The sequence below is a fragment of the Musca domestica genome, unplaced genomic scaffold (genome assembly GCF_030504385.1).
Source record: "Musca domestica strain aabys unplaced genomic scaffold, Musca_domestica.polishedcontigs.V.1.1 26, whole genome shotgun sequence".
NCBI classification, from domain to species: domain Eukaryota; kingdom Metazoa; phylum Arthropoda; class Insecta; order Diptera; family Muscidae; genus Musca; species Musca domestica.
Genome location: NW_026712283.1, coordinates 5003274 through 5126495, shown reverse-complemented (window position 1 = coordinate 5126495; position 123222 = coordinate 5003274). Strand labels below are relative to the sequence as shown.

The 123222-nt window shown below is 34.0% G+C and overlaps 3 protein-coding genes and 1 long non-coding RNA gene across 5 annotated transcripts; 3 read left to right on the top strand and 1 right to left on the bottom strand.

Annotated features, from left to right (window-relative positions):
• The first annotated feature begins 1587 nt into the window (after nt 1-1587).
• On the top strand, nt 1588-3965 carry LOC131803050 (uncharacterized). Its single transcript, XR_009342460.1, has 2 exons — nt 1588-2602; nt 2654-3965. It is a non-coding gene; the product is annotated as an uncharacterized LOC131803050 (long non-coding RNA).
• Nucleotides 3966-12707: 8742 nt separating this feature from the next.
• LOC101898555 (transcription factor grauzone) lies at nt 12708-17402 on the top strand. 2 transcript variants are annotated; one of them, XM_059123880.1, is made up of 7 exons: nt 12708-12921; nt 15060-15097; nt 15165-15457; nt 15509-15631; nt 15693-16618; nt 16683-17052; nt 17117-17402. In XM_059123880.1, the coding sequence occupies exons 2-7, from the start codon at nt 15094-15096 to the stop codon at nt 17273-17275; spliced, it is 1875 nt and encodes a 624-aa protein (XP_058979863.1). In that variant the 5' UTR covers nt 12708-12921; nt 15060-15093; the 3' UTR covers nt 17276-17402. The 2 variants fall into 2 exon arrangements, with proteins under 2 accessions (XP_058979863.1, XP_011293767.1); XM_011295465.2 differs by having other exon boundaries at nt 12708-13070; nt 15044-15097.
• Nucleotides 17403-18379: 977 nt separating this feature from the next.
• LOC101897864 (uncharacterized protein C6orf136) lies at nt 18380-19681 on the bottom strand. The gene has a single exon (XM_005186534.4). The coding sequence runs from the start codon at nt 19346-19348 to the stop codon at nt 18488-18490; it is 861 nt and encodes a 286-aa protein (XP_005186591.1). The 5' UTR covers nt 19349-19681; the 3' UTR covers nt 18380-18487.
• A 1622-nt stretch (nt 19682-21303) lies between these two features.
• On the top strand, nt 21304-79739 carry LOC101897693 (out at first protein). Its single transcript, XM_011295464.3, has 4 exons — nt 21304-22056; nt 74544-74657; nt 75948-76266; nt 78798-79739. Exons 1-4 carry the CDS (start codon nt 21448-21450, stop codon nt 79073-79075), a joined length of 1320 nt encoding a protein of 439 aa, XP_011293766.1. The 5' UTR covers nt 21304-21447; the 3' UTR covers nt 79076-79739.
• The last annotated feature ends 43483 nt before the right edge of the window (nt 79740-123222 follow it).

The following is a 123222-nucleotide window of genomic DNA, read 5'->3' as shown; positions in this document are numbered from 1 at the left end:
TTCTTTATTTTAACTTAACAAGTTTTTCACAAAAGCTAGATTAAATTTTTTGCCATTCTTCCAAAAAAGTTTTCTTCAATTCTTCTTTGCAAGATAGCTCCATAAATTCTCTATGGGGTTTATGTCTAGACTCTGGGCTGGTGTATCCATGACATGGGGACAATACATAGCAGCCATGATCGCACTTTATAAGCCTTTCGGATCATTGTCTTGATAAAAATATTAATCTTCGCAAGGCCGATTTTTTCCTTACAGAGTGATAAGCTTTTTTTCAAAATGTTATAGTACATAATAGTCTGATCCATAATACCCTCAATAAAATGCAATACACCAGGTGCAGAGGCTAAAAATGAACGTGCTTCACTGTAGGCTTCATATTTTTGGCAAGGAGCGCTTCATTTGTCTTTTGCCATATATAAGGTCTGCCCATCGAAACCTTAAAAGTTGAAATTGCTCCCCTCCTTGAACAGCACATTCTTCCAAAATGAAAAATCTTTTGATATGTGCTCCTTGGCAAATCGCAATCTTACTTCTTGATTTCGCTTGCTGATTAGAGGTTTATGTCTAGCTCTTCCTCCATTGCAATTCGACTTGTGCAGTATATTTCTCGTGGTTTGAGGGCAACTCACTTTTCCTAAATCCTTTTCAGCAATTTTTGCGAGCTGCGGTACACTCAAAAATTGATTCTTTTTGATTTGCCGTAAAATATACTTCTCATCACTCAAGGTAAATATTTTATTATTTGCCGTTTTTGACTTATGATGATGTATTGAACTGTAGATCGGCTTCTATTAACAATCTCAGATATCTCACTTAGCGATTTATGTAATGTTTTGTAATGTTTAATTACTAAATTTCTCACTTCAACAGTGGTATGTCCTCGTTGTCTTGCCATTTATTATTATTATTTTTTTAATATTAACGTCAGTAAATTACAAATCAAGTGGAATTTTGTGATAAATTAGCTTGATACGAATAGTTGAAGGATTTTTCCCTACTTTCTGGCAACATAGTTCACTTAGATGGAAATTTTTTTATTTTTTCACCACAATACTATATACAATGTAATCAGTGAAAATTAAAAAAGAACATGGCAATTTTGACATTTTCACTGGATAAAATAATAGTAACCCAAATGTACAACACATTTCGTCTGATAGGTCCTTTGGAATCCTTAACATTTTTCTTAACTGACTTAACTTAAGAAAAAAAAATCATTTACTTTTATTAAATATTAACAACTTTATTTTGGTATTTGAAAATAAAATTATTTACTTCTTTAAAAATTACACTAAAATTTAAGATTTGGTTTATTTGCATCTGCAAATGCCTCGGCTACAATAACCACCATTTCGTCCCCTCAAACGGCAATGTGCGGAACAAGCAAAGCCTCCAATGCTGCAAGTTAAACGCTTTTGACGATACAATTCTCCGGTTGCGGTCATGGCATTATTATATCCCGATACTAATTCCAAGTCCAAGGTATTTTGTTGATCACCAAATTCGGCATCAGGATGTGAACAAACGTAATTCAGTTGTATACAAACAACTAAAGCAACGAAAACCCACAAAAATTTCATTTTCTCCTTTAGCGTATGTTTTCTACTTTGAAATTGATTTCGTTTATTGTTTGAATACATCTTTTATATATAAATGGCAACATGTCTGGATGGTTGGCGGCAAACTTTGGGGGATTTCATTTTTTACTACTGTATTTTTAAGCACGTATTCCAAATATGTGTGCGTGTGTGTATTTGTTCCTCGAACACAAAAAATTCCCTTCGTAATATAATTATGTATTTTCCCGTGGGGAAACACCATCTTCCTAATAATGTCAATGTTTTTTATACCTGTCAACAAAAATATATTTTTTTTCAACAAGTACAAATATAGATAATGTGTACCAGCACATTTTAATCAATTTAACGTTTGATTACGTTGTATGGGATGAATCAATCCAGAACGATTTTATGCGTTCTTATCAAAATCGCTTAATATTCTAAGTTTCTGAGTCTGTGATATGGATTAAGGTTTAAAGAGAATTTGGCATCTAAGTTTCGCGATACGACAATTCGCTCTTTTGCTAGTTGTACCCATGATACAACAACAAAATGTTTAGGTTAACTGAGTTAAATTTTGGACCACTAAGGTCCGGAGAATGATAAAAGAATGCATGTAGTCGCACTGACATAGCTGATGGGACAATGAATTGTTAAACCAATTTTGAAATTGAAAATTTTGAATGAAAAATTTTTTTTTTTTGAAAAATCATTTTTAAAATTTTGACATTTCAATGTTCTCAAGCGTTGATGCATCTTCCTGCATTCTTCTCACATGGTCCAAAGATTTTAGTTATACAGATATTCTCAGAAAAAGATAACCTCTATAAAACCAGAAGAAATTGGAGTCGGTAGAAGATAAACTCTAAAACGAAAGAAATTTGAACATGGGGATGGGAAAAGAGGATGGACACACTAAAAACTTGAATGTGCTGTCGAAATTCCTCCTGTACATTCGGGATTTAGAGGAAACAACGTAGGACAACAAAATTTTTGCAAGCCTATTGCAAACATCTTGTGAAACTAATTGCGAGGGGATTCAGGTATGTTATATATGAAAATTTTATGGCGACACAAAACAAGCTTTAGTCAAGTTCCAGGACACGCAGCTAAAAAGTCACAAAATGCACTAAAACCAATCGGGAAATACTAACATGTCGAGTCCGAAACAGGATTTATCCCAAACGATGATTCAGTTGTGTACAGAAATGTCACGTATACCGATTCTGTTAAGGGAAAGACAAAAGGTTCTCAAAGATTTAATGGATATTTTGGAAGATCTACCGCAAATAAGAAACCGACGATTTTGAGTAAGTGTGTTTGCACCTTATTTTTTTTTTTTTTTTTGAAAAGCTGCATAGCATTGACCGGGAAGAGATCCACACAATGGTACGAATAAGTCCCGCCATGTACTACAATTTTTATATAATTTATATACAAATTCACCTGGAGCTATTATATCTGTATAGTGTAGATTGTTTTTAACGTAAGTATATTAATACACTTGAAATTATTTGCAATTTGGCAGGACATTCTACCAAACTGATATTTCACTGTGATACGTTTCGGTATATGATAACCTTCACACATATATATATTTTCAGATAACTGGCACATGGTGAAAGTGTTAAATATTTGTGTATGACGTTTAAAATGGGAGCGTCAACAGTCCGAAGAATTATAAAATAAACAACTGGGAAATTGTGGAAAAAAAACGTGGCTAAGTAATGCACAAGATTTTGAAAAGCAGTGGAAATTTGGTCATTGCATCGGCGCTATCGACGGAAAATAAATCCATATTTCAATTACAAAGGCGTGTACAATATTCCTTTATAATTTCCATACATTAGACACAAACTTCTTTTAAAGGTATATTCTCAATCGTATTGATGGCCGTTTATGATACCAACTACAGATTCAGTATGGATGATATTGGAGTGACGGGGGAATATTAAGGAATTCCAATATTAGATGACGATGCCTTTCCACTTCGGGAAACCTCATGCGTCCTTATCCAGGAACATTTCATCCTGCAGATAGGGAAAAATTCAATATGAGGCTATCCAGAGCCAGAAGGACCATAGAAACTACATTTGGTATTTTGTAGGCTAGATGGAGGGTACTGCTATCTCCATTAAATATGCATCCCCAACCGCTGAAGATACTGTGAAATCAACAGTTATCATTCATAACTTTAAAAGAAGAAACATTAAGCGACCACCAATAATTTATGATGACAATAAGGCATAACATATGTGCCTTGAAAGATGTAAGAATCGATTATTGGATCTAAAAGTAGCTATGAAAAAAAAAACATCTGCAAGACGTGAACACTACAGTAAGCAACCCTAGTAATGTGCTCACTCAAATTCAAAAAGAAGACTACTAGTGGAACGAACATATCGCCACAAAACCAAAAGACTGGCAACAAGGAAAAGGATGACAATGAAGCGAGGAAAACATATAGACAAGAAAGACGTAACATAGGGCAACTATGAAAGAGTCAAAGAAAAAAGCCTGGATGTCTCTATGAGAAGAAGTTCACAATGCCACTTATTTGAAGACAAAACACACCACGGTTTACTGTGGTGGAATTACGCAAAGCTTGAAATAAAAAAAAAACTCCAGGATCAGACGATGTATTTAATAAATATCTCGATCCGTATTTTTTCCAGGAACATGAAAAAGGCAACAATTTATGCTACTCCGCAAAACTCTTCATGATCCGCTCTTGTTGTAAACTCTTAAAAAAATTACTGAATGGCCTAGAAGCATTCTTGTTCTGCATTTTGGCTTTATTAAGAGAACTTAATGTACGACGATTCGCTAAATATGAAATTACCAAAGATGAGAAACTTTTAGGCAACGAAGACTATGTTGCACTGACGCTCAACCCATAGAAAGCTTTTTAAATTGGCTTAAAGGTGAAAGAACGGCAATCTTCATCGTAGAGGAACAAAGGAGTTTTAAGTTGACTTAGTTCTATTTTGGCCTTACGCTGCTTTAATTTCTTCCCAAGAAGCCAGCCGATGACTTAAGCGTATCAAAAAAGTATGTTATGTATTCTCACCTTAAGCCGTCAGCTTGCTTCTCAAGCTCCTAACAATAAAACAAGTGTTTTAACAAAACACTTCTCGCACTTCTCAATTTTTATTTGTATTTTTTTTTTTTTTTTTTTTTTTGATTATTTTATCTATTAATCATAACATTTGCAAAAATTCTCCTTCTCCAATGCAATGCCATGTGTATATAGACATTTTGATGCAATAGCTTAGGTCCACTGATGGATTGTTTTGTGGTTTAATTCATATACATAGAACTGATTAGAAATACTTATGGAAAAACCTTAGAAATATTTATGGTAAAACCTTTGTGCAGTCATTGGCGTTATTTTGATTGTAAACTCAACTTTATATATTATATTTTTTCTAAATTTAAAGCACGGTAAAGTTGAGAAGGTAACATAATTTCAAATAGGCATTCCTATCTTTGCATTTTCTTTAATTTACCTTGTCAAATGTTACTGCACAGAAAGCAGGTTTCCATCTCTGTGTATGTACAATGGATTTATAAATAAATATTTTGACAATGAGATGTTGTCAAATGAATAAATTTAAAAAATTGTAAACATATGATTGCATGACTTATACTTCTTAATTCAACCATGATTTAAAGCTTTCAAGAAAATTTTCAACTATGGTCTTATAACAGACGCTAAAGTGTTTAATACGAAATTTTAGGAGTGTCTGGTTACCATAAAATTTGTAACAATTGTTACAAATTGTTACTGGAAGTCGTCTGTTAACCCAAAAGTCCGGTCGAAGAGAGAAATTTTGACAGTTCTTTCAGTGAGAGTTTGCAAATACTTGCTGGCTAAAATTCTTCTTGCAATCACTTGCAACTCTTCTTCTGCTCATTCATTGGCATTCAATCAGATGTTTTCTATTGTTTGTTTATTTGTTTTTGTGCTTTCAATTTGAAAAATTTTTTTTTGGAATGAGCATGGTAGAAGAATATAGGTAGACGCATCGACACAGCTACTCGGACAATGAACTGTCAAAACAATTATGGAATTGAAAATGTTGGTAAATATTTTATTATTTGCCGTTTTTGACTTATGATGATGTATTGAACTGTAGATCGGCTTCTATTAACAATCTCAGATATCTCACTTAGCGATTTATGTAATGTTTTGTAATGTTTAATTACTAAATTTCTCACTTCAACAGTGGTATGTCCTCGTTGTCTTGCCATTTATTATTATTATTTTTTTAATATTAACGTCAGTAAATTACAAATCAAGTGGAATTTTGTGATAAATTAGCTTGATACGAATAGTTGAAGGATTTTTCCCTACTTTCTGGCAACATAGTTCACTTAGATGGAAATTTTTTTATTTTTTCACCACAATACTATATACAATGTAATCAGTGAAAATTAAAAAAGAACATGGCAATTTTGACATTTTCACTGGATAAAATAATAGTAACCCAAATGTACAACACATTTCGTCTGATAGGTCCTTTGGAATCCTTAACATTTTTCTTAACTGACTTAACTTAAGAAAAAAAAATCATTTACTTTTATTAAATATTAACAACTTTATTTTGGTATTTGAAAATAAAATTATTTACTTCTTTAAAAATTACACTAAAATTTAAGATTTGGTTTATTTGCATCTGCAAATGCCTCGGCTACAATAACCACCATTTCGTCCCCTCAAACGGCAATGTGCGGAACAAGCAAAGCCTCCAATGCTGCAAGTTAAACGCTTTTGACGATACAATTCTCCGGTTGCGGTCATGGCATTATTATATCCCGATACTAATTCCAAGTCCAAGGTATTTTGTTGATCACCAAATTCGGCATCAGGATGTGAACAAACGTAATTCAGTTGTATACAAACAACTAAAGCAACGAAAACCCACAAAAATTTCATTTTCTCCTTTAGCGTATGTTTTCTACTTTGAAATTGATTTCGTTTATTGTTTGAATACATCTTTTATATATAAATGGCAACATGTCTGGATGGTTGGCGGCAAACTTTGGGGGATTTCATTTTTTACTACTGTATTTTTAAGCACGTATTCCAAATATGTGTGCGTGTGTGTATTTGTTCCTCGAACACAAAAAATTCCCTTCGTAATATAATTATGTATTTTCCCGTGGGGAAACACCATCTTCCTAATAATGTCAATGTTTTTTATACCTGTCAACAAAAATATATTTTTTTTCAACAAGTACAAATATAGATAATGTGTACCAGCACATTTTAATCAATTTAACGTTTGATTACGTTGTATGGGATGAATCAATCCAGAACGATTTTATGCGTTCTTATCAAAATCGCTTAATATTCTAAGTTTCTGAGTCTGTGATATGGATTAAGGTTTAAAGAGAATTTGGCATCTAAGTTTCGCGATACGACAATTCGCTCTTCTCTAGTTGTACCCATGGTACAATGAATTCAAGGTAGGGCAGAACAACCATATGATTTCAATTTTTTTTATTTTTCGGGCTTAATATGTCAACTTCATTTGTTTATGTGTGTGTATTTTTTCAATAGTAAAAAATTGTTCAGGAAATATTCAAATTTGGGTGTTTTCAAAATGCTTATTGCAAAGTATACCTCGACAAAATCTACAGTTTTTGTCGCGAAATAAACCATAAGAGATATATAGAACATGATTTTGAAAAGAAATTTTGACCTTTCATTCATTTTTCGCGGTTTGAAATTATTTATTCAAAATAAATGCAACAAGTTGTTTGATTTTTTATTGTTTTGATAGTAATTCTGACATTACAAGCCAAACAGGTAGACCTCTATACTTGCAATTTTTTCAAAGTTGACCTACCTTCTCTTCATTGTACCATGGTTGTACCCATGGTACAGCAACAAAATGTTTAGGTTGACTCAGTTAAATTTTGGACCACTAAGGTCCGGAGAATGGTAGAAAAATGCAGGTAGTCGCACTGACACAGCTGATGGGACAATGAACTGTTAAACCAATTTTGAAATTGAAATTTTTTAATGAAAAAATTTTCAAATTTGTAAAAAATTGTTGAAAAATGCATATTATAACAACCTCCGATTGTTGTCGTATAAGAAAACTTGCATATTTTTAAAAATCTTTTTTGTTTTTAATTTTGACATATCAATGTTCTCAAGCGTTGATGCATCTTCCTGTATTCTTTTCACATGGTCCGAAGATTTTAGTTATGCAGATATTCTCAGAAAAAGAGAAACTCTATAAAACCGTAAGAAATTGGAGTCGGTAGAAGAAAAACCCTAAAACGAAAGAAACTTGAACATCGGGATGGGAAAAGAGGATGGACCCACTAAAACCCTTGAAAGTGCTGTTAATAAACTTGATTGCTCTGTTCAAATTGCTCCTGGACTTTCAGGATTTACAGGAAACAACGGATGACAATAAGATTATTGCATGCATATCGGAAATAACATATGAAACTAATTGTGAATGAATTAAAATACGTAATATATGAAATTTTTATGGCGGAACAAAACAAGCTTTAGTTGAAGTTTCAGAACACACAGCTAAAAAAGTCTCAAATGCACTAAAATAATCTGGGAATACTAACATGTCGAGTCCGAAACAGGTTTTAGCCCAAAAAACTACGGATTCTGTTAAGGAAACGACAGAAGCTCAATATTCAGGAGGTGTAGTACTAACGGATATTAGTCGAAAGCATGAGACATATTGAGATAGTTCTTATCAGCGAACAATACAGAAAATGTGAATCAAAGAATTAGAGCCAAGATAAACAGGGCAAAGCATCAGTGCATGTGTACAACACTGCTGCTATCAGTCGATAAAGATGAGGGGACATAAACATCCTGAGTGGCAGACTTCGTAAAGTCCTTAAATTTTTTGTAACGCACATAAAACTCTAAGTAGGCCGGCATATTACTGTTTTTATTTGAAAAATGGATTACGAACAAATGTTATTTTATGTGAAGGTTCTCAAAGATTTAATAGATATTTTGGAAGATCTACCGCAAATAAGAAACAGACGATTTTGAGTAAGTGTATTTGCTCTTTATTTATTTTTTTGAAAGCTGCATAGCATTGACCGGGAAGAGTTCCACACAATGGTACGAATAAGTCCCGCCATGTTTGACAATTTTTATATAACGATGGAAGCGGATTTATATACAAATTCACCTGGACCTATTATATCTGTATAGTGTAGATTGTTTTTAACGTAAGTATATTATTACACTTGAAATTATTTGCAATTTGGCAGGTCGTTCTACCAAACTGATATTTCACTGTGATGCGTTTCGGTATATGATAACCTTCACACATATATATATTTTCAGATAACTGGCATATGGTGAAAGTGTTAAATATTTGTGTATAACGTTTTAAATGGGAGCGTCAACAGTCCGAAGAATTATAAAAGAAACATCTGGGAAATTGTGGAAAAAAAACTTGGCTAAGTAATGCACAAGACTGTGAAAAGCAGTGGAAATTTGGTCATTGCATCGGCGCTATCGACGGAAAATAAATCCATATTTCAATTACAAAGGCATGTACAATATTTCTTTACAATTTCCATACATTACCCACAAACTTCATTTAAAGGTATATTCTCAATCAACTACAGATTCAGTATGGTTGATATTGGAGTGACGGGGGAATATTAAGGAATTCCAATATTAGATGACGATGCCTTTCCACTTCGGGAAACCTCGTGCGTCCTTATCCAGGGACATTTCATCCTGCAGATAGGGAAAAATTCAATATGAGGCTATCCAGAGCCTGAAGGACCATAGAAACTACATTTGGTATTTTGTAGGCTAGATGGAGGGTACTGCTATCTCCATTAAATATGCATCACCAACCGCTGAAGATACTGTGAAATCAACAGTTATCATTCATAACTTTAAAAGAAGAAACATTAAGCGACCACCAATAATTTATGATGACAATAAGGCATAACATATGTGCCTTGAAAGATGTAAGAATCGATTATTGGATCTAAAAGTAGCTATGAAAAAAAAAAACATCTGCAAGACGTGAACACTACAGTAAGCAACCCTAGTAATGTGCTCACTCAAATTCAAAAAGAAGACTACTAGTGGAACGAACATATCGCCACAAAACCAAAAGACTGGCAACAAGAAAAATGATGACAATGAAGCGAGGAAAACATATAGACAAGAAAGACGTAACATAGGGCAACTATGAAAGAGTCAAAGAAAAAAGCCTGGATGTCTCTATGAGAAGAAGTTCACAATGCCACTTATTTGAAGACAAAACACACCACGGTTTACTGTGGTGGAATTACGCAAAGCTTGAAATAAAAAAAAAAACTCCAGGATCAGACGATGTATTTAATAAATATCTCGATCCGTATTTCTTCCAGGAACATGAAAAAGGCAACAATTTATGCTACTCCGCAAAACTCTTCATGATCCGCTCTTGTTGTAAACTCTTAAAAAAATTACTGAATGGCCTAGAAGCATTCTTGTTCTGCATTTTGGCTTTATTAAGAGAACTTAATGTACGACGATTCGCTAAATATGAAATTACCAAAGATGAGAAACTTTTAGGCAACGAAGACTATGTTGCACTGACGCTCAACCCATAGAAAGCTTTTTAAATTGGCTTAAAGGTGAAAGAACGGCAATCTTCATCGTAGAGGAACAAAGGAGTTTTAAGTTGACTTAGTTCTATTTTGGCCTTACGTTGCTTTAATTTCTTCCCAAGAAGCCAGCCGATGACTTAAGCGTATCAAAAAAGTATGTTATGTATTCTCACCTTAAGCCGTCAGCTTGCTTCTCAAGCTCCTAACAATAAAACAATTGTCTTAACAAAACACTTCTCGCACTTCTCAATTTTTATTTGTATTTTTTTTTTTTTTTTTTTTTTTTTTTTGATTATTTTATCTATTAATCATAACATTTGCAAAAATTCTCCTTCTCCAATGCAATGCCATGTGTATATAGACATTTTGATGCAATAGCTTAGGTCCACTGATGGATTGTTTTGTGGTTTAATTCATATACATAGAACTGATTAGAAATACTTATGGAAAAACCTTAGAAATATTTATGGTAAAACCTTTGTGCAGTCATTGGCGTTATTTTGATTGTAAACTCAACTTTATATATTATATTTTTTCTAAATTTAAAGCACGGTAAAGTTGAGAAGGTAACATAATTTCAAATAGGCATTCCTATCTTTGCATTTTCTTTAATTTACCTTGTCAAATGTTACTGCACAGAAAGCAGGTTTCCATCTCTGTGTATGTACAATGGATTTATAAATAAATATTTTGACAATGAGATGTTGTCAAATGAATAAATTTAAAAAATTGTAAACATATGATTGCATGACTTATACTTCTTAATTCAACCATGATTTAAAGCTTTCAAGAAAATTTTCAACTATGGTCTTATAACAGACGCTAAAGTGTTTAATACGAAATTTTAGGAGTGTCTGGTTACCATAAAATTTGTAACAATTGTTACAAATTGTTACTGGAAGTCGTCTGTTAACCCAAAAGTCCGGTCGAAGAGAGAAATTTTGACAGTTCTTTCAGTGAGAGTTTGCAAATACTTGCTGGCTAAAATTCTTCTTGCAATCACTTGCAACTCTTCTTCTGCTCATTCATTGGCATTCAATCAGATGTTTTCTATTGTTTGTTTATTTGTTTTTGTGCTTTCAATTTGAAAATTTTTTTTTTTGGAATGAGCATGGTAGAAGAATATAGGTAGACGCATCGACACAGCTACTGGGACAATGAACTGTCAAAACAATTATGGAATTGAAAATGTTGAATAAAAAATTTTTTAAATTTGTAAAAATTGTTGAAAAACGCTAATTATAATGACCTCCGAATAACGTCGTATAAAAAACATTTAAGAATCTACTTATATTTGAAAACACATTTAAAGTTTTTTGACATATCAATGTTCCCAAACGTTGATGCATCTACCTGTATTTTTCTACCATGGGAATGAGCAAGACTAATAGCTTTTTGAGCACTACTTTGCAAAATGTGAAAAACATAAATATTAATATATAACAAGAGAATAAAAGACTATTTCCAACGTTTTTAAACAATCGCCATTAGCAACACGTTTCAAGGATTCCGGGGAACACCTAAAATCTATCTTTGTTTCATTGCTCATATTTTCTTTTATTGCTAATTACCGTTTCATTTATAAAACTTGTGAAATTGGAGGTGCTTCCTTTCTTTTTATTCTTTTAATGGGGGACAAATTGGTTTGATTTGACAAATCAGCTGATTAGCTGCAAGCTTCTGCAGGAATACCGCCTGTTTACTGCAACAGAGAATAAAACTACCTTACTCTCTCAGAAAGATGTTACTAGACAATTCCTGGAGGAAAAGTAACCAGACACACCTTTTGTGAGCTTCTTGAGAGAAAATTCTCCTTGCTTATCCATTATCTCGAAAATTTATTTTGGCCTATTTCTCAGTGTGTCCCAAAGGCTTCAATATATGAGAGCATGACACAACCAGTAGTTGGATGTTTTAGCTCATTTGTTGAGTTACCGACAAATATCAGTAAAATTACGACGCAAAATAATGCTATCGGCAGGGCTTAGCGTCTACTTTATTTTTGTCGCTAATTAGCCGAAAATTTTCGTTAACTACACAAATTATAAGCATTTTAATGTTATTCCTATTATTTGTAGGTAACTCAAAAAATGAATACGAGAATCGCACTTCAAAAAGGTAGTTTGACTTCGAAGTAAATAGGGAAAATGCAATTCTATAGCAGTTTATTTCACAAAATCCTTAAATGTGTATAAAAACAAAGTATGAATAGTATTTTTGCTGTAATTGAAATGTCATATTCGATGTTTTGCAGTTTTCCGCTCTTACTCGCCGAAAGAGAACGTAAAAATAGTTTAATATGAAGTGACAATTTTGCAACTTTTTGAAGTACGGGAACGAATTTTTGAGCAAGAGTGTCCTTAGTAATAGAAACGTTTAGTTTTGGGACACAACTAATATATAATCGGACCCTAAGGTGGGCACTTTTTGAGGGGTAAATTCATCAAGTAAAAAATGCCCATTTTTTATTTCAAGTAAACAGTCTTTTTCGCCAAAGCAAAAGTTGTATCTAAAGATCCCTAAAACGGGGAAGTCAATCGATAGTGAATGAATTACTGGAAGAAAAAGCAGCATGGCAATAAAAACATAAACATTGAATAATGTAATTAGCCGGTATTATTTTTATTAGTTTTTTTATTTTGAATGTTTAACAAAGCTTTCGAAAGGAAAGTCATACTTATATGCTTCAGTGCAACAAGGAATATCTGGCTTACGCAAAAGATACTTTTGTTTTTGACTTGATGTAAAGGTAGACAAATATGATTTATCAACAGACATATGTAAAGTGATCCGTTTCTTACATCTTTATGCTGCTTACCTTTAAAGAACATCAAAGTCGTTTGGGCTTAACTCTAGTTTAGTAAAAACTCTTCAATTTTTTCGAAAATTTTTTCAGTGGTAGGTATTTTAACCATGATCCAGGGAAACTATTTTTTTCTTGGGGGACGGACCCGGGACCCCAGATTTTTGACCCGAAAGTCCGGGATCAAGACCCCGACTAGATCCGGATCCACTTACCCGATATAGACAATATGGGTATCTTTGGAAAGCTTATGAAAATACCTATCCAACAAGTGGTCACATGATGGGGTAAGATGTTACGGTTCGGAAGTTATAGTCAAATTATCGATTTTTTGGACCCGGATTTTTTATAAAACCCCCAAAAAGTCAAAAAAAGGTCCATTATGGGGGACAACAAAATTGATGCCAAATTATAGCTGACACTTCTACCTTTCCAAAAAGGTTCAATTTGTGCTAATACCTTTACTGAGTCCAGAGATATGGGTCTTTCCATCCGCATAACAATAAAAAAAGGTATATTTTGCGTAAGAATGAAATTCAAAAATCTTTGGTTCGCGTTAGCCGGTGTAGGACATACCCAAAGGAGAAAATCTCAAGCCCCGGCCGAAGGCCGGCTACTTACAAAAGGTATCCAATTTAGAAAACTTTGGTTCGCGTTAGCCGGTGTGGGACATACCCAGAGGAGAAAATCTCAAGCCCCGGCCGAAGGCCGGCTATTTACAAAAAGTGTCAAATTTAGAAAACTTTGGTTCGCGTTAGCCCGTGTGGGACATACCCAGAGGAGAAAATCTCAAGCCCCGGCCGAAGGCCGGCTATATACAAAAAGTGTCAAACTTAGAAAACTTTGGTTCGCGTTAGCCGGTTTAGGACATACCCAGAGGAGAAAATCTCAAGCCCCGGCCGAAGGCCGGCTACTTACAAAAGGTATCCAATTTAGAAAACTTTGGTTCGCGTTAGCCGGTGTGGGACATACCCAGAGGAGAAAATCTCAAGCCCCGGCCGAAGGCCGGCTATTTACAAAAAGTGTCAAATTTAGAAAACTTTGGTTCGCGTTAGCCCGTGTGGGACATACCCAGAGGAGAAAATCTCAAGCCCCGGCCGAAGGCCGGCTATATACAAAAAGTGTCAAACTTAGAAAACTTTGGTTCGCGTTAGCCGGTTTAGGACATACCCAGAGGAGAAAATCTCAAGCCCCGGCCGAAGGCCGGCTACTTACAAAAGGTATCCAATTTAGAAAACTTTGGTTCGCGTTAGCCGGTGTGGGACATACCCAGAGGAGAAAATCACAAGCCCCGGCCGAAGGCCGGCTACTTACAAAAGGTATCCAATTTAGAAAACTTTGGTTCGCGTTAGCCGGTGTGGGACATACCCAGAGGAGAAAATCTCAAGCCCCGGCCGAAGGCCGGCTACTTACAAAAGGTATCCAAATTAGGAAACTTTGGTTCGCGTTATCCGGTGTAGGACATACCAAGAGGAGAAAATCTCAAGCCCCGGCCGAAGGCCGGCTATTTACAAAAAGTGCCAAATTTAGAAAACTTTTGTTATTCCGACGACTGCTACGCGAAATAAACACTTTTTTTATTAAAAACATCATTTTAATGAACTGGTTAGAATCGGTTTATGCGGATGGAAAGACCCATATCTCTGGAACCGAAAAAGGTATTAGCACAAATTGTAGCATTTTGGAAAGGTAAGAATGTCAGCTATAATTTGGAAGCAATTTTGTTGACCCCCATAATAGGCCCTTTTTTGACTTTTTGGGGGTTTCATAAAAAATTCGGGTCCAAAAAATCGATAATTTGACTATAACTTCCGAACCATGACAATTTACCCCTTCATGTGACCACTTGTTGGATAGGTATTTCCATAAGCTTTCAATCGATACCCATATTGTCTATATCGGGTAAGTGGATCCGGGTCCAGGCGGGGTCTTGATCCCGGACTTTCGGGTCAAAAATCTGGGGTCCCGGGTCCGTCCCCCAAGAAAAAAATAGTTTCCCGGGATCAGCGTAAAAATACCTACCTCTGGAAAAAAATTCGAAAAAATCTAAGAGTTTTTACTAAACTAGAGTTGTTCCTGTCAAGATCCCATACAGATATTCGGGAAGAATCACAAGATATGTGTATGTAAAGTGTTTGTTGTTAAATAAAAGTTAAAATTCTTATGGTCATCAATATTTTATTCCATAGTAATAGAATTTATAGAAGAGGACTTTAGCGATGATGAAATATCTGATAAGGATTCAGCTGGTGCTGTTGTTACAACAAAATATTCCATTGAGCTGTCATCACCGGGTCCTGCACACAGTAAGCAATTGAATAACTTCAGTTTGAAAAGAATTCTCTCGGAAGAGCCCAAAGAAAGAAATCACAACAAATTTGTGGAGAAGAAATATTCTGCCAAAGCCAATGAAAATGTAAATCTTTCGAAAACGCATTTGAATAGAAAATTAAATCTTAAAAAGAAAAGTATTTCTAAGCAGGTAACTTGTTCATCAAAGCATTATCCTTCAGAATGTAATTTGTTTTTTAAGGTTCCCAAGTGCATATTGTGTTGTGAATCGATAGAAGACGACACCATGTGCATAAAAGCTCAGTCTCCTGAATGGAAGGATAAAAACGTAAGAGAGATAATAGATAAACACTTGTGCTATATGGTAAGTTGTGTACATATTTTTGAAGAATAAAAAAATATTTTAAATGTCTTCTCTACGCTAGCAACACATTCCAGATAATTCCTCCGTCTGTCTATATTGCTGGGATGTATTACATGCCTTTCACGAGCTCTATACAAAAATACAGGAAGTCCAGAAACATCTTCAATCACATCATTTAATTTTGGAAAATGATCCCTTAGAGGGGAATGTTAAGGAAGAGTATATGCTTGAAGATGATGTAGAGGAGCCAACAAAGGATGTAGATGAGTACAGTAACCGGGGCGATGGTGATTGTATATCGGAGAATGAAAATATAGATTATAATTCTGAAGAAGAAACAATCAGCATGGAAAATTCGAGTCGCGGTAACAAACGTAGAGATGCGAATTACAAAGAGGACGAGGAGAATGTCGATAGGCAGGATAATAAAAGCTTTGAATACGAAGAAGAACAATTGGATGAAAATCAAATTATAGAAAATGAAGATATTGAAGACCATTTCGAGGACGAAGAAACTTGTGATGATAACGACGAATCTTCCCAGTACGCTAATGAAACTATTGGTGAACGTGAAGAATTGCCTAAAGAAGAATATGATGATTTCTTAAAGAAACATTTTAAAATTGCCTGTCAAAAATGTGACCAGCCATTCGAAACCTTTAAACTTTATATAAAACATTGTCGCCAGGTTCATAAGGAACGTGGCCATGTTATATGCTGTGATACAAAATTCCAATTTCGTAAATACCTAGTAGATCACATACAATATCATTTAAATCCGGACTATTTCAAATGCAACCATTGTGGAAAACAATTTACGGCCAGAAGCTATCTTCGCATACACAAGGAACTTCATGAAGATGGAAAGTTTGCTTGTAATTTGTGTGATAAGAAATTTCCAAGGAATTACATGTTACAAAGGCATCAACGAAAAATGCATTCGCCTCAGCCGGCTAAGAGCCTACCCTGTGAAGATTGTGGTAAATTGTATGTGGAAAAAAGTAATTATTTTGTAAAATGCTAATCATGGTCTGTTAATTTTGAATTCCAGATATACATGCCAAAGAACCCTTCAATACCATCGCAAGCATGTCCATTTAAAACATTTCTCGCGGGTATGTGAAATCTGTGGCCAAACACTGCCAACACTTTTCGCATATCAACAGCACAAATTACGACACAATCCAAATCCGGTGCGCTGTGAAGACTGTGGCTTGCTGGTGACAAGCCAGGTAACTCTGAAATACCATAGAGATCTGAAACATCCGCCGGGGGGAAATCGTGAATATAAATGTGATATGTGTCCAAGAGTTTGTCCTAACCTAAGAGCATTAAAATCACATTCTTTGGTCCATTCCACGGTATATAAGTTCCAGTGTATGGTGTGCGATAAGAAATTTAAGACAAAAGATATTTACACGGTAGGGGAAAGATAGATAAAAGCTAAAATTTTATTAAAAAAAAAAACTTACTTATATTTTCTAGTACCACATGGCCCGACATACCGGAACCGCCCTCTTCACTTGTCAATGGTGCCCTGCAACATTCTATCGCAGTGGAAGTATATCACTGCATCGAAGAAAATATCATCCCATCGAGTGGGAAAAAGAAAAGCGTAGAAAGATGTATGGTGAGACTTCGTAGTGAAAGAGACTAGTATTGGTGTTTAAGTGGTCATTTTAATATTCAAAAAACTATGTACAAATCTAAAAAGTATTGAAATATTTTTCGGAATAGTTATTTGACTAATAAACACAAATTTGAAAATCGATTATTTCAATCTCGTAAATGATGATGGCGATTTCATTGGGTTATGGCCGCACCGAATTTAAGATATTGGAGAAAGAGTGAAGATGCACTTATAGATTAATACAAATCCATGGATGTCACATTACAGGGTGAGATAAAAAACTGTAACAAAGTCAAAAGCCATAATTTTTAAATTTTTGTTTAATTTCCTTGAATGAAAGCAAAAAAAAATGTCAGAAATAGCATCACATTTTAGAATAATTTTAGATTTGTTCGAATTGGTCAGCTTTGGCACGAATTATGGCCTTCAAACGGCCAATGGAGCCGTCACACGCTGCGAAGCAACCCTTTAGCTCTTTTGAGTCTATTTTCTTTTTGATGCGGTGTAAGTTCTTGCACCTTTTGGAATTTCAATGGCTTTACCCCGAGCTCATTTTTCAATATTTGTCCAATGAAATATTGCGATATTTTCAGCTCACGAGACATTTTTCGGCCATTGCGACGCGGGCTTCGATCAAGTAGCTTCTTTATTTTTCGAACCATTTCCGCTGATGTTGCTGTTTTTTTCTGTCTACCAGTACGAGAAACAAAAGATTTATTCACATTTAAATGCTGGAGTGCTCTAACGATAGCCACTTGTGGTTTTCCAGCCAAATATAAAGAAATCACACTATCACGAATTGAATTCCATCACGAATAACTTTTTTTTAGAAAATTGTCACCAAAATGCTTCTGTACTCTTGTAAACAATATATTGGGCTGTCACTGGAATAATTTTAATAGCTTTCGGATGAGTGACTTAGAAATGACAGCAGTCTGAATTTGGTTGCAGTTTTCTCATCTCAAGGTGTTTTCTGAAGAAATATAATGTTTGCTTATATACTCCAATTATCATATAACTTACCATCTAGTGGTCGACAAATACTCATACATTTTTTGTTTTCTTTTAATAATTTAATTTGAAAAAAAGCTAAAAATTAAAAAGAGAATGCAAGCATCTTATATGTATATACTTCAAAAGCATAATTCTTATATTATTATACACTAGAATAGCAGTGAGAGAAAACAACATAACAAAATTTACACACAACTGCTACTTCCACATCATTACTTCTTTTTCGCTTTTGCTGAGGCGACTGCAGCAGCAGCTGCGGCTACTTTGGCATTTGCCGAAAAGCCAATTTTCGATGATACAGCCATACCACTTGGCTCCACGACATTGGGTCTTTCATCCAACTCAGTATTCTGATCGGGCATTACTTTGTCCACAATGTGTTTATAGATTAGACCGTTATCACCCAAATACAGTATGGAGAATCCATCATACCAGGCTTCCTGATTTTCAAAGATGCCCTTGATGTCCCAAAGTTTGTATTTCCAAAAGTTCAACATAACCTTTAGGCCGGAAATACCACGTACACGCCAGCGTATCTTAATGGAAAAGTCCTCCGGATGTTTGGTAATCTTTAGTACTTCAAACTTAACATAGGCATACTTCAAGTGACCCACCGTACGCAACAGGGCTATCTGTTTCACATAGTGATAAAGTCCCACAGTATGTTTGCCGGTGATGTTATTTTGAAATTCCAAATTTGGATCATAAATGGAATAATCCAAAGGCTGGATAAAAAGTTTCGGTAATGACTCTCTCAGCACACCATAGGCATGATCCAAGTCCGTCGATGTTGGAGGCCTTTTTTCTTTGTCTTGTGCTTTTGCATCTTTGTTGCTGCTAAAGGAACGTACCACCATCAATTGTTGTGACCTTTGAAGCGCATTGTTCTTCTGCCCCAAAACCGGTCTCTCCTCTGGGTTATTTTGACTAGAATCGCCAGACGAAGAACCATGTCGCTGTGCAGCTATAGCTGTCGTTGCAAAATTCTTCAAACATTTTGTTCTATCCACTTGACAGCACAATTTGTTTAATTTGGCCGAATTATGCCTTAATGCGAGACTTGTTGAAATCATATAGACTTTATTTATTCGATATTTTAATACAAAATGTTCGTTTCGAAAGAAATCTGTTGGATAATTCCTCCTTTAGAAGTTTTTCTCTGCCGGGCCCCAATGTGATTGAAACAGCTGTTGACAATTGGCGAGAGTAATAGGGATTTGTAAGTCGACTTACGATTAGTCGACTGAAAAGTCTAGAAAGCGAAGTCGCCTTCCGTCAGTGGTAAAAGCATCATTACCCAGCTGATTTTAACTTCCACACGATGTCTTCATTCAAAATTTTCAGTCTCAAAATTGGTTTGCCATTTCATTGTCCCAGCAGATGTGTAGATACGACTACCTCTGTTCTTCCGCCATGGTTTTCATTCTCTTTTTTTTACTCAAATTATAAACTTCTCTAAATTTTGTGTATGTATTTATTGTTTTGAAATATATAAACAAAATAATTTCAAAATCAATGATTGGAAGATATATACGCGTATTATTGTATTATCATGGAATTGAAAGATTGAACTGTTTGGATCCTATATTAGAGAGAAAATTCCGGCATTTCTCTCATCTTTCACGCAAATAATAAAAAATAAGGAAAAATATTAAATAAATGAAAACAACTTGTTGCATATAATTTTCTATAATTCTGACAGAATGCGGTCATAGGGCTGTATATTTTTTGCTTTTAGTTGTTTTACAAAAAACGTAACAACAACCACACACAAATTTGTTTTTGCGTGTAATGCAAGTGTCAGAAATATATGTCCAAAAATGTAAACAAAAAAATTAATTTTCAATAAATTATTCTAATTTCAAAAATGTCCATTCTTGGTATATGGATTATTAAATTTAAAATTCAGAAGAATTGTTCTTGAAATATTTAATTTTAATGCTTTCATATCATTCCCCTGAATGTATACTTCTTAGCTGTGAGTCCAAATATTTCAACGCTTCAAACAATCTCTAGCAAACCGTGGAAAAGGCAACATTCCTTTCAAATATAAACCAAACTGCACACATACAAAAAGTATTCTAAATTTTGAAATTTTAAGAAGCATTAATATACGACTATATTGCCTAGTGTGATTTCGCCGTTCCTATCTGCACCATTTTGCTTTTTCCGAATTTTTCTATTATTAGGCAAAAATATGTTCTCATTTTCCAGCATTGAAATATTATATCAAAAAAGGTATACCTATTGTATATCAAGAAATGGAATTAAATCACAAAACGCCATATCGCAATTGACACTAGTATTACTACAGAGTCAAATCATGTGGAATTTGCTTCTACTTCTAATTATTACATCATGTACCATGACATAATCTCTCTATTATCTGAACATCCCTCAATTGACTTTTTAGCAACATACGATGCCATGTGAACCCGCCTCCACATAACAAAGAACGTAAACTGCGTCGTATGGCGTATGCAAAACAATTTGTACGTCAATAAAACACCAACTGACAGCTGACAGAAATAAGAAGAAATTCAAAGCGAATGGATGAATTTACGGATATTGTACGGAACAAATAAAATATTTTATAAATAACTATAGTGTTTCACGGCTCGTGTATGTGAAAAGTCGAGCTATTTACGCGATATTCACACTGGCGGAAGACAAGTGCGGTTGTTTGTTATACGATTACTCGAATCTAATTGGAAGTTTCTGTGACGCCTCGTCCGTAGAAGTGTTTTTTACATGTGAGCTTTGAAGAATTCGCTTAAGATTCCAAACTGCGATAGCAAAAAAAAGAAAAAGAAAACATAATAAAAAGCAAGTGATAAAAATCGACAAAAACAAAAAAAGCAAAATATCATTTATTATCTTTTTGCCATTTCTGTTTAGTTCTCTGACGACGACGAGTTCATTTGTTTGTCTTGTGTGGTTTGTTCGATGTCTGTGGTGTGCAAATTCCGTTTTTTTTTTGTCAAAAAAATTTCTAATTGGAATTCAAGCCAATGAGGAATTCGTCTAAATAAGATAAGAAAGAACGTATTCGGGGCTGTGTTATTGTGTGTGAACATATTCAATTCAATATTCAATTGCCAGTTTATTGAATAAATTTTAAAGAAAGAGCATTCCTCCAGAGAACAAGAATTGCTGTTCTGTTGCTCATTTTATGTGCAATGATAAAATGCCTTTAATAACACCGCAATGCTCATATGACGCAGCAGACAGTTTGCAAAGGCAGACGTCGTCGACTGTGGCAGCGGCGACGATAACGACGACGACCAAAACAACAGCGTCGCAAATTATCAGCACCAACAATAGACAGCAACAACAATATCCCTTTTCACTGAGACCATGTTGTCGTACTTATCATCTTCATTGTCAGCAGCCACCAACAAAACAACATCATAGCATCAACAGCAACAACAACACCAATAGCTACGATAATGTCCACACCATCACCTCTACAACTACGGCCAACAAGAACAACAATAGTGTCGCGTCCAAATGCTGTTGGCGACATGGATTTTCGTCTCCTTTGTTGTCGTTGTTTGCAGCACCCCCAACATTGTCGCCGCCGTTATTGTTTGCCGGCAATAAAGTCAGACAACGTTCTTCTGCAAATGATTTTGGCGTTGTCGGTGGTGGCAGTGGTGGAAGCACAACATTTGGTCTTCGTCTGGCGTCTGTGCACAAACTACATTTTGTTCTATTCCTGCTATTCAATTTGCTGCTAAGAACGTGCTGTGGCCAACTCCTGATAAATGTACAAAATCAAGTAAGTTGATAGTGAAAAGAATTGTTTTTGTCTTAAGTTTCCAAGGAGCTCTAACAAATTCCCCCAACTTCTTGTGGCTTTGGCCAGACAAACTTGGTGTAAAATGTGTATCCTAGTAAGAATAACCTCCCACACACACACACACACACACATGTTCTACACCTTGATTTATATCGACCAGACAATGTAACGACAACCTAACAGAAAGCCAGACAGTCTGGCAGACTACCATTATGTTTTATTGAAAACCTACCTATAAATAGAAGATAAGTGTTAAAACCAAGGAGCCATTGTGTCAGGATATTTAGTGCAATTTTAAAGTGTGCAGTGTGTGTTTGGGAATTATGTTCAGGGGAAATTCAAATGTCCACGTGATTCCTATTGGAGAATATTTTTTTCTTGGCTACCATAAAAGGAAGGTAAAACTATGTCTACGAATGACAACAGACATTTCCAATGGCATCATTTCAAGTGTGCAAAAAATAGAGGTTATGTTCATCAATTCGATTGTACAAAGGCATAATTAAGCTATGGAATTTGATTGACAATGTCATGCCCTTAAGCAGATAGTGAGTGAGTGATACGGTGATATAGCGGTATTTATTTGTACAGTCAATGCTAATGCACATGTCGGGGGTATGGAATGACGACAATTTTATTTTTGCAATTAAAGTAGAACTAGGAATAGTAAAAGGTGAGATTTTAGGGAAATTTTTGGACCTCCTCTGATGCATTTGAGATTTTTTTACCTGATTATAGGAAAAATATTTTTTTGTGGACGAAAGACCCGGTTAAACGGATATTTGCCCAGAAATTTCGGATATAAAAAGCGAATAATTTTCGGTTCTAACGAAACAATATACACAGTATGGGTATCATGTGAAATCTTTTACAAATACCTATACAATAATGGTCATGTAATGACAAGAAAATCTAAATTTTTCTACCGAACCTTTTTTATAACCTTTACCTTTCATTCCGCTTGTAACATCCCTAAATATTTGTCGTAGACTCCATGAAGTATATATATAAACGATGTCCGTCTGTCGAAATTACAATGCAGCCCAAATTATTCGACGTAGAGATTCAAAATTTTTAGGGAAATTTTATCACCTACTCTGATCCATGAGCTTCTAAAGAACCGATATAAACAATATAGGTGTCATTTGAAATCTTTTACAAATACCTATACAACAATGGTCATGTAATGACAAGAAAATCTCAAATTTTCTACCGGACCTTTTTATACCCTCTACTTTAAAAATGAGGGCATATTAAACTTGTCATTTCGTTTGTAACATCCCTTAATATTCGTCGTAAACCTCATAAAGTATATATATTGATAATAAGCATAAAATTCCTTGCCGATTTAACGAAATCCGTCTGCCTGTCGTCTCTTGAAATTACGATGCACCCCACATTATTCGACGTAGTGATACAAAATTTGGCAGAACAATTTGTATTGAGTCTATTATTGTTGATATTAAAGATGTGATATATTGGTCCACTTTTTGGTATAGCCGGCACATAACGGTACCTCCCGTTATTCGGTATGTTGATGAATTTCGCCACATTTTTTCATGGATTTGTCTAAAAACTGGTATTTTTAGGTCATAGTGGGTTCTTGCTCCGGTATGTATAGGTCCACATTTTTGTATAACCCCATAAAGCGGTACCCCCCTATGATTTTTGGCAGATTTTATAGCTCTTTTGTAATAGGTAGTAGCCTTTGTGGCGGAACATAGTTTATATTGGTACAAGTTTTGGTATAGCCCCTCCCGATAGTCGGTGGTATGATGATTTTTACCACATTTTCTACGGATTTGTCCAAAATTTGGTACTGGTAGTTCATAATGGGTTCTACCTCCTGTGGCGGTACATAGTATGTATAGGTCCACATTTTTGTATAGCAAACCCCCGCCCCCAACCCCCCACATAATGGTACCTCCGGATATTCAGTATTTTGACGATTTATGTCACATTTTACCACGAGTTTGTCTAAAAATTGATATTTATAGGTCATAATGGATTCCAGCTGTAGAACATTGAGAACTCAGCTCCACGTTTTCCTATAGCGCACATACAACGATATCCACCGATACTCGGTATTTTGATAATCCTAGTCACATTTACCCACGAAATTGTTCCAAATTTGATATTTAAGGAAGGATTTGGTAGATGACAATCCTTGAAGTATAAAATTGTTATGGGGTTTCCGTTTTGGTATGGCCTCCATACAACTGCCTCACCCACTTTGTTTTTTTTGGAAGAGTTTAGCGATATTATCCACACGGTCTTACTGGTATTTTTAGTTTAAATTGGAACACGTTTGGATTCAGATACTTCTATATAAAAATGTTTTCCTTACCCAAAGGTGGAGGGTCTTAAAAGTTCGATCCGGCCGAACTTATTGTTTTGTTACTTGTTTTAAATTTCTCGAATTTTTAAAAATGGACCGATTACCTTACATAACCCACTCTTCCTTTTCTATGATACCTGTCAATAGGTCTTTAATTGCGACGATTGGAATTATTTATATAAGTCATAATATTGAGATTTTCTCCTTTGTAGCCCTATTCTTTAACTAGTTTTTCATTAAGGCCTACCGATAGAAACAGTGTTGTCAACTTTTTTTTACTCAAACTTTTTTTATCTCTGGATCCAGAAGAGAAATTGATATATTTGGAATGAACTGAGAAGTATTTTGCATGTAAGCAGGCTAAAATGGGCCATGTCAGTCCACGTTTTCATATAGCCCCCATATAACGGTACCTCCCAATATTCGGCATATTCGTGATTTTATTATTTTGTACCGGAATTGTTTCAAATTTCGTATTTAAAGTTTGTAATCGGTACTGCAGCCTATGTCAAAAAATCGTGTACGCAGGTTCACGTCTTCGTATAACCCCCATATAATGATACCTCCTCGGTATTTTCATGATTTTAGCGACATTCTTCACCGGACTTGTTTCAAATTCTGTAGTTAAAGCTTCGTCTTCGTATAGCTCCCATATAACGATACCTCCCTATATGCGGATTTTTATTAATTTAGCGGCATTATTCACCGGAATTGTTTCAAATTGAAGGTCGTATTGGATACAACAGCCTATAACAAAAAATTGTATATGCAGGTCCACGTCTTCGTATAGCCCGCATATAATGATACCTCCCAATATTCGGAATTTTGACGACTTAAGCCGCATTATTTAACCGGAAAATTTTGTATTTTTAGTTCGCAATGGGTACTACAGTTTTTGACTGAAAATTGCCTATGCAGGCCCACGTTTCGTATTTTCGCATATAACGATACCTCCCAATATTCGGTATTTTGATGATTTTAGCGACATTATTTACCGGAATTGTTTCAAATTTCGCATTTGAAGTTCGTAATGCATACTACAGTCTCTGACTGAAAATTGCCTAGGCATGTCCTTGTATTCGTATAACCCAATCAACCATTTAATACTCCCAACGCAGGAGTTCTTTTCCAGTTTTAACTACGTTTTTAGGAAAATTTAAAAATTTTCCATTATTAGCTGCAAATTGGTATATATTCAAGCTATTATAACTGTGGTTTAAATGCAAAATAAAATTTCATCTGCAGAAGTTTATTCCATCAGTTAAACGCCGGTGTATAAATATGAATAACATGCGCCAATCTACACCGTAGCATGACCACATCACCGTAGCTTGTTAGCAGGCCGCACATCACCATAATCCTTTTGTAATGAGTTATTCCTCAGTTTTTATTTTTTTCCCCTTTTGTCAAGATAAACAACAACGCTTGGTTGTTGATGACATTCATAAAGGTTATGCTTCGCTTCACTCCAAAAAGTATCGATCATCCATTTTAAATGTCGTTCATAGGTGCTACGCCGCGTCCCATGTATGCATTGCCCATTCGCGCGAAAAAAAATAAGAAAGACAAATACACTCAACTGAGGAACACAAAGGGTTATGTGCTGTGCACCATGATTGGAATGGAATGTTTGTGATTTTGGAAATGTTTTCCTTTTTCCTTTTTTTCCTTTTTTGTTTTTGCTTTCATTTCACACAACAACAACTGATGACCGACCACAAGTCCGGCTTAGCAACTGTTGCATTCCTTTTGAGAGATGATGATGATGATGTTGATCAGCTTCATATCATCCTCATCGTCTCATTATGGATTGTTTAGCTTTTCGCGCCAAAAGTAAGCATCACTTATGTGTGTGTGTTTTTTTATTTATTTTTATTTTTTTACCTGCTAAGGTGGAATTGAGTTAAATGGAAAGACATAGCTGTCAGTGTAACCCTTTTCTTAAAGCTTGTCTGCAACTTTTATTAGATGTGACAATTAAATTGAATAATAAAGATGCTGTTGTATCAAGTAATGGTCGAAAACTCGTTCGAGCCGAAATTCGCATGTCTCACTGTGTCTCACTATAGCAAATGCGTTTGAAAACGATGACTGATAACTTTAATATACCCAAAACCTGCGGTGAGCATTATATCGGTAATGCACCCATATTGCTAATTACACCGCGCAACATAAAAAAAAATTACAGGAAGACAGCAGACAATAAAAGTAGTGCTAAAGAAATAAAAAAGTTGTAAGTTCGGCCATGCCGAACCTAAATGCAAAGATTCCTAGGAATCTTAATCCGAAAATTGTATAAAATGTAGAAGGCTCCAAACGACAAATGACAGCCAAAATGGTCGGATCTTTAAAATAGACCAAGTGGGTAAAATTGAGAACGTCAAACTATCCTTTTTTTACACCCTCCACCAGAGTACGGAGGGTATATTAAGTTTGTCATTCCGTCCTTAACACATTGAAATATACATTTTAGGGCCCACAAATATATTCTTGATCAGCATTAAATTCTATGTCGATTTAGAGATGTCTGTCCGTCTGTGGAAATCACTCTAGCTTCTGAACGAATTGAAGTAGGTTGATAAAATTGTACTCAAATATGTGTTTGCTCTGTTGGACTTTTGGTATATATATAGGTTCACGTTTAGGTATGGCCCCCGTATAAATGTATCTCCCTATATCCGGTATTTTGATGATTTTAGCGACATTATTCACCGAAATTGTTTTAAATTTCGTATTTGAAGTTTCTAATAGGTAGTACATCCTGTGACAAAAAATCGCCTAAGCAGGTCCAGGTGTTCGTATAGCCGCCATAAAAGAGTACCTCTCCATATTCGGTATTCTGATGATTTTAGCGACATTATTCAACGGAATTGCGTCAAATTTCGTAGTTGAAGTTCCTAAAAGGTAACACAGCCTGTGACAGAAAATTGCCTAAGCAGGTCCACGTCTTCGCATAGCCCTTCTATATCGGCACCTCCCTATATTCGGTGTTTTGGTGATTTTAGCGACATTATTCAACGGAATTGTTTTAAATTTCGTATTTGAAGTCTCTAATAGGAAGTACCGCCTGTGCAGGTCCAGGTCTTCGTATAGTCGCCATATACCGGTACCTTTATTTAATATTTTGATGTTTTTGCGACATTTTCACCGGAATTGTTTTAAAACAAAAATTGCCTATCCACGTTTTTATATGGACCCCAACATAACGGTAACTCCCTATATTCTGCATGTTTAAAATTTTAACAGAATTGTTTACGGATTTTTTAAATTTTCATATTTGTTCCATTTGGTGGAGGGTATTCAAGGTTCGGCACGGCCTAATATGTATGTGTGAACTATCCAAAAACAAACCCTGTGAGCTGACCTTTGAAAGTTGCCAGGGACGTACGCAGAGGTGGCCCTTGGGCCCGAATCCGATTATGGTAACTATTCAGACATTTTGTGTATGGTCGATGATCATGTCTGCTGAAATATCACTCGTACCTTATTCGTGTGGTCTTTCACCGTGAAAATGTGGTTCGAATGGACGAAATTTGAAAACAATCGGTAATCAATTATCTCCTATAAATGATGCGGAAAGCTCAGCTTATATTAGTGCTTATTATTTACTTTAATCATTTTGAAAATGTATTAAAAGAAGCTATCATTGTCATAATCATATTTATTCATTTCATTATCTTTTGCCGGCGACCTTAAAGGTCATATATTTTGCAAGTACCAACGGCGCACAGTGGTTCGAAATTCCATTTTTCTTGCCAAAATAACTTTTTTATTCTTAATGAAGAATATGAGATATTATATGAAAATGTTTTCCTATCACATTGCATTCATTCAGTATTTTCGTGTGTGTGTTGGGAAGATTAAAACACTACGGCAGTCTTCAATTTCCACGTACTTCATGGATAATCTCCTCAATAAAATCATCATTCATCTTTTGTAGGCTGTGGCAAATAAGCTGCCATTGAACTGCATTGCAACACATCTGTCACCCAGACCTGTGTTTCTTCAACCCTTAACATATGAGCCGTGCTGTTTATTTTGTCTGTTTCTATTCACAGCTCACAACATCTGTCACATAACACGAGCTGCGCTTTGGTACCTTTTAATTGATCGTGTTTCTAGCTTATGTCCAGAAACATTAGGAGCAAAAAATACAGGTATAAACCATTTACAACAACAACAAATGAAAAAAGAAGGCTTTTAATGGAGGAACAATATTTATTGAAGATAAACTTCCAAAATTATTTTATAATCTTCCTGCAGAAGATCGAACAACTTACAAGGGGAACGAGCTATGCCGCGACATAGATATTAAGTTTTATACCCATAGTTTTACAACTTCATAATCAAACCTATGAGAAAATCTATCCAAGAGTTTAAAATCTGGGGATAATGTTACATGGATAATGATAACAAGCAATAAAAAACATTAAGTTCGGCCGGGCCGAACTTTTAATACCCTCCACCTTAAGATAAAGGAAACATTTTTATATAAAATTATCTGAATTCAAGCGTGTTTCACTTTAAACTTCATATGACAGTAAGACCGTTTGGATAATACAGTTAAACTTTCCCAAAAATCATAGAGAAAATGAGGCCGATATATGGAGCCACACCAAAACTATGGACAATTTTATACTTCAAGGATTGTCATCTACCAAATTTGGCTATACCAAAACGTGGACCTATACATAGAATGTTTGTTCACACGAGCTAGAAACCATTATGACCTACAAATACCAATATTTATACAAATCCGTGGAAACATGTGGCAAAAATCATCAAAATACCGAATATCGAGAGGTACCATCCAAGACACAATAAAATTTTTTTCTGCTCAATTTTGACGCTCTACTTCAAATAATGTGGGCTATTTCGTGATTTCAACCGACGGACGGACAGACGGACATCGTTAAATCGACTTAAAATTTTATGCTGATTATGCATATATATAATTTATGGGGTCTATGACAAATATTTACAAACGGAATGACAAAGTAAATATTCCCTCCTTTCCAAGATGGAGAGTATAAAAATAGAGCTGTGTCGTAAATATTTACTTTACATACGAATATCCCCACAAGTACCGAAAATTAGAATGTAGCGATTGATTGGAACTATAGCAAGTTGTTGAGAAGTTTGAGAACCTAAGTTGTAAAGTTACACAGTTAGTTCGGTTTATAAAAATATCTGTAACATTTTAAATACAGGGTGAGATAAAAAAATGCAACAGAATCAAACGACATCATTTTTATATTTTGTTTTAAATTTTATTGAATGAAAGCAAAAAATGTCGGAAATAGCTTCAAATTTTAGAAAAAGTTTAGATTTGTTCGAATTGGTCACCTTTGGCACGTATTATGACCTTCAAACGGCCAATGAAACCGTCACACGCTGCCCGAATGTTGCTCTGCGGCATTTTGGCCCATTCCCGGCGTAGCGCTTGCTTGAGGTGATCGACACTTTGGTATTTTTTAGTGCGAACCTTGCTTTCCAAAATACTCCAGACACAATAGTCCAACGGATTGGTATCCGGAGATTTTGGTGGCCATTGTGTGCTGGAAATGAAGCGAGGAACCTCATTTTGTAATCATTCTTGGGTGGCTGAGTACTATGTTGCTGAGTCCCGTTGGAATGCCCAAAGTCTGCGGCCAAAATGTTTGCGTGACGAAGGCTTTAAAACACACTCCAGAATATTTTCGCGATAATATTTGGCATTTATTCTGATGCCACAGTAAATTAATACGAGCGGAGAGGGACCATCGGCTGTTACGGCGGCATACACCATCACCATGGCCGGCGCTTGAGTTCTGGTGGCCAACCGAAAGTGCACATTTTCAGCTGACCTCTTTGGCAAGTAAACACGATCATTTTGTTTGTTTACAAACTGTTATCTCATCGGAGAAAACCAAATTCGACAGTTCACCACTCGTCAGTCGGCCAAGCGAAGCAACTCTTTAGCTCTTTTGAGTCTATTTTCTATTTTTGGATAGAATGGCTTTCAATGGCTTTACCCCGAGCTCATTTTTTAATATTTGCCGAATGAAATATTGCGATATGTTCAGCTCACGAGCCATTTTTTGGCCATTGTGACGCAGGTTTCGATCAAGTCGCTTCTTTACTTCGAACCATTTCTGCTGATGTTGCTGTTTTCTTGTGTCCACTTCCTTGACGTCGGGCTACGCTACCAGTATCACTGCAATGAGCGATGGTACGAGACACAAAAGATTTATTCACATTTAAATGCTGGAGTGCTCTAACGATAGCCACTTGTGGTTTTCCAGCCAAATATAAAGAAATCACGCTATCACGCTTGAATTCCTTCACGAATAATTTTTTTTCTGTTTTAAGTTGGTTGCAGTTTTTTCATCTCACCCTATACTCCGAGCACCGAAATGCGAAATGAAAAAATAAACTTTTTGTGAAACTCGTACTTTTTGAGCTCTATCCGACCAGTGGGAGTTATACCAAAAGAATATTTTACATGTTTTCAAAGGCTGGCGATCTGCCACAGTTCATCCATATACAAATATTACTGGTATCCTACGGGGAGAATGCATTTTTTTGAGTCTTTTACAGGAAAAAAACTCTTCTTTAGGGAAATGACTTTTAACGGGTCTTCTTTGGAAAATATACTACTGAGAGTAGATCTGTTGGTAGGAGTGGTTAAAAGGTCTTCTTAGAAGACCTTATCGCCTTCATCTACTACAATCGGAATGAATTTTTATAGAATAGGATTTTTTTATATTTAAAAGGCTAAAATTGTATTCTTGGGGAAGTGTAGAAGCTTTCTGTAGAGCAGACTACAAGGTACTCTTAGAGGACCAAGATTCGTCCAGAAGGACCTTCTTTTGCAGAAACTTCTTGTACCAAATCATTGATTCAAGAATTTCTTGTTGTAGCCTGAAAATATTTCCCCCATGTTTGCTAGTTCCATTTAATCAGAAATCGTTAACACTTCTTCCAAGAAAACGCGACATGGGGAGGGAAGAAAAAAACTTTGCTTCAAGTTTGAACCAAAAATATACTCAGTAATGTTGAAAATTGAATGCGAGGCACGTAGCAAACACACATACCTATATACATATAATGCAATGTAATAAAAAAAAAAACATTTCATGTCCTTGAACTTGCCATTTCGTCCTTTGCTTCCACACACACACATGCACGCACGCCAGATATTTTCTCTTTCTAGTTAAACAAGCGAACCAAAAAAAAAAACAAGAAACATGAAAAATCGTAACTAACAATGTAACAAAAATAACAAAAGCCCACATGAAATTTTGTAGCCGAGCTTTTGCTAGTCGCCTAGCTCGCTGGCGCATAGGTTGGGAGTGCAAAAATAAATAAAAATAGAAAATTTAATTCCCCATTCATATGCCATGGCAGGCACATATTCCGATGGCAGCATCAAGGTAGATAGGTAGTCGCCAACATTAGTTGAGGTTTTGTTGTAATAAATGACACTCATGATGGTGATGATGATAATGGATATGATCTGGGGACATAATATGGCTGACCGACCAACCGGACACACTCTCTCGCTGCACATGCAAATAATGCATAACCTTTTCTCTATGGGCCGACCTGCATATCTTTTGTTCCATTTTTTGCTAAAGTTGTGTTGCAAACTTTTAATCAACATTTCAATTAGCTACTCTCTATTTAGTTCTTCGCATATTACATTGGCTTGTGGTGGTGGTGGTGATGTGTCCTGGCAATTACAGTTTTGCGTGCGTGACCTGGCCTCCTCATGCGTGCATTACCAGGCCATGCTAAGAAACTATGTCACCGAAATGCGGAACCTTGTTTTTAAATGGAACATCATTTTGCATACACTGCGCTGCAGGTACAGCACTTAAGTGGTTTTCAATATTTAATGTTTGTGGCAAGGATAGAAAATATGACTTAAACGTAGAAAAATACTTGATAGCGTTTTTTAACCAAAAATGGGGGGGGGGGTGTTGTTGGATTGGCTATACCAAAAACATGATTCTTGAGTTAATCCAAAGCCTATAATTAATGTTATTCTCAAAATATTGGGGTACCTTTGTATATGGTCTAGGCTATAAACAAGCTTGGCCTTTGAACCTGAAATTCTTTTGGGGGGTTTGATCTATATACATATCGAATACTACCAAATCTAAATGTACAGTGAAATTATAATAACATTTGCAGCGAATTTGGAAAATGATCTAAATTGATCGAAAATGAACTAGATTGTCGATTACTCAATCAGCAATAAGTCGTTAGCATTGGCGCCCAACGTGGCACTAATTATTTATTTTCATTTGTCATATTTTTTTCGTGATACGATTTTTGTACTTTTTTGGTTCGAGATAAAGATTTACCATTACCACTTCCCTACAAATTCGACAAAAAGAATGAATGAATAAAAATGGCGCCCAACGAGACTCCAATTGGTTCTTCTCTTTTATCGTGTAATTAGTAATGCTTGCGAATACGTTTGTGAAAGGAGATGAAAATATGTATTCACAAGTTTGCCAAACATGTTTATATATCCTTAATGATTGGCGCCCAACGTGACACACATTATTAAATTAATTTGGCATATATTTCTTCGGGATACAATGACAATGTATTCACTATTACAGTTTGCTTATAAATCTGTTGAGAATGGGAGAGTATTAAATTTTTGATTGGCACCCACAGGGGTTATACGAAGCTTTCCTCTTTAACTTTTTTTATTTTTAATGAAGGTGTGAATTTGTCAATGAGAAGAGACCGTAGGTCCCTTTGGACCAAATCCGTTTCAGGACATTTGGAGTCAATCTAGAGGTGTCCGTTCTGTCTGGCTTGTGCGCACTATAACTCTCGAAGGGAGTATCCGATATGGTCAAAACTTGGTACATCGCAATGGGCAATATCGGTCCATTCATTCTGGTACCTCCCCCCACCAAATAACAATACTTTCAAAGAAAATAATTTAGTGCACAGAAAGAGAAAGGATAATCCGAATTTGCTCCAACTTTGCGTAACCTAATATTTACATCAATACTAGGTCAGGTGCGCAAAATGAACAATATCGATCCACTCTATCAAGTACCTTCCCCACAAAGGGTCAACATTTTGAATAATTATAACTCTTATAGAATAAGGTGTAATAGACCGATTGTCTTCACATTTCACACATCCCAATATTTTTTATCAAACCAATGTCTGGTGTTAAGATGGAATATATCGGACCACTGCTTCTGGTACCTTCCCCACAAAAGGTCGAAATTTCCAAAAACAAAAAAAAAAAAAAATTGCACAGAAAGAGAAAGGATAATCCGATTTTGCACCAACTTTGCGAATCCTAATATTTGCATCAGTGCTATGTCAGGTGCGAAATTAACAATATCGATCCACTCTATCAAGCACCTCCCCCACAAAGGGGCAGAATTTTGAATAATTACAATTCTTATAAAATGTGATGTAAGAGTCCGATTGTCTTCAAATTTCGCACATCCAAATAATTTTATTTACCCAAGGTCTGGTGTGGAGATGATGTGAAGAATATATCGGTCCACTCCTGGTACCTCCCTCACAAAGGGTCACATTTTTGAGTGGCCAGGAAGCTCATAAAACGCGAAATTAACATCCGATTCCATTAAGACTTGGCACATCTCAATATTTCCATAAACACAGGATCTGTTGTAAAGACGGTAGAGATCGGACCATTTCTTCTGGTACCTCCCCCACAGGATCGAAGTTTTGAAAAATCAAAACATCTGGTTCTCTTCAAACACACATCATAATAGTTTTATTAACCCAAGGTCTGGTGTAAAAATGGGATATATCGGTCCACTCCTTCTGGTACCTCCCCCACAAAGGGTCATATTTTTGAGTATCCATGAAGCTCATAAAACGCGAAATTAACATCCGATTCCATTCAGACTTGGTACATGTCAATATTTCCATCAACACAAGATCTGTTATACAGATGGTACAGATCGAAATATTGCTTCTGGTACCTCCCTCACATAGGGTTCAAGATTTTTGAAAAACAAAACGCTTAAATAAGGCGTAATAAGCCTTCGACTCTTTTCAAATTTCACCATCGAAATATGTTTGCTAACGCAAGATTTGTTGTGAAGATGATATATATCCGCCAAACTCTTCTGGAATACTTCGGTCCGTTTAAATTGTTTAAAATTACGTATTTATAGTTCGTAATGGGAACTACAGTCTGTGACAGAAAATTGTCTATGCAGGTCCAAGTCTCATATATCAGTACCCCCATATTCGGTATTTTGACGATAAGGTAGGACATTGGACTGAAACTTAGATACTATTTTGGAAGTTCTTTCTATCTACCAATTAAAGTATGGTTTTCTGCGTTTGGCGCCCGACGTGGGGAAAACTAGTTTTGTACCAAATTCAATGTTATGCGAAATTAAAAAACTTTTATAATAATTTGGGTATAAAGTCATTTACAATATATTACGGAGGAGGAGTCTTGTTACGGTTTGTACACAGAAAATCATGAGAAAAATCGCTTGTTATTTGTAGCAGAGTTCTAACCCTTAATAATGCTGAAAAAATAGAAGTATTTTTTTATACATTTCTTTCAATGTTCAAATCTGTGAGAGAAATTCCCCAATACAAATACAAATTCTTGCCTATGAATTCGGTTCTAATTATTCGATACTTAAATATCGGAATAAATTCTTAGGTGTTTCATGGGAGGATTGGGGAAAGCTTTATACAGAAAATGTACTATAAACTGGGAAATACCAAAAAATTGCGCCTAAATGATTGTGATGTAAGAGCAGCTTGAAAAAATATCCGCTAAACCTCTTCTCTTTCCTCCCTCCACTCGACTCTGCTTGCTCATACCTGTCTCTATTTATTCTTTGGTAAACATCTTTTCCATAGAGAAAAAGAATATGGAAACTTTATTTATTTTTTACAATATTCATAAAGACTATTTGCTAGAAAATGCGAGAGAGGGAGAGTGAGTGAGTGGAGGGGAGCAAACACACCCACCCCCTAATGTTGCGTGCTGAATACGTTATGAATTTTAAATGTAGTAACTTACAAGTTCGGTTCGGTTCGGTTTTATTTCTGAACTTAAAGTATGCCATGAATAAACAAAGTACTCTAATGAAGTAGCATACTTTTAGGTGCTGCTGCATACATACATACATACATACTCATACGCCATAAATCAGCTGGCTGGGTGGTGATGAGGGCAAACATCGCCTCTGAATAAAAAATAGTCACAGAGAACCGAGGGTAATTGTTAGTTTAAATATTTACATATTTAATCATGAGAATGCGAGTCTTATTCAGAAATTCATGTGAATTTTGCAATTCTAAGGAAGTAGGTTTCCAGCGGCGAAGGTTGGGTGGGAGGTTGGTTGGTTGGTCGGAGAAAGTGTTTGTTTGGCGGGTCAAAAATGTAAAACAACAACAACTAAATTCAAAGAAAAATGAAAGTACGTCAAAGTCTACTTATATTTTCTATTTTTAAAAATAATTTAAGAAAATTATTAGTTTAAAAATTTATAGAAAATGTTATTAGTTTTAAAGAACAATTTTTTATTCCTGGCATTTACCATGTTTTTATACCCTACAACACTATGTGTTGGGGGTATTATAAGTTTGATTGGGCCAAAAATTGTGTAACACCTCGAAATATTGGTTTCCACATAGGAAAGTATATATGGATCTTCCTATCTGCCCTGATTTGGCAGTTGCTCTACAGGTCGCAATTATAGACCAATCGAAGCGAAAGTTAGCATGGGGCTAGAGCTTAGGCCTGGGCAGAAGTCTTCCAATGTTGATGGTCATCGGGTAATATTTAGTGGGTGAAATAGTCCATAACATTTGTGTTAAATAAAATTAATATTTTCCATTAAACCGCGAATATTTTTAATCCCGGTGAAATCACTAATGGATGAACAGGTCAATTCTGACCGTTACAGATGCCAATAGTAAATATATCGGATATATATAGAAAATATATACAATGTGTATATACAAAGGAAGCTAGAATGCTTATATCTCAAGAATGACTGGAGAGAACAAAATTTTCCTGATCACACAATTGAAGCCAATCGACACGCCTGATAAGAGAGTTAACGTCAGAGAAGAATTTTAGCATTTTGGATGACCATTGGATTATATTTAGCAGTTTAATGGACCACAACAACTAACACCACGACGGAGTGCGTAAATATTGGGCAACTGTCCCTGGTCAATATGCCATGGGTAATATCTGGGCATTGCTCCGTGACATAATTTCAAAAACGAAATATTCCAAAATGGATTTGGACATAAGTAGGCTTCTAACATATTGTAGTGTTGTAGGGTATCACATGGTCGGCCCCGCACGGCTATAGCCTTTGCTTACTTGTTCTTATTGCCGTGGCGATTTTTTTTTTTGAAATTGTTGGGCGCCAATTTTTTGTAATAAATTTATGGGGTGGGGCATCATACAAGAAGAAATTCTTTTTTTTTTTTCAAAGAGGGTTAACAAATTTCAAATTAGCATAACTCTTATCTTCAACCTTGAACCTTTATCAAAGTTCCAAAGAAGAAGAAATATATATAAATCACATTTTCCATCCAATTCATTCAATCAATCAGACATTTCAAAAAGAAGATAATACAGATAATCAACATTTCGTCCTTAGTGAACGAAAAAATAAAAAACTCAATAAAACTTTTCACAAAAAGGGTGAAAGTTACAGAAATCATGCAAATTAGAGTTGAGAGAAAGTATAATAGACAATAGCTAGAGAAGTCTATAAAGTAATTCAACTTTGGAAAGATGAAAAGGTTTCAAAGGTTATTTGGTTGTCAAAATATAAATTTTAAAATTACCTGGGGTTTCAAATATTTTCAGAAATGTTAAAAATTAAGAAGGAATTTTTTTTCTCAGAAAAAATATTTATTCCTCAAAAAAAAAAAAAAAAAAACAAAAAAAAGGGTAGAGAGTTGTTCCGATTAAAATTTAATTTTATAATTGTTGTCACAATTTTAGGCGCTCCACAATATTAAAAAATTAATTAATTAATTAAAAATTAAAAAAAGAGAGGCCCTGAAAGTGTGCAATGGAAATGCTGAATATAAAATGTATGCATGTGCCACTTTAAGCATTACTAGTAATGGCTACTTCATATCCTCTGCATTACCAGTATCTTAAAAATAATAACAACTTCATACCATTAATAGTGAGCTAGAAAATAATGAGTTATTCTCATAAAATTTACAAGGCAGAAAGCTGCGGCACAGAAAAAACCTTAGGTAGCTGGTTCCAATCTCCGCTCCAGCAAACGTACACTTTTTGCTTTAGTCCTTATGTGTGGCTCAACACCGACTTCAGGTATTTTTGTGCACTCCACCATTCTTTTGAGGGTATATTAACTATGTCATTCCGTATGTAACTTCTCGAAATACTCATGTCAGACCCAACATTCCTGACCAGCGTAAAATTCTAAGTCGATTTGGCGATGTCCGTCTATATGTCTGTTATAATCTTTCGAAGGAATTGAGATAAAAGGCTAAATTTTTGCACACATGTATGTTTTGCCAGTAGACAGATTAAGTTCGCAAATGGGCCATATAGGTCCACGTTTTCATATTGCCCCCATATAACGATACCTCCCTATATTCCGTATTTTTATGATTTTAGCGATATTTTTTACCGGAATTATTTCAAATTTCCTAATTGAAGTTCGTAATTGGTTCTACAGCCTATGCCAAAAAATCGCGTATGCAGGTCCACGTCTTCGTTTAGAGCCCCCATATAACGATACCTCCCAATATTCGGTATTTTGATTATTTTTGCGACAATATTAACCGGAATTTTTTTAGATTTCATAGTTGAAGTTTGTAATGGGTACTACAGCCTGTGATAAAAAATCGGCTATGCAATATTCGGTATGTTGATTATTTTAGCGAGAATATTAACCGGAATTGTTTCAAATTTCGTAATTGAAGTTCGTAACGGGTTCTACATCCTGTGACAAAAAATCGCCTATGCAGGTCCAAGTCTTCGTATAGCCCTAACTAAACGATACCTGAGTTAGGGCTATACCTGATATTCGGTATTTTTTTTACCGGAATTTTCGTAATTGAAGATTGTAATGGATACTACAGCCTATGACAAAAAATTGCATATGCAGGTCCACGTCTTCATTTAGCCCCAACTTAACGATACCTCCCAATATTCCGTATTTTGATGATTTTAGCTACGTTTTTTACCGGAATTATTTCAAAATTCGTAATTGAAGTTCGTAACGAGTTCTACAACATATGACAAAAAATTAACTATGAAGAAGAACGTCGTCGTATAGTCATCGGCTCGGCCTAACTTAGCTGTTTTTAATTGTTTACGATTAATTCATATTTTCTATTTAATTCCGCCAATTTTGAAATTTTTATTTCGTAATATGTAGAAACTTCGGACCTTGTTTCGGTACATCCGATATATGAATATTCCCCCATAGTTATTGCGAGTGGTTTTCGATTTCTGCCGATGGGACCTATATTGGAATATTATGAAAGATAATGTTGGAGATTATTTTTGCTTGCTAGAAATCCGTTTGGAGGGAATTTATAAACACTTTTTTTTCTAAAAAATTTCAAAAATAGCCTTTTAGTGGCTCTCTCAAAAGACAGGGTGAGATACAAAAAACTGCAACAAAGTCCAAACCCCCTTAATTTTGACATTTTTTTAAATTTTATTGAGTGAAACCAAAAAATGTCGGAAATAGCATCAAAATTTAGAATAGATTTAGATTTGTTCGAAATGGTCACCTTTGACACCTATTATGGCCTTCAAACGGCCAGTGAAACCGTCACACGTTGCCCGAATGTTACTCTGCGATATTTTGGCCCATTTCCGGCGAAGCGCTTGCTGGAAGTGATCGACACTTTGATATTTTTTTAGTGTCAATCTTGCTTTCCAAAATATTCCAGACACAATAGTCCAACGGATTGGTATCCGGAGATTTTGGTGGCCATTGTGCGGTGTGAGGAACCTCATTTTGTAACCACTCTTGGATGGCGCGTACTGAGTGCGATGGTGCTGAGTCCAGTTGGAATGTCCAAGGTGTGCGGCTAAAATGTTTGCGTGCCCAAGGCTTTAACACACCCTCCAGAATATTTTCGTGATAATATTCGGCATTTATTCTAATGCCACGGCCGATTACACGAACGCAGCGTGACCATCAGCTGTTATGGCGGACCACACCATCACCATGGCCGGCGCTTGAGTTCTGTTTGCCAACCGAAGGTGCACATTTTCAGCTGACCTCTTTGGCAAGTAAACACGATCATTTTGTTTGTTTACAAACTGCTGAACAACGAATGTTTTCTGATCGGAGAAAACCAAATTCGGCAGTTCACCACTTTCTGCCAAAAGCGAAGCACCTCTTTAGCTCTTTTGAGTCGATTTTCTTTCTGCTGTGGAGTAAGTTCTCGCACTTTTTGGAATTTCAATGGCTTTGCCCCGAGCTCATTTTTTAATATTTGCCGAATGGAATATTGCGATTTGTTCAACTCGCGAGCCATTTTTCGGCTACAGCGACGCGGGTTTCGATCAAGTCGTTTCTTTACATTTCGAACCATTTCTGCTGATGTTGCTGTTTTCTTCCGTCTACTTCCTTGTCTGAAGTTGGTTGCAGTTTTTTCATTTCACCCTGTAATCTTCTTACCATCATCAGTAGTATTGCCGACATAAAATGTAAGTCATCAAAAATTTCAAAAAATGTTAAAGAGGGGCGATCTAAATTTCCAAAACGCCAATACACATATGTTTTATATTTGGCTCTACTTTCATAATCGACTGAGTTTTTCCTGTAATTTTATTTGGTGTTGCACAGTGTAATTTTTAGTTGCTCTATCAAACTTAAAACCGCAAATGCTTCTCAATTTGGAACTTATTTAAAATTCAGTTTAGAAAAAATTGAAAAAAAAATATTCAAATTGACATCGAATTTTATGTCAATTGTCCACTATTGCTACTAACAGTTAGTTAGTAGGGGTTGTAACCAGCTATATTAAAAGGACCTCAGAAAAAAAGGGGACGAAAACTTTTAACAACTGAATTATTTTGCATAATTTTTCTACTCCAGCTAATGCCAGCCAGCCTGCCTGCCATCCACCACCTCTCTTTGAACGCAAACCTAGTCAACCCAGTCTTGAAAAAGAAAACTTTTTTCGAACTGTACCCAAAGATTTAAAACTTGAAACAGAATTATGAATACAAAAGTAAGTCCTAAGAAACAAATGGAAAGCAACATAAAACCCATAAGCAAAGAAAAACCGAACACAACGGGTCAAAGAATATGAAATTCATCAAGAGTTTCTTTTCGTTTTGAAGACCAGAAAAAGGAACAAGGAAATAGGAGCAGCGATGAATAAAAAAAAAACAGCAATTCTCATCGAACCATAATCATAAATGTGTTACTTGAAAGGGGATTGGAAGAAAACAAAATGCTGAAAGAAATATACCAATACAAAGGCGAATTGAAGAGGGCCTTCCTGGCTTTGATTTTAATTTCTTCGACAAAAACTCTTTTGGATGAGTCTAAAAGAACCACGCAGAGAACGCAAACATAAAACAAGAGCAACAAGAATTATTTTTGCAAGGAAATATGCATTCAGAGACCACTAAGCAAAATCATAGTCCTCAAAGGGGACAACAGTAACCACAATCAAGTAATTGAGAGAGAGATGCCATATCGTTTTTTTGGAACAAATGTTGAAAATCCAGTAAAGGCTCTATTACACATGATGTTAGAGTCATATGTAAAGTGACGTTTTCCACTATTATCTGCAAAATTTGTAGGCGTTGCTCAGAAATTTAGTAAAAAATCAAGCTTTACAACTTAATAGAATTTATTATAGTTATACTACAAGTGAAGAATAAATCATAGTTGACAAATTATCCTCAAGCTCCTCAAAGTATGCTTTAAAACTTTAAATTATAACATGTGAAAAAGTAACTTTACATATGACTCTAATCGGACCTTAAAAAAGGGAAAATAGTCAGCCGAAGCCAACTACAGGGTTGCCCATATTCGACGGACCTATCTGGCAACGCCATAACTTTTGACAGAGATGTCACATCGTTTAATGACATACCGCGTTTGAAGCGTCAGTCCAAGCAGATTTTTACCATGAACCAATACACGCCACGCGAGCTCTCTGAAATAGTTGAAATTTACAAGAAGTCAATTGTGAAAACTCAACGTGCTTTTAAAACATTAAAAAATGTGAGAAGTGTGCCTTCTAAGAACACCATTAAGCGTTTATACGAAAAATTTTCGACTGGTAAGGCTCTTTCTAATCCGAAGAGACCATATAAAAGTCGACCAATGCGATCGGCCGAGAATATCGCTGCCGTACGAGCCGGTGTTGAGAGGTCCCCATGAACATCCCCAAAACGCCGTTCTCAGCAGTTGGGCATGGCTCGGTCCACTTTACAACGGATTATTCGCATTGATTTGCATTTGTTCCCGTACAAAATTCAATTGACGCAAAGAATGTTGCCTGCGGACAAGCCTTGTCGATTGGAATGGGTCCAAAGGTCCGTCGAATATGGGCAACCCTGTATATCATACTTTGACAAATTATTGGGAGCTCCTCAAAGTATGCTATAAAACTGTAAAATATAAAATGCGCTAAAAGTCACTTTACGTATGACGAACCTTAAATAAGGGAAAAGAGTCAAGTGAGGTCAACTATATGGTACCATTAATATGGTTAACAAATTTTTGTGATCTCCTCAAAGTATGCTATAAACAAGTAAAAAAGCTGTAAATTCGGTCGGACCGAATTTTGAATTCCCTCCACCATTTGGAAAGAATTGGGCAATTTTCAAAAAAATACAATCCGTTTAAAATTCCGTTCAAATCTTAAAAATACCGAATGTAGCCGTATGTATACGACGACGTGGACTTGCATTGTCAACTTTCATAAGCCGTCGTAAGCCTTTACAATATTCAAATGCGAAATTGCGAAAAAAAAAATCGGTGAATAATGTAGCTAAAATCATCGAAATACCGAATACCGGGAGATACCATTATATGGGTGCTGTACGAAGACGTAATATCCATTACGAACTTCAAATGCCAAAATACCGAAATCGATCGATTCCTATATAATTTGATCGAAATATTATTTTGTTTTCCTGTATGGGAACTCTCGTCCCAAATACAGGGTGAGATGAAAAAATTGCAACCAACTTCAGATTGCTGTTATTTCTAAGCCACTCGTCCGACAGCTGTTAAAATTTTTCCAGTAACAGCTTTTGGAGAGAATTTTTCATAAAAAAATTATTCGTGATGAAATTCAAGCGTGATAGTGTGATTTCTTTATATTTGGCTGGAAAACCACAAGAGGCTATCATTAGAGCACTCCAGCATTTAAATGTAAATAGATCTTTTGTGTCTCGTACCATCGCTCGTTACCGAGATACTGGTAGCGTAGCCCGACGTCAAGGAAGTGGACGGAAGAAAACAGCAACATCAGCAGATATGGTTGGAAAAGTAAAGAAGCGACTTGATCGAAACCCGCGGCGTTGTGACCGAAACATGGCTTGTGAGCTGAACATGTCGCAATATTCCATTCGCAAATATTGAAAAATGAGCTCGGGGTAAAGCCATTGAAATTTAAAAAAAGTGCAAGAACTTACATCGCAAAAGAACGAAAATAGACTCAAAAGAGCTAAAGAGTTGCTTCGCTTGGCAGAATTTGGTTTACTCCGATGAGAAAAAATTCGTTGTCCAGCAGTTTGTAAACAAACAAATTGATCGTATTTACTTGCCAAAGAGGTCAGCGGTTGGCCACCAGAACTCAAGCGCCGGCCATGGGCCGCCATAACAGCCGATGGTCGATCTCCGCTCGTATTAATCGACCGTGGCATCAGAATAAATGCCGAATATTGTCGCGGAAATATTCTGGAGGGTGTATTAAAGCCTTGGGCACGCAAACATTTTGGTCGCAGTCCTTGGACATTTCAACAGGATTAAGCACCAACGCAATCAGCACGCGCCACCCATGAATGATTACAAAATGAGGTTCCTTGCTTCATTTCCAGCGCACAATGGCCACCAAAATCTCCGGATGCCAATTCGTTGGACTATTGTTTCTGTAGTATTTTGGAGAGCAAGGTTGGCACTAACCTTTTATTAACAGAAATTTTTTTTTCACAGCTCTTCCATTACAGAAGAACCTTTAACACGTCTTGTATTATCAGAAGAACTACAGAAGGTCTACACAACAGGTTTTCTGAAGATATAATATCTTAAACAGGACACGTGATAATACTTGAAATGTGACCTTTAAGTGGTCACTTCTTCATTCTTTAAAATAGCATAAGTCGTTTAACGTGTCTTCTATTAACTGAAAACCTTTAACAAGTCCTTTTTCAGCAGCAGACCTTTAACAAGGCTCCTATTAACATAAGAACTTAAACAGGTCTTCTATTTATAGATGATCTTCAACTGATATTCCAATAACATAGAACATGTATTCTATGAACATAAAGCCTTTAACAGGTGACCTTTATCAGATGACCCTTCATCGGGTCTTCTATTTATAGAAGACCTTTAACTGATATCCCAATAACATAGAACATGTATTTTATGAACATAAAGCCTGTAACAGGCCCCCTTTAACAGATTGCCTTCTATAACCAGAATATCTCCAAAAAGTCTGCTTTTAAAAAAGGCATTTATAAGGTCAGAACTTCTGCAATTATTTTCTGTTAACAGAAGCCGTTTAAAAGTTCTGCTATTAACATAGGACCTTTAAAAGAGTTTCAACAAGTCTCCTTTTGACAGGTGGACATTTAACAGACCTATTGAGGAAAACTCTTTAAAAGGTCCTTTTTTTAACATAAGACCTGCTAATAAAAGTTACATTATCTTTAACAGGTCTTCCATCAACAAAACACCTCTAACAGGTTTCTTTTAAACGGGTCTTTATTTACAGAAAATCTGTAACAACACTGCTATTAACGTAGTACATTTAACAGATCTTTTATTAACAGGACAGATCTCTTTTTAACAGAAGACTTAACAGTTCTCCTATTAACATATGACCCTTAACACGTCTTCTGTCAAAAAAAAAAAAAACACCTCCAAAATGTCTCTTTTATAAGGGAAAGGTTTTACGGGTCTTCAAAGTACAGAAGAGCTTTACTGATTCTGCTATTAACATAGTATTCTTAACAGATCTTCTATTATCGAACATAGCTTTTTTAACAGTTCATCTATTAACATAATAGGTCTTCTATTAACAGAACACCTTCCTTCAACAGGTCTACTTTTGACATAAGACCTTTAGTAAGTCTTTTATTTTTCAGAAGACTTTTATCAGTTAACATAAGAACTTTAACAGATTTTCTATTATTATAACATTTCCAACTTTCCTTTTTATTAAACTTCTATCTATGGAAAAGCTTTAAAAGTTATCCTATTAACATAGGACTTTTACGGAACCTTCTATTAACAAAACACCTCCAATAGGACTACTTTTTGCAGAGAACCTTTATCTTCTATTTACAGAAGTCCTGTAAGAGTTCCACTAACAATGATTTTTAACAGGTCTTCAATTAAGAGAACATCTCTAACAGGTGACCTTGTAAAAGAAGATCTCTTACAAGTCTTCTATTTAAAGAAAGCCCTTAACATCTCCTCCTAGTAAGTAACAGAAGATCGGCCTCAACAGAAGATCGGCCTTCTCTCAACAAAAGACCATTAACAGGTCATCTAGAGATAAAATACCTTCCAGAATCCTTTCTCTTAACACAAGACCTTTAATAGCTTTTTAATTTGCGAAGATATACAGAAGTACTTTTAACAGGTTTCCTATAGACAAACCCCCTTTAACAAGATCTTTAACAGATCTTCTATTAAGTTTTTGTTTACAGGTTTCCTACAGACAAATCCCCTTTAAAATGTATTCTGTAGACAGGAGTTTTCTTATTGACCTAGGATCTTTAACATACCTTCTATTAAGTTTTTATTTACAGAAGGCATACAGCAGGTCTCCTCTCAACAGGCGATCCTTAAAAGGCCTTCTCTCGATAGAAGATCTATTTAGCTGGTCCTTCACATGCCTTCTGCAGAGAGAAAACTAAAGGAATGTCTTAATTTTCCTAGATTTTATATTCTACCTAGGGAAGTGAGTTATTTATTGGTTCAACCTATTTCCACCCGACATGGCAACCCTTTTATTAAAAAACACACTCTTTCTTTATCGTTGTGTTAGTGCATAGTCCATTCTAAAAACACCGCCACTACTGCAACTACCACCAACGCAATCGGCACACAACATCACTTTAAACTTGAATAAAAAAGCCGGGAACATGCCAACTGATTGCGTACTACGCCATCGACGAGCTTCTTGATTATAATCACAGAGTTTGTCGTGTGTTTTTCCCACTGCAACACTGGTTGGTTGAAGCTTGCATTTTCCATAACCCCCGTTTGCTGGGCTGCAAAAAAAAAAAAAAAAAAAATAAAAAATTAAAATAAATGCAATCATTAGTTTTGAAGAGCAAGCGGAAATATTGTATTAAATGTATTATTGTCTTTGTCTTTGTATTTTTTTTGTCTTTGTATTTTTTTGTATATGGGCTGTCCGCTATGAGGGCTGAAGTGCAGTACATATGAATCGTATTCATTTAGTTTACCAGGAAGATTCAATTAATTCACCACGATACCGGATAAGGGTAGAAAATGCAACCCTTGCAATCAATGATCTTGGTTATGAAAAAAAAAACAGAATTTAAGGAGGGGTGGTTTTTTATAATTTTGTGAGTCGTATTTTTTTAGCATAGGATAACTTTGTCTTAATTTTTTTTAAGTTTTGCCTTGTTTGGGCCAAAACCATTGGTCTGTTCCAGAACTGCAAGAATGTTAAAATTTTTAGGACGATAAAAAATGTTTGCTTTATGATATCGAAAATGTTGCAAAAACAGTAGATTCTTGCGGGTTATGGAACAGATCACTTTTTTATTATACCCTACACCATAGTATGGAGGGTATATTTAGTTTGTCATTCCGTTTGTAACATATCGAATTTTAGATTTTAGAAAGTGTATATATTCTTGATCAGCATAAAATTCTATGTCGATTTAGCGATGTCCGTCCGTCTGTGGAAATCACTCTGGCTACCGAACGAAATGCAGTAGGTTAAAAAAAATTTAACCCAAATATATATTATGTCTGCAGGACTTCTGGCATTGGAAATGGGTCATGTAGGCCCATGTTTTGGTATTTTGATGATATCCGGTATTTTGATCAAATTTGGTATTTGAAGTTCGTAATGGATATTACATCCAATGACAGAAAATTGTCTCTCCAGGTCCACGGTATAGCCTTTATATAATGGTACCTCTACCTATCTACCTACCTATTTTTGGTATTTTGATGATTTTAGCGACATAATTCACCGGAATTGTTTCAAATTTGGTATTTGATCTTTGTTACGGATACTACAGCCTATCACAGAAAATTGTCTGTGCAGGTCCACGTCTTCATATAGCCCTCATATAACAGTACCTCCCGATATTCGGTATTTTGATGATTTTAGCGACATTATTCACCAGAATTGTTTCAAATTTGGTATTTAAAGTTCTTCATGGATACTACAGCCTAAGGCAGAAAATTGTCTTTGCAGGTCCACATCTTCGTATAGCCCTCATATAACAGTACCTCCCGATATTCGGTATTTTGATGATTTTAGCGACATTATTCACCAGAATTGTTTCAAATTTGGTATTTAAAGTTCTTCAGGGATACTACAGCCTAAGACAGAAAATTGTCTTTGCAGGTCCACGACTTCGTATGGCCCCCATATAACAGTACCTCCCGATATTCGGTATTTTGATGATTTTAGCGACATTATTCACCGGAGATGTTTTAAATTTGGTATTTGAAGTTCGTAATGGATTCTACAGCCTATGACAAAAAATTGTCTGTGCATGTCCACGTCTTCATATAGCCCCGATGTAATGGTACCACCCTATATTCGGTATTTTGATAATTTTAGCGACATAATTCACCGGAATTGTTCCAAATTTGGCATTAGAAGTTCGTTATGGATACTACAGCCTATCACAGAAAATTGTCAGCACAGGTCCACATCTTCATATAGCTCCCATATAATGGTACCTCCTGATATTTGGTATTTTGATGATTTTAGCAACATTATTCGCCGATTTTTTTCAAGTTTCGCATTTGAATATTGTAATGCCTTATGATAAAAGTTGGCTATTGCAGGTCCACGTCGTCGTATAGACCCTAATATAATGGCTACATTCGGTATTTTTAAGATTTTAACAGCATTTTTAGCGTATTTTATTTTTTGAAAATTGCCAAATTTGTTCCAAATGTTTTTTTGGCTTTGGCTTTTTTTTTCTAAAGATTTTGACTTTCCATCCCTGTTCTGAGTAAAAGATCATAGCATAAATCTATTCCGCTCTGTATCTGATGTGTATGATAATAATTAGTCCATTTCTAATTTAAATAATACACTCTTTCACCTTCTTCGCTTCTGTGACATTCCATTAACATAAACAAATAAACAAACCCACACGTACACACACACGCACTTTAATCAATGAGATGTAGACTACTCTTGAACAAATATTTACTGCTGTTGTAAAGTAACTAAGTGAGTGAGTGACAGTAATAGGGTGGGTCCTTTTTAACTGTTAACTGTTTACTCTTCTAAGACTCTGTTTACTTGCAAAGGCTTAAACAAAACAAAAACCTAATGAAATAAGCTAAGCAAAGTAAATGTAACGTATATGTGCTAAAAGAGAATGAGTTGAGAATGGGCATGTTGGAAGATTTTTGTTAGGTTGGTAAAGTGTTGAAGTAGAAATTAGGGGGAGCTCAAGACATGACATGAATTTGCATTTGAAATTGAGCTAGGAATAGCCATGGTTGCGCAAACAGAGCCTAAGGGTCGGAATCGAAAAAAAATTGCTGGGGATAGATTCGTCCGACTGTCCATCTTTGAAAATCACTCGAGCTTCCGAACGAAAGGAAGTAAGTTGATAAAATTTGCCTAAAATGTATATTATGTCTTGAAAATGGGCCATGTAGGTCCACGTTTTCGTATAGCCCCCATATAACGATACTTCCCGATATTCGGTATTTTGACGATTTTAGCTACATTATTCACCGAAATTTTTTAATATTTGATACTTGAAGTTCGTTTTGGATGATACAGCCTAAGACTGAAAATTGTCTATGCAGGTCCACTTCTTCGTATTGCCCCCATATAAGGTTTCCTCCCGATATTCGGTATTTTGAAGATTTAAGCGACATTATTCATCGGAATTGTTTCAAATTTGGTATATGAAGTTCGAAATGGATAATACAGCCTATAACAGAAAATTGTCCGTTCACGCCTTCGTGTAGCCCCCATATAACGGTACCTTCCGATATTCGGTATATTGATGATTTTATCGACATTATTCACCGGAATTGTTTCAAATTTGATATTTGAAATTTGTAATAGACACTACTGCCTATGACTCCATATAACGGCACCTCCCGATATTCGGTATATTGATGATTTTGGCGACATTATTGACCGGAATTGTTTCAAATTTGGCATTTGAAGTTCGTATTGGATATTACAATCTATGACAAAAAATTGTCTGTGCAGGTCCACGTCTTCGTATAGCCCCCATATAACGGTACCCTTCGATATTCGGTATATTGATGATTTTAGCGACATTATTCACCGGAATTATTTTAAATTTGGTAGTTGAAGTTCGTAATGAATATTACAGCCTATGACAGAAAATTGTCTGTGCAGGTCTACGTCTTCGTATAGCCCCCATATAACGCTACCTCCCGATATTCGGTATTTCGGTGATTTTAGTAACATTATTCATCGGAATTCTTTCAAATTTGGTATTTGAAGTTCGAAATGGATACTATAGCCTATGACAGAAAATTGTCCGTTCACGCCTTCGTGTAGCCCCCATATAACGGTACCTTCCGATATTCGGTATATTGATGATTTTATCGACATTATTCACCGGAATTGTTTCAAATTTGGTATTTGAAAATCGTTATGGCTACTGCAACTTATGACAAAAATTACTTATGCAGGTTCACGTCTTCGTATAGCCCCTATATATAACAGTACCTCCTAATATCCGGTATTTTTACGGTATTAGATACATTATAGACCGGAATTGTTTCAATTTTTGTATTTAAAGTTCGTAATGGGTACAACAGCCTATGACAACAAATTGCGTATGCAGGTCCACATCTTCATATATAGCCACCATATAACAATACCTCAAGATATTCGGTATTTTGATGATGGGCTATGGTAAAAAGGTCTCTATACGTCTTCGTATAGTCCCTATATAACAGTACCTCCCAATATGCGGTATTTTAACGGTATTATACATTGTAGACGGAAATTGTTTTAAATTTCGTATTTAAAGTTCGTAATCGGTTTTTGACAAAAAAGGTCCACCGTATGCAGGTCCACATCTTCATATAACCACCAATAACGATACCTCAAGATATTCGGTGTTTTTAATGATTTTAGCGACATTAATCGCTGAAAATGTTTCAAAATTCGTATTTGAAGTTCGAAATTGTAGTACCAATTGAGCCTATGACAAAAAATTACTTATGAAGGACCACGTCTTCGATAGACCCACAGTTACTTTTGAGGATCTTCATAGAATCACTTTCTGAGTTGATTTATGCATGTCAGTCCGTCTGTCCGTTTGTCCTTGTATTTTTGTAAACAAAATACAGGTCGCATCTATTAGCCGATTGAGATGAAATGTTTCAAACAATATTTGGACGAACCTTATTCAAATTGGTGAGAATCGGTTCAAATTTAGATATAGCTCCTATATATATCTTCAACCGATTTCAGGTTGATTGTGCACCAAATGGCCCGAATTTTGCCACATCCGACCGAATTCAAGCATCACATACATCACATTTGGAGAAAATCTGTTCATATACAGCTATATCTGTCATATATATGTTTTTATGCGATTTGGTGTTAAAGTCCCTCACATGAGTAATATGCACTCCACAACAATGACATTTGATACCAGGCGTCAGATACTGGTCGAAAATACCTCTGCGAAATTTTATCGAGATCGGTTCAGTTTTTTATATGGCTTTGATATATATTTTCATCCGATTTTACGGTTATTGCTCACCATATATGTAATATCAGCCCAAATTGAATAGATTTTTTCATAATTAACCGAAGTTTACGATTTGGTGAAACTCGATTTCGGTATATCTATTGCTGCAACAAATATTTTTAATGTATCGAATCATACAGCAATTTTGTTTGGCTCATAGTCGGTATGATCTACTTTACATAAATTCGCAATATTAACGTTTTTGTTACGTGAGCTCTACTAAATGTGCATAGTTGTGTAGGGGTATCATGTAGTCGACCCCGCTCTAATTATACCCTACACCACAAGGTTGTCAGGGTATTATGTCTTTGTGCATTTGTTTGTAACAGGCAAAAGGAAACGAGATAGACCCATAGTTCCTTTTTATGATCTGCATAGAATCACATTCTGAGTCGATTTATGCATGTCCGTCCGTCCGTCTGTCCATGTATTTTTGTAAACAAAGTACAGTTCGCATTTATTGCCCTATCCAGATGAAATTTTGCACAAATCATTTGTTTGGCCCAAGGACAAACCCTATTGAAATTGGAGATAATCGGTCAAAATTTAGATATAGCTCCCATATATATCTTCGTCCGATTTGCCTTTTAATGTGCACCAAACGTGTAATATCAGTCCGAATAGTATGGAATTTTGCACGTTCGATCAGATTGGACCAGAAAATAAGTATGCCAAATTTGATCGAAATCGGTTCAGATATAGCTATAGCTCCCATATATATTGTTCATCCGATTTGTTATTTTTGTCCTCCGCAGCCGTAATATGCTTTCTGTAACAACAATATTTAGGGAAATATATCAAATACAGAAATACATTTGCTAAATTTTATCGAGATCGGGTCAGATTTGGATATAGCTTCCATATATAACTTCGTCCGATTTACCTTTTATTGTGCGCCGAACGTCTAATATTTGCCCAAATTGGATGAAATTTGGCACTTACGAACGAATTGAGTCTAGAAGCTAGTATGTCAAATTTGGTGAAGATCGGTTCAGATATAGCTATAGCTCCCATATATATTGTTCATTCGATTTGTCATACTTGTTACCCACAGCCGTAACAACTGTATTCAGGGAAATATATCAAATACAGCTCAGAAATATCTTTGCCAAGTTTTATCGAGATCGGTTCAGATTTGGATATAGCTCCCACATATATTTTTATCCGATTTCAAATTAATTGTGCACCAAATGGGCAATACAAGTCCGAATTTAAAATATACAAATGCTTCGGCATAAATTATAATTATAATCATAGCGTGTATGATTGAATTCTCCCATAAAAACTTTTAATTGTTATTCGCAGCTCTACTAAATTAGCAAAGTGGTGTAGGGTATCATAAAGTCGGCCCGCCCGACTTTAAGACTTTCTTTACTGGTTTTATTACTGGTTTTTAATTTTTTCATGTTTTTTCCAAATGGTGGGGGATATTAAAAATTCGGCTCGGCCGAACTTAGGTTCTTCTTTACATATTACATTGTTGAAAAATGGAATTTTTTGGCACAGTGTAAATAAAAGTCCTTCCATAACTTTACTACAGAAGTTCTCCACAAAAAATATGCATCGTTCCGTTACTTGCTTTTATTTTTTTCAAACATAAAATACCTTTTTTTCAAGCACTGATTAAATCCTGCTTGGATTTTTTTATTTCATACATCAGCAGCAGCTGCGAAAATTTTTGCAATTATTCAATTATTGAGAGAGGCGAGAGAGAATTTCGACCCCTCTATACATTCACGCTATTAATTTATGCACTCACACACCTTTAATCTTCCTTTTTTATTTTTTTTAATAAACATCCCCCTTTTGTATGGGTGTCGGCTTTGTAATCCACATTTCAAAAAAAAAAAAAAAATCTCCCTATTTATTGCTAAATGTATGGGACATTTGCGTGGCAAACTAAATGCTGCCGGTATGCCGGTCTGTCTGTCCGTCCGCCAGACAATGTGTGTAGCACGCACACAACATCAAGGTACGATTTCAATTTGTGTACGGAATCCGCTCGCTCCCCCTATTCTCAATTATTAGTTATTTCCTTCCTTTTGTCTGTGCGGCGACTGCTGCTGCTGTTGTTCATGTGTTGTGGTGGTGTGCTTGTATGCCTGCTGTGTATCTCTCCGCTCTCAGAGTCAGTTAGGCAGCCAGCCAGTCACTCTGTCTGCCCGTCCGTCCGTCCATCTGTCGTTTATTGCGTACACAAATGTCTACTTGGTAGAGTTCCTCGACGTGATTCAAAACAGTTTTCAAAGTAAACTCGCCGAGAGAACATTAAATCATTAGCGGTGCTGTCCGTAGCCTTAACGTTTTCCAAATATGTGCGTACGGTTGTTGAGCAAAAATAAGTTGTGTATAAAAATAAGCGCAGAAGAAGAAGAAAAATGTGTAGTTTTATTTTTTAAAACTCAAACATATTTTGAAGGATGATGAGAGTAACTTTTCTGCTCTTGAAAGGTAGGTTGGATTAAAAAGTTTTGAAATAAAATTATTGGTTTTCAGAGGTTCTAAAATGTGTTTGAATGAAAAGAAAAAAATTAAGTGGTCTGCATGTGTCTTTCTTTGCCGGTTGCTAGAGGAAAGAACCTAACCTAAAAGTAAAGAAGAAATTGGTGAGAGACATATTTGGGCAAAAAACGGGAGGGATATTTGCATGAGCTTCTTGGGAGGGATTTACTACAAAAATTCATACATGAGTATCTGCGGAAGAATTTTGAATACCCATTGTTTTGGAGTAAGTCATGAAAATGGCAGACTAAAATTTGGAATAAAAATTTGGTATTTTTCGTTTGGAAAAATTCAATAATTTTCAGACATCCCTCAGTTGGTTGGTTCAAATCACCCCTTGTTCTTGCCCTTCTTTCGGCTTCTGCCTTTCAAGAAAAAGAATTTTTCGAATGATTGTGATAATATTTGGACTTTTTAATTGTTGGTGTTTGAGTGCGGATATGTGTTTGTTTATTTTTTTTTTGATTTCGTGCTTTTTGCCATATTTCAAAATCGCTATTTCAAAATTAATATTTTTTCAATACAAATAATAAAACTCATTACAATTTAATAGGGGTTATTTTTTTCGTTTGAAATTCATTCATTGTCTTACCCTCATAATTTGCCTTGCGCACTTTGAATATCCTGCTCGTCGTTGTTTTCCATACAAACAACCCCCATTTGGCGTTTACAAAGGATTCTTTTGAAAAAAAAAAAAAAAATTGGCCATGTAAAATAAAGCCGGTAGACCTTGTAATTCAAAATTTTACCAATTGAAATGTGAGACATACGTGTAGCATAAGTTGCTTGAATTTTTCCAATAAACTACGAGGTTCGACATGAGAAGTTCTCTACGTTCTTCAATATTTATCCCATCCCTATAAGTGTATGGGATTCCTCAGAGGACATTCAATACAATTTAAATCCATGAATTATATTCATGACCAAAAAAAACTTAGTAGTCAAATGTAGTTCCGCTGGTAGTCATACGGCAACTACATACCCTATGCATTACCAGTAGGCGAAAAATACTGACAAATACTTCGAAATTGTACAAATCGAAATGTGAAACATACGTGTAGCAGAAGTTGCTTGAATTTATCAAAAGGGAGGCTGACATTTTTCCAATAAACTACGAGGTTCGGCATGAGAAGTTCTCTACGTTCTTCAATATGTATCCACCCTTATGAGTGTATTGGACTCCCCCACAGGGCATTCAATGCCATTTAAATCCTTCAATTATGTTCATGACTACCAACATGGTAGTCAAATGTAGTACCGCTGGTAGTCATATGACAACTACATACCCTATGCATTACCAGTAGGCGAAAAATACTGACAAGTACTTCGAAATTGTACAAATCGAAATGTGAGACATACGTGTAGCATAACTTGCTTGAATTTATCAAAAGGAAGGTTGACATTTTTCCAATAAACTACGAGGTTCGACATGAGAAGTTCTCTACGTTCTTCAATATTTATCCAACCCTATGAGTGTATTGGATACCCCAGAGGACATTCAATACCATTTAAATCCATGAATTATGTTCATGACCAACAAAAACCTGGTAGTCATACCCTATGCAATACCTGTAGGTCAAAATGTAGCATTACTAGTAAGCTAATAAATAATAGTTTTTTTCTTCAAAAAAAATTGCAAAGCAAAATACAATACCTCCCGATATCATCCGGTATTTGGGAGACTTAAGACACATTTGGTATTTGGAGTTCTTAATGGGTACCACCTCCTATCATAAAAAAATACCAATATAGGTCTACATTTTCGTATACCACCATACATATATGTCTACCTTATGATATTCGGTATTGTTGTGATTTATGTCACAATTTCGGCGGGATTATTTCAAAACTGGCATTTGCAGTTCTCAATAGGCAACACCTTCTCTGGCAGATAATTACCTACACAGTGTAACAATAATTTCGGAATATTTTTATAGCTTCAGCCATATGTCCAGCCATAGTTATTTGCTAAAAAAAATGCAAAACTAAATACAATACCTCCCGATATCATCCGATATTTGGGAGATTTAAGACTCATTTGGTATTTGGAGTTCTTAATGGGTACCACCTCCCATCATAAAAAATTACCAGTACAGGTCTACATTTTCGTATACCACCATACATATATGTCTACCTTATGATATTCGGTATTATTGTGATTTATGTCACTATTTCGACGGGATTATTTTTAAACTAGTATTTACAGGTCTCAATAGGCAACACCTTCTCTGGCAGGTAATTACCTATAGAGTCTAACAATAATTTCGGAATATTTTTATAGCCTCAGCCATATGGGCTAGAGAGGGTATATTTTATTTGATACGACCAAAAAGTTTTAGACCTTAGGTCTCCTTGGACCAAATCCGTTTCAGGACATTTGGAGTCGATCTAGTGTAATAATAATTTCGGAATATTTTTATAGCCTCAGCCATATGGGCTATAGAGGGTATATTTTATTTGATACGGCCAAAACGTTTTAGACCTTAGGTCACCTTGGACCAAATCCGTTTCAGGACATTTGGAGTCGATCTAGCGATGTCCGTCCATCTGTCCGCTTGTCTGCCTGGGTTGGAAGGGAATATCCGATTTGGTCCAAACTTGGTACATCGTAATATTATTATCAAATTTAGATCGAGTTGGGAGGTGGACAATATCCGTCCACTCCTTCTGGTACCTTTCCCACAAATGGTCAAAATTTTGAATAATTACAACTCTTATAAAATGCGATGTAAGAGTCCGATTGTCTTCAAATTTCACACATCCCAATATTTATATTAACCCAAGGTCTGGTGTGAAGATGGACAATATCGGTCCACCCTTTCTGGTACCTCTCCCACAAAGGGTCAAAATTTTCAGGAAATATATTTTACTGCACAGAAAGGAAATGCTACTGCGATTTTACTCTAACTTTGCAAATCCAATTATTTGCATCAGTGTTAAGTCAGCTGTGAAAATGGAAAATATCTATCAATCCATAAAGTACCTCCCCCACAGAGGGTCTAAAATGTGATGAATCCGAAGGTGTTACAATTTCACACATTAACATATTATTATTATCAACTCATTTTCTGGAATATATCGGTCCACTCCTTCTGGCACCTCCCGCACAAAGGGTCAAAATTTTGAATATCCATGAAGCTCATAAAACGCGAAATTAACATCCGATTCCATTTCAGACTTGGTACATCTCAATACAGGTTGAGATAAAAAAAACTGCAACACACCATAATTTTTACATTTTTTTAAATTTTATTGAATGAAAGCAAAAAATGTCGGAAATAGCATCAAACTGCAGAATAAGTTTAGATTTGTTCGAATTGGCCACTTTTGGAACGAAATATGGCCTTCAAAGGGCCAATGAAACCGTCACACGTTGCCCGAATGTTACTCTGCGGTATTTTGGCCCATTCCCGGCGAAGCGCTTGCTTGAGGTGATCACTTTCCAAAATACTCCAGACACAATAGTCCAAGGGATTGGCATCCGGAGATTTTGGTGGCCATCGTGCGCTGGAAATAAAGCGAGGAACCCTATTTTGTAACCATTCTTGGGCGGTGCGAGCTGAGCGCAACTTTGGTATTTTTTGGTGCCAACCATGCTTTCCAAAATACTCCGGACACAATATTCCAACGGATTGGTATCTGGAGATTTTGGTGGCCATTGTGCGCTGGAAATGAAGCGGGGAACCTCATTTTGGAACTAAAACGTTGGTATATTTTGGTGCCAACCTTGATTTTCAAAATACTCCAGACACAATAGTCCAACGGATTGGTATCCGGAGATTTTGGTGCAAAATTTGGTATTTTTAGTGCCAAACTTGCTTTCCAAAATATTCCAGACACAATAGTACAACGGATTGGTATCCGGAGATTTTGGTGGCCATTGTGCTCTGGGAATGAAGCGAGGAACCTCATTTTGGAACTAAAACGTTGGTATATTTTGGTGCCAACCTTGCTTTTCAAAATACTCCAGACACAATAGTCCAACGGATTTTTGGGTGGCGCGTGCTGAGTCCTGTTTGGAATGTCCAAGGTGTGCGGCCAATGCTTTAATACACCCTTCAGAATATAATTCACAATAATATTCGGCATTTATTCTGATGCCACGGTTGATTAATACGAGCGGACAACGACCATCAGCTGTTATGGCGGCCCAAACCATCACTATGGCCGGCGCTTGGGTTCTGGTGGCCAAACGAAGGTGCACATTTTCAGCTGACCTCTTTGGCATGTAACCACGACCATTTTCCTTGTTTACAAATTGCCGGACAACGAATGTTTTCTCATCGGTGAAAACCAAATTCGGCAGCTCACCACTTTCGGCCAAGCGTAGCAACTCTTTAGCTCTTTTGAGTCTATTTTCTTTGCGGTGCGGTGCAAGTTCTTGCACTTTTTGGAATTTCAATGGCATTACCCCGATCTAATTTTTCAATATTTGCCGAATGGAATATTGCGATATGTTCAGCTCACGAGCCATTTTTCGGCCACTGCGGCGCGAGTTTCGATCAAGTCGCTTCTTTACTTTTCGAAGCATTTCTGCTGATGTTGCTGTTTTTTCCCGTCCACTTCCTTGACGTCGGGCTAGGCTACCAGTATCATGGTAACGAGTGATGGTACGAGACACAAAAAGGATTTATTCACATTTAAATGCTGGAGTGCTCTAACGATAGCCACTTGTGGTTTTCCAGCCAAATATAAAGAAATCACCCTATCACGCTTGAATTCCATCACGACTAACTTTTTTTCTGGAAAATTCTCACCAAAATGCTTTTGTACGCTTCTAAACAATATAATGAGCTGTCACCGGAAAAATTTTAACAGCTGTCGGAAGAGCGGCTTAAAAATGACAGCAGCCTGAAGTTGGTTGCAGTTTTTTCATCTCACCCTGTATACCATATATACCTTAGCTATATGGTAGAGGGCTAAGGGTATAAAAGAGGTCTTCTAGACGGGCTCCTACCATGGCTGGCGACCATCTAAACACATATTTGATAAAGTTTTTTATTCATTTTGCAATGTTTGTAATTTTTGCCCTAAACCCCCTGTATTTTGCATGTCAGTCAGTGTGCGCTTTCTTAATACCCTCCTAATACCTTTACATTGTTTACTTTTACCTTTTGTGGTGTCAGTTTAGTATTTTGACCAAATGGTATTTTTTCCATTGGATTAGTACGATATAAAATGGAAAAGAGAGGAGGGATGGAAGGTGAGGGCGAGAGAGGCCGCGGCATGGGGTCAAATATGTTTCGTGTTAGCTAATGGTGTTAAAATATTAAACAAACAAAACATTTTGTTGACCATTTGAAAGATTAACGTAGTTGGAAACCATAACAAAAATAGCAACAAAAAAAGCTCCCGAAAAGAACGGCACCTGAAAAGTAGACCATGTAAACGGACTCGTCGCATAACAATTAATTAAACAAATTTCTTTCGAGTAGGAGATTATTTGTTTTGATAATCCACATGAATAGAGGGATTAAGGATGGAAATGTTTTCAGGTGTTTTCAAAATAACAGGAAATGGAAGAGTTGGCTATGAAATGAGGGTACTGAATGGAAAATTTTTGTTGCGAATGGAAATATTTGTTTAACTACTTTAACAAAAAAAAAAAAAGTGAATCAGGGCTAGGTCTGGTGGGAAAATAGACACCAGTACCTCCCCCACAAAGGGTTAAAATTTGGAATCATTTTAACTCGTATAAAATGTGACGTAAGAGTCCGATTGTCTTCAAATTACACACATCAAAATATTTTTATTAGTCCAAGTTCTAATGTGAAGATGGAATATATCGGTCGACTGCTTCTGGTACCTCCCCCACGAAGGGTCAAAATTTTGAATATTCATGAAGCTCATAAAACGCAAAAATAACGTCCGATTCCATTCAGACTTGGCGCATCTCAATATTTCCATCAACGCAAGATCTGTTATGAAGATCATAGTGATCGGACCATTCCTTCTGGTACCTCCCCCACAAAGGGTCAACATTTTGAATAACTAAAACGATCATAAAATCTGAAATAAACATCCGGTTCTCTTCAAATTACACACATCACAATATTTTTATTAACCCAAGATCTGGTGTGAAGATGGGATATATCGGTCCACTCCCTCATTTCCCTCCCCCATAAAGGGTCAAAATTTTGAGAACCCGTGAAGCTCATAAAACACGAAAATATCATCAGATTCCATTCAGACTTGGCTCATCTCAATATTTCCATCAACACAACATCTGTTATAAAAATGGTAAAGATCGCACCATTTCTTCTGGTACCTCCTCCACAAAGGGTCAAAATTTTAAATATCTAAAACGATCATAAACACCGAAATAGGCATCCGGTTCTCTTCAAATTACATAAATCGCAATATTTTTATTAACCCAAGGTCTGATGTAAAGATGGAATATATCGGTCGACTCCTTCTGGTACCTCCTCCACAAAGGGTCAACCTCAACAGCTCATAAAATGCAAAAATAACGTCCGATTGCATTCAGACTTGATACATCTCAATATTTCCCTCAACACAAGATCTGTTATAAAGATGGTATGGATCGCATCATTTCTTCTGGTACCTCCCCCACATTGGGTTCAAGGTACGGAAAAACAAAACGCTCAAAGAAAGCGAAATAAGCATCCAAATCTGTTGTGAAAATGATATACATCTGCCAACCCCTTCTGGTACCTCGCCCACAAAGTAATATTTTTAAAAGTCTTAGGTCAGATACGAATTTGTCAATATTGACTTACTGCTTCGGAACCTCCCCTATAGAGGGTCAACAGTTTGAAAAGTCCTAACTCAAGGCTGGGGGTATAAATATTTCGGCCAAACCGACTGATTCCATTTTACTTGTTTTTAATTCAACTGATCATCATGGAAATGTGCTAAGTTCAAGACAAACAAAATACACATCACCGCGTCTCGCCCACTGTTTGTTTTTGAAAAATAATTGTATTTATTTCAAAAATTAACAATTGTTTGATGATTTTTAATTACCAAACACAATCAAACAATCAAGCACACGCATAGCAACATGCGCACCCAGACGCACATACGATTTCATTTTCTGCCGGGTAATTACCTTATTTTTTTCAAAGAGTAGCTTCAAACAACAACCCAATTTTGAAGCTAGAAAATAAGCCGGTTAATTAGACCACGAAATTGTCTAAATGTCGTCTGAGCATAGGATTGTCTTATTGTAGCACAAATCGGCTTAAAATGTAACAAGTAGCGGAAATGATGATGGACTTTTAACAAACGCTACGAGAAAATGAAATTGACAAGTCATGGCAAATAAAAAGCCGTGGAAAGAAGTAATGAATTTTCAAAGAAGACCATTTTTCTTTAGAAAAGTAATTGAGAAGGTAATTGGGATGGCTTTTGGGTGGAAATTGTATATGAGACCGGGAAATAAAGAGAAAGAGAGAGCAATAGAGAGAAATAGTGTGCTTGGTAGAGAGTGGGAGAGTGCGAGACAGATGGAGGAGTTCTTAGGTATTTTCACAGAAGGAGCTTAAAAGCATATCATATACGGTAGACTTATAAAAGGGGTGCTCAAAACCGTGTTCTAGAACATGAAGAGAAAAAAGAGATAATTTAAGAGAAAATTAAAATTCTGTTTTTCTTTATATTTTACGGTTCTATTTAATTGTTTTTAAACACGAATGTTTGCCAAAAAAATGGATAAAAAATATTTGTATAAATAATGACTTAACACTGTTTTGTTCTTAATTTAAATAAGCAAAGAGAAATTTGACTGAAAACAGATATTTCTTCTTAAGCACCCCTGACTTATAAGCATTATATAGTAGACCCTCAAAAAATTTTTACAGAATGTCTGAGAGCATAGAAGGGGTCATTAGAACAGAGTTAGGCAAATGCATACCCGGCTAATATTAATAAGCTTAATTCTCTCCACTCTCACAATTCGAACCATTGGAAAAACTATGTAATCAGAGAGTAACAACATTGAGTGAACATAAAAGTGTGACACTCTGTTTTGTCCAGCATCAGAACAAATCTGACCTTTAATAAATTTAATACAACGCCTTTTCAAAAGAGTTTTTCATCGAAAGCTTTAAAAACGGCTTCTTATAGATTTTAAAGATTTTCTCATATGAGATCTTTTATGGTTTCAAGTAGAATATTCTCAAAAGATTTTAAAGGATTCTCTTAGAGAACCTCTATAGCCTCCCATGGAAGGTCTTTTGAGGACGTCTTAGAAGATTTTCAAGGGATTCTCGGAGTAGAGATTGAATAAACTTCTTTTAGAAGGCCTTTAAAGAGCTTTTCATGCTAAGATGTTTTTAAAATAGGGTTTCTCTTACAAGACCTTTTGAGGAATTCTCATGGAAGACCTTTAAGGACATCTAATATTTGGCATTTAATGATATCTACAAGAAAACCCTTCATAGAATTTTTGTGGACTCCTCATGAAAAATTTTAAGGAAAGGATTTCAAAGGCTACTGATAGAAAACCATAAAAGGCTTTTAATAGATTTTCCTCCAAGAGCTTCTTACAAAAGACCTTCAGTGCTTCTGATAAAACACATTCAATACCTTCTGATAGAAGACCTTCCAGGACAAGAACTTCAAGGACTGCCACTTAAAGACCTTAAAGGACTTTTGTTAGAAGTCCTTCAATCACGTCAGATTGAAGACTTTTAAGGGATTCTGAATAATTTCACACTTCTGATAGAAGACCTTCAAGAACTTTACATATGAGGTCTTCAAGGACTTGAGATAAAAGATCTTAAAGAACTTCAGTTGGAAGTCCTTCAAAGACTTCAGATTGAAGACTTTGAAAGACTTTTAATAAAATTTCCTCTATATACTTCTCACATAAGAACTCCTGTTAGAAGACCTTCCAGGACTTCGGATAAACGACCTCCAATGATTTCTTTTAGAAGAACTTCTGGGACTTCTGTTAGAAGATCTTCAAGGACTTATGTTAGGCGAACTTTAAGGACTTCTTCTAGAATACCTTCAAGTGCCCCTGATAGAAGAACATCAAAGGGTTCACGGTTTTCTGTAAAAAGACCTTCAAGAACTTATGTTAGAAGTTCACAGACTTCAGATAGAAGACCTTCACGGACTTCTGTTAAAAGACCTTCAGGGACTTCTGTTAGAAGACGTTCTGGGACTTCTGCTAGAAGACCTTTAACGACTTCAGATATAAAACCTTCGTATAGGAGACTAACAAGGACTTCTGTTAGAAGACATACATGGACTTATGACCGAAAACCCATAGGGACGTCAATTAGAAGACCTTCAATCACTTCCGATTAAAGACTACTAAGGGCTTCTGAAAAAATACCCACAAGGACTTCTGATAGAAGACCTTCAAGAACTTTACATATGAGTCCTTTGAGATCCTTTTGAGTGCTTCAAAGAAAAGACATTTGAGGACATCTAGTCGAAGAAATTTTTTCATAGCTGACCTTTCATGAGTCTTGAAGAAGATCTCCAAGGGGGAGTATTTCAAGAGCTTCTAGGTTCTCTAAGATCTTTTTATGGAAGGTCTTGAAGGACTTCTCGTAGATGGCCTTTGAGAGCTTTTTACCGGAGGTTTTCAGGACTTCTTTTAGAAGGCTTTTAAAGACCTCTGATAGAAGAGATTCAAGGACTTTAGGTAGAAGACAGTGAAAGACATTTTATAAAAAAACTTCAATGACATCTGATAGAATACGTTTTAAGACTTTAGATAGATTACCTTCCAATACTACAGTTAGAAAAATCTCAAGGACTTCTGATAGCAGAACTTCAAGAGCTTCCATAGAGAAATTTATGGACATCTTATGAAACAAAGGCTTTTTATGGAAGACATTTTATAATCATCAAGAGCTTCCAAAAAGTCTTTTAGCTTCTCAGTGTCCTTCAGGCCTTTTAAGGCTCCAAATGGAAGGCTTCGGAGATGTTGACGAAAAACCAAAGTAGAAACCCTTTGTTTTATAAATTCTTTTAGAATTTCTCACTGAAGATCTTAAATTTCCTTATATAAGACCTTCTGAAGCCTTCTCATAGATTGTCTCCAAGAGTCTCCCATATCAGTCCTTCAAGGGCTTCCTATAAAAGACATTTATGAGACTACTTGTAGAAGACTCTAAAGGGTCTTCCAGGACTTATCGTATGAGGCTTTTAATGGTTTCTGCATAGGGTTGCTTCTTCCAATAGAAGACTCCCAAAAGCTTTCTAATAAAGATCCTTAAGGATTTCACAAAAAAATAAATTTTAAATCTTCTCAAAGGATACCAACATGGACCTATCACAGGCGATATTTGAGAGATCTTCACAGACGACCCATAAAGCTCTTCTTATTAAAGGCCTTGTTATTATCTATAGGAAGCCTACAGAGGATTAGAGCATTTCTCATAAAATACAGGTAGGGACTTCTCTCATAGAAGCCCTTTATAAGAGCTCCTCATTGAAGATTTCTTGCTGCTTTCAAGTTTTTCGCCTTTAAGGCGACACGGCAATTGAGGACAAGCTTGTCAGAGAAGACCTTCTGGCGATGGTGATTTTAAAGATTTCTACAAAACATCCATAATGCTTCCTATTTACGTCCTTAAAGGGGCCTTCATGAACTTCTTATAGGAGGATTTAACGATCTTATTATTGGAGGTCTATGGAGGACTAAAGTGCTTTGTACAGCTATCATGTAAGAACTTAAAAAGAACTGTTTATATTGTTTACTGCTTCGAAATTCTCAGAGGTTCATAGTAAATGCATTCATGGTCTTCTCACTGACATGTTTTAAATGGTTTTTCTTGAATTTTTTTTTTTACTTTTTTTCACGGCTCCTCCCGGGAGTAGCTTTCAGAGAGCTTATCAGAGAAAAACGTCAATGGCTCCGCTCAATTCCATAATGGGCTTCAAATAGAAGAACTCCGATGTACTCTTATTACAAAGCTATGAAGGGGTTTTCGTCTTTAGTTTTTTTAAAGGGCCTTTTTAAAAAGGGCTCCTCGCCGAAGTGCCTTTTAAATAGCTTATCACAGGAGACCTTCAAAGACTTCTCGTATTTTTAACTTGGCTAAATTTAAATTTTCAAATTAATGCCAAAATAAATTTTCCTTCCAAAGAAATTTCCCCCCAACTATTTAAGGCACAAAAACCACATAGTTGTGCTGCTTGCCTTGCCGGAGGCAAGGTGACTGCAGATGCATCAAATCAAATGTAGTGGAACATAACAACAGCAACAACAACCACAAATGTATATATCATCTGCATTGAACGAACGTTTTTTTCACGTTGAAGTAAAATGAAACCAACAGCAACAACAACAACATTTCGCAGCCATTTCGTACATGTGGAAAATTTTCCTGCCCGGACTATTGTAAAAAAACGTACAAAACAAAAAATTACGACAAAAATGCGGAGGACGAAACAAACAAAGAAGGTCATTAAAAACAATTTGCGAGAAGAGGATAATAAGAAAAAAACAGTGCTTTTTTGTTTAACAAAAAAGTTAAAATTAAAAAAAATCCAAGGAAGGACATTTTTCAACAGAGAAGGCCATTGGAAAGTTGGGTTTATTTAACAAACGTTTTGTAAAGAGAGATTCTAGACCTTTGACCCAAAACACATTTTGAAATATTTTTAATTTTAAAATTATGCGGAATTGCTTAGATTTCTTCGATCATACAGGACCTGTCATATGTATTTTACATTTTTTTAGGAACCTCCAAATTTAAACAGATCTTTTCTGTTCTACCCCTTTTCCACAAGTCGTAGTCTAAACCATCTCAAATGACCATGAACTAAATCATCGCCAAAGAAAAATACCTCTTGAAAAAGTAGCAGCACAGAATTTTTAACACAAAAAAATGGAGAGGGATGCCAAAGAGAGAACGGAAAAGGGGAGAAGGAAAGGAATTCAAACATAAGGCAAATGGCGTGTAGGGTGTTAAAACAATTTTGAAGCTATGCAGTCATTATTATTTTTTTTTTTTTGGACAGACATCAAATATGGTGGTGGTGGTGGTCCATTTCATTCCCTTGTATCCCATCTAATGGCGGTTTGCTTCAGGGCACTTCAGGCTATAGCACCAGCAACACGCTTGATGAGAATATGCTGCTGCCGCAAACTCACAGCAAAAAAACCCAGAGTATACATGAGTATCATAAGCGTATGCTGTTTTTTGTTTGCTTTTTTGCAAGTCACCTCTTTTTTTTTCTTTGAGCTCAGGTCTGAAGTGGAAATGACTAGAGTTGGATTGTTTTTTGTTGTTCTTCACAATGCAACGAAGGACAAATTGTTGGTTGGTTGGTTGTGTGTGTGTGTCTGTGTAACTTGATTGTTTATCCTCTTTGCTCTCTCTCTCTCTCTCTCTCTCTCTCTCTTCAGTCCCTCCCAAAAGACCAAAGAACTTTAAAAGTCCAAATATAAATCTAAACGGAAAGTGAAAAAAGGACATCAGATGAGGATGACGATGATAAGCTCTTAAAATAAAACAATTTTTTTTACAGCAACAGACAACAGTACCTTGATGTCGGTTGACTGATAGAATGACCATGAACTTGAACATGGGAAAAAATATATATGGAAAGGATTTAAGTTTTAAATATTCAAAGGACTAAGATTTAAACATTTTTTGAAGGTTAATTTAAAGTCTGCTATGAGAAACTTCTTCTATGAAAAGTTCCTAGCAAGGACTCCAGAGAAAAGCCTGTGTAAAGACCAGCCTTACTAATCCATATGGAGATCTTATATGAAAAGCGTTTTTAAGGGCCTACAAAAGAAGTCCTTGTTAAGAACTTCCACGAGATGCCAACTTAAACGGTATTCTTGAAAATTAAGTTATATTAAAGGTCCTCTATGCGAAGTACTTTTAAAACCATATAGATTTTTGACAAGCCCATAGACCAATACACGTGGATTTTTTAAAGAGTATTTTTTTCAAGGACCAAAAGGCCAATTAACTTGAATTTCTAAAGAATATATTTTTCAAGGACCAAAAGGCCTGTAAACTTGGATTTTTAAAGAATCCAAAGGACCAAAAGGTCCTTATACAATAGTTTTTCAAGGACCAAAAGGTCCTTAAAGAATATTTTTTCAAGGACTAAAAGGCAAATAGACGTGGATTTTTAAAAAAATATTTTTTTTTCAAGGACCAATAGACCCCCAAACGTGGATCTTTAAAGAATATTTTTTCAAGGAACTATAGACCAATAAACTTGGATTTTTAAAGAATATTTTTTCAAGGACCAAAAGACCAATGAACGCCGATTTTTCAAGGACCAATAGACCCTCAAACGTGGATTTTTAAAGAATATTTTTTTTCAAAGACCAATAGACCGTCAAAAGTGAATTTCTGAAGAATATTTTCCAAGGACCAAAAGGCCAAAAAACGTGGATTTTTAAAGAATATTTTTCCAAGGACCAATAGGCCCTCAAACGTGGATTTTTAAAGAATATATGTTCAAGGACCAAAAGGCCAGTAAACGTGGATTTTTAAAGAATATATGTTCAAGGACCAACAGGCCAGTAAACGTGGATTTTTAAAGAATATATGTTCAAGGACAAAAGGCCAGTAAACGTGGATTTTTAAAGAATATATGTTCAAGGACCAAAAGGCCAGTAAACGTGGATTTTTAAAGAATATATGTTCAAGGACCAAAAGGCCAGTAAACGTGGATTTTTAAAGAATATATGTTCAAGGACCAAAAGGTCCTTAAAGAATATTTTTTCAAGGACCAAAAGGTCCTTAAAGAATATTTTTTCAAGGACTAAAAGACAAATAGACGTGGATTTTTAAAAAAATATTTTTTTTCAAGGACCAATAGACCCCCAAACGTGGATCTTTAAAGAATATTTTTTAAGGAACTATAGACCAATAAACTTGGATTTTTAAAGAATATTTTTTCAAGGACCAAAAGACCAATGAACGCCGATTTTTAAAAAATATTTTTTTTTAAGGACCAATAGACCGTCAAACGTGAACTTTTAAAGAATATTTTTTTCAAGGACCAAAAGGCCAATAAACGTGGATTTTTAAAGAATATTTTTTTCAAGGCCCAATAGACCAATAAACGTGTATTTTTAAAGAATATTTTTTTCAAGGACCAATAGACCGTCAAACGTGAATTTTTAAAGAATATTTTTTTCAAGGACCAATAGACCGTCAAACGTAGATTTTTAAAAAATATTTTTTCAAGGACCAAAAGGCCAATAAACGTGGATTTTTAAAGAATATTTTTTTCAAGGACCAATAGACCGCCAAACGTAGATTTTTAAAAAATATTTTTTTCAAAGGCCAAAAGTCCAATAAACGTGGATTTTTAAAGAATATTTTTTCAAGGACCAAAAGGCCAATAAACGTGGATTTTTAAAGAATATTTTTTTCAAGGACCAATAAACCGTCAGACGTGAATTTTTAAAGATTTTTTTTCGAGGACCAAAAGGCCAATAGACGTGGATTTTTTAAAAAATATTTTTTTCAAGGACCAAAAGGCCAATAAACGTGGATTTTTAAAGAATATTTTTACCAAGGACCAAAAGGCCAATAAACGTGGATTTTTTAAAAAATATTTTTTTCAAGGACCAAAAGGCCAATAAACTTGGATTTTTAAAGAATATTTTTTCAAGGACCAAAAGGCCAATAAACGTTGATTTTTAAAGAATTTGTTTTTTCAGGGACCAAAAGGGCAATAAACGTGAATTTTTAAAGCCATCTATGGGAAGTCATTTTAAAGTTTTTCTAAAAGAAATTCCCTTTAAAGCCTTGCTAAAAGGAAGCCCTTTTAATGCCACCTTAAAAACCCATTTAAAACTCTCTTGGCAAGCCCTTTGAATGTCTTCTTCCATAGAAAGTCCTTTAGAAGGTGTCCTAAGAAATGCTTCTATGGAAGTTTTGCTTTTGGAAAAAAGGCCCCTAAAATATATTCAATGATAAACTCTTTGAACGCCTTATCAGTGTACATTTAAGAGCTTTTAGAGCTAAAATACGATTTAATAAACTCCTTTATTCCTTGCACAGAAGACCTTTTTTGAAAGTTCGGTTGAATGTTTTTTATGAGATGCCTATAATATATGACCATAAAAAGGCCTTCTTTTCCTCCCTTTTGAAGGTCTTGTAAAGTCATTCCGTCAAAAGGTCTTCTCTTTCTCTCTTTTGAAGGTGTTCTATAGGTATTATTCTTTTTTTTTTGATCTTTTCAAGAATTCTTTAGAGAGACCCATTTAAAGGCCTTCTATTAAAAGTCTATATGAGGTAGTTTTTGAGAAGCTCTTTTTTAGTGGAATTCTCTGAGAAACCATTTCTTAATCACTCCATTTCAATCTCACGTATTATGTCTACAACAAAAACACCTGAAAGTGTTTAACCTTTTCATCTCAGAATGCAAAAAATGTTTGTTTAACAATCAGACAGGCAGATGATGAACAAAAAATTTCTGTAAACACTTGAAACCTGAAGTGCAATACAAATTCGAAATGATATGCAAAATTTGCGAACATGAGTCATTTATTTAGGGTTCAAAAGGAAAAATGTGGACATAGCCGACTATTGGATTACCCCACATCGGTTTTTTCAGAATCACATTTTTTTTTCGAAATGGAAGAACCCTCAGCCATATGGCGAGAGATATGGTGACTAGTCGAAATAACGGTTTAGACCCTAGGTCTCTTTGGATCAAATCCGTTTCAGGACATTTGGAGTCGATCTAGCGATATACGCCCGTCCGTCTGACTGAGTATCCGATTAGATCCAAACTTAGAACATCGTAATATTATTATCAAACTTAGATCGAGTTCGGAGATGGACTCCTTCTGGTACCACCCCCCACACAATGTCAAAATTTTCAAAGAAAATAATTTACTGCGCAGAAAGAGAAAGGATAATCCTATTTTGCTTCCACTTTGCAAATCGTAATATTTGCATCAGCGCTCCATCCAGTACCTCCCCCTAAAAGAGTCAACATTTTTGATAATTATAACAATATTTTTATTAACCCAAGGTTTGGTGTAAAAAAGAATCCATTCGATCCACTCCTTCTCGTTCGTACATCCCCACAAACGGTCAAAATTTCCAAAAAAAAAAAAATAAAAATCTGCACAGAAAGAGAAGCGTTAATTCGGTTTAGCTCCTACTTTGTAAATTGTAATATTTGCATCAGTGATAGGTCAGGTGCGAAAATGGATAATATAGGTTCACTTCATCCAGTACCTTCCCCACAAAACGTCAACATTATGATTAATCTAACTCTTTTAGTTTAAGAGTTCGATTGTCTTCAAATAACACACATATCACAATATTTTTATTAACCCAAGGCCTAGTATTAAGTTGGTATACATCGGTCTACTACGTCTGGGGGGGGGGGGAGGTTCCAGAGGGTCAAAATTTTGAATATCCATGAACGTGAAATTAACATCTGATTCTACTCAGACTTGGTACATCTCAATATTTCCATCAATACATGATCTGTTATAAAAATGGTAGAGATCGGACCATCCTTTCTGGTGTCTCCCCCACAAAGGGGGAAAAGTTTTGGAAAACCAAAAAGGATCATAAAATCCGAAATATGCATATGGTTCTCTTCAAATTACACACATCACAATATGTCTGTTAACCCAAGGTGTGGTGTGAAAATGGGATATGTCGACCCACTCCTTCTGGTACCTGCCCCACAAAGGGTAAAAATTTTGAATATCCATGAAGTTCATAAAACGCGAAAATAACATCGGATTCCACTCAGACTTGGTACATCTCAATATTTCCATCAACACAAGATCTGCTATAAAGATGTTAAAGATCGGACGATTCTTTCTGGTACCTCCCCCACAAAGGGTCGAAGTTTTGAATAACAAAAACGATCATAAAATCCGAAATAAGCATCCGCTTCTTCATATTTCACACAACCCATTATTTCTATTAATACAAGATCTGCTGTGAAGATGGGATATATCGGTCTACTCCTTCTGGTACCTCTCCCACAAAGGGTCAAAATTTTGAATATCCATGATGCTCATAAAACGCGAAATTAACATCCAATTCCATTCCAGACTTGGTACATCTCAATATTTCTATCAATACAAGATCTGCATTAAATATGGTAAAGATCGGACCATTTCTTCTGGTACCTCTCCCAAAAATGTTCAAGATTTTGAATAACCATGAAGTTCATAAAAAGCGAAAATAACATCCAATTCCATTCCAGACTTGGTACATCTCAATATTTTTATCAGCCCAAGATCCGCTATAAAGACGGTAGAGATCGGATAATTTCTTCTGGTATCTCCTTCACAAAGGGTCAAAATTTTCAATATCCATGAAGCTTAAAAAAACACGAAAATAACATTGGATTCCACTCAGACTTGGTACATCTCAATATTTCCATCTACACAAGATCTGTTAAAAATATGGTAAAGATCGGACCATTTCTTTTGCTACCTGCCCCACATAGGCTTCAAGATTTTGAAAAACAAAACGTTTAAAAAAAGTTAAATAAGCTCGAACTCTTTTCAAATTTCAAACATCCAAATATTTTTCCAACACAAGATCTGTGTATGAAGACAAAATATATCGGCGAAGCCCTTCTGGTACCTCAGCCACAAAGAGTCACAATTTTTAATACTTCTATCATAACTTGCGAAAAAGCGATTCTGTACATAAATCTGGATGAATTTGGAATTTATGATTTCGCATAAAATTGGAAATTTATGTTCGATTTTCTTGTATTGTTCGGAAGAGAATTTCCCTGGCAAGTAGAAATTAGGTCGTTCTGGATCGAAGATCGCCTGCCATGTAAAGAGTTTAGCGATATTTAGTTCAGATATTTATATTATTTATTCAGTGGATCAATGCCGATTGTAGGGTATCCCAGATTCGAAGTTTGTAAATGGTTGCACTTAATTCCTTTTATCCACTTCTCCATTAAGTGCGCTCAACTTGACTTATTTATTTGAGTTTATTTTTTTTTGTGCTTGACACTCAAGTACCCCTGGCGGCAGAGAAGAGGAAAACTTTTATTTTTCTCTCTCGAAAACTTAATGCCGAAAACGCAAAAGTTTTACACCAATTTGTCATTAGTTTACTATTCTCACCATTTGCGCCGCCATTCCATTGTCTGCCTTTCACAAGTGTCAGAGCTTATGGTATTTTGCACATTTTCCAAAACTTTGTTAGTTCGGCAAAAAAATTCGTGTTTTTGCTGTTGTTGTTACAAAACTTTTACATGTGTTGTCGCCTGAATTAACCTTTTTGCAGGTAAACATTTCTTGTTTTGCCTTTTCTAATGAACATGCAAATCAGCCATTTCCCTGCCACTACCTGCGACCGGGACCACATTCCCTACCCGAATAACAACATAGCTGTAAACATGAAACTAATAGTTTTAGCCCCACATTTCGACAAATTCTATGCTATGCCGGTTCTACACACCAGGCTCTAGTTGTTTGTCTGATATGAGGAGGAGGAGGACAGGAGAATTACAACAATTTTATTTGGTATTTCCAATTCAAACCACGACCCTTATTCTCGTTCTTTTTTCCACTTCTCCTCCACATGTCCTAGTATTCTCGTCTCGTTTAAAAAGGTTGCAATGAAATTCCCGCTTGATGTACACAAACCCCTCGGGAGTATCTATTTTCGTTTTTCGTGGAAACTATGGAGTTGGGCTACCCTTTCTACGCACCCGTTCCGTTCTACTCTGTGTTTGTTAGTTGCCCAACCATGCATCCCTTAGTAATGGTTTTGGGTCGCAATTAAAGACAAATAAGTTTCGAATTACCTCTGATTTGGTGAAAGTAGACCTAAAAAAGTAAGTTACGCACAGTGTTCGAATTTGGAACAAATAGTGGTGGAATTTTATAATCCCGGAGAAATCGGCAAGCTTGTGTGAGAAAATGTGTGAACGCTTTAAATTAGAGTTTTGATGTTTTTAACCTCCACCATAGTATGGAGGAAAATGGGCCATGTAGGTCCAGGTTTTGGTATAGCCCCCATATTATGTGTACCCCGATATTTTCGGAATTTTGCTAATTCAAGCGACATTAATCACCTGAATTGTCTTAAATTTGGAATTTGTTCGTAATGGATAATACAGCCTGTGACAGAAAATTGTCAGTGCAGGCCCACGTCTTCGTATAGTCTCCATATAACGGTACCTCCCTATTTTCGGTATTTTGATTATTTGAGCTACACTATTCACTGGGATTGTTTCAAATTTGATATTTGAACTTCGTAATGGATACTACAGCCTATGACAGAAAATTGTCTGTGCAGGTCCACGTCTTCGCATAGCCCCATATAACGGTACCTCCAGATATTCTGTATTTTGACGATTTTAGCGACTTTATTCACCGGAATTGTTTCAAATTTCGTATTTGAAGTGCCTAATAGATACCACAGCCTATGACAGAAAATCGTCTGTGCAGGTCCACGTCTTCGTATAGCCCCCATATAACGGTACCTCCCAATATTCGGTATTTTGATGATTTTAGCGACATTATTCAGCGGAATTGTTTCAAATTTGGCATTTGAGGTTCGTATTGGATATTACAGCCTATAAGAGAAAATTGTCTGTGCAGGTCTACGTCTTCGTATAACCCCCCATCTGAAGGTACCTCCCTATTTCCGGTATTTTGGTGATTTTAGCGACATTTTTCACCGGAATTGTTTCAAATTTGGTATTTGAAGTGCGTAATGGATACCACAGCCTATGACAGGAAATTGTCTGTTCAGGTCTACGTCTTCGTATAGCCCCCATAGAACGGCACCTCCCTATTTCCGGTATTTTGATGATTTTAGCGTCATTTTTCACCGGAATTGTTTCAAACTTCGTATTTGAAGTCCCTCATAGGTAGTACAGCCTGTGACAGAAAATTGTCAGTGCAGGCCCACGTCCTCGTATAGTCTCCATATAACGGTACCTCCCTATTTTCGGTATTTTGATGATTTGAGCTACACTATTCACTGGAATTGTTTCAAATTTGATATTTGAAGTTCGTAATGGATACTACAGTCAGTGACAGAAAATTGTCTGTTTAGGTCCACGTCTTCGTATAGCCCCCATATAATTGTACCTCCGATATACGGTATTTTAATGATTTTGGCGACATTATTCACCGGAATTGTTTTAAATTTGGTATTTGAAACTCGTAATGGATACTACAGCCTATGACTGAAAACTGTCTGTGCAGGTCCACGTCTTCGTATAGCCCCAATATTCGGTATTTGGATGATTTTATCTACATTATTCACCAGAATTGTTTCAAATTTCGTATTTGAAGTTCCTAAAAGATGGTACAGCCCATGACAGAAAATTGTCTGCAGGTCCACGTCTACGTATAGCCCCCATATAACGGTACCTCCCGATATTCGCTATTTTGCTGACTTTAGCGACATTATTCAGCGGAATTGTTTCAAATTTGGTATTTGAGGTTCGTAATGGATATTACAGAATATAAGAGAAAATTGTCTGTGCAGGTCCACGTCTTCGTATAACTCCCCATCTGAAGGTACCTCCCAATATTCGGTATTTTGATGATTTTAGCGACAGCTACATCCTATGACAGAAAATTGTCTGTGCAGGTCCATTTTTTGGTATATAACGGCACCTCCCGATATTCGGTATTTTGGATACAAGGTTGTTGTTTTGAAGTATGATTTATGTTAGAAACGACAAAATATGAAAGACATTTGCATATGAATCCCCAAATTTAGATTCGGTGTTTTAATTTCCTTTTAAGATTAATCTCCACGATGTGCTTGATATCTGAGACATTTTTTTTAAATTCTTAAATATTCTCCATAGGAAAAACCCTATTGCGACAATGGAAATATTTCACTCTTCTAGTTACAAATTTTAAAAACTCCGAGAAAACATATTTTTTTTTTAGAAAATTTTCGCTGACATTTTTTTAGCAACATTTTCCACTCTCATTGTTGTTGGACAATGTCAACACTACTAAACTTTTTAGCATGTTTCCCTAATTGGAGGTGGTTTTGGCAATTTTGCTTCGTCTCACGGTTGGCTGCAAGAACTATTAGCGAAATTCCTAATTCCACCTTTTTTTTGGAATGGGGGCGTTGAAAAATCACAGAGAACAGGAGGGGAGACAACATTGCAAAAAAAAAACCTAATATTCAATTTACTGTTGCAATTAATGTTGTTGTTGTTGTTGCTGGCAAAAGCAAAATGCATTTTGCATGCCTGAAATAGTCTTAGGTCACACAGAAATGTTAATGCTGCTCGTGGTTAAATTTCAGAGGTTCTGCTTTGCATGGCTGGCCTCTAAGCCACGGCACGCAGAGTAAATTAGCTTACTCGGAAATTGAATTTGTTTGGCAATTTGATTATCCTGGTGTTTTGATGAGTGCGTTAGCAGTTTTTGAAATGGACTCAATTAGTTTGAAGGAGGACCCCATAACACAAGCATGTTTGACTAATTAAAATTAAATCACAATCAAGTCTTTATTTAGTTACTTAACAATTGTATTAATTTCGTTTTCTTTGCAGGGCGGAGAAGTTATACAAGAAAGCATTACATCGAATGTTAGCGAAGACCTGATAACATTGGAATTCCAGAAGAGTGATGGAACGCTGATAACGCAAGTTATTGATTTTCGAAATGTAAGTATGACGGGATAATTCTTATTCTGATAAATAAAAGACCCTAAGAGATGTCAGTCTAAAAGGTTATCTTTGAAAGTAATTGGTAGATTTTCCAAGGAGACTGTCAGCCTAGTCTCAGAGAATGTCTAAAAGATTTTCTCTGAAGGACACTTAGTGCTAATTCTAAAGGTTCGTACCAGGAATTCTGTGAGAAGTTCTTTTAGGGTTCCCAGAGATCTTCTATTTCAATTACTTCGATATTTTATATACAGTAGCTCCAAGCGAAACTCGTACACTTAGGCAACAATTTTCTGAGATAAAAAAATTGCAACAAAGTCAAACGCCATAATTTTCAAATTTTATTGAATGAAAGCAAAAAATATCAGAAATAACATCAACTTTTAGAACAATTTTAGATTTGATCGAATCGGTCACCTTTGGCACGAATCATGGTCTTCAAACGGCCAATGAAACCGTCACACGCTGCACGAATGTTGCTATGCGGTATTTTGGCCCATTCCCGGCGAAGCGTTTGCTTGAGGTGATCGACACTTTGGTATTTTTAGTGCCAACCTTGCATTTCCAAATACTCCAGACGTAATAGCCCAACGGATTAATATCCGGAGGTTTTTGTGGCCATTGTGCGCTGGAAATGAAGCCAGGAACCTAATTTTGTAACCATTCTTGGGTGGTGCGTGCTGAGTCCTCTTAAAATGTGCAAGGCCTGCGGCCAAAATGTTTGCGTGCCCAAGGCTTAAATACACCCTCCAGAATATTTTCGCGATAATATTCGGCATTCAGATGCCACGGTCGATTAATACAAGCGGAGAACGACTATTGGCTGTTATGGCAGCCCACACCATCACCATTGCGCTTGAGTTCTGGTGGTCAACCGAAGGTGCACATTTTCAGCTGACCTCTTTGGCTAATATACACGATCATTTTGTTTGTTAAGAAACTGCCGGACAACGAATGTTTTCTCGTCGGATAAAATCAAATTCGGCAGTTCACCACTTTCGGCCAAGTGAAGCAACTCTTTAGCTCGTTTGAGTCTATTTTCTTTAAAAGGTATCTGCAGGAAAAATATCCTCGGACATTTCCTTTGAAGATTCCGTTTAAAATATTTTCTATAGAAAGTGTCAAAATAAAATTATTTTTAGTTTTATAATGGCTTCTCCTGAAGGTCTTTTTAAGGAAATCCTCTTTAGGATCTTAGGATCATAAGATAAAAAAATAATAAAAAATGTTTTTACAATAGTACAATTATTGATGTCATATTTTGTTATTTTTCTCCCTTTCTCTCCGCAGGAGGTACGCATCCTCAAAGCCTTGGTTCTGGGCGAGGAAGAACGTGGCCAAAATCTCTATCAGGTCATGTGCTTTGTGACGAAATTCAATAAGGGTGATTTCATATCATCCGATGCAATGGCCAAACTACGTCAAAAGAATCCCAGTACAATACGAACACCCGAAGAGGACAAGGGCAAAGATACATTTACGATGACATCGTGGGTGCATTTAAATCGTTCCCAGCCCATTTCGCGTCATTTGTTGACAATGTGTGGCGAAGCAATTGATGCCACCTATGTACGGGACGTTGACCTGAAAGCATGGTCTGAATTACCAGGTAAGGAATTATGTTTTTTAGCAAAACCAGAAGGTATATGCTTTATGTCAAATATAGTTATTAATGAAACCATTAAAAGGCTTTCTATATTTTTTGAAAGAAAATTATATTCTCCAATTAAAAAGTTTTGAATTATATTTTTAAAGTATCATTTTTGGAATCATAAAGTTTGAAAGTCATTTGCATATGAATCTGACTAAATTAAGGTTATAAAAGAATAGGTCTATGAAATAATATGGCTTCAAAGACATTTACAGGCATCACTGAACCATTCAGAGTCTACAAATCTACGTCAACTATTTACATTAAATCTTACAAAAACGATGTTACAAATGAGGTACAGAGGGCCCCATAATTAAATATTTTATTTCAAAGTATCATGTTGGAAGCAATAAAGATTGAAAGACATTTGCAAATAAATCCCATCATATCGCACATTTGAAATATTTTCCCAATATATATAGTAGCTCCAAGCGAAACTCGTACAGCTAAAGAAAAATTTTTATTTTTCTTATAACTCTCGAAAATCAAAATTTACAAAAAAAATGTTTTTCTTACATTTTATTAGTACACTATGTGAGTAATTTAAAAAGCAAAAAAAAAAACTCAACATTTTAATTCATTTAAAGTAAAAAAAAAATAAATAAATAAATATTAAAAAATATGATATTTCAATCCCAAAGCCAAACTTGTACACAGTTTTTCTAGATATTAATATTTTGTATGCATTCCTTTTCTTTTTTACCATTTGTAGCCTATTTGGCATACTTTTAACAAGTTTTTCGCAAAAGCTAGGTTACATTTTTGCCATTCTTCAAACAAAACCTTCCTCAAATGTTCTTTGCAAGATATGCTATGCTGGTGGATTTTTCCATCGAGATAGCTCTATAAATTCTCTATGGAGTTTATGTCTGGACTCTGGGCTGGGCTATCCATGACTTGGGGACAATTATATAGCAGCCGCACTTTATAAAAGTTGTTTCTGGATCATTGTCTTGATAGAAATAATAATCTTCGCCAAGCCTTACAGATTGGCAAACTTTATTTCAAAATGTTGACGAACATAGTCTGATCCATAACATCCTCAATAAAATGCAATGCACCAGGTCCAGAGGCTTAAGCCTATTTGGCATACCTTTAACAAGTTTTTCGCAATAGCTAGGTTCAATTTTTTGCCATTCTTCCAACAAAGCTTTCTTCAAATCTTCTTTGCAAGATATGCTATGCTGTCGGATTTTTCCATCGAGACAGCTCCATGAATTCTCTATGAGGTTTATTTCTGAACTCTGGGCTGGGCTATCCATGACGTGGGGACAATTATATAGCAGCCATGACCGCACTTTATAAACCTGGTGTTCGGATCATTGTCTTGATAAAAATAATAATATTCGCCAAGGCCGAGCGTTTCCTTACAGAGTGGCAAACTTTATTTCAAAATGTCTGATCCATAATACGCTCAATAAAATGCAATACACCAGGTCCAGAGGTTGAAAATGACGCCATTACGGACCCACCACCGTGCTTCACTGTAGGCTTCATATTTTTTGGCAAGTAGCGCTTCATTTGCCTTTCTCCATAGATAAGGTCTGACATCTGAACCAAAAAGTTATATTTGCTCTCGTCCGTGAACAGCACATTCTTCCAAAATGCAAAATCTTTTGATGTGTGCTCCTTGGTAATTCACAATTTTACTTTTTGATTTCGCATGCCGATTAGAGGTTTGTGTCTAGCTCTTCTTCTATTGTATATTTCTTATTTTTGAGGGCAACATACTTTTCCCAAGTCCTTTTCAGCAATTTTTGCGAGCTTCGGTGCACTCAAAATCGTTATTTTTGATCTGCCGGGAAATATACTCATATATTCTCACCACTCAAGGTAAATATTTTATTATTTGCCGATTTCGACTTATTTTCTACACATGCATCTGTTTAGAAGCGTTTTATGATGTACTGAACTGTAGATCGGCTTCTATTAGCAATCTCAGATATCTCACTTAGCGATTTATGGTTTATGGTGTTTACAAAATTTCTCACTTCAACAGTGGTTTGTCCTCGTTGTCTTCTCATTTTTTTTTTAATATTTACTTCAGTAAATTACACAACGCGATTAATTAAATTTTAGGGACTTCCCCAAATACATTTTCCAACAATCGCGTGAAGTTGGACGCAGTTCGAAACAGGGTTGCCGTATAAATGTAAGCTGTTCTAGTTTAGCTTTTGCATTGAAATTTGGTGAGTTTTAGAATAAATGACATTATTTTGTTAAAGAAAATAGAGTAAAGTTTTGTTCTACGGCTAGTTCTAGTAACGTTAATAAACAATATAGGTTTCTTCTCGTAGGGAATTTGATAACAATTATATATTGCATGAAAGACAATTTTATACTAAGTGTACGAGTTTCGCTTTCTCAGACATAATTTTCTTAGTTTAGTTTTGTACCAGGAAATTTTAGAATTGATTTTTCTCTACTAAATTTTTCTTTTGATTTCGTTTCTAACAAAATTTTCCTATTCTCTCTTCCTTGGTTTTCAGGTTCCTCAATATCTAGCCTTGAGGCTGCCACCGAGAGATTTCCCGATACTATGTCATCACGCTGCAACGAAGTAAGTAGCTTATGGGCACCATGTATCTGTACCCTAGAGACTTGTATTGGTTGGTATCCTTGCGGTTTGAAATATTGTAAAGGTAAAAATGGCGGTGATAATTCGGCAGCATCATCAAATTATCGCTGTGGCATTAAGACGTGTCGTAAATGTTCACTTTTCTCGTATTATGTGAGGCAAAAACAACAATGTCTCTGGGATGAATGACGAGAACTGCAACAATCGCTGTTGCCACCACAAACGACGAATACTCAATTACAATTGAATTTATGGCAAAGGAGAAATGTGGTATATGATGAAAGTGACGGAGGTGTAGATGGGGTGTTATGCTGCTCAAATTTGTACAAAATATTCAAGACAATAAGGAAACAACAATTACCAATGACATTTCTTCAGCATTATCGAATTTTCCCTTTACATCATAACGAGGATAATGTTCATCATCATCATCGAAAACATTTTCATAGTCAACAAAAACCTATAGAAATTGTTGAATTATTAGAATCTTCATACCACCACCATATGACTATAACGAGTATCATAACAATGCTGATGATGATGATAACGTCCTTAACAACTTCATTATAGCCCAGAAACCTATGTTTAAAAGGACGATAGTAAATGCCTGTTTGTTTTTATATTATATGACATCGTCGTCATCATCATCACCACCATCCTTTTCTGTGTTTAACAACGATAAACTTGGTTTTTGGGTCCGGCTATTAAGTTACAATATTCCATTTTGATGGGGTTAGTAGTAACATAATGGAAAATGGAAGTGCTTTTAGTAACATCAGACATATGTAAATATTTATGTATATAAGTTTCCTTTTCTTTACCCAAAAAGAGTTCAGTTGAGTATATATATATATTTTTTTTTAATTTGTAAGAGACATACAAAATATTTGAAAAAATAAATTGTGAAAAAAATCGTAAATTGGTAAAGATTTTGCTCCTAAAATTCTTCAACTCTTTAAAACATTTTGTTTGCATCTTAAAAACTTTTTTAAACTGCCACATTTGGTTATGCATTGCAGGCGTACAAAATTATCTTCCTTAGAAGCTTTCAAAATGTATTTTTTTCCTACAAATCTTATGATTTTTGGGAAATTTTCTTTGCATCTAAAGTCGTGCTTTGTACTGTCATATTTTGATAATTATTGGAAGTGTATAAAGTTATGCCTCCTAGAAACTTTTTTGGAATTTTTCTTTGCATCTAAAATCTTTTTAACGCCACACCATACATTGGAGCCCTATAAAATAATCCTTCTAAAAGCATTCAAAAATATATTTCTAAAAATCTTCTAGTTTATCTTTGTCTTAAAGTAAAATTGTCAATTTCCTTGAATAATAAAATCTTTTTAAATTTGCCCCATTTGGATAATTCATAAAGGCGTATAAAATTATCCTTCGCAGAAGCAAGCTACAAAACGAAACTTCGCAAATAGCTTTTTCCAATTCCTCTTTTCATCTTCAAGCAATGATAGTCCTTTATTAAAATATCTCTATGGAAATTGTTTAAATTAATGTAGGATCGGTCTTCTGGCTTGTTTTCCAAAAAAAGGAAGGGCTCAATTATAATTTTTAATGTTTTATTTAATTTGTTAAATATTATGATTGTATTTCAATGTAGTTTATTTAAATTAAATGACAATGATACGATTTAATGACTCCAAAATTTCTTGGAATTTAAGTCAATTGGGCAATGATAAAAGCACAAGCAATTTAGGTTTATCAATTTGCAAATTTAGCCGTCAATCTCTTGTAGACCCTCTACACCAATTTTTTTATATTTTTTATTTTTATAATCTCCTTGTCCTAATATACCTACCATATAAATATTTTTTTATAAATTTTATTTCCTCTCCTTTAAAATTGTAGAGAGAGATAGAGACCAAAAATCTCTATTTTTTAATATTATTTAAAGTCTTACACATCCTTGACTAAAGAATCTACAAATGTTTTTGTTTTAAAGTATCATTTATGTTAGAAATGACAAAGTCTGAAAGACATTTGCATATGGATCCCACTATGCCACAAGTGTCAATGGGAAGGGATGTTCCCTATACTTCTCTAAACATTGAGCTTTTAATCTCTATAATTGTAGTAGAGACTCTCCTATCCTAACCCCTTAATTCCCTACTTTTAGATTTTGTATATACTATGTCTTATAATTATCAGTTGATAACACATCTGTTACTAAAGAATCGCTCAAAATTTTGATTTATACGTAAATAGAACCTAACTATATAAACGGGAATTACATAGTTTTATTTAATGTCTATGCTGTAATATCATTTGTACTATTCAATTATCTGTCGTCATAGATCTGTAAAAACGATAGAAACAAGGTTGGTTATAATAATAACCGCTATTTTTTATATCTACAAATTCAATTTCATCCGTTTACTTATTCCCTTGGCCACGTTCTATTGTGGCAAGGAAAACCATAATGAGAGTCTTTGGACTTACATTGTTTAATACGGAAATCTTTTCGAGAAAAATATATGCCCTCTTCAAGGAGAGTGCAAAAATTAAAAGCTTTATAGCAGACATCAAGATAACTCTATTTAATTATAAAAATATTACTCAATATCTTAGCTTTAGCTAAACCTAAAATAGAAGCAGGAAGTAAATTACACTGGTTGGACACATTTTTTTCTGTTTATATTTTTGTGCAATTTTCATCTGGGGTTCAGAGACAGCTGCGAAGCGCTGTACAAACTTAAATACACTAAAAGGAGTTCTCCGTAAAAAAAGCGGGAACAAACTAAATGTTTGTACATCAGTAGCTAAAGAATATTAACCCAGAAACCACAATAATACTGTTATCTATAATATTTTTAATAAAAAATTAATTTTTGCATACATATACTAAACTGCTTTTTTCTGTCGGAAATGGCAGAAGACAATAAAATAGTGTTCCTAAAACTACACAATTTTATGTTTCTACATCATTCGCTAAAGAATAATAGCCCAGAAACCAAACACTTGCGTTTCAAAATGTTCTTTCCAGTATGAACTGTAATTTTGTATATCCAAAACATTTTTACTGAATAGTTAATTAACCTTATTCCGGTTGTTATCGTAATATCGGGTGCATCATATGAGGTTTTTTTCCTATGAAAAAAATGTATAATATATTTTTAAGAAACTTCAGGAAAATAAAACGGAAAAACGTTGGATTTTGAAACTGAAATATTGTGCCCATTTTTTCATAATACTGAAAACTCACAATCGAAAGATCTACTTGGCTCGTAGATAGTCGCTTGTATAATATATTTGTTTGTCTCGACTATATGTCTGTGGCTAAAGAATCCTTGAAAAATTTCATTCATTCGTGCTCAAATACTCTAAATCATGAGAAAAAAATTTACGAAAATCCATAAAATTCAGTTGTATAACTGCTATAACGACTCTTAACAAATGATGATTGCGCGCATTCATTGAATGCTTAATTTAAAGAGGGGAATATTGATTGCTATTATTCCCACTTTGAGACACTTTAGAAATTCGTTGAAAATTATAAAAATTTTATTGAAAAAAAAAAAAAAATCCTCTGTCGCTTAATAATCCCTCTATTTTTGATAATCCTCAAGTTTTAGGATTGACATAGGCCATAAATGATATTAACTATATTTCAAATCTAACTTTTATAAGTATTTCTTTTAAACCAGTTTCAGGGTTACCTTTGGCAATTTTTTTTTTACAAAATTATTACAAATAAATATCTTATTGTCGGATAAAATGTTACACTCTCATTTGAAAGTTTTAGGGAAAAACGTTTCAAATAAAAAATTATTGTACCGATTTCGAATTGTGATAGAATATGATCCAGTCTAACTTTTAATTAGGAATTTTAATCCGCTTCGAAATTAACAAATAATTATAAAAATATTGCTTCCAAATCATAGATCGCTGGATTTTTTAAAAGACTTATAAAATTCCAAGTATTTCCTTTCAATTAATTAATTAATTTCTATTACTTCCATGACTACAGAATCACTGTATATTTTTTGATTTAAAAATTAGTAAAATTAATCGGGATATCCGAACAATTATTATAACAATAAAATATCTCGCATTAAGCATAACTATAGTCCGAAATTTGTAAAATTGCACTTACACCTTTAGGTGAAACCTCAACGTTGCCACAATTTAGGTAACAGACTTTTTAGTTGTCTTTGACTGAATTATGTTTAACATTTCCAAAATAATTATTATAACTTAATATTTAATTGAAGTGACGACATACATTAATTTAATGTCAGTTGTGCATCAAGTGAATTATGTTTAACATTTCGTAAATTATTTACAAGACCTCAAAATCTAATTAGAATAGACGGTGATAAGACTTGCAAGTTTTCAAAGCAATTAACCAAAAATTGTTCTTAATTCAAATATCGTCATAAACTATTTGAATTTAATATGTACACTAAACGGTATATGTATTATTATAACTAAACCTAACGTGTATTTTTACTCAAATCCCTTACTTACAATTCCTTACCCTATACTCTTCGTTCGAGAAGAGTGGGTTTTTTTTTTTTTTTGAAAATAAATCACAAAATATTATTATAACTGCATTTAATTGAAAGTATAAAGTACTACCAGTCTCTGTATAATCGAATTTTACCCTAGCGTATTATACCTGTAACTTCGTCGTATCATAGCAAATATTCTGTACTATAAAGTTAATGTTTTACATGGAAATTTCGTTAAGAAAATCCATTGTCTATATTAAAAAAAAAATCTAGAAATCAAAGTACTACCAGTCTCTATATAATCGAATATTACTCCATTGTATTTTAAACGTGACTTAGTCGTATGATAGGAAATATTCTGCACCATGTAGTTAATGTTTTACATGGAACGAAAAACCTTTTTATATCTAGAGAAAAACTCCAGAATTGAAAGTACTGCCAGAATCTATATTATCGAATTTTACTCCAACGTATTTAGCTTGAAGCTTTGTCGTATCATAGCAAATATTCTGTACCATATAAGTTAATGTTTTACATTAAAATTTCGAAGCTAATTGACGAAGAATTGATCGACAAAATCTTCATTCAATAATTTCTATATTGAGATGAATTTTTCATTCGATGACAGATGAGTTTTCTTCCATAAAACCGAAGTGTGTTTACCCTGTTAGCAGCCATGGTTTTTACAATGACCATGCTGTGCTGGTGTTTGAGTATTGCAAGAGCAGGCAGATTTTTTAAATTAATATTATTTATTTTCACTGCTTTTTCTGTACAAATATTCACAGCTCACATTGCTTAATGAAAAAAAGTTTTTTTTTTTTTTAAACATTAATTTGCAAAATTTCAAAATCAAAAAATATCTCATTCGATATCGAAGAAATTTCGATCGAAATGAATTCGAATATAAACATTTTCGATTGATTTAATTGAAAATTTCCATTTGTTTTCAACAACACCAGTTGCTTCTAGCAACATTTTTCTTTTTTTCCAATCTAAAATTAACATACAGATTTTATCGATCGAATTGAATTCATTGAACTCAAATCTATATTTTATATTGTTTTAATTGAACATTTCGGTTGAAACCATCAACCATCGAATGTGAGAGTTGTTTTCTTATTTCATTTCGATCAAAATTTTAGCGATACCGAATGCGAAAATTTGTACCCAGGCAATTTGTTTACAGCGATTAAACAAATTGTCTTTCCTACTTTCATTAAAAAGAAGACTGTTGACATGAAAAGGAAAGTCGGCTAAGGGTTTTCAATTTTTTTGACAAAAAATTCTACCTTGATTGCGTTAAGTCCATTTTGCTGTTCCATTTCAACGGATTAAAAGTGGGTTTCGACTTTTAAATACTTTAAGTTGATTGGTCGAAATTTGACCTACGAATCCCTATTGCAGAGTAGCTGACATTTGCATTGTTTCTTCACTTTTCAAATGTGAGAGTTGAGTTGCTGGCAATTTGGACAATAGCTTTCCGAATTTTGTCTCAAGCGAGAATCTACTTACAATTTTGTCCGGCTAACTAAAGGCCGATTTGCTATTTCCAAAACAAAGTCGATTTCACTTTTTGATATGTAGTTTTTATGTCCAAAGATGATAAAATCAATGGTGAAATCTATGATTTCGAAGTTGTAAATCGATTTTTATAAGTCGACTTTGATATTTTTTCAAACACAAAACTGGCAATTTCAAATTCGTCAATTTACTAAAAATCGATTTTCACTTTTCAAACCAAAGTCTATTTCGTTTTTGACATGGATTTGTTTTTTTGCTTCTACATTTCGGTGATGGAATCTTTGATTTCAAAATCGAATACCACCAAATCGACTTTGATGTTTTTTTTATTTAAATAAATAAAATCGGTTGCAACTTTTCCATAACGAAAGTTAAATAGTCGAAGGGTCGACCTACGTGTCGATATCAAATCTCTATTAGATAATTATTTTTTAATTTCCAAAATTTTCAAATATTATTCGATAATTTCTTTGTTGAGATAACATCTTATCGATAATAGATGAGTTCCATAAACCTAATTTGTGTTACTTGAATTCTTTTGCTATATATATCAGAAGGAGACAGAAGTTGCATTGATTTCCTTCTATCTCTATATATTGCTTTGGCCCATCATGAGGCTACACAAATGTATTGCATATTTAAGCTAAATGTTATCATCTCATATCTTTAACATATTATTATAATCAAAAATTTTACTGCACCACCGAATAAAGCAAACTCATCAATAGCTGAATTACGTCTGAAACGCAAACGACCAAATAATCTTAAAATTATTATCATTTTTGTACAGATGCCAATACAATTATATCCGGATAATATTATCGTACCTAGATTTCAGAGATTTAGAAATCCAAAGATTTTCAATGTATCCGCGGCATATGCGGAATGCATTTGAAAATCAATAGGACTGCTCCAAATTTCCAAACGATATCCAACACATTATTATAATCAAAAATTTTACTGTCCAACAAAATAAAGCAAACTCACATATAACTGAATAAACGCCTGAAACGCAAACGATCAAATAAGCATAGGTTTATTATCATTTTAATACAGAAGCCAATAAAAATTCATGGCAATCGCCAAAAAAATCTTCAAGCGAAAAAATGTTATCGTTTTTCATTCAGTTAACGAACAAATGAATATCCGCATAAAAAATGTTTTACTTGGGCATTTTAATACGTTGACTGCCAACTACGAGATAACTCGTAGTACGATTTCCCTTCCAGGAAGCCAACTACGTGTTATCTCGTACTACATGAGCATTTTGTATAGATATCTCTATAATATGAAGTTCAAACTAATATTATGTGAAAAAATCAAAATCGCATTTTTGGCCAGTTTTCTGAAAATGGCCTTGTTGGCAGTCAACGTGTTAAAATTAACAATTCGTCAATTGTTCGCATTGATATATAGATTTGCATAGAGTATCTCATTTTTTGAAATCGATTCTATGTAAAATAAATCTATTGAGTTTAATAATTTTTGAAATGACGCATTGTACTTGAATTTAAACAAATCAAAGCTTACCCAATTACATTATGAACCTTTTTTTGACCTTTTTGGCTCCTCCATGCCAAAAGGTCGTATGTATTTTTTTCATTTTGTTTTGTATATATATTTTTGCTATGCAAAATTTCTCTATTGAGCCTATGCAATAAGTTTAAATGTGCTTTCGTTCTCCAATGTTAAATGTAAAATTTTGAAAATCCGTAGGTTTGACAGAAAACATATTAATGTTGTTATCCATTCAATCAGTATAAACATAATTTCTACCAAGTCTTTAAAAAATTCCCTTGCGGAAAATATTTTCCGCCACTGTTTCTTTTTTTAATGGCAGTGGCGGTTTAAAGTTTTCCGCAGCATTTGTGTAGAAACTATTTCATTTGAGACATTTTCTTAATTTATATAACTTTCTTTCCTTTATATATCTTCTCCTTATTTTATATTTTTTGCCATAAACCCTTTGGGGCATTATCAATTATTTTAAATTATTTCCTTTTTTTATCTCTTGCCATGGTACAAAAATTCTCTATTGAGCCTATGCAATAAGTTTAACGAGTATCAACAAATTTGCACTTTAAAAGAGTCTTGATCCAGATATATATTATCGTTTAAGACACAATTATTGAATTGTAACACGCCCCATATTTAAAGTGGGAGATTTGGTTTCCATAGATTTTATGTGTGAAAATTCCAAATTGTTAACTTAAAATTTTTAAATTGTCTTATTGAAGGTGTAAATCCTACAAAGTCCATATTATGGTCAAAGGTTCCTCATAAGCAGCAGCAGCATTTCTTTCTTTATTAGCCCAGCCTAGCATTGAAGTTTCTCATACTTTCAAGTTTGTCTTAACCCACATCAGAATTGCCAATTTAAAAAACTAAAATGTTTTGTTTCATTTTCAAAAACATTGAGTAAACATTTCAAATCTTTTCTGGAATTTTACCACGTTCTTTTGCTCGTGTTTAATTTTAAACTTATTTTATTTAAAAATATTTCAAAGCGTTTGCGACATTGAGTCAACATTTCAAATATTTTATGCTCGAAACGAGAAAAGAAATCTTTATTTTTGAAAATATTTCCAAAGCGTGCTTCCCAAACTAAACAAACTATGGTCCAGTAGAAGTCGCACGACCGTTTGCAGCATTGAGGCAACATTTCAAATCTTTCCTGCTCGAAGGACCAAATGTTGCATCGAGAAAAGAAACCTTTATTTTTGAAAATATTTCCAAAGCGTGCTTGCTAAACTAAAGAAAATTTTGGTCCAATAGAAGTCGCACGAGCGATTGCAACATTGAGGCAACCTTTTTCAATGTTGAATCAACTTCATACCATGTTGAGTCAACATTTCCATGTGATGGAGTCCAAAACTCCTCAGTCGCACGGGCTTTTGCAACATTGAGGCAACATTTTTCAATGTTGAATCAACTTTATACCGTTTTGAGTCAACATTTCCAAGTGATGGAATCCAAAACTCCTCATTTAGAAAATTTCAAATTCTTTAATAGTTGAGTTGAGTTTCCACCACTGTCGGGTCATAAATATTTTCAGATTGCAATGCTTCCTTGACATGCTATTACCTAAGATAATCTCACTTTTTTTTTTTTGAAAAATCAAGCCATTCATTTTAACATGAGACTAGAAAGTGTTGAAATAATTTTTAAATATTGGGGAAACATTTTGCAATGTTGTGAGCTATATTGATGCAACATTTTTTAGTGTTGCAAAATATTTCTTGCGGCAAATTAAAAAGTTTTTCGAAGAAAAAAAAAAATAAGGAAATATGTTTAATAGAATATTTTTGCATGTTTCGTCAACATTTTGGAATCTTGCATCAATTGTTTCTGAATTGCAACATTTTGAAATGTTGAGGAAACGTTTTTCGAATGTTGATTCAACATGTTTCAATGTTGAGGCAACATGTTTAAGTGTTTATATTTTGCTACATTGTTTTTTTTTTTCTTGGATGTGGCTGTTAAAAAGATTTTGGGATACACGTTTTTAAAAATGATCATGGTGAACATGTTGAAGCAACATCACGGAAAGATGTATCAAATTGTTGATTCAACATGTTTCAATGTTGAGGCAACATGTTTATATGTAGCTACATATTTTTTTTATATGGCTCTTAAAAAGATTTTGGGATACATGTTTTTGAAAGTCATCATGGTATTATTATGTTGAAGCAACATACCGCAAAGATGAATCAAAATTTTTGAATTGATGTTGAAGAAACATTTTAAAGAGATAATATCTTTAAAAAAAGAAAAAATAATAAATTTTTCAATGGGGAAACATTTTTAATAAAATATATATTTTTTTAATGTTGAAGAAACATGTAGAATCAACATATTCCATGGTATATTATCAACCTTTTGAATTTCAATATGATGCAGAAACATTCCACAAAAGTTGAAGCAACATGTCTAACTGTTCAATCTTTCAAGTAATCAATTTGAGAAGACTTTGAGATACATTTTTTTTTTTTCAAATATTTTGTATGTCTTGCTAGAATCTACAACAAAATAATTTTCTTTTTAACTTCTTCCACACTATTTTCGAAAATTATCTCTCTCAAAATGTGGCCTTAGTATCTGAAAAAAATAAAGAAAGAGAAAAAAATTGTAAAGAAAAACGACATGAAATAAGGAAAAAATCGTGTTCAGAGTTAAAAAAAAAAAATAATAATAATAAAAATTATATAGCCACAATGAAAAACAACACAACATATATACTGTTTAACAAAATATATAAGAAAATAAAGATTCAAATAGACTATAGAAATAAAAACCAATCCATTTAATTGTTGTTCTTATTTTCCGTATACATATATATATTTCTATAGAAGTCTACTAAAATATGCCTTGTGATTTCATACGATTTTTTCCCCTTGACTAAAACCCAGCTATAAAAATTTACTTTTTCCATTTGAAGAAAAATGCTAGGATAATGAAAATCAGATTAATAAATAATAATGAAAAATGATAATAATAGTAATTATAAAGAAAAAAATGTTTATAATATAATAATAATAATTATTATTATTATAATAATAATAATAATAATAATAATTATTATTATTATTATTATTATTATTATTATAATAAAAATAATAATAATAATAAATAATAATAATAATAATAATAATAATAATAATAATAATAATAATAATAATAATAATAATAATAATAATAATAATAATAATAATAATAATAATAATAATAATAATAATAATAATAATAATAATAATAATAATAATAATAATAATAATAATAATAATAATAATAATAATAACAATAATAAAAATAATAATAAAAATAAAAATAATAAATACAACAACTGAACTTTAGATTAAATCATCCTCCCAAGAAACTACCCTAAAAGCGGAACTAATTAAACTCTTTCTAAACCAACAACAACAAAAAACCTTAAAACAATAATTGAACAATAATATTTATAACTACTTAAATAAAAAAAAGAAACCCAAATGAAAAATGAAAAACGATGAAAATCAATACTTATTCTACTACGACTACTATTTCATACTGTAACAACCACAACAACTATACACTAACTATATATACGAAATAGAAACAATTTTAGGACAAGAAAATATAACAAATTAACTTGGAAAATATTGTGAATAGCTTTCACTAAAAAAATAAATAAATAAAAAACAAACTATAAAAAATAATATTTTTTGTTTAAAATTAATAAATTCTCCTTTAATATTCTCCATCAATTTTTTTCCTATCTTTACTATTACATTAAAAAAATAAAATACAACTACAAATTAATAATTTTCTTTTGCTTAAAACTTTCCCATAGTTTATTCAACAACTCAATATCCTTTCAACTTTACTATTTCACACCCCTCCCCCAAAACATGTTGTTTCCTCTACTACTCTTCCAAAGTTAAAATTTTAATAAAACAAACTCTTTTTTAATGTATATAACAAAATATATTCTATATATCTATGTAAAAAGAAACAAACGATAACAACAACAAATATTTATAATATTTTTTAAAAATATATATATTCCAACATATGATGCTTGTTCATCTAAACCCCCCGGTACTGTTAACTTTAAGCTTTAGTCTAATAATAAAAAAATCTAGTTACAAAAGAAAATTCTAATGAATTGTAAAACTAAAAAAAAACAATACTAAAAACTGAATAAATAAAAATGATTTTATAAAAATATAGCCAATAAAAATTTGTTTAAAAAATTGACAAAAAAAATCAAAGGTAAGATGTACTAAATATTCTTAAAAAATTGATGGCCTCTTGGTCGTAGACAAAATTCTTTCAAAAATCCATATCCGGTGGTCTGTTGGTCCTTGAAAAAAATCTTTAAAAATCCACGTTCGATAGTCTGTTGGTCCTGAAAAATATATAAAAAAATCCACGTTCGATGGTCTATTGGTCCTTGAAAAAATTCTTTAAAATCCACGATCGATTGTCTGTTGGTCCTGAAAAATCCATATATAATCCACGTTCGATGGTCTGTTGGTCCTTGAAAAAAATCCACGTATAAAGTTTTGATACTCCTTGAAAAAATATTCTTTTAGAAATCCAGGTTATATGGTCTGCGGGTCCTTGAAAAAATATTCTTTTAAAAATCAACTTTTTATGGTCCACAAGTCCTTGAAAAAAATTTTCTTTTAGAAATCCACGTTTTATGGTCCATAATTCCTTGAAAAAATATTCTTTTAGAAATCCACGTTTTATGGTCTGCGGGTCCTTGAAAAAATATTCTTTTAAAAATCAACGTTTTATGGTCCACAAGTCCTTGAAAAAATATTCTTTTAGAAATCCACGTTTTATGGTCCATAGGTCCTTGAAAAAATATTCTTTTAGAAATCCACGTTTTATGGTCCATAGGTCCTTGAAAAAATATTCTTTTAGAAATCCACGTTTTATGGTCCATAGGTCCTTGAAAAAATATTATTTTAAAAATCAACGCTTATTGGAGTGGTGGTCCTTGAAAAAATATTTTTTTAAATCCATGTTTATTGGAGCTGTGGTCCTTGAAAAATATTCTCTTAAAAATCTACGTTTATGAGAGTCCATAGGTCCTTGAAAAATTATTATTTTAAAAATCCACGTTCTATGGTCCATAGGTCCTTGAAAAAATATTCTTTCAAAAATCCAAGTTTATTGGAGAGGTGGTCCTTGAAAAAATATTCTTTTGTCCTTTAAAAAATATTCTTTCAAAAATCCACGTTTATTGGAGAGGTGGTCCTTGAAAAAATATTCTTTTGTCCTTTAAAAAATATTCTTTTATAAATCCACGTTTATGGGAGTGGTGGTCCTTGAAAAACTATTCTTTTGTCCTTTAAAAAATATTCTTTTATTAATCCACGTTTATGGGAGTGGTGGTCCTTGAAAAACTATTCTTTTGTCCTTTAAAAAATATTCTTTTATTAATCCACGTTTATGGGAGTGGTGGTCCTTGAAAAACTATTCTTTTAAAAATCCACGTTTTTTGGGAGTGGTGGTCCTTGAAAAAATATTATTTTGTCCTTTAAAAATATTCTTTTAAAAATCCACGTTTTATGGGAGTGGTGGTCCTTGAAAAAATATTCTTTTGTCCTTTAAAAATATTCTTTTAAAAATCCACGTTTTATGGAAGTGGTGGTCCTTGAAAAAATATTATTTTGTCCTTTAAAAATATTCTTTTAAAAATCCACGTTTTATGGGAATGGTGGTCCTTGAAAAAATATTCTTTTAAAAATCCACGTTTTATGGGAGTGGTGGTCCTTGAAAAAATATTCTTTTAAAAATCCACGTTTATGGGAGTGGTGGTCCTTGAAAAAATATTCTTTTAAAAATTCACGTTTATGGGAGTGGTGGTCCTTGAAAAAATATTCTTTTAAAAATCCACGTTTATGGGAGTGGTGGTCCTTGAAAAAATATTCTTTTAAAAATCCACGTTTATGGGAGTGGTGGTCCTTGAAAAAATATTCTTTTATAAATCCACGTTTATGGGAGTGGTGGTCCTTGAAAAAATATTCTTTTATAAATCCACGTTTATGGGAGTGGTGGTCCTTGAAAAAATATTCTTTTATAAATCCACGTTTATGGGAGTGGTGGTCCTTGAAAAAATATTCTTTTAAAAATCCACGTTTATGGGAGTGGTGGTCCTTGAAAAAATATTCTTTTAAAAATCCACGTTTTATGGGAGTGGTGGTCCTTGAAAAAATATTCTTTTAAAAATCCACGTTTATGGGAGTGGTGGTCCTTGAAAAAATATTCTTTTAAAAATCCACGTTTATTTGAGAGGTGGTCCTTGAAAAAATATTCTTTTAAAAATCCACGTTTTATGGTCCATAGGTCCTTGAAAAAAATATTATTTTATAAATCCACGTTTTATGGTCCATAGGTCCTTGAAAAAAAATATTATTTTATAAATCCACGTTTTATGGTCCATAGGTCCTTGAAAAAAATATTCCACATTTTATGGGAGTGGTGGTCCTTGAAAAAATATTCTTTTAAAAATCCACGTTTATGGGAGTGGTGGTCCTTGAGTGGTCCTTAAAAAAATATTCTTTTAAAAATCCACGTTTATGGGAGTGGTGGTCCTTAAAAAAATATTCTTTTAAAAATCCACGTTTATGGGAGTGGTGGTCCTTAAAAAAATATTCTTTTAAAAATCCACGTTTATGGGAGTGGTGGTCCTTAAAAAAATATTCTTTTAAAAATCCACGTTTATGGGAGTGGTGGTCCTTGAGTGGTCCTTAAAAAAATATTCTTTTAAAAATCCACGTGTCAGTCGGTATCAGTCTATGCCCCCTTTTAAAATATATTTTCACCTGCTTTATGTGTATTCAAACAGTTGTCCCTTTATGGAGGAGGCTCCGAAGAAGTGGGACCATTTTCTGTTGGTAAAAATATTGAGTTGTGCGAAGATAATCGACCACTTCTTTCACACTCTGCAAGAGTTAAATTATTATTTAAAAATTTTACTCTTTGTGTGGAGGACCCTTGAAGGAGTGGGCCTTATTGTCCATTTTCACAAAGTTTGCACAAAATGATGGAAAGATGACCCTATTTTTCTGTGAAAATTGTGAAATTTTGTGGGGGAGGTACCCGTAGGAATGGACCGATATTGTCCATTTCCGAACTCGATCAAAGTTTGATAAAAATATTATGACCCTATCGGATACTCCCTTCGAGAGCTATCATGCGCACCAGCCAGCCAGACAATTAGATAAATGGACGAAGAACCCTAGATCGACTACAAATCTCCTGCAACGGATTTGGTGCAGACTTAGACTTAGGTTCTTTGAGATATGATTAGAAATGTGGTCTGTTGGTCCTTAAAAATTAATGTAACGTTCCTTATATTCCTTCCAAATTCGCCTCCCCCCAATTTTTTCCGTTTCCTAATAATAATTATTAAAAAAAGCGCCAACTTTCTAATTTTTCCCCAAGAATACAGCTGATGCCTGTTGGGGCACCATGCTGTCAATTTATTCTTCATTATTATACCTTTAGGCGACCGGTTACATTGAAACCCCCGACCGAAGAGGAGAACGACGACGAAGAAGAATGTGATATTTCAGGCAAAAAGATGGTCGCCGGTGTCGTCCTCGGCAACCACATAACATGGCTTTATGTTGTCAATTTCGCTGTCATGGTTTCCCGCAATGCAGTCAATTTTAGCAGCCACATAAAAATCACCAAACCTAACCAAGAAAACAGTTACCGACTCCCCCCCTCTGTCCCCTTTTCCCCACAGTCGGGTCAAATGTATTAATATCTTCGCCAAAGCCAAAGGGAAGAAAGAAAAATTATTACATTTTTCACAGCGGCACCAGCAACAGAAGCAACAATAACAATGCCTCCAATAATAATAACAGTAACCTTTACACGCCAAAGGGACAAGCGAGGACAACTCTCTCACACACACACACAGCCACACGAGAAAAGGACGAAGACAGAAAAAACGGGAGGGAAAAAATGTTTAGATTTGACAGTTTGCTAAATTATAGACATTTACAACAATTTCTAGATGTATGTCGGGATGAAATAAATTTGAAATTTCCGCCTCATTATATATTAGAGGGGAAGAGAAGGGTAGGGTACTGGAGCCCCAACCCAAAGCATGGTGTGTGAATGTTGTTTACAAGTTCGCATTGTGGGCCACCAAAGACATTATGGCGGGCAATGGAGTGTCAAAGTAAATCCTGCACAACCATAATTCACCGGGGCCAACAAAAACAACAACAAAATAATAATGTTCAGAAATTGACAATTTAAGTTGTAAAATGTGACAACAAAAATATTGCGGAATGGTGGAAGGCTTTGGGGATGGTTGTGTGCGTATGTGTGTGTGAAAATGGTTCTGAGTTATAATGGGTCAATTATTTTATGTGTTTTTCTTATCAACATTTTCTAATCAATGTAATTAAAGGACACTAATGGGAAAATGTAGCACTTGGCGAAGGTTTGGCCAGGAAGAAAGCAAGGAGAAAAAAACAGCTCGACATAAGCTAAAAACGCCGAAAACTCAATATTTAAGGAGTTATGGCCATTTTAAAATATGCACTAATTCATGCCTAAAACAAGTCATCACAAATAATAGCTAAAAACGCCAAAAACTCAATATTTAAGGAGTTATGGCCATTTTAAAATATGCATTAATTCATTCTTCAAAAAGTGATCACAAATAATAGCTAAAAACGCCGAAAACTCAATATTTATGGCCATTTTAAAATTTGCATTAATTCATGCCTAAAAAAGTGATCACAAATAATAGCTAAAAACGCCGAAAACTCAATATTTAAGGAGTTATGGCCATTTTAAAATATGCATTAATTCATTCAAAAAGTGATCACAAATAATAGCTAAAAACGCCGAAAACTCAATATTTAAGGAGTTATGGCCATTTTAAAATATGCATCAATTCACTCTTCAAAAAGTGATCACAAATAATAGCTAAAAACGCCAAAAATTCAATATTTAAGGAGTTATGGCCATTTTAAAAAATGCATTAATTCATGCCTAAAAAAGTGATCACAAATAATAGCTAAAAACGCCAAAAACTCAATATTTAAGGAGTTATGGCCATTTTAAAATACGAATTAATTCATTCTTAAAAAAGTGATCACAAATAATAGCTAAAAACGCCGAAAACTCAATATTTAAGGAGTTATGACCATTTTAAAATATGCATTAATTCATTCTTTAAGAAGTGATGACAGATATAGCTAAAAACGCCGAAAACTCAATATTTAAGGAGTTATGGCCATTTTAAAATAAGCATTAATTCATTCTTCAAAAAGTGATCACAAATAATAACTAAAAACGCCGAAAACTCAATATTTAAGGAGTTATGGCCATTTTAAAATATGCATTAATTCATTCTTCAAAAAGTGATCACAAATAATAGCTAAAAACGCCGAAAACTCAATATTTAAGGAGTTATGGGCATTTTAAAATAGGCATTAATTCACTCTTCAAAAAGTGATTACAAATAATAGCTAAAAATGCCGAAAACTCAATATTTAAGGAGTTATGGCCATTTTAAAATATGCATTAATTCATTATTCAAAAAGTGATCACAAATAATAGCTAAAACCGCCGAAAACTCAATATTTAAGGAGTTATGGCCATTTTAAAATATGCATTAATTCACTTTTCAAAAAGTGATCACAAAAAATAGCTAAAAACGCCGAAACTTAAGGAGTTTTTAAAATATGCATTAATTCACTTTTCAAAAAGTGATCACAAAAAATAGCTAAAAACGCCGAAAACTCAATATTTAAGGAGTTATGGCCATTTTAAAATATGCATTAATTCACTTTTCAAAAAGTGATCACAAAAAATAGCTAAAAACGCCGAAAACTCAATATTTAAGGAGTTATGGCCATTTTAAAATATGCATTAATTCACTTTTCAAAAAGTGATCACAAATAATAGCTAAAAACGCCGAAAACTCAATATTTAAGGAGTTATGGCCATTTTAAAAAATGCATTAATTCATTCTTCAAAAAGTGATCACAAATAATAGCTAAAAATGCCGAAAACTCAATATTTAAGGAGTTATGGCCATTTTAAAATATGCATTAAATCACTTTTCAAAAAGTGATCACAAAAAATAGCTAAAAACGCCGAAAACTCAATATTTAAGGAGTTATGGCCATTTTAAAATATGCATCAATTCACTCTTCAAAAAGTGATCGCAAATAATAGCTAAAAACGCCGAAAACTCAATATTTTAGGAGTTATGGCCATTTTAAAATATGCATCAATTCACTCTTCGAAAAGTGATCACAAATAATAGCTAAAAACGCCGAAAATTCAATATTTAAGGAGTTATGGTCATTTTAAAAAATGCATTAATTCATGCCTAAAAAAGTGATCACAAATAATAGCTAAAACCGCCGAAAACTCAATATTTAAGGAGTTATGGCCTTTTTAATATATGCATTAATTCATGCCTAAAAAACTGATCACAAATAATAGTTAAAAACGCCGAAAACCCAATATTTAATGAGTTATGGCCATTTTAAAATATGCATTAATTCATTCTTCAAAAAGTGATCACAAATAATAGCTAAAAACGCCGAAAACTCAATATTTAAGGAGTTATGGCCATTTTAAAAAATGCATTAATTCATGCCTAAAAAAGTGATCACAAATAATAGCTAAAAACGCCGAAAACTCAATATTTAAGGAGTTATGGCCATTTTAAAATATGCATCAATTCATTCTTCAAAAAGTGATCACAAATAATAGCTAAAAACGCCGAAAACTCAATACTTAAAGAGTTATGGCCATTTTAAAATATGCATTAATTCATTTTTCAAAAAGTGATCACAAATAATAGCTAAAAACGCCGAAAACTCAATATTTAAGGAGTTATGGCCATTTTAAAATATGCATTAATTCATGCCTAAAAAAGTGATCACAAATAATAGCTAAAAACGTCGAAAACTCAATATTTAAGGAGTTATGGCCATTTTAAAATATGCATTATTTCATGCCTAAAAAAGTGATCATAAATAATAGCTAAAAACGCCGAAAACTCAATATTTAAGGAGTTATGGCCATTTTAAAATATACATTATTTCATGCCTAAAAAAGTGATCATAAATAATAGCTAAAAACGCCGGAAACTCAATATTTAAGGAGTTATGGCCATTTTAAAATATGCATTAATTCACTTTTCAAAAAGTGATCACAAATAATAGCTAAAAACGCCGAAAACTCAATATTTAAGGAGTTATGGCCATTTTAAAATATGCATCAATTCATTCTTCAAAAAGTGATCACAGATAATAGCTAAAAACGCCGAAAACTCAATACTTAAAGAGTTATGGCCATTTTAAAATATGCATTAATTCATTTTTCAAAAAGTGATCACAAAAAATAGCTAAAAACGCCGAAAACTCAATATTTAAGGAGTTATGGCCATTTTAAAATATGCATTAATTCACTTTTCAAAAAGTGATCACAGATAATAGCTAAAAACGCCGAAAACTCAATATTTAAGGAGTTATGGCCATTTTAAAATATGCATTAATTCATGGCTAAAAAATTATCAGAATTTATAGCAAAAAATACCGAAAGCTTAAAATATTTAAATATCCTCCTTGAAAAATAACCTTCAGTAAAAAATACTTTGTTGTCGGTAATTTATCACCTCCACTTGCTAAGGCGGAAGCTAAAATAAAAACATCAACAAGTTTCCACGAAAGTCAAACACTCTGGCGGTGACAACTAAGCATCAAATTAAAGCGAAATGAATAGAAAACACTCGGTTGAGGGTAAGGACGAAGCAGCAAGAAAATGAAGACAAATCAGGGCGGACGGACGGACAAGAAGCCGCAAATAAGGTGCTAAAACACATTTAATGAAGCACACCGGCGAGTGGAGAGTTGGAGGAAGGGGAGAGAGAGGGCACAAGACTTAATGGAAGTTTTTCACAGCTATTTTTCTTTTCACAAATGACAAGGAAAAACAGACAAATTTCTTTTGCATGCCGTGAAATGTGAATAAATAATGAAAAAAAAAAGAACAAATACAAATGGAGCTTCTTTTGGTAAGCTTTCAGTTTTCCATTTTCTTTACATTTTCCATTTTTTCTGGTGGAGTTTGTGGATGTGGTTTTGAAACACTGTTCCTAATATTATTTTGTCATTAAAGTCACAATAAATTGTGTTGATGAGTTTGATGTTGAATGTTCACACAACCATTTCTTCTTCTTCGAAGGACTTAAGAGAAGAAAGGACGATATGGTTGCATCACTCTCTGAACAGATGGCTCCAGATTTTTCGCCGTAGTATTTTTTTTTGTTAAAGTTAATGGATATTAATTGCATTTTAAGAGGGAAATTAATTTCCATTTTCTTATAATTTTTAAATAAATATTTCTTCAGTTGAATTTTGAAGTATCAATGGAGGATTTTTAAGAATATTTTTTCCAGGACCAACAGGACCATGGATCTTTAGGAAATTTCAAACAACATGTATTTTTTGTCCTGAAAAAAAACGACTACATTGAATTCATTTTCTCTTTCGAAATGCATTCCATTTCGAAATGTCCTCCGCTCAGCTGCTACCACAGTTCAATAAATAATGGTCGTTTTTTGTGGACCCCACAAAAAAGTAATAATAGGGCAAGTTGCAAAAAAAGGAATTATATGGTATGCACTTTCGAACACACCTTTCTAATCGCAGTGACAGTTTTGGTGGTTGTGGCCAGGAAATTGTCATCAAAGTTAACGACGTTGATGACGTCGACGACTACGAAATTTAGGATGCATCAACAAAAAACTGAAATAAAAAGGAAACGCTTTTTTACTGCAGAGCTGTGTAAGCGTTGCCGTTCTGGTGACTAGCAACAGCTGAGACTGGTGACTAGCAACAGCTGAGAGCTGGTGACTATCAACAGCTGAGAACTGGTGACTATCAACAGCTGAGAACTGGTGACTATCAACAGCTGAGCTGGTGTTCATCAACAGCTGACAGCTGGCGACTATCAACAGCTGACAGCTGGCGACTATCAACAGCTGACAGCTGGTGACTAGCAACAGCTGAGAGCTGGTGTCTATCAACAGCTGAGAGCTGGTGACTAGCAACAGCTCCGAGCTGGTGTCTATCAACAGCTGAGATCTGGTGACTTGCAACAGCTAAGATCTGTGGACTTGCTACAGCTGACAGCTGGTGACTAGCAACAGCTGAGAGCTGGCTACTAGCAACAGCTGGTGACTAGCAACAGCTGAGAGCTGGTGACTAGCAACAGCTGATAGCTGGTGACTAGCAACAGTTGATAGCTGGTGACTATCAACAGCTGAGCTGGTGTCCATCAACAGCTGACAGCTGGCGACTATCAACAGCTGACAGCTGGCGACTATCAACAGCTAATCTGGTGACCGTTAACAGCTGAGCTGGTGACTAGCAACAGCTGAGAGCTGGTGACTAGCAACAGCTGAGAGCTGGTGACTAGCAACAGCTGAGAGCTGGCTACTAGCAACAGCTGAGAGCTGGCTACTAGCAACAGCTGAGAGCTGGCTACTAGCAACAGCTGAGAGCTGGCTACTAGCAACAGCTGAGAGCTGGCTACTAGCAACAGCTGAGAGCTGGCTACTAGCAACAGCTGGTGACTAGCAACAGCTGAGAGCTGGTGATTAGCAACAGCTGAGAGCTTTTATTTTACTTATATCAAGGATTTACCGATTACCAAGACCCTGTTCGGCCTAATTCAATAACCCCTATTTTTTATTTCTCCCGAAAACTTTCAACCAAATTTTTGGTTTGTTTTTGCAATTTATTTATCTTTTACCACCATTAGAAAATTTGAAAAATTACAAAAGTTTCCTTGCGAAAAACTTGTTTACTTCTTGCGAAAACTTTCATTGCAAATAATCGTTCTTCGAAAACACGAAAAACAAATAAACTTTAAAATTTGTCCCAATTGACTTGAGTGAAAAATGTAATTTATTAACAAATCTCATACCCACCTCCACACACAAGTCAATTCCAGACACAGCACACATCGTAGTTATGAATGTGGAAAACAAATGAATGGGTATTTGTTGAAGAAATTGCCATGGGCGGGACACTGCACAACAACAAATCATTCATTATTTACATCATGTCACCTACAGTCATTCATTCATTCCGTCATTCATGCCATTCTACAAATTCTAAACCATTTAATAGTCAGTGAAGCGCACGAAATGGAAATGAAGTGAACACTTTTTCCCATTCATTCCTTCATCAATCCATCCACATCCATTAACAAGCAGAGTAATAGCAACAAAAACTTTACAAATCCGGAAAATGTTGGACAACAACATGAAAATATCTTAAAGAGGAAAATATGAGAGGTGATGAAGAGAAGAAAGAAAATGTTGTGCAAAAAAGGATTAGGATAAAGTAACAAGTGTTGATTGTATTTTAAACATTTGGGATGCATAGGATATGCGGAAACAAAATCAGTTGAGTAAGATTTGTGAAGCAGAACGGATGATTATCAACAGCTGAGAGCTGCCTAACGAATGACTATCAACAGCTAATCTTGTGCCGACCAACTGCTGATCGGGTGACTATCAACAGCTGATCAGGAAACGATCATAAGTTGAGCTGGTGTCTATCAGCAGCTTCTCAGGTGAATATCAACAGCTGAGCCGGTGACTATCAACAGTTGAGCTGGTGACTATCAACAGGGAGACTATCCACAGATGAATTGGCGACTATAAACAGCTGATCGGGTGACTATAAGCAGCTGATCAGGAGACGATCAACAGCTGAGCTGGTGACTATCAACAGCTGAGCTGGTGACTTTTAACAGCTGAGCTGTTGACTACGAAGAGCTGAGCTGGTGACTATCAACAGATAATCGGGTGACTATCAACAGCTGATCTGGTGACTATCAACAGCTAATCGGGTGACTATCAACAGCTTATCTGGTGACTATCAACAGCTGATCTGGTGACTATAGACAGCAGATCTGATGACTATCAACAGCTTATCTGGCGCCTATCAGCAGATGATCTGGTGACTATGAACAGCAGATCTGATGACTATCAACAGCTGATCAGGTGACTATCAACAGCTGATCTGGTGACTATCAACAGTTGATCCAATGACTATCAACAGCTGAGCTGGTGACTATCGACAGCCTAATGGGTGAGCATCCACAGCTGAGCTAATGAGGTTCTGGATTTCCAGTTCCTGCATCTAGGCCGTGCACATAATGGTTTATCATAATCAAGTTCCACTCGGCACATAATAGTTTATCTTAACTGTATCAACAGCTGATCAGGTGACCAACAACAGCTGATCTGGTGACTATCAACAGCTGATCTGGTGACTATCAACAGCTGATCTGGTGACTATCAACAGCTGATCTGGTGACTATCAACAGTTGATCTAATGACTATCAACAGCTGAGCTGGTGGCTATCGACAGCCTAATGGGTGAGCATCCACAGCTGAGCTAATGAGGTTCTGGATTTCCAGTTCCTGCATCTAGACCGTGCATATAATGGTTTATCATAACCAAGTTCCACTCGGCACATAATAGTTTATATTAACTGTACGGCACTATTTTTCTTCTATGAAATTAATACTAATTTCTGGATATTATATTAATTTTCTTTTATATAAATAATGTGAAAAATTGTCAGAAAACAAGTTTGAACACAAATGCTACGTCAGGGAAATAAAATGACAAGAATGTCAAATTAATGATACTTTTCATAAATAAAAGCTGTGCGTGTAAACAAATGACCGTTGTTGTACATTTGGGCCATTCCCTTTTTTTGGGGGGAAATTTGTTAAAGACCACATAGTATGGCCATTGTTGTGACACAAATGACGGTTAATTACCTCAATGGGAACAATGTGATGTTGTATGTGAAAGCGTATTTATTAAAAATGGATGTTAGTTTATATGGAAGTAGAAAGAAAAAATAAAATAATATTATTTCCATAGCAAATTTTATTTCAAAATATTTTTTATGGATTTTTTTTAAAGAAGAAAGGACAAACAGGCTGCATTTCTTAAGTTTTTTTTCAAGGGCAAATAAGAGTGGGTTTTTTCAAAGACACACTGATATGGATTATTTTAAAAATATTCCCTCATGGACTAATTAAACGTGGAATTTTTTAAAGCATTTTTTTACAAGGATCATGAGACGTGGATTTTTTTAAAGAAATACTTTTTCAAGGATCAAGAGACGTGGATTTTTAAAGAGTTATTTTCTTCAAGAACCAAGAGGCGTGGATTTTTTAAAGAGTTATTTTCTTCAAGAACCAAGAGGCGTGGATTTTTTAAAGTATATTTTTTCAAGGACCAAGAGAGACTTGGATTTTTTAAAAGATTTTTTTTCAAGGACCAGAAGAGACGTGGATTTCTTAAAGAATACTTTTTTCAAGGACCAAGAGACGTGGATTTCTTAAAGAATATTTTTTCAAGGACCAAGAGACGTGGATTTCTTAAAGAATATTTTTTCAAGGACCAAGAGACGTGGATTTTTTTTGAAGGATATTTTTTTCAAGTACCAAGAGACATGGATTTTTTTTAAACAATATTTTTTCAAGGACTAAGAGATGTGGATTTTTTTGAAGAATATTTTTTTCAAGGACCAAGAGATGTGGATTTTTTTTTGAAGAATATTGTTTTCAAGGACCAAGGGACGTGATTCTTTTCTTTTAAGAAAATATTTTTCTCGAGGGCTAAGAGAGATAGATTTTTTAAGGAATACTTTTTTCAAGGACTAAGAGATGTGGATTTTTTTAAAGATTTGTTTTCATTTTTTTAAAGGGCCAAATGGCGTGGATTTTTTGAAAAGATTTTTTACGACCAAGAGACGTGGGTTTCTTAAAATATTTTTTTTTTTAAAGACCAAGAGACTTGGATTTTTATATTTGGCTGGAAAACCACAATTGACTATCGTTAGAACACTGCAGTATTTAAATACGTCTCGTACCATCGCTCGTTACCGTGATGATTGTAGCGTAGCCCGAAGTCAAGGAAGAGGACGTAAGAAAACAGCAACATCAGTAGAAATGGTTCGAAAAGTAAAGAAGCGACTTGAAAGAAACTCGCGTCGCAGTGGCCGAAAAATGGCTCGAGAACATATCGCAATATTCCACTCGGCAAATATTGAAAAATGAGCTCGGGGTAAAGCCATTGAAATTCCAAAAAGTGCAAGAATTTACACCGCAACACCGAAAGAAAATAGACTCAAAAGAGCTAAAGAGTTGCTTCGCTTGGCCGAAAGTGGTGAACTGCCGAATTTGGTTTTCTCCGTCTCCGATGAGAAAACATTCGTTGTCTAGCAGTTTGTAAACAAACAAAATGATCGTGATTACTAGCCAAAGAGGTCAGCTGAAAATGTAACCTTCGGTTGGCCACCAGAACTCAAGAAGCGCCGGCCATGGTGATGGTGTGGGCCTCCATAACAGACGATGATCGCTCTCCGCTCGTATTAAACAACCATGGCATCAGAATTAATGCCGAATATTATGGCGAAAATATTCTGGAGTGTGTATTACAGCCTTGGGCACTCAAACATTTTGGCCGCAGATCTTGGACATTCCAACGGGACTCAGCACAATCGCACACACTTACGCGTCACCCAAGAATGGTTACAAAATGAGGTTCTTCGCTTTATTTCCAGCGCACAATGGCCAGCAAAACCTCCGGATACCAACCCGTTGGACTATTGTGTCGGGAGTATTTTGGAAAGCAAGGTTGACATTAAAAAAAATACCAAAGTGTCGATCACCTCAAGCAAGTGCTTCGCAGGGAATGGACCACAATACCGCAGAGCAACATTCAGGCAGCGTGTGACGGTTTCATTGGCCGTTTTGAAGGCCATAATTCGTGCCAAAGGTGACTAATTCGAATAAATCTAAACTTATTTTAAAATTTGATACTATTTCCGAATTTTTTTGCTTTCATTTAATAAAATTAAAAAAAAGGAAAAATTATGGCGTTTGACTTTGTTGCAGTTTTTTTTATCTCACCCGTAGATTTTTGAAGAATATTTTTTTATTTTAAAGACCAATTATTTTATTAAAGACCAATCGATGATATTTCTTAAAGGATATCTTATTAAGGCATCGATATCTTATTAAGGCTTCGAGTTTTAAGGGATATATTTCCAAGGTCCAATCAACTTGGATGTTTTAAAGGGATACCCTTTTTTAAAGGACCTGTATGCCATAACATCAACACCCAACGGATTTTTCTTTAACTTGGATCTTTTTCAACAAGGAACAACAACGAGGATCTCTTGAAGAATTTTTGTCAGGATTTCTTCCCAGAAAACTTGCAACGTGTTATGTTTTTTATGGAGAAAGCATAAATTTATCCTTACATTGAAAAAATAACCTTTCTGGAAAACATTTTTTTGGCATCCTTTATTTTCTAAAAATGTTTTATCGCTTCCTAAGCCATTCAATGAAGTATAAAATACCATAAATAGTTATTAGCTAATCTACACCCCACTCACCCTCTTTTTTACCAAAAAATCTCATCCATGGATATTTAATAATCCATTTTGCATTTTCAATTTTCTTGTTTCTCGTTTTTCCATCTTTTTTTTTTGGAAATGCTTCTATTTGACATTTTCCGGTTTTGCAGTGTTGGACAAAGTTTTTATTGGTTTTTAATGGAAATGGATGAATGGAAATGTTCGAACATCTAACAGTGAATGGACTCCAAATTTCGAATGAAAATTTGGGAGAGAGGGAGAGAGAAAAAAATGAATGATTCTGTGTGTCACATGGAGTAGATAATGACCGAAGGAGATTTGATGATTGATGGCCAATCATTTTTCATTTTCATAACGAAAGAAAAAAAAAAACTACAAAAATGATTGATGGCGATATTTGTAGTTGTGATTACTTTGGGGGCGAACAACGCACTTAAAACCAATGGGGGATTATGGCGAAAAAATGATTTCATTTTAATTTTGATTTCTGTGGGGAAAAATTACTCTCTCTTTGAAAAACCGAAACATTTTCTTCACATCCAATTTAGCTAATTTAAGATTAAATATAAAAAACTAATCACAATAAAGCAATGGATTGTAAAAAAGCAGGGAAGAGAAGCAAATGAAAAAATAACAAATTGCAAAAACAAATTGTCATTCGACCATAAAATCCGCCCCTCCATTCCATCCCCGGAGCTTTGTTGCGAATTTAACACCACATTATTTTATTTACTTTAATGAAATTTATTATTCAATTTACTTTCGCACACATACGCACTTGCACACAGAAGTACACTCACATGCGTAAACACACACACACACACACCACCACCACCACATTGAAGTACACGCTCAGTGACAAACTCATGCGGCATTCCATTACACCTGTATCGTTGTGTTTTGCGTTTGTTTTTTTTTCTCGGATATAAAAATTACCTTACTATCCCCGCTCCAATGGCCAAGCCAACAAGACGTCCAACATCCCATCCAGCAGAGCAAGGAAGACGACGGCATTCAATTTCATTTCGTAACAGAAAATATTTGTTTGTAAATTTAATTCTGAGGTTGTTTTCTGACAGTGGTTTGGAGGGAGCAAAATTTGAAATGACAAAAAAGGATCAGGGAAAAACTAGGATTTTTTTAAGGAAGAAAGGACGTGGATTTTTAAAGAATATTTTATAGATGTTGTTTTTTTTTTAAAAAAATATTTTTTCAAGGAAGAAAAGAAGTGGATTTTTTTTAAGAATATTTTTTCAAGGAAGAAAAGACGTGGATTTTTTAAAGAATATTTTTTCAAGGAAGAAAACACGTGGATTATTTAAAAAATATTTTTTCAAAGACCAACAGAACGTGGATTTTTTAAAAAATATTTTTTCAAAGACCAACAGAACGTGGATTTTTTAAAAAATATTTTTTCAAAGACCAACAGAACGTGGATTTTTTAAAAAATATTTTTTCAAAGACCAACAGAACGTGGATTTTTTAAAAAATATTTTTTCAAAGACCAACAGAACGTGGATTTTTTAAAAAATATTTTTTCAAAGACCAACAGAACGTGGATTTTTTAAAAAATATTTTTTCAAAGACCAACAGAACGTGGATTTTTTAAAAAATATTTTTTCAAAGACCAACAGAACGTGGATTTTTTAAAAAATATTTTTTCAAAGACCAACAGAACGTGGATTTTTTAAAAAATATTTTTTCAAAGACCAACAGAACGTGGATTTTTTAAAAAATATTTTTTCAAAGACCAACAGAACGTGGATTTTTTAAAAAATATTTTTTCAAAGACCAACAGAACGTGGATTTTTTAAAAAATATTTTTCAAAGACCAACAGAACGTGGATTTTTTAAAAAATATTTTTTCAAAGACCAACAGAACGTGGATTTTTTAAAAAATATTTTTTCAAAGACCAACAGAACGTGGATTTTTTAAAAAATATTTTTTCAAAGACCAACAGAACGTGGATTTTTTAAAAAATATTTTTTCAAAGACCAACAGAACGTGGATTTTTTAAAAAATATTTTTTCAAAGACCAACAGAACGTGGAGTTTTTAAAAAATATTTTTTCAAAGACCAACAGAACGTGGATTTTTTAAAAAATATTTTTTCAAAGACCAACAGAACGTGGATTTTTTAAAAAATATTTTTTCAAAGACCAACAGAACGTGGATTTTTTAAAAAATATTTTTTCAAAGACCAACAGAACGTGGAGTTTTTAAAAAATATTTTTTCAAAGACCAACAGAACGTGGATTTTTTAAAAAATATTTTTTCAAAGACCAACAGAACGTGGATTTTTTAAAAAATATTTTTTCAAAGACCAATAGACCAAACTTGGATTTTTATTGGATTTTTTTGCCACTGTCCTATTATCATTTAGCTGGTAATGCATAGCAAAGTACATTTCCTGGAAATCCGCATTTAATACATAATACAAATGAGAGAGAGACAACAACAACGAGAAAAAAAATCCTAATGCCATGGAAAATGTGTTAGCCAAGGTAACAACACCGCAAAATTGTGACACGGCGCCAAGGGCAAAGCCAATGCTGCCATGGCAGCGCAACTTAGAGCTCCCATGGTGAAGATATCCCTGGAATGCAACATGTACTGCAGTTGGCAAAAGAAAAAAAGACAAACCTTCTGCAGATATCCTTTTGAGATCTAACACTGCGAGCTTTTCTGGGGCTACAATTTCTATTTCATTCGTTGGGAGATACGACACAAAAAGACACAAAAAATGACACCCATCTTAAAGTGGTCTAAGTGAGGTGGGGACCAGTACAGGGGCTGCCGCTGGCAAACAATGTGCCGAGCAACGATGAAAGTAAATATGTTGGAATGAAGAAAATACGCAATATACCTTAAGGATGTAAGTTAATATTTATCTTATAACATCTCAGACCATGAAGAAGATAACGTTGCTTAAGCATACTCCACACACACACCCCTCACCGACCACCCCTACGACACTTTGCCTTTTGCAAGTTCCATGGCTTGGCTTTGGTGGCTGGTCTCCGGTCTGTTCATATCCTGCCATCGCAACCGAACTGCAATTCGTTTTACAGCGATATGTTTCAGGTTATTTTCCCAGAGCTTTTCCCCATAAATACTTGAGGTGTATGCACACACACCAACTTGCCGGGCAGATAAACACACGCACACACAGACAAGGGTTCACACATACACACTCCATACATCTTTATATACAGCTTCACAACTATGAGCAATGTTGGAAGTTGTAAAGTTGTGTACCTGACGAGCTGGCGAGCACCATAAGATTGTATGCATGAGCGAAAGTGCGTGTTCGTTGTGAGAGTAGCTTTGTTATTTTTTGCCTCCTCCTTCGGGCCATAAAAGGGAATTGTAAGTAATGCCAGTTGTAAAAAATAAATAAATGAATTTTGTTTAATTTTACACTCATATAATATAAATTAAATTATACATTCACTACTCTGTATGTATGTGTGTGTGTGTGTCTTCGTCCTTTCCTTCCTTGCTGGGATTGCTTGGGATTGCTTTCCCTTATTTAATAAAAACAAGATTCTTTTTAATGCCGTTTTCCTGTGGTTTTATTCAACCATAATTGAAGGATGAGGATAAGACCAATTTAATATGAAATGACAGCTTAAAAATACATAAAAGAAGAACTTAATGTGTATTGCAAAAATTATATTTGAAAAAAGAAAAATTAAGTTCTGTTTATTCTTGAAAAAATATTCTTTAAAAAATCCACGTTCAGTTTATTTTTGACAAAATATTCTTTAAAAAATCCAGGTTCAGTTTATTCTTGAAAAATTATTCTTTAAAAAATCCAGGTTCATTTTATTCTTAAAAAAATATTCTTTAAAAAATCCAGGTTCAGTTTATTCTTGAAAAAATATTCTTTAAAAAATCCACGTTCAGTTTATCCTTGAAAAAATATTCTTTAAAAAATCCACGTTCAGTTTATCCTTGAAAAAAATTCTTTAAAAAAATCCACGTTCAGTTTATCCTTGAAAAAATATTCTTTAAAATATCCAAGTTCATTTTATCCTTGAAAAAATATTCTTTAAAAAATCCACGTTCAGTTTATGCTTGAAAAAATATTTTTTAAAAAATCCACGTTCAGTTTATGCTTGAAAAAATATTTTTTAAAAAATCCACGTTCAGTTTATCCTTGAAAAAATATTCTTTAAAAAATCCACGTTCAGTTTATCCTTGAAAAAATATTCTTTAAAAAATCCACGTTCTGTTTGTCCTTGAAAAAATATTCTTAAAAAAATCCTTGAAAAAATATTCTTTAAAAAATCCACGTTCAGTTTATCCTTGAAAAAATATTCTTAAAAAATCCTTGAAGAAATATTCTTTAAAAAATCCACTTTCAGTTTATCCTTGAGAAAATATTCTTTAAAAAATCCACTTTCAGTTTATCCTTGAAAAAATATTCTTTAAAGAAATCCACTTTCAGTTTATCCTTGAGAAAATATTCTTTAAAAAATCCACTTTCAGTTTATCCTTGAAAAAATATTCTTTAAAGAAATCCACTTTCAGTTTATCCTTGAGAAAATATTCTTTAAAAAATCCACTTTCAGTTTATCCTTGAAAAAATAATCTTTAAAGAAATCCATGTTCAGTTTATCCTTGAAAAATATTCTTTAAAAAATCCACTTTCAGTTTTTCCTTGAAAAAGTATTCTTTAAAAAAATCCACGTTCAGTTTATCCTTGAAAAAATAATCTTTAAAGAAATCCACGTTCAGTTTATCCTTGAAAAAATATTCTTTAAAAAATCCACGTTCAGTTTATCTCTGAAAAAATATTCTTTGAAAAAAATCCAAGTTCAGTTTATCCTTGAAAAAATACTCTTAAGAAAAATATTCGTTCAGTTTATCCTTGAAAAAATATTCTTTAAAAAATCCACGTTCTATTTATCCTTGAAAAAATACTCTTAAGAAAAATATTCGTTCAGTTTATCCTTGAAAAAATATTCTTTAAAAAATCCACGTTCTATTTATCCTTGAAAAAATATTCTTTAAAAAATCCACGTTCAGTTTATCCTTGAAAAAATATTCTTTAAAAAATCCACGTTCAGTTTATCCTTGAAAAAATATTTTTTAAAAAATTCACGTTCAGTTTATCCTTGAAAAAATATTCTTTGAAAAATCCACGTTCAGTTTATCCTTAAAAGAATATTCTTTAAAAAATCCACGTTCAGTTTATCCTTGAAAAAATATTTTTTAAATAATCCACGTTTCTGTTTATCCTTGAAAAAATATTTTTTAAAAAATCCACGTTTCTGTTTATCCTTGAAAAAATATTCTTTAAAAAATCCACGTTTCTGTTAATCCTTTAAAAAATATTCTTTAAAAAATCCACGTTTCTGTTAATCCTTTGAAAAATATTCTTTAAAAAATCCACGTTTCTGTTGATTCTTTTCAAAAATATTCTTAAAAAAATCCACGTTTCTGTTGGTCCTTTTCAAAAATATTCCTTAAAAAATCCACGTTTCTGTTAATCCTTTGAAAAATATTCTTTAAAAAATCCACGTTTCTGTTGATTCTTTTCAAAAATATTCTTAAAAAAATCCACGTTTCTGTTGGTCCTTTTCAAAAATATTCCTTAAAAAAATCCACGTTTCTGTTGGTCCTTTTCAAAAATATTCTTTAAAAAATCCACGTTTCTGTTGATTCTTTTCAAAAATATTCTTTAAAAAATCCACGTTTCTGTTGGACCTTTTCAAAAATATTCTTTAAAAAATACACGTTCCTGTTTGTCCTTTTCAAAAATGTTGTTTAAAAAATCCATGTTTCTGTTGGTCCTTTTCAAAAATATTCTTTAAAAAATCCACGTTTCTGTTGGTCCTTTTCAAAAATATTCGTTGAAAAATCCACGTTTCTGATGGTCCTTAAAATAAAAATATTTTCTTAAAAAAATCTCCTTATCTGTTGGTCCTTGAAAAAATATTCTTTAAAAAATCCTTTGGTTCTTGAAAAATATTAATTTAAAATTTAACATTGGTCCTTCCTAAAAATGCAATTCTAAGAATTTTAATTTTTTTTTCTATTTGCTCTGAGTTTATTTGTTTCATACTAACAGATTAAGTTATCTTATTACTTCAACTAATTCTTTCTGCAAAATAAATGATGCATTTCTGATAAAAAATGCAAAAACAACAACTACAACAAATCTTGAAATCCTCTTTGTGCCTTTTGTGTAACACAAATCAACTGACAAGATAATAAATATTTAAACTTATTATTATTACGAATATTTCTTTATTCTATGTTCTGGTCTGGTCTACTTCGATCTGATCTCTTATCCGACATCGACATGGACATCGACAAATGCCAAGTAATTTCATACATATTTGTTCAATGCTCTCATGTGTAACCACCATTACCAACCAACCTCATTACCATTCATGTCGAACCCAACTATCCTCTCCCGGAATATTCCCATTGATGGCTCTAACATTTAGTTCCGTCTCAATGGCCATGGAAACAAAACAGAAATCAGAAAAAGAAATGCATGTATGGACTTGTCCATATTATCCGTTTGTGCACAAAGATAACTTATTGTCTGTTGATTCAACTGTCGTTAGACATGGGAAATCATCGGACAGCTCTTAGAGATATGAACACACAAACACTCATGCACATATGCAGTTATACTGAGAATATAACATATCAAACATCATGACTGACCTGAATGGACAAAAACAGAGATGGTACAACAAAGGTACACAGAGAGGCCAAAGATTATAATTTCAAGGATCAACAGACGGGAATTTTTTAAAGAATATTTTCAAGGACCAAAGAAACGTGGATTTTTTAAAGAATAGTTCTTCAAAAACCAAAAAACATGGATTTTTTAAGAATAGTTTTTTAAGGACCAAAAAAAAACGTGGATTTTTCAAAGAATACTTTTTCAATGACGAAAGGAAACGTGAATTTTTTTAAAAATATTTTTTCAAGGACCAAAGAAACGTGGATTTTTTTTTAAATATTTTTTCAAGGACCAACGAAACGTGGATTTTTTAAAGAATATTTTTTCAAGGACCAAAGAAACGTGGATTTTTTAAAGAATATTTTTTTAAGGACCAAAGAAACGTGGATTTTTTAAAGAATTTTTTTTTTCAAGGACCAAAGAAACGTGGATTTTTTAAATATTTTTTTTTCAAGGACCAAAGAAACGTGGATTTTTTAAACAATTTTTTTTTCAAGGACCAAAGAAACGTGGATTTTTTAAACAATTTTTTTTTCAAGGACCAAAGAAACGTGGATTTCTTAAACAATTTTTTTTCAAGGACCAAAGAAACGTGGATTTTTTAAATAATTTTTTTTTCAAGGACCAAAGAAACGTGGATTTTTTAAAGAATATTTTTTTAAAGACCAAAGAAACGTAGATTTTTAAAGAATATTTTTTCAAGGACCAAAGAAACGTGGATTTTTTAAAGAATATTTTTTTAAGGACCAAAGAAACGTGGATTTTTAAAGAATATTTTTTCAAGGATAAACGGATCGTGGATTTTTTAAAGAATATTTTTTTCAAGGATAAACGGATCGTGGATTTTTTAAAGAATATTTTTTTAAAGTACCAAGAGACATTGATTTTTTAAAGAATATTTTTTCAAGGAAAGAAACGTGGATTTTTTAAAGAATATTTTTTTAATGACCAATATAAACGTGGATTTTTTAAAGAATTATTTTTCAAGGACCAACAGAAACGTGGATTTTTTAAAGAATTATTTTTCAAGGACCAACAGAAACGTGGATTTTTTAAAGAATTATTTTTCAGGACCAACAGATTTTTTATAGAATATTTTTTTCAAGGACCAAATAACGTGGATTTTTTAAAGAATGTTGTTTTCAAGGACTAAATAGCGTGGATTTTTTAAAAAATATTTTTTCTAGGACCAAAGAAACGTGGATTTTTTTAAAGAATATTTTTCAAGGACCAAAGAAACGTGGATTTTTTTAAAGAATATTTTTTCAAGGACCAAAGAAACGTCGATTTTTTTAAAAAATATTTTTTCAAGGACCAAAGAAACGTGGATTTTTTTAAAGAATATTTTTCAAGGACCAAAGAAATGTGGATTTTTTTAAAGAATATTTTTTCAAGGACCAAAGAAACGTGGATTTTTTTAAAGAATATTTTTTCAAGGACCAAAGAAACGTGGATTTTTTTAAAGAATAGGTTTCCAAGGACCATAGAAACGTGGATTTTTTAAAGAATAAATTTTCAAGGACCAAAGAAACGTGGATTTTTTAAAGAATATTTTTCAAAGATAAACAAAACTTGGATTTTTTAAAGAATATTTTTTCAAAGATTAACAAAACTTGGATTTTTTAAAGAATATTTTTTCAAAGATTAACAGAACTTGGATTTTTTAAAGAATATTTTTTCAAAGATTAACAAAACTTGGATTTTTTAAAGAATATTTTTTCAAAGATTTACAAAACTTGGATTTTTTAAAGAATATTTTTTCAAAGATTTACAAAACTTGGATTTTTTAAAGAATATTTTTCCAAGGACCAAAGAAACGTGGATTTTTTAAAGAATATTTTTTCAAGGATCAAAGAAACGTGGATTTTTAAAGAATATTTTTTCAAGGACCAAAGAAACGTGGATTTTTTAAAGAATATTTTTGCAAGGACCAAAGAAACGTGGATTTTTAAAGAATATTTTTTCAAGGACCAAAGAAACGTGGATTTTTTAAAGAATATTTTTTCAAGGATTAACAAAACTTGGATTTTTTAAAGAATATTTTTTCAAGGACCAAAGAAACGTGGATTTTTTAAAGAATATTTTTTCAAGGATTAACAAAACTTGGATTTTTTAAAGAATATTTTTTCAAGGACCAAAGAAACGTGGATTTTTTAAAGAATATTTTTCAAAGATTAACAAAACTTGGATTTTTTAAAGAATATTTTTTCAAAGATTAACAAAACTTGGATTTTTTAAAGAATATTTTTTCAAAGATTAACAGAACTTGGATTTTTTAAAGAATATTTTTTCAAAGATTAACAAAACTTGGATTTTTTAAAGAATATTTTTTCAAAGATTTACAAAACTTGGATTTTTTAAAGAATATTTTTTCAAAGATTTACAAAACTTGGATTTTTTAAAGAATATTTTTCCAAGGACCAAAGAAACGTGGATTTTTTAAAGAATATTTTTTCAAGGATCAAAGAAACGTGGATTTTTAAAGAATATTTTTTCAAGGACCAAAGAAACGTGGATTTTTTAAAGAATATTTTTGCAAGGACCAAAGAAACGTGGATTTTTAAAGAATATTTTTTCAAGGACCAAAGAAACGTGGATTTTTTAAAGAATATTTTTTCAAGGATTAACAAAACTTGGATTTTTTAAAGAATATTTTTTCAAGGACCAAAGAAACGTGGATTTTTTAAAGAATATTTTTTCAAGGATTAACAAAACTTGGATTTTTTAAAGAATATTTTTTCAAGGACCAAAGAAACGTGGATTTTTTAAAGAATATTTTTTCAAGGATTAACAAAACTTGGATTTTTTAAAAAATATTTTTTCAAGGACCAAAGAAACGTGGATTTTTTAAAGAATATTTTTTCAAGGATTAACAAAACTTGGATTTTTTAAAGAATATTTTTTCAAGGACCAAAGAAACGTGGATTTTTTAAAGAATATTTTTAAGGACAAAATAACTTGGATTTTTTTAAAGAATATTTTTTAAAGGACCAACAGAACGTGGATTTTTTAACGAATATTTTTTAAGGACCAAAATACGTGGATTTTTTAAAGAATATTTTTTCAAGGACCAAAGAAACGTGGATTTTTAAACAGTAGTTTTTCAAGGACCAAAGAAACGTGGATTTTTTTAAGGAATATTTTTTCAAGCACCAAAGAAACGTGGATTTTTTTAAAGAATATTTTTTCAAGAACCAAAGAAACGTGGATTTTTTAAAGAATATTTTTTCAAGGACCAAAGAAACGTGGATTTTTTTAAAGAATATTTTTTCAAGGACCAAATAACTTGGATTTTTTAAAGAATATTTTTTCAAGGACCAAATAACTTGGATTTTTTAAAGAATATTTTTTCAAGGACCAAATAACTTGGATTTTTTAAAGAATATTTTTTCACGGACCAAATAACTTGGATTTTTTAAAGAATATTTTTTCAGGGACCAAATAACTTGGATTTTTTAAAGAATATTTTTCAGGGACCAAATAACTTGGATTTTTTAAAGAATATTTTTTCAGGGACCAAATAACTTGGATTTTTTAAAGAATATTTTTTCAAGGACCAAATAACGTAATTTTTTTAGGAATATTTTAATATAATATATATTTAATATTTTTTTAAGGACCAATCAAGGTTCTTTAAGAAGCAATATTTTTTTTATTAGTGTATCGTATGTTTCCCCAACAAAAATGTGAGTAAAAAGCACCCCCTTGCTTGCTTTTAACTGAACTACTCGAATAGTGCCAGCATAAATTCCTTTCATTGAACAAATGCTTCAATTGAAGTGATGTTGGTTTAGATGTCTGATCGTCGGTTTGTCTATCTATGGCAATGGTCCTTTTTATTTTGCTTAACGCAAACACACTGAGATATACAAATAGTTTTGTAATCCAACCATTCTAACTCACACACATTCGCACAGACACACATACACAGTTGCAAAGCCAACGTCACTCACAACCAACACATATATCATCTGTGTGTTGGGAAAAATGTCAGGTTTTCTCAAGCGGAAATATTGATAAAAAAGGAATTGAAAAAAATGCAAAGGATAAAAAAATACTCACACACCCATTCGCTCACTCACCACTGGTCATTGATGAGTTGGCAGTGGCATTAACACATACTGATTTATAAAAAATCACATGACACACATACGCCCACATATGTGTATGTGTGAGTTTAGATAAAAAATATGTTACTGACGAATACCCTATATCAAACCATATGGGGTATTTAGAATAAATTTAGATTCAATTTTTTTTGAAATTATATACTCAAAATGCTTGTTTAAGAATTCATTAAAAACTGAAGTAAATGAAATATTCTTAAAGAGATAAAAAAATATATTTTTAAAAAATTCATATTTAGAGTTTTTTTTGATATTAAAATTAAATTCTTGAAAAATACATGTTTGATGGTGGTAGGCCTACAGAACATTATCCAAAAAAATTTAACTTTTTATACCAGACTATAAGCGGTGAATTGTCTAAAAAAAGGAAATTTCTTCATATTTCCAAGAGTAGTAAAATTTTGAGTCCATATTTGCCATAACACCTTCGTATGGTGTATTGAACAAAAGAGTAAAATATTATGTCTCCGAAATTTCCAATCAGTATCATCTTTTAATTTTGAATTGCTATTTTAAGGAAATATTTTCCAGAGCATACCTTCTTTAACACAAGATTGTAGGGTATCTATTGGTCGGTCCATAAGATTGATTTGTTATTGTACTTCAATATGTATGCTACTGATGTCTGTTGGGCATGGAGCAACATAATCATCAGTGTCGTCACCGGGGAATTCAACAACATATTTTTTTATTTTCTTCATTGCTGTCCTGTCCCTACAATCTAAATCACTTATAGAATTACACAGGGAGAACATATACACGTACATACATACAACATTTCATGTGTCAACACCCAATAACAATTGGATATGATTTGTTTTCAAAATTAGAAATAGGAATTAATATAAAATTACCATACTAGATATTCCGACAGTGTACCGATGTTTGACACAAAGAGCAACCCCCATGCAAATTTCAATATCATTTGCATGACCAAATGTGGATTTTTTAGGTATATTATTTTAAGGACCAAACGTGGATTTTTTAAGAACATTACTTAAAGGACCAAACTTGGATTTTTGGTGGAACTTTCGAGAATATTTTTAAGGACCAAACGTAGATTTTTTAAGAATATCATTTCAAGGACCAAACGTAGATTTTTTAAGAATATTATTTCAAGGACCAAACGTGATTTTTTTAAGATCATTATTTCAAGGACCAAACGTGGATTTTTTCAAGAATATTATTTCCAAGACCAAACGTGGATTTTTTAAAAATATTATTCCAAGGACCAAACGTGATTTTTTTAAGATCATTATTTCAAGGAGCAAACGTGGATATTTTTAAGAATATTATTTCAAGGACCAAACGTGGATATTTAAAAAAAAAATTATGGACCAAACTTGATTTTTTTAAGATCATTATTTCAAGGACCAAACGTGGATTTTTTAAGAATATTATTTCAAGGACCAAACGTGGATTTTTTAAGAATATTATTTCAAGGACCAAACGTGGATTTTTTAAGAATATTACTTCAAGGACCAAACGTGGATTTTTTAAAAATATTATTTCAAGGACCAAACGTGGATTTTTTAGAATATTATTTCAAGGACCAAACGTGGATTTTTTAAAAATATTATTTCAAGGACCAAACGTGGATTTTTTAAGAATATTATTTCAAGGACCAAACGTGATTTTTTTAGGAATATTATTTTAAGGGCCAAACGTGGATTTTTTAAGAATATAATTTGAACGTGTATTTTTTTAAATATTATTTCTAGGACCAAACGTGTTTTTTAAAAAATAATTGTTTTTAAATATTTTTAAGGACCAAACGTGGATTTTTTAAAAATATTTTTAGGGTCCAAACGTGGATTTATTAAAAATAGTTTTAAGGACCAAGCGTGGATGATCTAAGAATAGCTTTTAAGGACCAAACGTGTATGTTCTAAGAATATTTATCAAGGACAAATAAACCATTAAATGTGGATTTTTAAAATAATTTTTCAAGGACAAATAAACCATTAAATGCGGATTTTTAAAATAATTTTTCAAGGACAAATAAACCATTATATATGGATTTTTAAATAATTTTTCAAGGACCAATGGACAATTAAATGTGGATTTCTAAAATAATTTTTCAAGGACCAATGGACCATTAAATTTGGATTTTTATTTTAATTTTTAATCAAAAGTTCAAATTTTTCCAATATTTTTTTCAATGACCAAAGTTGGATATTTTTTGAACGATATTTTAAGGTCCGAGAGACCAAAGAAACTTGGATTTTTAAGAATATTGCTTCAAGGACACAACTTAAATTGTTGTAGAACATTTTTCAAGGTTCAAAGGGGGATTAAGCGTGAATTGTTTGAGAATATCTTCCAAGGGCCAGTGGACTAATCAACATAGACTTTTTAAGAACATTTTAATCAAGGACCAATGGACCATTTAATCTGGCTTTTGTAAGAATATTTGTTTAAAGACCAAAAGTCCAAGAAACGTGGATTTTCAAAGAATATTTTTTTCAAGGACCAAAAGGCCAAGAAACGTGGATTCTTTAAAAAAAATTTTCAAGGACCAAAGTCCAAGAAAAGTTTTCTTAAATTTTTCAAGGACCAAAGTCGAAGAAACTTGGATTCTTAAAGAAAAATTTTCAAGGATCAAAGTCCAAGAAAAGTTTTCTTAAAATTTTCAAGGACCAAAGTGCAAGAAACGTGGATTCTTAAAGAAAAATTTTCAAGGATCAAAGTCCAAGAAAAGTTTTCTTAAATTTTTCAAGGACCAAAGTCCAAGAAACGTGGATTCTTAAAGAAAAATTTTCAAGGACCAAAGTCCAAGAAACGTGGATTCTTAAAGAAAATTTTTCAAGGACCAAAGTTCCAGAAACGTGGATTCTTAAAGAAACATTTTCAAGGACCAAACACCAAGAAACGTGGATTCTTAAAGAAACACTTTCAAGGACCAAACTCCAAGAATCGTGGATTCTAAAAGAAACATTTTCAAGGACCAAACTCCAAGAAACGTGGATTCTTAAAGAAAAATTTTCAAGGACCAAACACCAAAAAACGTGGATTCTTAAAGAAACACTTTCATGGACCAAACTCCAAGAAACGTGGATTCTTAAAGAAAAATTTTCAAGGACCAAACTCCAAGAAACGTGGATTCTTAAAGAAAAATTTTCAAGGACCAAACTCCAAAAAACGTGGATTCTTAAAGAAAAATTTTCAAGGACCAAACACCAAAAAACGCGGATTCTTAAAGAAACACTTTCAAGGACCAAACTCCAAGAAACGTGGATTCTTAAAGAAAAATTTTCAAGGACCAAAGTCCAAGAAACGTGGATTCTTAAAGAAAAATTTTCAAGGACCAAAGTCCAAAAAACGTGGATTCTTAAAGAAACACTTTCAAGGACCAAACTCCAAGAAAAGTTTTTTTAAAGGATAGTTCTTCAAAGATCAAAAGAGAAAAAAAGTTGGTTTTTTGAAGAATAGCTTTTAAGGACCATAAGCCCAAAGAAACGTGTTTTTTTTTTCAAAAAAATATTTTTTCAAGGACCACAGTAGAATATTACTGTCTTTTGAGACTGTCTTCCAATATACAAATTATGTTTTTTTTTTTCTAATATTTTCTTTGGAAATATTTTCTCCAGACATTTTTTAAAAATATTTTCCGAGGAATAATGGTTGCATCTTTGAAATTATATTCAAGGGCCAACTTTCCATACAAAAATTGCTTTTTTTGCATAATCCTTATCAAAAATTTGGGTAATGAGTTTTTCAAAAATTATTTTGTGTGGATTAAGCATTTTTTCATAACGATTTCCATATTTTTAGATGATTCTAATTCATCTGTCTTTAGAGGAATTATGAAAAATATTTTTCCCTAAAAAAGAAACATACTGAATTATTTCGGCTTATAGAAGATCAATTGAAGATCTTTCATACGTACTGGAGTATTTTTGCTGTATACTGAAGACTTTTAGAAGGTGTTATTTATAAAAAAAAACACCTTCTGTAGATCTTTTATTGAGGAGTAATATTTCCCATGAAATCTATTTATTTCAGCATCACTATTGCCTCTGTCCCTATGCAATTAACTCGCAGTGTATTTTTGTTATATTGTTTATTAGTGTTGTAATAATGTGTATTTATTTGCTGGACTAGTACAACATGTTTGATTGAATGAATGAATGAATGAATGAATGATTGAATACCTGAATACATTCATGTTGCAAAAATAACATGTACACATGACTGTGTGTGTGCGTGTGTGTTTTTCACTGATGTTTGTCTGCACACCGACCTGTGTTCATTTTTTAAATAAACATTATTAATTTATTTTGTGTGACTGTTGAAGAGAAAAATTGATTTCCGCTTTGTTGCTGCCACCGCTGCTGTCGCAGCTACAGTGTCCGGAGTAGTTCAGAAACACACATTTCCCAGCGTGAAATCAAATGTAAAATATTATGGACTTGTGGGAATAAAATAGCAACAAACAAAAGTAATGCAATAATATTCTATGACAGGAAATAGACTGTGACGGATAACTGTTATTAAAAAAAAAAACTGAAAATTCAACATTCATTCAATGAAAATAATGAAAGTGGAATTTTTTAAATTAGCTTCCAGGAGAAAAGGAAAAAAAAAATACCAAATATATGTAATTAAATAAAGTTTAGTTGATGATTGGAAAAATAATTAGTTTTTGGGTTTTAATTGGAAATATTTTGTTTCCTAAATACTTTTTTTTAGGAGATCTGTTTATACCCTGCACAACAAGGTGGTCAGGGTATTATGTCTTTGTGCATTTGTTTGTAACAGGCAAAAGGAAACGAGATAGACCCATAGTTCATTTTGATGACCTGCATAGAATCACATTCTGAGTCGATTTTTGCATGTCCGTCCGTCCGTCTGTCCATGTATTTTTGTGAACAAAGTACAGTTCGCATTTATTACCCGATTCAGATGAAATTTTGCACAAATCATTTGTTTGGCCCAAGGACGAACCCTATTGAAATTGGATATGATCGTTAAAAATTTAGATATAGCTCCCATATATATCTTCGTCCGATTTGCCTTTTATTGTGCACCAAACGTGTAATATCAGCCCGAATAGTATGGAATTTTGCACATACAACCAAATTAGGACTGAAATTAAGTATGCCAAATTTGATCGAAATCGGTTCAGATATAGCCATAGCTTCCATATATATTCTTCATCCAATTTGTTATTTTTGCTCTCCGCAGCCGTAATATGCACTCTGTAACAACAATATTTGGGGAAATATATCAAATACAGCTTAGAAATACCTTTGCTAAATTTTATCGAGATCGGTTCGGATTTGGATATATCTCCCATATATAACTCCGTCCGATTTTTTTTTCGTCCGATTATTGTGCACCAAACGTCTAATATTTGCCCAAAGGGGACGAAATTTGGCACTTACGACCGAATTGAGTCTAGAAACAAGTATGTCAAATTTAGTGAAGATCGGTTCAGATATACCTATAGCTCCAATCATCCGATTTGTTATATTTGTTACCCACAGCCTTAATACGCACTCCGTAACAAGATATTCAGGGAAATATATGAAATACAGCTCAGAAATGTCCATGCCAAATTTTATTAAGATCGGTTCAGATTTGGATATAGCTCCCATATATATAAAATTGGCAATACAAGTCCGAATTTAAAAGATACAAATGCTACGGCATATTTAGTTCTTTGAACTTTAAATTATAATTATAATCATAGCGTGTATGATTAAATTCTCCCATAAAAACTTTTAAATTTATGTGGAGCTCTACTAAATTAGCAAAGTGGTGTAGGGTATCATAAAGTCGGCCCCGCCCTACTTTAAGACTTTCTTTACTGGTTTTTATTAAGTAAGTTAGAATGACTCGGACATGTTTATATAATACAGGTATCATGGTTATTTGCCAGGAAGTTAATAAAAATATTTTTACAAATTCCAGAGCTATCGGGTTATAGTCTCTACAAAAATCCATGATCAGCAGGAATTCTTTGAAAAAATGTATTCCTGACTGGAGCTGACTATTTACGAAATGTTGCAGCAGAGAACTTTTTCGGGAGAGTAGTCTTAAAGAAATAGTAAAAAATTATTATTTAGACAAGAAGACTTTGAAAAGAAACACAGATTTTCAAATCCTCGATTCTTGTCTCGAAAGTTGTTGGAAACTTGAAAAACTCTTAAAAAAGGGTTTAAAAATTTACGTTTTTCATGAAGCCGGAAAATACTCGATTTATGACTAGAAATCCTTCAAAATATTTTCAAAGGGTCGACGGGTGTGCTTGAAATCAATATTTTTTATATAGCCGAAAAATTTTTGAAAACAATTAAAAAAGCCAGGAGAAGTCTCTGAAAAATTCTACTATTTTTACAGAATCCGACAAAAACACACAGGTCGCAATTATTTTGCATGGAGATGGGGTTATGGTCAGGATAGAAGCCTATTGCTTTTGGAGATGATTGCATAATATTTAGGGGATGAAATGGCACAAAAACTGAAAAATTTCCTGATTTTGCAGTTGCTCTACAGTTCGCAATTATCGACCAATCGACGCGGAAGTTAACATGGGGCTAGAGCTTAGAGCTGGGCAAAAGCCTTCCAATTTGGATGGTTATCGGGTAATATTTAGTGGGTGAAATAGACCATAACATTTGTGTTAAATAAAAGTCAAATGTTCAACTAAACCGCGAATATTTTTTATTCCGCCGAAATCACAAATGGTCGAAAAGATCAATTCTGACTGTTACGTAGATGCCGATAGTAAAAACAGGCTGAGATGACGGAACTGCAACCAACTTCAGACTGCTGTCATTTCTAAGCCACTCGGCCGACAGCTTTAAAAATTATTCCAGTGACAGGGTACAAAAGCATTTTGGTGAGAATTTTCCAGGAAAAAAGTTATTCGTGATGGAATTCAAGCGTGATAGTGTGATTTCTTTATATTTGGCTGGAGAGCCACAAGTGGCTATCACTTAGAGCACTCCAGCATTTAAATGTGAATAAATCTTTTGTGTCTCATACCATCGCTCGTTACCGTAATACTGGTAGCCTAGCCCGACGTCAAGGAAGTGGACGGAAGAAAACAACAACATCAGCAAAAATGGTTCGAAAAGCGAACAAGCGACTTGATTGAACCCCGCGTCGCATTGGTCGAAAAATGGCTCGTGAGCTGAACATATCGCAATATTCCATTCGGCAAATATTGAAAAATGAGCTCGGGGTAAAGCCATAGAAATTCCAAAAAGTGCAAGAACTTACACCACAACAGAAAGAAAATAGACTCTAATAAGGTAAAGAGTTGCTACGTTTGGTCGGAATTGTTGAACGGCCGAATTTGGTTTTCTCCGATGAAAAAACATTCGCTGTGCAGCAGTTTGTAAACAAACAAAATGATAGTATTTACTTGCCAAAGAGGTCAGCGGAAAATGTGCACCTTCGGTTGGCTACCAGAAAAAAAGGACTCAAGCGCCGGCCATGGTGATGGTGTGAGCCGCCTTAACAGCCAATGGTCACTCTCCGCTCGTATTAACGGACCGTGGCGCAGAGTAAATGTCAAACATTATTGCGAAAATA

Coding starts and splice junctions, on each gene's coding strand:
- LOC101897693 (XM_011295464.3), top strand. CDS start 21,448: ATGTGCAATGATAAAATGCCTTTAATAACACCGCAATGCTCATATGAC. Junction 22,057..74,543: donor TGATAAATGTACAAAATCAA/GTAAGTTGATAG, acceptor TTTTCTTTGCAG/GGCGGAGAAGTTATACAAGA. Junction 76,267..78,797: donor AGCATGGTCTGAATTACCAG/GTAAGGAATTAT, acceptor CTTGGTTTTCAG/GTTCCTCAATATCTAGCCTT.
- LOC101898555 (XM_059123880.1), top strand. Junction 15,632..15,692: donor ATAAACACTTGTGCTATATG/GTAAGTTGTGTA, acceptor TCTCTACGCTAG/CAACACATTCCAGATAATTC. Junction 17,053..17,116: donor AGACAAAAGATATTTACACG/GTAGGGGAAAGA, acceptor TATATTTTCTAG/TACCACATGGCCCGACATAC.
- LOC101897864 (XM_005186534.4), bottom strand. CDS start 19,348: ATGATTTCAACAAGTCTCGCATTAAGGCATAATTCGGCCAAATTAAAC.